This window comes from Musa acuminata, chromosome BXJ2-7 (genome assembly GCF_036884655.1).
Source record: "Musa acuminata AAA Group cultivar baxijiao chromosome BXJ2-7, Cavendish_Baxijiao_AAA, whole genome shotgun sequence".
Classification (NCBI taxonomy): Eukaryota; Viridiplantae; Streptophyta; class Magnoliopsida; order Zingiberales; family Musaceae; genus Musa; species Musa acuminata.
Window position 1 is genome coordinate 22,324,090 of NC_088344.1, and position 137,658 is coordinate 22,461,747.

General features: G+C 38.9%; 2 protein-coding genes, 9 long non-coding RNA genes and 3 pseudogenes across 17 annotated transcripts; 2 read left to right on the forward strand and 12 right to left on the reverse strand.

The window, feature by feature from the left end:
* Positions 1–12,749: 12,749 nt before the first annotated feature.
* LOC135617347 (uncharacterized) lies at positions 12,750–20,096 on the reverse strand. Of its 3 annotated transcripts, XR_010488696.1 has the most exons (8): positions 19,774–20,096; positions 17,502–17,623; positions 17,356–17,418; positions 17,132–17,250; positions 16,883–17,004; positions 15,415–15,773; positions 14,431–14,485; positions 12,750–13,162 (listed from the first exon to the last, which is right to left on the reverse strand). It is a non-coding gene; the product is annotated as an uncharacterized LOC135617347 (long non-coding RNA). The 3 variants fall into 3 exon arrangements; XR_010488694.1 differs by lacking the exon at positions 14,431–14,485; XR_010488695.1 differs by lacking the exon at positions 12,750–13,162 and having other exon boundaries at positions 13,172–14,485.
* LOC135618110 (small nucleolar RNA snoR143) lies at positions 14,952–15,153 on the reverse strand (annotated as a pseudogene).
* Positions 20,097–22,579: 2,483 nt separating the features above from the next.
* On the reverse strand, positions 22,580–28,113 carry LOC135617349 (uncharacterized). Its single transcript, XR_010488699.1, has 4 exons — positions 27,727–28,113; positions 25,316–25,583; positions 25,092–25,210; positions 22,580–23,092 (listed from the first exon to the last, which is right to left on the reverse strand). It is a non-coding gene; the product is annotated as an uncharacterized LOC135617349 (long non-coding RNA).
* Positions 28,114–32,214: 4,101 nt separating this feature from the next.
* Positions 32,215–39,022, reverse strand: LOC135617350 (uncharacterized). The gene is made up of 4 exons (XR_010488700.1): positions 38,639–39,022; positions 36,410–36,527; positions 36,036–36,322; positions 32,215–32,733 (listed from the first exon to the last, which is right to left on the reverse strand). It is a non-coding gene; the product is annotated as an uncharacterized LOC135617350 (long non-coding RNA).
* Positions 39,023–41,476: 2,454 nt separating this feature from the next.
* Positions 41,477–45,134, reverse strand: LOC135617354 (uncharacterized). Its single transcript, XR_010488706.1, has 2 exons — positions 45,014–45,134; positions 41,477–41,974 (listed from the first exon to the last, which is right to left on the reverse strand). It is a non-coding gene; the product is annotated as an uncharacterized LOC135617354 (long non-coding RNA).
* Positions 45,135–45,218: 84 nt separating this feature from the next.
* On the reverse strand, positions 45,219–48,026 carry LOC135617353 (uncharacterized). The gene is made up of 3 exons (XR_010488705.1): positions 47,651–48,026; positions 45,388–45,505; positions 45,219–45,300 (listed from the first exon to the last, which is right to left on the reverse strand). It is a non-coding gene; the product is annotated as an uncharacterized LOC135617353 (long non-coding RNA).
* Positions 48,027–50,687: 2,661 nt separating this feature from the next.
* On the reverse strand, positions 50,688–57,924 carry LOC135617352 (uncharacterized). 4 transcript variants are annotated; one of them, XR_010488702.1, is made up of 7 exons: positions 57,602–57,924; positions 55,329–55,450; positions 55,183–55,245; positions 54,959–55,077; positions 54,710–54,831; positions 53,242–53,600; positions 50,688–50,986 (listed from the first exon to the last, which is right to left on the reverse strand). It is a non-coding gene; the product is annotated as an uncharacterized LOC135617352 (long non-coding RNA). The 4 variants fall into 4 exon arrangements; XR_010488704.1 differs by adding an exon at positions 52,255–52,309 and having other exon boundaries at positions 55,183–55,450; XR_010488701.1 differs by having other exon boundaries at positions 55,183–55,450.
* Positions 52,776–52,977, reverse strand: LOC135618111 (small nucleolar RNA snoR143; annotated as a pseudogene).
* Positions 57,925–68,603: 10,679 nt separating the features above from the next.
* Positions 68,604–69,968, forward strand: LOC135616368 (NAC domain-containing protein 104-like). The gene is made up of 2 exons (XM_065115555.1): positions 68,604–68,840; positions 69,693–69,968. The coding sequence occupies exons 1-2, from the start codon at positions 68,604–68,606 to the stop codon at positions 69,966–69,968; spliced, it is 513 nt and encodes a 170-aa protein (XP_064971627.1).
* Positions 69,969–70,680: 712 nt separating this feature from the next.
* Positions 70,681–77,195, reverse strand: LOC135616161 (uncharacterized). Its single transcript, XR_010488288.1, has 4 exons — positions 76,869–77,195; positions 74,605–74,722; positions 74,231–74,517; positions 70,681–71,178 (listed from the first exon to the last, which is right to left on the reverse strand). It is a non-coding gene; the product is annotated as an uncharacterized LOC135616161 (long non-coding RNA).
* An 11,232-nt stretch (positions 77,196–88,427) lies between these two features.
* LOC135617356 (uncharacterized) lies at positions 88,428–104,754 on the reverse strand. The gene is made up of 2 exons (XR_010488709.1): positions 104,380–104,754; positions 88,428–88,805 (listed from the first exon to the last, which is right to left on the reverse strand). It is a non-coding gene; the product is annotated as an uncharacterized LOC135617356 (long non-coding RNA).
* Positions 104,755–107,225: 2,471 nt separating this feature from the next.
* Positions 107,226–114,662, reverse strand: LOC135617355 (uncharacterized). Of its 2 annotated transcripts, none has more exons than XR_010488707.1 (6): positions 114,341–114,662; positions 111,923–112,190; positions 111,699–111,817; positions 111,450–111,571; positions 109,982–110,340; positions 107,226–107,726 (listed from the first exon to the last, which is right to left on the reverse strand). It is a non-coding gene; the product is annotated as an uncharacterized LOC135617355 (long non-coding RNA). The 2 variants fall into 2 exon arrangements; XR_010488708.1 differs by lacking the exon at positions 107,226–107,726 and adding an exon at positions 107,737–109,049.
* LOC135618112 (small nucleolar RNA snoR143) lies at positions 109,516–109,717 on the reverse strand (annotated as a pseudogene).
* Positions 114,663–125,469: 10,807 nt separating the features above from the next.
* Positions 125,470–126,834, forward strand: LOC135616370 (NAC domain-containing protein 41-like). The gene is made up of 2 exons (XM_065115556.1): positions 125,470–125,860; positions 126,512–126,834. The coding sequence occupies exons 1-2, from the start codon at positions 125,470–125,472 to the stop codon at positions 126,832–126,834; spliced, it is 714 nt and encodes a 237-aa protein (XP_064971628.1).
* The last annotated feature ends 10,824 nt before the right edge of the window (positions 126,835–137,658 follow it).

Below are 137,658 nucleotides of genomic sequence, written 5' to 3' on the forward strand. Positions count from 1 at the left end.
CAAGAATCCAATTGCAATGACTTCATGACTTCATCAAAATTTTGACTGTAACAATCATTTTGCTGCCGTCATCAGAATAGTTTCATTGAAAAATTTTCTACCATATACTACTTATCCCAGTTACCAAGATACTTAAAAAAGGAGTTTGGATTCAAACAAAAAGAAGGTAAGAACATAGTTTGACTAAAATTGTTCTTGATGATTTAACCATGTGTATGAGACAAATTCCTACTGCAGTCAACCATGCAGCAGCAACAAAATCATAATGCTTGAAGTTGCAGCAAAAATACACAGGCATTGGCAAAGGTTATAAATGAAGACAACCAAGAATCCAATTGCAATGACTTCATGACTTCATCAAAATTTTGACTGTAACAATCATTTTGCTGCCGTCATCAGAATAGTTTCATTGAAAAATTTTCTACCATATACTACTTATCCCAGTTACCAAGATATTTAAAAAAGGAGTTTGGATTCAAACAAAAAGAAGGTAAGAACACAGTTTGACTAAAATTGTTCTTGATGATTTAACCATGTGTATGAGACAAATTCCGGCTGCAGTCAGCCATGCAGCAGCCACAAAACCAAAATACTTGAAGTTGCAGCAAAAAAAGAGAGGCATTGGCAGAGGATATAAATGAAGACAAAACCAAGAATCCAATTCAAATGACTTATGACCTCATCAAATTTTTGGCGTGACAATCATTTTGCTGCTGTCATCAGAATAGTTTCATTGAAAAATTTTTTACTATCTACTACTTATCCCAGTTACCATCAGAAATTATCTTTGTTTGCGGTTCTTCCCAGATCAGTTATGCATGTCATTTCAAGCTTGAGTTGAATAGAAATCATGCCATGATCTAAGAACTAGCATTTACTGGAATCTCTATGCATGTTACACACAAAATAATCCACCTCATTCAGAGAGTATGCCACGAATTCAAACTTGAGTTCAATAGAGAGTTGATGAAATTACAAATTTGAGAACCCAAAATTCATTGCGTTCCTGTAGTTGATATGGAAGAAAAGGAAGGCAAAAGGCTTGAGTTGCAAATAAGAAAACAGAATTGTAAGCTACATTATTTGGAGGTAGCAAACGAGAATCTAATGGAAAAAGCAAAAAGAAAATCTTATTTGTTGGAATCAGACTGACCATTTTCTTCTAAAAAAGAATGTCTTGCCTAATTAACTCCATAAAGCAAAGTTCCTTTTGAGCAATCGAGTCTATTAGAGAAAACAATCACAGTTTTGAGGCCAACGTGATCAAAACCAATACTATGCTTGACACAGATTTTTAAGAGACCATAAGCAAATAAATGTCGGATGGCATACTGAAAGATAAAACACTCGATCAATGTCTGCATTACAACTATCCATGCCTTTCACAAAACACATTCTATACAAATTTGGATGTAGAAAGAAGCCCAAAAGTCATAGCAAAAGATCGGATAAAATATACAGGATTTTTCTACCAGGACTGTTACACTAAATAATCAGACTATAGGAAGACAACTATAAAAAGCCTCCTTTTCATTTCAAGGTTATATACACTCATCACTATTAAATTTCCAATAAAATTTTATCACAGATCGCCTAGGTTTTACGGGGAAGAAACTGAACAAAGATAAAAGATCTCTAGCATGTAGTATTGAAGAGAAAAATGAACAGAACCTAACAGACAATTTACAGTCTTACTGGCAATCAATGAAGCTTCATTAAATATATGGGCTACAGGTAATGCTCATTCAACATGCCCACACTTAGCTTTGCTGACCTAAAAACTTGACATCCGCATTGCATCTTAACTCGAATGAAACACTAATGAAATGATAAGATACTGCATTAGATTTCAGATAGTGTCAATTGTTAGACACAAAGGAGATGAAATCCATAACTAACACATCCACTAGAAGATTCAAGTTCAAGATAGAAGGTAACAACTTACATGGTACTACATTGAGCAAGGTGTGACAAAGTAGCATAAGCAACAGTAGCAGCTGTCTCGAGCAGCTGTTTAACCTTGGTGAGGTAGTCACTCATAGCCTCCTCCTTTGGCTTCCTCCCCTGTCAATTTTACTAATATTAAATAAGAAATAAATTTTATCCAACAAATTATATTTATTTATTAATATTTATATATATAAGATTTGTCAAGTGGATTTTGTAAACCTTCAACAGCCTTCCAAGCTTCCCATTTGGCTCGATCCCTCATATTGAATATACTGTTGGGAAATCATGGGGGGCGACATCATATGCGCAGCGGAAGAACAAGAAAACAAAAATCCCCGATTCCCAAAAAGATGTTCGTCGTCGTGCGAAGATTGGTGCGCAAAATCCGCAAAACACAAAACTACGTATAGAGATTGTGTTACCTAGGGAGATCGTATATCCCTGTTTCCTTGCAGATCCTCAGGAGAGGGTGAAGGAGGTCAAGCGTCCTCCTCTCTAGCGGTGATCCACACAGCAGGGTTGCGACGACGCTCCTCAAAACTCCAGGCCTACTCTGAGGTGGAGAGGGAGAGGAGAATAGGAAGGGCAAGCAAAGACTCTAACCTATGAGGCTGTGAATCCCTCCTATTTATAGAGATCCCGTGTCAAAACCCTAATGGGTCCTTTCCCTAGTGGGTATTGGATCTGCATCCAATAAGACAAGGGCTCCGTCGGATATCTCATATCCGAACCTCTACTCATCGCAATGCCTACCATATGTGTGTGACCCTCTAGGCCCAATATCGAGCTGGCCGTGAGTCATACCTGTCAGAACTCCTTCTAACTAAGTGAATTATTATCTCTGTAATAATTCACTCGACTCATCGACTACGGAAGTACTAGGCCACTACGCCGTAGTCCCCAGACGATACAGGGGAATCCAATCCATTGGACATGTCTGTCCTCAGTTACCATGTACCTATAGTCCCTCATCCATCTAATATCCCAGAAACCGTATATCGAGCATGGTGCTGTCAGACCCATACGGTTTCTACTTGAGTCTCGCTCTAATCGGATTCTCCCGGAGAACTCTTTCTCTCTCAACCCGAATGACCCTGGCCAGGGATTTGTCTGAGCAAGAACACATGGGATATTCCTCTCATGATACCGAGAGTGGATGATCCTCTATCGACACTCAATAGCCCTCGTAAGGTCGACTACCACTCCCAATGACCAGCTGTACTAGATCTGGGAACAGCCAAACCTATAAGTCTGGTATCAAAGAGTGGAGCACTCATACAGGACATCCTTGGTGTCTCAAGTCTAAGAACCAGATACACCACTAGGACTACGGAATCGTTGTCTGACAATAAGGCATCATCAACCATCCAGCATTCCGTAAGCGGATCAATCAGTGAACTCATTCTCCAATGAGCACCTGTACTGTATCCCTAGTGTCCCTACACGAGCAGCTATGAGACCAGCTGCATCCATCATATGGACGGGTATACAGCACACCAGTCTATCCGGTTATCACGATGTCCCTCTCGAGTAACCTATAACCGGGATTATTTAGGATATGTGTTTAAAGGTGAATCGATCTCATTATCGTGATCTCATCACGATCCGATTCCCATTGCACAAATCCAAGGACATCACAATACATATGCATTTATGCAATAGTTATAAAGTGATATACGCCAAAAAATATAATAAGCAAAAAGATTCTGTATCAAGTCACACGTGCCATCACTCACGTGATTGGCTTGCTGGGCACTTATGACTAGCAATCTCCCACTTGACCTAAAGCCAATCACCTATGTGTCTGATCCCCATCAGACCCCTGTGACGCTCAAAGACAATCTGAGACAATGGCTTTGTTAGTGGATCTGCAATGTTATCTTCGGATGGAACTTTTTCCACTGCTACATCTCCTCGGGTCACGATCTCTCTGATAAGGTGGAACCTCCTCAGAACATGCTTAGATTTCTGATGAGACCTAGGTTCCTTCGCTTGAGCAATTGCCCCGTTGTTGTCGCAATATAGGGAAATCGGCTCCTCACTATCCGGCACAACTCCCAAATCTGTGATGAACTTCTTCAACCAGACTCCCTCCTTTGCTGCATCTGATGCAGCAATGTACTCCGCCTCTGTGGTCGAGTCAGCAGTGGTATCTTGCTTGGAACTCTTCCAGCACACTGCTCCTCCATTCAAGGTGTACACATACCCTGAATTCGACTTGCTATCATCGACATCAGACTGAAAACTTGAGTCAGTGTAGCCTTCAACCTTAAGGCTATTACCTCCATATACTAGTAAAAGATCCTTAGTCCTTCTCAAGTACTTAAGGATACACTTTACTGCTTTCCAGTGCTCCAAGCCTGGATTCGCCTGATACCTGCTCGTGACACTCAGAGCATGCGCTATATCAGGCCTAGTACATAGCATGGCATACATGATAGACCCTATTGCTGAGGCATAAGGTATCATATCCATGTTCGCCCTTTCTTCTGGAGTCTTTGGGGACATACTCGTAGAAAGCGATATCCCATGTCTCATCGGTATGAGACCTCTTTTGGAATTTTCCATGCCAAACCTTTTGACAATAGTTTCTATGTACCTGGACTGGGACAAGCCAAGCATCCTTTTGGATCTATCTCTATAGATTCTAATCCCCAAGATATAAGATGCTTCTCCTAAGTCCTTCATGGAGAAGTGTCTAGATAACCAAGTCTTTACTGTGGATAGCATTCCTACGTCATTCCCAATGATGAGGATGTCATCCATATATAACACCAAAAAGGTGATAGCGCTCCCACTTACCTTTCTGTATACACAAGGCTCATCTTCGTTCTTAACGAAGTCATAAGATCTGATTGCCTCATCAAATCTTATGTTCCAACTTCGGGAAGCTTGCTTTAGTCCATAAATGGATCTAAGCAACCTACACACCTTATCTGGGCAGTTCTTGGACACGAATCCCTCAGGTTGCATCATATACACCTCCTCCTCCAGGTTCCCATTGAGGAATGCGGTTTTCACATCCATCTGCCAGATCTCATAATCATAGTGTGCTGCAATAGCCAATAGAATTCTGATGGATTTTAGCATTGCTACGGGTGAGAAAGTTTCGTCGTAGTCAACACCTTGCCTTTGACGATACCCCTTAGCCACTAGCCTTGCTTTATAGGTCTCTACCTTTCCATCTACTCCGATCTTTTTCTTAAAGATCCACTTGCAACCGATGGGTACAATACCTTCGGGTGCATCAACTAGGTTCCAAACCTTATTGGAGTACATAGAATCCATCTCAGAATTCATGGCTTCTTTCCACTTCCCGGAGTCTATACTCATAATAGCCTCCTCGTAGGTCTGAGGATCAATATCCTCTACATCCTCTGCTCTAATATGTCCCACATATCTCTCAGGAGGATGGGATACTCTATCAGACCTGCGTAAAGTTGAAACTTGTGTATTAGATACCTGAACAGACTCGGGCTATAGAGTGGTGCTTGAGCTTGGTTCTCCAACCTCGCTCAATTCTATCATTCTCCCACTGTCTCCGTCAAGAATGTGTTCCTTCTCAAGGAACACTGCTCTCTTAGCTACAAAGACCTTTTGGTTCTCGAGATGATAGAAGTAATACCCACAAGTTTCCTTGGGGTATCCCACAAATTTACATCGCCCTGTCCTTGATTCTAACTTATCGGGGTTGTGTCTTTTAACATGGGCAGAGCAGCCCCAAATCTTAACTACTTTAAGATCAGGCTTCTTCCCTTTCCATATCTCATATGGTGTAGACACCACCGACTTAGTTGGAACTCTGTTCAGAAGGTAAGCTGCGGTTTCTAGGGCATATCCCCAGAATGAGATGGGTAGGTCAGCGAAACTCATCATGGACCGTACCATATCTAATAATGTACGATTTCTCCTTTCAGAGACACCATTGAGCTGAGGTGTATAAGGAGGTGTCCATTGGGATAATATCCCATGGTCCTTGAGGAAGTGAGTAAACTTTGTACTTAAGTACTCACCTCCTCGATCTGATCGAAGAGTTTTGATACTCTTTCCAGTCTGGTTCTCCACCTCATTCTTATACTCTCTGAATTTCTCAAAGGCCTCGGACTTGTACTTCATTAAGTACACATATCCATACCTTGAGAAATCATCAGTAAATGTAATGAAGTAGGAGTAACCTCCAATGGCATGAGTTGACATGGGTCCACATACATCACTATGTATGAGTTCCAACAACTCAGTGGCTCTCTCTCCAGTTCCACTAAATGGAGAGTTGGTCAGTTTTCCACGAATGCAAGGCTCACAAGTTGCATATGACACATAGTCGAATGGATCTAGATATCCATCATTTAGCAACTTTTGAATCCTTCTTTCATAGATGTGACCTAGCCTACAATGCCACAGGTATGCACTGTTCAACTCATCTCGTTTCCTTTTGGACATATTTATATTCATGATATGTGGAGTGGTGTCTAACATAAATAAACCATTATGCAATGTTCCTTTCGTGATGATCTTATCATCTAATAATATCGAACAACCATTGTTCTCAAAAACAAATTTATATCCACTAACTGTTAAACATGAAATGGAGATAATGTTTTTGATAATAGAAGGAACAAAATAACATGCATCTAATGCAATAAAAGCTCCACTAGGCAGATGTAGGGCGACCTCGCCAACAGCTAAAACAGCAACTTTTGCTCCATTACCCATCTTGAGGTCCATCTCGCCTCTCTCTAGTCTCTTAGGCCTTGCCAGAACCTGCAACGAATTACATATATGATAAGCACTACCGGTATCTAATACCCATGTGTTATCATAAGAGTCTGACAAATGGAGACCGATCATGAATGTACCTGAAGCTTCATCAAGCTTTTGTTTCGCCCTTTCTGCAAGGTACTCTTTGTAGTTTCTCTTCCAGTGCCCATCTTTACCACAGTGGAAGCACTGGCCTTTGTCCTTTGTTGGGTCTTTCTTAGCAACCTTTGCTTTACCTTGTTTGCCCTTGCCCTTTCCCTTCTTAAGGGACCTTTCTGCTTTCCTTTTCTTTCTGGTCTCACCAGTGTAGAGAACTGGCTTCTCTTTCTTAATAGTACTCTCTGCCTCCCTCAACATATTGAGGAGCTCTGGGAGAGTCACCTCAAGCTTGTTCATATTAAAGTTCATTATGAACTGTGAAAAGGAATCTGGTAGGGACTGAAGCACAATGTCCACACACAAGTTATCCTCTAGGACCATTCCTAGACCTGTGAGTTTCTCTATCCACTCAATCATCTTTAGGACATGGTTTTGAACCGATGTCCCCTCAGTCATCCTAGCGCGGAAAAGGCTCTTGGATATCTCATATCGTTGAGTCCTTCCCTGTTCCTCAAACAATTTACGGACATGTAGGAGAATGGATCTGGCATCCATCTTTTCATGTTGTCTCTGTAACTCTGGAGTCATAGAGCCCAACATATAGCACTGAGCAAGAGTGGAGTCATCAATGTACTTCACGTAGCGAGCGATCTCATCCTCGCTTGCCCCTTCTTCGGGCGTAGGCATCACTGTATCAAGGACGTACACGATTTTCTCCGCTGTGAGAACAATTCTCAAGTTACGGAGCCAATCCGTATAATTTGGACCAGTGAGGCGGTTGACATCAAGTATGCCACGTAAGGGATTTGAAAGCGACATTTTCTGAAAATAAAGATGTAGCAAAAATGAATAACATGCAGATTTTGCAAGAAATAAACTATCAAGATATGGACTTCTATCTTAATATGCTCCCACTATTTTACTAACGAGTCACGCGACACCCTCAGCACGTGAAACGGAAGTCTCCGGCAGACTTCTAGTGGGGATCAGGATCCAATCAGCGTCTTAGTGTAACCTCGAGGGACTCGACCAATCAGAAACTAGGAAGCAGATAAAGAAACAATCTTAATACTTATAGACTACTTATAACAAATGTCATCTGCGGAGTAAAACTGAAAAAAAAAATGAATGACCGAACAGCCTCAATGACATAAATAAGAAGAAATGATAATTAATAACAATAACACAAAACATAAGCCCATCTTTTCAATTCAACTATTTGGAAGAAATGGTGAGCAGAAGACCAAGACTTCTTTTTTTTTTTTTTTCATTTCCTCTTCTGAGAAATGTTTTTTCTTTCCCGTCCAAAAATAAGTGTGCAATAGAGTATCATTTAGGAAAAGTTATTTCTTCTCATGTGTGCACACATGCACACATAACATGAACATCAACTGAGGAAAATTGATGGCAGATTCTAGCAATTATATTTATTACTTTAGGGCCACTAATTTCAGTCGTTATGGTTTTTCTTCCTCATTGTAGTAATTATTCACAAATATGTGAAGAGTTTAAGCCTCGCCGTATCTGATAAAATTAAGATACCGATAAATATAACAAAAATGAAATTATGTCTCTATTTTTCATTGGATACCAAAGTTTAAAATTGAATGATGATGGATGCTCTTGCAAAGATGCTCCAACTATAATTATGATCCCAATGAAATATAAATTGATGAAAAGAATCTAAATTCGAGTTTCTCTTATGCATACAGATATGCAACTTCGAATCGGACCAATAAATGTTATTAGAGTTCTTGTAGAGTACATCAGAAATTGTATTACTTACAAGAACCAAAACTAGATTAGGAGCGCATGAGATCTACCAACAGGTACACAAGTAGAAGAACTGATAATAGACATTGAAACATTATCAAATAGATTTTTGAAGCAGCTTCAAAATAAGCTCTCCATGTTAAAGGTAATGAATGTATATCTTTGAGGGTGAGGCAAAGAGTTATACAGATCCATACAAGTTTGTTTACCAAGCATCTAGAGTGTTGGAAGATTGTCTCTGAAGCTCACTAGATTTTTAACCATGTCTTTGATCCATCATATGTATAGATTTTCAAAACATGCATCTCTAGTGTATTGCACGATTTTAAACAGACGCAAGCTTCCTCTGGTCTTTGTGAAATCAATCTCGTTCACAGGCTTCTTCAAGCTTTTGCAAGGAAAGATATATAATTTATCATCTAAAAAGATCAACTCTACTTATAAGAAATTGTCAAAGCAACCCCGATCTAATTATAAAATACAAATCATTTCCATTCACAAATACAAATCAAAGACTACTAATCACCCAAAATTAAAAACAAAAGTCCCTGATGCTTCAAATTTCACATAGCTACAATTTTAGCTACACTTTCCAAATTGTGATAGAATTTAAGAGTGAGATCTATAGTTATGGTCAACAAAATACTCAATATCAGACGTCTCTTGGCCCATCAAAAGTCAAACGGATCATTTCTGACGCACTTCTGCATCATGTAATATGATCAATGCATCTTACCTATCCTTCCATCGCCATGTTCTTGCCTTCATTATGAGGCTTAGGCCATGGAAGAGTTCAAAAGGACTCAACCAACAATATCGACAAAGAAAATAAAGGGGGTGACATAAAGATTCTTTCTAGTCTCAAGAAGCTAATCACTGTACAAATCGATCAGACACTAACTACTAAATCAACCCTTCACCAAATGATCAAGGAAGCCTCTGATCTTAACTGAGAAAGGGGCCTCATGCATTCATGCTCTCCAGATCCATGAAACTACATGAATGTCAGCATATCGCTCCATACAACAGCTTGAAAGGTTCAAATCGAAGAATAACCAGCCAAAGAACTGCAGATGTTCTAGGCAAAATAAGATCATTATGACTAACATACACGCACAGTCAGAGCTCTAAGATTAGGTCACCACATCCCCAAAAAAAGGGGAAAAATTAGCAAAATAGAACACAACAACAGGAAAAGAGGATCATAAATCAAGTGGCGATGTTGTTCTCATCACCTGCAGACACATCGCGCTCTCTATTCCTCCTCCTACGCGTCTTTGGATTTCCGGTTGCGTCGCCGGGTCGCGAAGGACCGAGAGATTATTATGTACGCGCACGTCATTATAGGCCTCGGATTCAAAACAATATGCATTTGGATTTTCGATGGATCAATGCGTTCCAGATCGAAATCAACATGCGAAGGACCTCGTTGGCATACAGGGGCAAATGATCACCCTCCTCGTCCCTCTGATTGGTTCCGTCAGCTCCCACCCTCAAACCACAAGGCAATACTGGAGGAAGCAGCTCACATACCTCCTCCGTCTTCGCGATCATCGAACCAACCTGAAATCGATCGAAGAAAACTCAAAATCAGCCCTAAAATCCATGCATTACGCTGAAAAATGAGGTGTTTCGGACAAAATGCTCACCTCCGTTCCCGAGCAGAGACAGATCGAACGGGGCGAAGGGCTCGGTGGATTTGGAGCCACAAAGAAGATGAGCACGTGCGAAAGTTAATGTCAAATTAAATATATAATACGACGCTAAAATCTTATAAATATAATTAATTTGGGGATTCGGAATCCAGAACAGGAAACACGCTTCAAGAATCACTCTGCGCGCCCATTGCCTACATATATATATCGCACGCCTCTCCCACTCTCACTCCGTCTTCTCGCCCCTGCGCCTCTCGCCTCTCCTCTGCTCCATTCTCCTCCTCGTTGATTTCCTCTCCTCCCCTAGTCAAGAAACCGTCTTTGGTCGTCCATCCATGGAGCCCATCGACCTCGTACCGAGCGGCTACAGGTTCCTTCCCACGGCGGAGGAACTCTTGGTTGACTACCTCGCCAACTGGGTCGCCGGCGCACCGCTCCCTGGCCGCGCTGTCGCCTTCGCGGACGTCTACGGCACCGAGCCGTGGAATCTTCTCGGCAGCGATCGGCAGGAGGGCTATTTCTTTGCGGAGCGCAAGCCCGAGAACAGCGGCGGCTCGCGCGTCGATCGAAAGGCCGGCAGCATTTCTTGGACTCTGTACAAAAAGCAAGAAACCGTTAAGTCCATGGTCGGCGGGCGCGAGATGGTGGTCGGGCGAAAGAGCTGCCTTTCTTTCAACGATGGTCGGCGGAAGAACTCCGGGTGGACGATGTACGAGTTCGAAATGTGTTCGTCCGGCGGCTTCGAGAGACGAGTTCTCTGTCACGTCAAGAGAAGCTCGCATTGTGCCTACTCCGGCGGCACCACCATCAAAACGGTTGAGACCACCTCGGAGGCCGCGACAGACACGGTCACCGGCGACAGCTTCGTTGGGCTAAAGAGAAATAGAGACGAATCTTCTACTCTCTCGGCAAAAGCATCGACTCTCTCAAAGAAGCCATGCTGGGGGTTGGTTGCACATCCCGGCAGAGCATTGCAGTCGGACGTCTCACCACATCCAACCGCGGTGGTGCAATCCGACGTCTCACCACCTCCAACCGCGGTGGTGCAATCCGACGTCTCACCACCTCCAACCGCGGTGGTGCAACATCCCTCATTGGCTCCTGCTGTGACACCCCCACCCCCGGAGAGTCATCTTTCCTCTGTCGACTCCGTTGCACCGAACGAAGCCGGAGTCGCAGCCGCCTCTCCATCATCAATGGACGTTGGTGGAGGTGAGCTCCCGATAACTACGGAAGAACTGGAAGCATTCTTGGCTTCATCTTCTTCGTCGGTCGATCTTGGCGGTGTGCAGAACTGCACCGACGATGCGTTCTTCGCCGGAGAGCTTGAAGCCTTGCCGATGTCGGATGACACCGACACAGCCACGACTACCATCCCGAAGGCCTCACCGCCAGCCCTTGTCGATCTTCTCTCGATGTCCGATGACACTCGGATTGATTCGACCACGGTCGCAGATGTTTCCTCCTCATCGTCGTTGATAGACTTGGTTGCGTGTGAGCAGATGTACAGCACCGACGATGACTTCTTCGCGAGCCTGGAACATGTCCATGCCTTGTTGATGTCCGATGACACGATTCCAGCCTCGCTGATGTTTGGCACCAACACTGATTCAACCACGGTCGCAGCGGCTTCGTCGTCGTCATCGATCGACATTGTTGGGTGTGAGCAGACGGAGATCATAGATGATAATTACGACTTCCCTATTGATTCGACTATGACCTGGTGGTTGGATTTGTAGCTTGCTTGTATGAAAACTTATACGGAAAATGATGTTTGTTCATGTATATCATAACATTGGAAGGGAAAGAAAATTTTATGTTCTTGTAAATATTGGCCATAACAAAGTTCAATTTTCATCTCATGTTTTGTTTGTTGTTTCCTTAATATGATGGCATATATAAGAAATGGTATCAATGTTGTTTCGTCAAGTTCAAAGAGAAAGAGTGATCATATGATATCAACAGGTTCTCTCAACCTCAGACTTTGCTGGTTTGGACGACTGGTATCGAAGGCAAGGCAGCAAATTTGATCAATCATCTTTTGGAAACATGTTCCAACTTTTTTGTTTCCGAGTGAAGTCCACAACAACAACAGAAACAAATAACAAAGCTGCTGCAAGTCAATCCATCGTTAAAAACCTTTAATCACTGAATCGATACTATCGAAAACCAAACCTTTAATCACTGAATCGATAAAAAAATTCCATGGTTTGAAGCAATTGACAATGCCCAAAAAAATTCTAACTGATATGCAAAAGATTAAACACACATATCATAGTAGGAAATGCATTCTCTCCAGAAATCTGCATCATGTTAAATTCATTAGATGAATATCATAGTATCAACAACTAGTCCTGATAAGCCACCGTTAAGAAATACAAGACAATTGAGATAGAAGAACATACCATTCATCTTACGACTCGAAAAAATTGTCAAATTACATCTAAATTACATATTCAGAATTTTGAATAAATTTAAACAACCAATCTGAGTCTACTATTCCAGCTTTGGAAGTTACATACGAATTCAAATAATTAATATTAAGTCTACAAAACAGTAAAAATTTGTGGGAGTAACCACGTCGGTTTTCAAAACAAATGATAAGAACAAATAACACTCCTGAGAAGATTGGAACAAACTAAGATATGGGCCCAAGGACTCCCAATCTTCCTTCATGTTAATCTATGACTAGTTCAAGCGCATAAATCAGAAGAACTTTGTCTTGTTACATGCCGGAAGCTTATGAAGAAGAAATGTAATCCTAATTCCTTTTGCAAAGGTTGTAGCATTCAAATTCTTTTGGAATGTAACTCCTCTTCCTCCTTTGAGGCATGAATTATAACATGATCTGGCAAAGGAGTCATAGTGCCCTGCTTTCTTTTAGGATCCTAGTCCTGCATGATCTTTACTTCGATATCGAGGACGCCCTGACATTTTTAAAAGCAAAAGGTCAGTTAAAATGGATCATTAAGCACTTGAATATATATATATATATTTCTCCAGGTATATCTGTGTTTTTATTACTGTTTAGAAAGTCAATAAATTTATCCATCTAAATTTCAGCACAAACAAGGTTAGTACAATAAAAAATTCGAAGCATTTAGGTACAACCGACCAGACAAGCATTTCTAGTTGAAGTTGTCAATAGGCAAGTATCTATATGAGCATTGCGAGGAAACCAAGCTCTATTAAAGTAATCATGCCGCACTAGAGATGTAGAAAGAATTCAGGGACAGAAGTATCAAATAGGAAGAACAAAAAGTCATCTCCTTCATCATGTGGCACTAGTGATGTAGAAATAAAGCAAAATAGAAGAAAAAGAAAGATATTTTGAGTTTTTCCCTCTCCTCAAGCATTTAAACTTAGCCAAGCCAAATTATTCTTATTGCAGAGTTTAAGCTCATCAGCATCCAGAGAGGTGATCAAGAAGGCAAGATACTTGAAAAGGAGAGTTTGGATTCAAACAATAAAAAAAGTTAAGAACACAGTTTGACGAAAATTGTTCTTGATGCTTTCAACATGTGTATGAGACAAATTCCTACTGCAGTCAACCATGCAGCAGCAACAAAATCATAATGCTTGAAGTTGCAGCAAAAACACACAGGCATTGGCAACCGTTATAAATGAAGAAAAAACCAAGAATCCAATTGCAATGACTTAATGACTTCATCAAAATTTTGACTGTAACAATCATTTTGCTGCCGTCATCAGAATAGTTTCATTGAAAAATTTTCTACCATAAACTACTTATCCCAGTTACCATCAGAAATTATCTTTGTTTGCTGTTCTTCCAAGATCAGTTATGCATGTCATTTCAAGCTTGAGTTGAACAGAATCATGCCATGATCTAAGAACTGGCATTTACTGGAGTCTCTATGCATGTTACACACAAAATAATCCACCTCATTCAGAGAGTATGCCACGAATTCAAACTTGAGTTCAATAGAGAGTTAGGAATAGAGAATCTCGGAGACACTATGGACGGAAGGATAGAGAAAAATAAGACAGGAGAGAAATAGGAAAACTTGATTTCGAAATAAATATATATATCAAATTAAACATATAAACCTAATTAATTAATTAATTAATTAATCTTGGGGCTTTAGGAAACACAGGATTTAGATTTGGATTCTGTTCAAGAAACGATCCAACAGCCGTATCTATCATTACAAACATATAAGCGCTTCACTCTCACTTTGCTCTCCTCTCCTATGCTCCCTTCTCCTCCATGTTAAGAAGGAATGACACTCCTGAGAACAAATAACAAATGATAAGGAACAAATAATAATACTTCTGGAAAGATTGGACTCCCAATCTTCAATCTACGACGAGTAGAAACATATAAATTAGAAAAACTTTGGCTTATCAAGAAGAAATGTAATCTCAATTCTTTTTTTTTTACAAAGGTTATAGCATTCAAATTCTTCTCGTCACTCTAAAATTTAAATCTCTAAAAGTAATAGGTCAGTTAAAATGGGATCATTAAGAACTTGAATATATATTTCTCCAGGGATATCTATGTTTTCATTGCTATTTAGGAAGTAAATAAATTCATCCATCTAAATTTCAGCACAAGCAATGTTACTGTAGTAAAAAATTTGAAGCATTTAGACACAACAGACAAGTATTTCTAGTTTGAAGTTATCAATAGGCAAGTCGTTATATGAGCAATGCTAGAAAACCAAGTTCTATTAAAGCATTGTAAGGTGTACAACTATATATGAGATGGTATTAATGAACAAACTGAAACTGTAGTCAAGTCATTTGTGGATCCATCCATGGTTGTCTGACCACTATCATCGACTGAATAGTTTTCATTTTATGCATTGTTGCTAAAGACCCCAAAATTAGAACAGCAGAGGCCAAAAGATTACAACCAACAAATGCATAATAAGAATGGAAAGCTTACTTAATGCAAGGAATCACTTTACAACCAATTGCACACAAATCATCTAGTCTCAAACCCATATTTAAACAAAGGCCATGCAAGGAAGAACCAGAATGTCCTCATAATTGTTAAACTGATTCCAATGAAAAACTGCATGAATGTGGCACACTCACTTGTAAGTTCTTTCAAGCATCTTAGACAAACAATTCCAATGAAAAACCTTTTTTTCAAGCAAGATAGACAAAATCTAAATTAAATTGCCACAGACAAAATGTCTAACGATGAGCTCACCTCCGAGAAGCTTGTACCAGAAAGATAGCCCAAGCAATTGCACAAAGCCCTCTGTTGTTGACCTTCGGTGTAGAGCTCCACACCATTTTCCAAAAAGTTGAATCTTTACTGGACCACAGAAGTCAACTCCAATATCCTTCTCCCCTTCTCACCATACACAATTATGATACGAAGTCCAAATCGGGTGTACCACCAAGGCTTAACATAGATTGGAGATCGATATCAAGTACGTTCAGGGTCCTGGCGGCTCTAATAATGATCACCGATGCTGACCTCAACACTGGAGTACCCGTCCACAGCTCAGTGGTTCTTGTGAGGACGTCACTAAGCTCCGCAAAGAACACACCATCACCAACAAACTAGAACATAGGAAAATAAAATCCACAAAGTGTTACAATAAGAAACAATCTAGGGAGATACTTAACGTTAGGGTTCGTGAAACTTTGTGTGAGTGAAGATTGGAGATCGCTTCGATTGCCATCTCAATGGTCGAGCATCGGATGACGACATTAAAAAAAGACACATCAAACTTTGACATATTAAATAAAAGATATTATTTAAAAATAAAAATATAATCATATAAATGGATCTTAGTTTATTATTTTATAATGTTTAAATCAATTTTTAACTAGTTATTTTGAAAATGTATAATTTTAATTATATATTAATAATGCTAATCTTTTTGTAATGTATAAAATTAAAATAATGAACAATTTAAGGGTTTCAACTAAATAAAAACCAAATAAAAAAGAATTTAATTTCCATCAATTAATCATTTAATGATAGTTTTATCATTTATGAAAAATAAACTGAACTGCAAAAAAAAAAAAAAATGAGATGCTCAATGCAAAAATATATAACATTGAGGATTATTCTAGGGAAATCTTACAATAAAATAAACATCTTTATGGAAAAAGGGGCTCACAAATCTTATTAATTTAACTTCGTAAAAAATATTTTTTTAAAACTAAAAAAAATATTTGAATATGATAAGGCATTTGATTTTAACCTTTAAAAATTATTTTTTTTCTCATTTTTTTAATAATATATATGCATGACAAAGATTTTTAAGAGACCATAAGCAAATAAATGTCAGATGGCATACCGAAAGATAAAACACTCGATCAATGTCTGCATTACAACTATCCATGCCTTTCACAAAACACATTCTATACAAATTTGGATGTAGAAAGAAGCCCAAAAGTCATAGCAAAAGATCGGATAAAATATACAGGATTTTTCTACCACGATTGTTAGACTAAATAATCAAACTATAGGAAGACAACTATAAAAAGCCTCCTTTTCATTTCAAGGTAATATACACTCATCACTATTAAATTTCCAATAAAATTTTATCACAGATCGCCTAGGTTTTAAGGGGAAGAAACTGAACAAAGATAAAAGATCTCTAGCATGTAGTGCTGAAGAGAAAAATGAACAGAACCTAACAGACAATTTATAGTCTTACCGGGAATCAATAAAGCTTCACTAAATATATGGGCTGCAGGTAATGCTCATTCAACATGCCCACACTTAGCTTTGCTGACCTAAAAACTTGACATCCGCATGCATCTTAACTCGAATGAAACACTAATGAAATGATAAGATACTGCATTAGATTTCAGATAGTGTCAATTGTTAGACACAAAGGAGATGAAATCCATAACTAACACATCCACTAGAAGATTCAAGTTCAAGATAGAAGGTAACAGCTTACATGGTACTACATTGAGCAAGGCGTGACAAAGTAGCATAAGCAGCAGTAGCAGCTGCCTCGAGCAGCTGTTTAACCTTGGTGAGGTAGTCACTCATAGCCTCCTCCTTTGGCTTCCTCCCCTGTCAATTTTACTAATATTAAATAAGAAATAAATTTTGTCCAACAAGTTATATATATTTATTTATATTTATATATATAAGATTTGTCAAGTGGATTTTGTAAACCTTCAACAGCCTTCCAAGCTTCTCATTTGGCTCTATCCCTCATATTGAATATACCAGGTCAACCTGCAAAGAAACAAAAGATAAAAGTGTCAAAATTTTATTTGGCAAAGATTGAAAATAACGAATCAGAATATATTAAGGAGCACATTCTAGTATTCACTGGTCCGACAGTCGCTTGGTAGTAAAGCCCATACAGGAACAATTTGCTCTTCTTAGTAGTATTTACAGGTAACGTTTTAGCTTTTGCAGCATATTCTTCAAAATCTACCTGCAAAAGATTAGATATCATCATCTAGTTAAGTTTTCGCAGATAAAAGAAATATATTGACTCGAAATGTACTATGTGGCACAATAACCAATACTATCAAGACAGATTCTTAGAAGCAAACACTTATAAAAATAAATCAGAAACTAGGAAACAAATAAAGAAACAATCTTAATACTTATGGACTACATATAACAAAGGTCATATGCTAAGTAAAAATGAAAAAAAAATGAATGACCGAACAGCCTCAATGACATAAATAAGAAGAAATGATAATTAATAACAATAACACAAAAATAAGTCCATCTTTTCAATTCAACTATTTGGAAGAAATGGGGAGCAGAAGACCAAGACTTCTTTTATTTGTTTTCTTTTCCTCTTCTGAGAAATGTTTTTTCTTTCGCGTCCAAAAATAAGTGTGCAATAGAGTATGATTTAGGAAAAGTTGTTTCTTCTTATGTGTGCACACATGCACACATAACAAGAACATCAACTGGGGAAAATTGATAGCAGATTCTAGCAATTATATTTATTACTTTAGGGCCACTAATTTCAGGCGTTATGGTTTTTCTTGCTCATTGTAGCAATTATTCACAAACATTTGAAGAGTTTAAGCCTCGCTGTATCTGAAAAAATTAAGATACCAACTTCATATTTTTTTCATAGATATAACATAAATGAAATTGTCTCTATTTTTCATTAGATACCAAAATTTAAAATTGAATGATGATGGACGATGCTCTTGCAAAGATTCTCCAACTATTATTATGAATCCAATGAAATATAAATTGATGAAAAGGATCTACATTCCAGTTATTCTTATGCATACAGATATGCAACTTGGAATTGGACCATTGAATGTTATCAGAGTTCTTTTAGAGTACATCAGAAATGGTATTACCTACAGGAACCAAAACTAGATTAGGAGTGCATGAGATCTATCAACAAGTACACAAATAGAAGAACTGATAATAGACACATGAAACAGTCTCAAATAGATTTTTGAAGTAGGTTCAAAATAAGCTCTCCATGTTAAAGGTAATGTATATCCTTGAGGGTGAGGCAAAGAGTTATACAGATCCATACAAGTTTGTTTTCCAGGCATCAAGAGTGTTGGAAGATTGTCTCTGAAGCTCACTAGATTTTTAACCATGTCTTTATCCATCATATGTATAGATTTTCAAAACATGCATCTCTAGTGTATCGCACGATTTTAAACAGGCGCATGCTTCCTATGGTCTTTGTGAAATCAATCTCGTTCGCTAGACTGAACACTAAAACTCCATCCTTTATGATATGGCTTCTTCAAGCTTTTGCAAGGATATATAATTTACCATCTAAAATGATCAACTCTACTTATAAGAAATTGTCAAAGCAACCCCGATCTAATTATAAAATACAAATCATTTCCATTCACAAATACAAATCAAAGACTACTATTCATCCAAAATTAAAAACAAAAGTCTCTGATGCTTCAAATTTCACATAGCTACAATTTTAGCTACACTTTCCAAATTGTGATAGAATTTAAGAGTGAGATCTATAGTTATGGTCAACAAAATACTCAATATCAGACGTCTCTTGGCCCATCAAAAGACAAACGGATCATTTCTGACGCACTTCTGCATCATGTAATATGATCAATGCATCTTACCTATCCTTCCATCGCCATGTTCTTGCCTTCGTTATGAGGCTTAGGCCATGGAAGAGTTCAAAAGGACTCAACCAACAATATCGACAAAGAAAATAAAGGGGGTGACATAAAGATTCTTTCTAGTCTCAAGAAGCTAATCACTGTACAAATCGATCAGACACTAACTACTAAATCAACCCTTCACCAAATGATCAAGGAAGCCTCTGATCTTAACTGAGAAAGGGGCCTCATGCATTCATGCTCTCCAGATCCATGAAACTACATGAATGTCAGCATATGGCTCCATACAACAGCTTGAAAGGTTCAAATCGAAGAATAACCAGCCAAAGAACTGCAGATGTTCTAGGCAAAATAAGATCATTATGACTAACATACACGCACAGTCAGAGCTCTAAGATTAGGTCACCACATCCCCAAAAAAAAGGGAAAAATTAGCAAAATAGAACACAACAACAGGAAAAGAGGATCAGAAATCAAGTGGCGATGTTGTTCTCATCACCTGCAGACCCATCGCGCTCTCTATTCCTCCTCCTCCGCGTCTTTGGATTCCCGGTTGCGTCGCCGGGTCGCGAAGGACCGAGAGATTATTATGTACGCGCACGTCATTATAGGCCTCGGATTCAAAACAATATGCATTTGGATTTTCGATGGATCAATGCGTTCCAGATCGAAATCAACATGCGACGGACCTCGTTGGCATACAGGGGCAAATGATCACCCTCCTCGTCCCTCTGATTGGTTCCGTCAGCTCCCACCCTCAAACCACAAGGCAATACTGGAGGAAGCAGCGCACACACCTCCTCCGTCTTCGCGATCATCGAACCAACCTGAAATCGATCGAAGAAAACTCAAAATCAGCCCTAAAATCCATGCATTACGCTGAAAAATGAGGTGTTTCGGACAAAATGCTCACCTCCGTTCCCGAGCAGAGACAGATCGAACGGGGCGAAGGGCTCGGTGGATTTGGAGACACAAAGAAGATGAGCACGTGCGAAAGTTAATTTCAAATTAAATATATAATACGACGCTAAAATCTTATAAATATAATTAATTTGGGGATTCGGAATCCAGAACAGGAAACACGCTTCAAGAATCACTCTGCGCGCCCATTGCCTACATATATATATCGCACGCCTCTCCCACTCTCATTCCGTCTTCTCGCCCTCGCCTCTCCTCTGCTCCATTCTCCTCCTCGTTGATTTCCTCTCCTCTCCTAGTCAAGAAACCGTCTTTGGTCGTCCATCAATGGAGCCCATCGACCTCGTACCGAGCGGCTACAGGTTCCTTCCCACGGCGGAGGAACTCTTGGTTGACTACCTCGCCAACTGGGTCGCCGGCGCACCCCTCCCTGGCCGCGCTGTCGCCTTCGCGGACGTCTACGGCACCGAGCCGTGGAATCTTCTAGGCAGCGATCGCCAGGAGGGCTATTTCTTTGCGGAGCGCAAGCCCAAGAACAGCGGCGGCTCGCGCGTCGATCGAAAGGCCGGCAGCGGTTCTTGGACTCTGTACAAAAAGCAAGAAACCGTTAAGTCCATGGTCGGCGGGCGCGAGATGGTGGTCGGGCGAAAGAGCTGCCTTTCTTTCAACGATGGTCGGCGGAAGAACTCCGGGTGGACGATGTACGAGTTCGAGATGTGTTCGTCCGGCGGCTTCGAGACACGAGTTCTCTGTCACGTCAAGAGAAGCTCGCATTGTGCCTACTCCGGCGGCACCACCATCAAAACGGTGGAGACCACCTTAACGGAGGCCGCGACAGACACGGTCACCGGCGACAGCATCGTTGGGCGGAAGAGAAATAGAGACGAATCTTCTACTCTCTCGGCAAAAGCATCGACTCTCTCAAAGAAGCCATTCTGGGAGTTGGTTGCACATCCCAGCAGAGCATTGCAGTCCGACGTCTCACCACCTCCAACCGCGGTGGTGCAACATCCCTCATTGGCTCCTGCTGTGACACCCCCACCCCCGGAGAGTCATCTTTCCTCGGTCGACTCCGTTGCACCGAACGAAGCCGGAGTCGCAGCCGCCTCTCCATCATCAACGGACGTTGGTGGAGGTGAGCTCCCGATAACTACGGAAGAACTGGAAGCATTCTGGGCTTCGTCTTCGTCGTCGGTCGATCTTGGCGGTGAGCAGAACTGCACCGACGATGCGTTCTTCGCCAGAGAGGTTGAAGCCTTCCTGATGTCGGATGACACCGACACAGCCACGACTACCATCCCGAAGGCCTCACCGCCGGGCCTTGTCGATCTTCTCTCGATGCCCGATGACACTCGGTTTGATTCGACCACGGTCGCAGATGTTTCCTCCTCATCGTCGTCGATAGACTTGGTTGCGTGCGAGCAGATGCACAGCACCGACGATGACTTCTTCGTGAGCCGGGAACGGGTCCATGCCTCCTTGATGTCCGATGACACGATTCCAGCCTCGGTGATGTATGGCACCAGCACTGATTCAACCACGATCGCAGCGGCTTCGTCGTCATCATCGATCGAGATTGTTGGGTGTGAGCAGACGGAGAACATAGATGATAATGACGACTTCCTGCAATGGATTGAAGCCCTCGTGAAGTCCGATGACACCCCTATTGATTCGACTATGACCTGGTGGTTGGATCCATAGCTTGCTTGTATGAAAGCTTATACGGAAAATGATGTTTGTTCTTGTAAATATTGGCCATAACAAAGTTCAATTTTCATCTCATGTTTTGTTTGTTGTTTCCTTAATATGATGGCATCTATAAGAAATGGTATCAATGTTGTTACATCAAGTTCAAAGAGAGAGTGATCATATGATATCAACAACTTCTCTCGACCTCAGACTTTGCTGGTTTGGACGACTGGTATCAGAGGCAAGGCAGCAAATTTGACCAATCATCTTTTGGAAACATGTTCCAACTTTTTGTTTCCGAGTGAAGTCCACAACAACAACAACAAAAACAAATAACAAAGCTGCAAGTCAATCCATCGTTAAAAACCTTTAATCACTGAATCGATACTATAGAAAAACAACAGGTGTGCACTGATACTATAGAAAACCAAACCTTTAATCACTGAATAGATAAAAAAATTACAAGGTTTGAAGCAATTGACAATGGCCAAAAAAAATTCTAACTGATATGCAAAAGATTAAACACACATATCATAGTAGGAAATGCATTCTCTCCAGAAATGTGATTTCAATAGGGAGCGAGAACAACGTCTGCATCATGTTAAATTCATTAGATGAATATCATAGTATCAACAACTAGTCCTGATAAGCCACCGTTAAGAAATACAAGACAATTGAGATAGAAGAACATACCAGACTCGAAAAAATTGTTAAATTATATCTAAATTACATATTCAGAATTTTGAATGAATTTAAACAACCAATCTGAGTCTACTATTCCAGCTTTGGAAGTGTTACATACGAATTCAAATAACTAACATCAAGTCTACAAAACAGTAAAAATTTGTGGGAGTAACCACGTCGGTTTTCAAAACAAATGATAAGAACAAATAACACTCCTGAGAAGATTGGAACAAACTAAGATATGGGTCTAAGGACTCCCAATCTTCCTTCATGTTAATCTACGACTAGTTCAGCCACATAAATCAGAAGAACTTTGTCTTGTTACATGCCGGAAGGAAGCTTATGAAGAAGAAATGTAATCCTAATTCCTTCTACAAAGGTTGTAGCATTCAAATTCTTCAGGAGTGTAACTCCTCTTCCTCCTTTGGGGCATGAATTGTAAAATGATCTGGCAAAGGAGTAATGGTGCCCTGCTTTCTTTTAGGATCCTAGTCCAGCATGATCTTTACTTCGATATCGAGGACACCCTGACATGTTTAAAAGCAAAAGGTCAGTTAAAATGGATTGAATATATATATATATATATATATTTCTCCAGGTATATCTGTGTTTTTATTACTGTTTAGAAAGTCAATATATTCATCCATCTAAATTTCAGCACAAACAAGGTTAGTACAATAAAAAATTCGAAGCATTTAGGTACAACCTACCAGACAAATATTTCTAGTTGAAGTTGTCAATAGGCAAGTATCTATATGAGCATTGCGAGGAAACCAAGCTCTATTAAAGCAATCATGCCGCACTAAAGATGTAGAAAGAATTCAGGGACAGAAATATCAAATAGGAAGAACAAAAAGTCATCTCCTTTATCATGTGGCACTAGAGATGTAGAAATAAAACAAAATAGAAGAAAAAGAAAGATATTTTGAGTTTTTCCCTCTCCTCAAGCATTTAAACTTAGCCAAGCCAAATTATTCTTATTGCAGAGTTTAAGCTCATCAGCATCCAGAGAGGTGATCAAGAAGGCAAGATACTTGAAAAGGAGAGTTTGGATTCAAACAATAAAAAAAGTTAAGAACACAGTTTGACTAAAATTGTTCTTGATGCTTTCAACATATGTATGAGACAAATTCCTACTGCAGTCAACCATGCAGCAGCAACAAAATCATAATGCTTGAAGTTGCAGCAAAAAAACACAGGCATTGGCAACCGTTATAAATGAAGAAAAAACCAAGAATCCAATTGCAATGACTTAATGACTTCATCAAAATTTTGACTGCAACAATCATTTTGCTGCCGTCATCAGAAAAGTTTCATCGAAAAATTTTCTACCATATACTACTTATCCCAGTTACCATCAGAAATTATCTTTGTTTGCTGTTCTTCCAAGATCAGTTATGCATGTCATTTCAAACTTGAGTTGAACAGAATCATGCCATGATCTAAGAACTAGCATTTACTGGAATCTCTATGCATGTTACACACAAAATAATCCACCTCATTCAGAGAGTATGCCAGGAATTCAAACTTGAGTTCAATAGAGAGTTGATGAAATTACAAATTTGAGAACCCAAAATTCATTGCGTTCCTGTAGTTGATATGGAAGAAAAGGAAGGCAAAAGGCTTGAGTTGCAAATAGGAAAACAGAATTGTAAGCTACATTATTTGGAGGTAGCAAACGAGAATCTAATGGAAAAAGGAAAAAGAAAATCTTGTTTGTTGGAATCAGACTGACCATTTTCTTCTAAAAAAGAATGTCTTGTCTAATTAACTCCATAAAGCAAAGTTCCTTTTGAGCAATCGAGTCTATTAGAGAAAACTATCACAGTTTTGAGGCCAACGTGATCAAAACCAATACTATGCTTGACACAGATTTTTAAGAGACCATAAGCAAATAAATGTCGGATGACATACTGAAAGATAAAACACTCGATCAATGTCTGCATTACAACTATCCATGCCTTTCACAAAACACATTCTATACAAATTTGGATGTAGAAAGAAGCCCAAAAGTCATAGCAAAAGATCGGATAAAATATACAGGATTTTTCTACCATGACTGTTACACTAAATAATCAGACTATAGGAAGACAACTATAAAAAGCCTCCTTTTCATTTCAAGGTTATATACACTCATCACTATTAAATTTTCAATAAAATTTTATCACAGATCGCCTAGGTTTTAAGGGGAAGAAACTAAACAAAGATAAAAGATCTCTAGCATGTAGTACTGAAGAGAAAAATAAACAGAACCTAACAGACAATTTACAGTCTTACTGGGAATCAATGAAGCTTCACTAAATATATGGGCTGCAGGTAATGCTTATTCAACATGCCCACACTTAGCTTTGCTGACCTAAAAACTTGACATCCGCATGCATCTTAACTCGAATGAAACACTAATGAAATGATAAGATACTGCATTAGACTTCAGATAGTGTCAATTGTTAGACACAAAGGAGATGAAATCCATAACTAACAAATCCACTAGAAGATTCAAGTTCAAGATAGAAGGTAACAGCTTACATGGTACTACATAGAGCAAGGTTTGACAAAGTAGCATAAGCAGCAGTAGCAGCTGCCTCGAGCAGCTGTTTAACCTTGGTGAGGTAGTCACTCATAGCCTCCTCCTTTGGCTTCCTCCCCTATCAATTTTACTAATATTAAATAAGAAATAAATTTTGTCCAACAAGTTATATATATTTATTTATATTTATATATATAAGATTTTTCAAGTGGATTTTGTAAACCTTTAAAAGCCTTCCAAGCTTCCCATTTGGCTCTATCCCTCATATTGAATATACCAGGTCAGCCTGCAAAGAGACAAAAGATAAAAGTGTCAAAATTTTGTTTGGCAAAGAATGAAAATCACGAATCAGAATATATTAAGAAGCACATTCTAGTATTCACTGGTCCGACAGTTGCTTGCTAGTAAAGCCCATACGGGATCAATTTGCTCTTGTTAGTAGTATTTACAGGCAAAGTTTTAGCTTTTGCAGCATATTCTTCAAAATCTACCTGCAAAAGATTAGATATCATCATCTAGTTAAGTTTTCGCAGATAAAAGAAATATATTGACTCGGAATGTACTGTGAGGCACAATAACCAATACTATTAAGACAGATTCTTAGAAGCAAACACTTATAAATATAAATCAGAAACTAGGAAGCAGATAAAGAAACAATCTTAATACTTATAGACTACTTATAACAAAGGTCATCTGCTAAGTAAAACTGAAAAAAAAAATGAATGACCGAACAGCCTCAATGACATAAATAAGAAGAAATGATAAATAATAACAATAACACAAAACATAAGCCCATCTTTTCAATTCAACTATTTGGAAGAAATGGGGAGCAGAAGACCAAGACTTCTTTTATTTTTTTTCTTTTCCTCTTCTGAGAAATGTTTTTTCTTTCGCGTCCAAAAATAAGTGTGCAATAGAGTATCATTTAGGAAAAGTTGTTTCTTCTCATGTGTGCACACATGCACACATAACATGAACATCGACAGAGGGAAATTGATAGCAGATTCTAGCAATTATATTTATTACTTTAGGGCCACTAATTTCAGGCGTTATGGTTTTTCTTCCTCATTATAGCAATTATTCACAAACATGTGAAGAGTTTAAGCCTCGCTGTATCTGATAAAATTAAGATACCAATAAATATAACAAAAATGAAATTATGTCTCTATTTTTCATTGGATACCAAAGTTTAAAATTGAATGATGATGGATGCTCTTGCAAAGATGCTCCAACTATAATTATGATCCCAATGAAATATAAATTGATGAAAAGAATCTAAATTCGAGTTTCTCTTATGCATACAGATATGCAACTTCGAATCGGACCAATAAATGTTATTAGAGTTCTTGTAGAGTACATCAGAAATTGTATTACTTACAAGAACCAAAACTAGATTAGGAGCGCATGAGATCTACCAACAGGTACACAAGTAGAAGAACTGATAATAGACATTGAAACATTATCAAATAGATTTTTGAAGCAGCTTCAAAATAAGCTCTCCATGTTAAAGGTAATGAATGCATATCTTTGAGGGTGAGGCAAAGAGTTATACAGTTCCATACAAGTTTGTTTACCAAGCATCTAGAGTGTTGGAAGATTGTCTCTGAAGCTCACTAGATTTTTAACCATGTCTTTGATCCATCATATGTATAGATTTTCAAAACATGCATCTCTAGTGTATTGCACGATTTTAAACAGACGCAAGCTTCCTCTGGTCTTTGTGAAATCAATCTCGTTCACCAGACTGAACACTAAAACTCCATCCTTCACGATATGGCTTCTTCAAGCTTTTGCAAGGAAAGATATATAATTTATCATCTAAAAAGATCAACTCTACTTATAAGAAATTGTCAAAGCAACCCCGATCTAATTATAAAATACAAATCATTTCCATTCACAAATACAAATCAAAGACTACTAATCACCCAAAATTAAAAACAAAAGTCCCTGATGCTTCAAATTTCACATAGCTATAATTTTAGCTACACTTTCCAAATTGTGATAGAATTTAAGAGTGAGATCTATAGTTATGGTCAACAAAATACTCAATATCAGACGTCTCTTGGCCCATCAAAAGTCAAACGGATCATTTCTGACGCACTTCTGCATCATGTAATATGATCAATGCATCTTACCTATCCTTCCATCGCCATGTTCTTGCCTTCATTATGAGGCTTAGGCCATGGAAGAGTTCAAAAGGACTCAACCAACAATATCGACAAAGAAAATAAAGGGGGTGACATAAAGATTCTTTCTAGTCTCAAGAAGCTAATCACTGTACAAATCGATCAGACACTAACTACTAAATCAACCCTTCACCAAATGATCAAGGAAGCCTCTGATCTTAACTGAGAAAGGGGCCTCATGCATTCATGCTCTCCAGATCCATGAAACTACATGAATGTCAGCATATGGCTCCATACAACAGCTTGAAAGGTTCAAATCGAAGAATAACCAGCCAAAGAACTGCAGATGTTCTAAGCAAAATAAGATCATTATGACTAACATACACGCACAGTCAGAGCTCTAAGATTAGGTCACCACATCCCCAAAAAAAAGGGAAAAATTAGCAAAATAGAACACAACAACAGGAAAAGAGGATCAGAAATCAAGTGGCGATGTTGTTCTCATCACCTGCAGACCCATCGCGCTCTCTATTCCTCCTCCTCCGCGTCTTTGGATTCCCGGTTGCGTCGCCGGGTCGCGAAGGACCGAGAGATTATTATGTACGCGCACGTCATTATAGGCCTCGGATTCAAAACAATATGCATTTGGATTTTCGATGGATCAATGCGTTCCAGATCGAAATCAACATGCGAAGGACCTCGTTGGCATACAGGGGCAAATGATCACCCTCCTCGTCCCTCTGATTGGTTCCGTCAGCTCCCACCCTCAAACCACAAGGCAATACTGGAGGAAGCAGCTCACATACCTCCTCCGTCTTCGCGATCATCGAACCAACCTGAAATCGATCGAAGAAAACTCAAAATCAGCCCTAAAATCCATGCATTACGCTGAAAAATGAGGTGTTTCGGACAAAATGCTCACCTCCGTTCCCGAGCAGAGACAGATCGAACGGGGCGAAGGGCTCGGTGGATTTGGAGCCACAAAGAAGATGAGCACGTGCGAAAGTTAATGTCAAATTAAATATATAATACGACGCTAAAATCTTATAAATATAATTAATTTGGGGATTCGGAATCCAGAACAGGAAACACGCTTCAAGAATCACTCTGCGCGCCCATTGCCTACATATATATATCGCACGCCTCTCCCACTCTCACTCCGTCTTCTCGCCCCTGCGCCTCTCGCCTCTCCTCTGCTCCATTCTCCTCCTCGTTGATTTCCTCTCCTCCCCTAGTCAAGAAACCGTCTTTGGTCGTCCATCCATGGAGCCCATCGACCTCGTACCGAGCGGCTACAGGTTCCTTCCCACGGCGGAGGAACTCTTGGTTGACTACCTCGCCAACTGGGTCGCCGGCGCACCGCTCCCTGGCCGCGCTGTCGCCTTCGCGGACGTCTACGGCACCGAGCCGTGGAATCTTCTCGGCAGCGATCGGCAGGAGGGCTATTTCTTTGCGGAGCGCAAGCCCAAGAACAGCGGCGGCTCGCGCGTCGATCGAAAGGCCGGCAGCGGTTCTTGGACTCTGTACAAAAAGCAAGAAACCGTTAAGTCCATGGTCGGCGGGCGCGAGATGGTGGTCGGGCGAAAGAGCTGCCTTTCTTTCAACGATGGTCGGCGGAAGAACTCCGGGTGGACGATGTACGAGTTCGAAATGTGTTCGTCCGGCGGCTTCGAGAGACGAGTTCTCTGTCACGTCAAGAGAAGCTCGCATTGTGCCTACTCCGGCGGCACCACCATCAAAACGGTTGAGACCACCTCGGAGGCCGCGACAGACACGGTCACCGGCGACAGCTTCGTTGGGCTAAAGAGAAATAGAGACGAATCTTCTACTCTCTCGGCAAAAGCATCGACTCTCTCAAAGAAGCCATGCTGGGGGTTGGTTGCACATCCCGGCAGAGCATTGCAGTCGGACGTCTCACCACATCCAACCGCGGTGGTGCAATCCGACGTCTCACCACCTCCAACCGCGGTGGTGCAATCCGACGTCTCACCACCTCCAACCGCGGTGGTGCAACATCCCTCATTGGCTCCTGCTGTGACACCCCCACCCCCGGAGAGTCATCTTTCCTCTGTCGACTCCGTTGCACCGAACGAAGCCGGAGTCGCAGCCGCCTCTCCATCATCAATGGACGTTGGTGGAGGTGAGCTCCCGATAACTACGGAAGAACTGGAAGCATTCTTGGCTTCATCTTCGTCGTCGGTCGATCTTGGCGGTGTGCAGAACTGCACCGACGATGCGTTCTTCGCCGGAGAGCTTGAAGCCTTGCCGATGTCGGATGACACCGACACAGCCACGACTACCATCCCGAAGGCCTCACCGCCAGCCCTTGTCGATCTTCTCTCGATGTCCGATGACACTCGGATTGATACGACCACGGTCGCAGATGTTTCCTCCTCATCGTCGTTGATAGACTTGGTTGCGTGTGAGCAGATGTACAGCACCGACGATGACTTCTTCGCGAGCCTGGAACATGTCCATGCCTTGTTGATGTCCGATGACACGATGATGTTTGGCACCAACACTGATTCAACCACGGTCGCAGCGGCTTCGTCGTCGTCATCGATCGACATTGTTGGGTGTGAGCAGACGGAGATCATAGATGATAATTACGACTTCCCTATTGATTCGACTATGACCTGGTGGTTGGATTTGTAGCTTGCTTGTATGAAAACTTATACGGAAAATGATGTTTGTTCATGTATATCATAACATTGGAAGGGAAAGAAAATTTTATGTTCTTGTAAATATTGGCCATAACAAAGTTCAATTTTCATCTCATGTTTTGTTTGTTGTTTCCTTAATATGATGGCATATATAAGAAATGGTATCAATGTTGTTTCGTCAAGTTCAAAGAGAAAGAGTGATCATATGATATCAACAGGTTCTCTCAACCTCAGACTTTGCTGGTTTGGACGACTGGTATCGAAGGCAAGGCAGCAAATTTGATCAATCATCTTTTGGAAACATGTTCCAACTTTTTTGTTTCCGAGTGAAGTCCACAACAACAACAGAAACAAATAACAAAGCTGCTGCAAGTCAATCCATCGTTAAAAACCTTTAATCACTGAATCGATACTATCGAAAACCAAACCTTTAATCACTGAATCGATAAAAAAATTCCATGGTTTGAAGCAATTGACAATGCCCAAAAAAATTCTAACTGATATGCAAAAGATTAAACACACATATCATAGTAGGAAATGCATTCTCTCCAGAAATCTGCATCATGTTAAATTCATTAGATGAATATCATAGTATCAACAACTAGTCCTGATAAGCCACCGTTAAGAAATACAAGACAATTGAGATAGAAGAACATACCATTCATCATACGACTCGAAAAAATTATCAATTACATCTAAATTACATATTCAGAATTTTGAATGAATTTAAACAACCAATCTGAGTCTACTATTCCAGCTTTGGAAGTTACATACGAATTCAAATAATTAATATCAAGTCTACAAAACAGTAAAAATTTGTGGGAGTAACCACGTCGGTTTTCAAAACAAATGATAAGAACAAATAACACTCCTGAGAAGATTGGAACAAACTAAGATATGGGCCCAAGGACTCCCAATCTTCCTTCATGTTAATCTATGACTAGTTCAAGCGCATAAATCAGAAGAACTTTGTCTTGTTACATGCCGGAAGCTTATGAAGAAGAAATGTAATCCTAATTCCTTTTGCAAAGGTTGTAGCATTCAAATTCTTTTGGAATGTAACTCCTCTTCCTCCTTTGAGGCATGAATTATAACATGATCTGGCAAAGGAGTCATGGTGCCCTGCTTTCTTTTAGGATCCTAGTCCTGCATGATCTTTACTTCGATATCGAGGACGCCCTGACATTTTTAAAAGCAAAATGGATCATTAAGCACTTGAATATATATATATATATATATATTTATATATTTCTCCAGGTATATCTGTGTTTTTATTACTATTTAGAAAGTCAATAAATTCATCCATCTAAATTTTAGCACAAACAAGATTAGTACAATAAAAAATTCGAAGCATTTAGGTACAACCTACCAGACAAGCATTTCTAGTTGAAGTTGTCAATAGGCAAGTATCTATATGAGCATTGCGAGGAAACCAAACTCTATGAAAGTAATCATACCGCAATAGAGATGTAGAAAGAATTCAGGGACAGAAGTATCAAATAGGACGAACAAAAAGTCATCTCCTTTATCATGTGGCACTAGTAGAAATAAAACAAAATAGAAGAAAAAGAAAGATATTTTGAGTTTTTCCCTCTCCTCAAGCATTTAAACTTAGCCAAGCCAAAAGCATTTAAACTTAGCCAAGCCAAATTATTCTTATTGCAGAGTTTAAGCTCATCAGCATCGAGAGGGGTGATCAAGAAGGCAAGATACTTGAAAAAGAGAATTTGGATTCTAACAAAAAAAAGAAATGTAAGAACACAGTTTGACTAAAATTGTTCTTGATGCTTTCAACATGTGTATGAGACAAATTCCTACTGCAGTCAACCATGCAGTAGCAACAAAATCATAATGCTTGAAGTTGCAGTAAAAAAACACAGGCATTGGCAAAGGTTATAAATGAAGACAAAACCAAGAATCCAATCAATGACTTTTTTGTTTCCGAGTGAAGTCCACAACAACAACAGAAACAAATAACAAAGCTGCAAGTCAAACCATCGTTAAAAACCTTTAATCACTGAATCGATACTATCGAAAACCAAACCTTTTATCACTGAATCGATAAAAAAATTCCAAGGTTTGAAGCAATTGATAATGGCCAAAAAAATTCTAACTGATATGCAAAAGATTAAACACACACATCATAGTAGGAAATGCATTCTCTCCAGAAATGTGATTTCAATAGTGAGCGAGAACAACGTCTGCATCATGTTAAATTCATTAGATGAATATCATAGTATCAACAACTAGTCCTGATAAGCCACCGTTAAGAAATACAAGACAATTGAGATAGAAGAACATACCATTCATCATACGACTCGAAAAAATTATCAATTACATCTAAATTACATATTCAGAATTTTAAATGAATTTAAACAACCAATCTGAGTCTACTATTCCAGCTTTGGAAGTTACATACGAATTCAAATAATTAATATCAAGTCTACAAAACAGTAAAAATTTGTGGGAGTAACCACGTCGGTTTTCAAAACAAATGATAAGAACAAATAACACTCCTGAGAAGATTGGAACAAACTAAGATATGGGCCCAAGGACTCCCAATCTTCCTTCATGTTAATCTATGACTAGTTCAAGTGCATAAATCAGAAGAACTTTGTCTTGTTACATGCCGGAAGCTTATGAAGAAGAAATGTAATCCTAAAGCTTATGAAGAAGAAATGTAATCCTAATTCCTTTTGCAAAGGTTGTAGCATTCAAATTCTTTTGGAATGTAACTCCTCTTCCTCCTTTGAGGCATGAATTATAACATGATCTGACAAAGGAGTCATGGTGCCCTGCTTTCTTTTAGGATCCTAGTCCTGCATGATCTTTACTTCGATATCGAGGACGACCTGACATTTTTAAAAGCAAAAGGTCAGTTAAAATGGATCATTAAGCACTTGAATATATATATATATATATTTCTCCAGGTATATCTGTGTTTTTATTACTGTTTAGAAAGTCAATAAATTTATCCATCTAAATTTCAGCACAAACAAGGTTAGTACAATAAAAAATTCGAAGCATTTAGGTACAACCGACCAGACAAGCATTTCTAGTTGAAGTTGTCAATAGGCAAGTATCTATATGAGCATTGCGAGGAAACCAAGCTCTATTAAAGTAATCATGCCGCACTAGAGATGTAGAAAGAATTCAGGGACAGAAGTATCAAATAGGAAGAACAAAAAGTCATCTCCTTCATCATGTGGCACTAGTGATGTAGAAATAAAGCAAAATAGAAGAAAAAGAAAGATATTTTGAGTTTTTCCCTCTCCTCAAGCATTTAAACTTAGCCAAGCCAAATTATTCTTATTGCAGAGTTTAAGCTCATCAGCATCCAGAGAGGTGATCAAGAAGGCAAGATACTTGAAAAAGAGAGTTTGGATTCAAACAAATAAAAAAGGTAAGAACACAGTTTGACTAAATTTGTTCTTGATGCTTTTAACATGTGTATGAGACAAATTCCTACTGCAGTCAACCATGCAGCAGCAACAAAATCATAATGCTTGAAGTTGCAGCAAAAATACACAGGCATTGGCAAAGGTTATAAATGAAGACAACCAAGAATCCAATTGCAATGACTTCATGACTTCATCAAAATTTTGACTGTAACAATCATTTTGCTGCCGTCATCAGAATAGTTTCATTGAAAAATTTTCTACCATATACTACTTATCCCAGTTACCAAGATACTTAAAAAAGGAGTTTGGATTCAAACAAAAAGAAGGTAAGAACACAGTTTGACTAAAATTGTTCTTGATGATTTAACCATATGTATGAGACAAATTCCTACTGCAGTCAACCATGCAACAGCAACAAAATCATAATGCTTGAAGTTGCAGCAAAAATACACAGGCATTGGCAAAGGTTATAAATGAAGACAACCAAGAATCCAATTGCAATGACTTCATGACTTCATCAAAATTTTGACTGTAACAATCATTTTGCTGCCGTCATCAGAATAGTTTCATTGAAAAATTTTCTACCATATACTACTTATCCCAGTTACCAAGATACTTAAAAAAGGAGTTTGGATTCAAACAAAAAGAAGGTAAGAACACAGTTTGACTAAAATTGTTCTTGATGATTTAACCATGTGTACGAGACAAATTCCTACTGCAGTCAACCATGCAGCAGCAACAAAATCATAATGCTTGAAGTTGCAGCAAAAATACACAGGCATTGGCAAAGGTTATAAATGAAGACAACCAAGAATCCAATTGCAATGACTTCATGACTTCATCAAAATTTTGACTGTAACAATCATTTTGCTGCCGTCATCAGAATAGTTTCATTGAAAAATTTTCTACCATATACTACTTATCCCAGTTACCAAGATACTTAAAAAAGGAGTTTAGATTCAAACAAAAAGAAGGTAAGAACACAGTTTGACTAAAATTGTTCTTGATGATTTACCCATGTGTATGAGACAAATTCCTACTGCAGTCAACCATGCAGCAGCAACAAAATCATAATGCTTGAAGTTGCAGCAAAAATACACAGGCATTGGCAAAGGTTATAAATGAAGACAACCAAGAATCCAATTGCAATGACTTCATGACTTCATCAAAATTTTGACTGTAACAATCATTTTGCTGCCGTTATCAGAATAGTTTCATTGAAAAATTTTCTACCATATACTACTTATCCCAGTTACCAAGATACTTAAAAAAGGAGTTTGGATTCAAACAAAAAGAAGGTAAGAACACAGTTTGACTAAAATTGTTCTTGATGATTTAACCATGTGTATGAGACAAATTCCGGCTGCAGTCAGCCATGCAGCAGCCACAAAACCAAAATACTTGAAGTTGCAGCAAAAAAAGAGAGGCATTGGCAGAGGATATAAATGAAGACAAAACCAAGAATCCAATTCAAATGACTTATGACCTCATCAAATTTTTGGCGTGACAATCATTTTGCTGCTGTCATCAGAATAGTTTCATTGAAAAATTTTCTACTATCTACTACTTATCCCAGTTACCATCAGAAATTATCTTTGTTTGCGGTTCTTCCTAGATCAGTTATGCATGTCATTTCAAGCTTGAGTTGAATAGAAATCATGCCATGATCTAAGAACTAGCATTTACTGGAATCTCTATGCATGTTACACACAAAATAATCCACCTCATTCAGAGAGTATGCCACGAATTCAAACTTGAGTTCAATAGAGAGTTGATGAAATTACAAATTTGAGAACCCAAAATTCATTGCGTTCCTGTAGTTGATATGGAAGAAAAGGAAGGCAAAAGGCTTGAGTTGCAAATAAGAAAACAGAATTGTAAGCTACATTATTTGGAGGTAGCAAACGAGAATCTAATGGAAAAAGCAAAAAGAAAATCTTGTTTGTTGGAATCAGACTGACCATTTTCTTCTAAAAAAGAATGTCTTGCCTAATTAACTCCATAAAGCAAAGTTCCTTTTGAGCAATCGAGTCTATTAGAGAAAACAATCACAGTTTTGAGGCCAACGTGATCAAAACCAATACTATGCTTGACATAGATTTTTAAGAGACCATAAGCAAATAAATGTCGGATGGCATACTGAAAGATAAAACACTCGATCAATGTCTGCATTACAACTATCCATGCCTTTCACAAAACACATTCTATACAAATTTGGATGTAGAAAGAAGCCCAAAAGTCATAGCAAAAGATCGGATAAAATATACAGGATTTTTCTACCAGGACTGTTACACTAAATAATCAGACTATAGGAAGACAACTATAAAAAGCCTCCTTTTCATTTCAAGGTTATATACACTCATCACTATTAAATTTCCAATAAAATTTTATCACAGATCGCCTAGGTTTTACGGGGAAGAAACTGAACAAAGATAAAAGATCTCTAGCATGTAGTATTGAAGAGAAAAATGAACAGAACCTAACAGACAATTTACAGTCTTACTGGCAATCAATGAAGCTTCACTAAATATATGGGCTACAGGTAATGCTCATTCAACATGCCCACACTTAGCTTTGCTGACCTAAAAACTTGACATCCGCATTGCATCTTAACTCGAATGAAACACTAATGAAATGATAAGATACTGCATTAGATTTCAGATAGTGTCAATTGTTAGACACAAAGGAGATGAAATCCATAACTAACACATCCACTAGAAGATTCAAGTTCAAGATAGAAGGTAACAACTTACATGGTACTACATAGAGCAAGGTATGACAAAGTAGCATAAGCAACAGTAGCAGCTGCCTCGAGCAGCTGTTTAACCTTGGTGAGGTAGTCACTCATAGCCTCCTCCTTTGGCTTCCTCCCCTGTCAATTTTACTAATATTAAATAAGAAATAAATTTTGTCCAACAAGTTATATTTATTTATTAATATTTATATATATAAGATTTGTCAAGTGGATTTTGTAAACCTTCAACAGCCTTCCAAGCTTCCCATTTGGCTCTATCCCTCATATTGAATATACCAGGTCAGCCTGCAAAGAGACAAAAGATAAAAGTGTCAAAATTTTGTTTGGCAAAGAGTGAAAATCACGAATCAGAATATATTAAGAAGCACATACTAGTATTCACAGGTCCGACAGTTGCTTGCTAGTAAAGCCCATACAGGATCAATTTGCTCTTGTTAGTAGTATTTACAGGTAAAGTTTTAGCTTTTGCAGCATATTCTTCAAAATCGACCTGCAAAAGATTAGATATCATCATCTAGTTAAGTTTTCGTAGATAAAAGAAAAATATTGACTCGGAATGTACTATGAGGCACAATAACCAATACTATCAAGACAGATTCTTAGAAGCAAACACTTATAAACATAAATCAGAAACTAGGAAGCAGATAAAGAAACAATCTTAATACTTATAGACTACTTATAACAAATGTCATCTGCGGAGTAAAACTGAAAAAAAAAATGAATGACCGAACAGCCTCAATGACATAAATAAGAAGAAATGATAATTAATAACAATAACACAAAACATAAGCCCATCTTTTCAATTCAACTATTTGGAAGAAATGGTGAGCAGAAGACCAAGACTTCTTTTTTTTTTTTTTTCATTTCCTCTTCTGAGAAATGTTTTTTCTTTCCCGTCCAAAAATAAGTGTGCAATAGAGTATCATTTAGGAAAAGTTATTTCTTCTCATGTGTGCACACATGCACACATAACATGAACATCAACTGAGGAAAATTGATGGCAGATTCTAGCAATTATATTTATTACTTTAGGGCCACTAATTTCAGTCGTTATGGTTTTTCTTCCTCATTGTAGTAATTATTCACAAATATGTGAAGAGTTTAAGCCTCGCTGTATCTGATAAAATTAAGATACCGATAAATATAACAAAAATGAAATTATGTCTCTATTTTTCATTGGATACCAAAGTTTAAAATTGAATGATGATGGATGCTCTTGCAAAGATGCTCCAACTATAATTATGATCCCAATGAAATATAAATTGATGAAAAGAATCTAAATTCGAGTTTCTCTTATGCATACAGATATGCAACTTCGAATCGGACCAATAAATGTTATTAGAGTTCTTGTAAAGTACATCAGAAATTGTATTACTTACAAGAACCTAAACTAGATTAGGAGCGCATGAGATCTACCAACAGGTACACAAGTAGAAGAACTGATAATAGACACTGAAACATTATCAAATAGATTTTTGAAGCAGCTTCAAAATAAGCTCTCCATGTTAAAGGTAATGAATGCATATCTTTGAGGGTGAGGCAAAGAGTTATACAGATCCATACAAGTTTGTTTACCAAGCATCTAGAGTGTTGGAAGATTGTCTCTGAAGCTCACTAGATTTTTAACCATGTCTTTGATCCATCATATGTATAGATTTTCAAAACATGCATCTCTAGTGTATTGCACGATTTTAAACAGACGCAAGCTTCCTCTGGTCTTTGTGAAATCAATCTCGTTCACAGGCTTCTTCAAGCTTTTGCAAGGAAAGATATATAATTTATCATCTAAAAAGATCAACTCTACTTATAAGAAATTGTCAAAGCAACCCCGATCTAATTATAAAATACAAATCATTTCCATTCACAAATACAAATCAAAGACTACTAATCACCCAAAATTAAAAACAAAAGTCCCTGATGCTTCAAATTTCACATAGCTACAATTTTAGCTACACTTTCCAAATTGTGATAGAATTTAAGAGTGAGATCTATAGTTATGGTCAACAAAATACTCAATATCAGACGTCTCTTGGCCCATCAAAAGTCAAACGGATCATTTCTGACGCACTTCTGCATCATGTAATATGATCAATGCATCTTACCTATCCTTCCATCGCCATGTTCTTGCCTTCATTATGAGGCTTAGGCCATGGAAGAGTTCAAAAGGACTCAACCAACAATATCGACAAAGAAAATAAAGGGGGTGACATAAAGATTCTTTCTAGTCTCAAGAAGCTAATCACTGTACAAATCGATCAGACACTAACTACTAAATCAACCCTTCACCAAATGATCAAGGAAGCCTCTGATCTTAACTGAGAAAGGGGCCTCATGCATTCATGCTCTCCAGATCCATGAAACTACATGAATGTCAGCATATCGCTCCATACAACAGCTTGAAAGGTTCAAATCGAAGAATAACCAGCCAAAGAACTGCAGATGTTCTAGGCAAAATAAGATCATTATGACTAACATACACGCACAGTCAGAGCTCTAAGATTAGGTCACCACATCCCCAAAAAAAGGGGAAAAATTAGCAAAATAGAACACAACAACAGGAAAAGAGGATCATAAATCAAGTGGCGATGTTGTTCTCATCACCTGCAGACACATCGCGCTCTCTATTCCTCCTCCTACGCGTCTTTGGATTCCCGGTTGCGTCGCCGGGTCGCGAAGGACCGAGAGATTATTATGTACGCGCACGTCATTATAGGCCTCGGATTCAAAACAATATGCATTTGGATTTTCGATGGATCAATGCGTTCCAGATCGAAATCAACATGCGAAGGACCTCGTTGGCATACAGGGGCAAATGATCACCCTCCTCGTCCCTCTGATTGGTTCCGTCAGCTCCCACCCTCAAACCACAAGGCAATACTGGAGGAAGCAGCTCACATACCTCCTCCGTCTTCGCGATCATCGAACCAACCTGAAATCGATCGAAGAAAACTCAAAATCAGCCCTAAAATCCATGCATTACGCTGAAAAATGAGGTGTTTCGGACAAAATGCTCACCTCCGTTCCCGAGCAGAGACAGATCGAACGGGGCGAAGGGCTCGGTGGATTTGGAGCCACAAAGAAGATGAGCACGTGCGAAAGTTAATGTCAAATTAAATATATAATACGACGCTAAAATCTTATAAATATAATTAATTTGGGGATTCGGAATCCAGAACAGGAAACACGCTTCAAGAATCACTCTGCGCGCCCATTGCCTACATATATATATCGCACGCCTCTCCCACTCTCACTCCGTCTTCTCGCCCCTGCGCCTCTCGCCTCTCCTCTGCTCCATTCTCCTCCTCGTTGATTTCCTCTCCTCCCCTAGTCAAGAAACCGTCTTTGGTCGTCCATCCATGGAGCCCATCGACCTCGTACCGAGCGGCTACAGGTTCCTTCCCACGGCGGAGGAACTCTTGGTTGACTACCTCGCCAACTGGGTCGCCGGCGCACCGCTCCCTGGCCGCGCTGTCGCCTTCGCGGACGTCTACGGCACCGAGCCGTGGAATCTTCTCGGCAGCGATCGGCAGGAGGGCTATTTCTTTGCGGAGCGCAAGCCCAAGAACAGCGGCGGCTCGCGCGTCGATCGAAAGGCCGGCAGCGGTTCTTGGACTCTGTACAAAAAGCAAGAAACCGTTAAGTCCATGGTCGGCGGGCGCGAGATGGTGGTCGGGCGAAAGAGCTGCCTTTCTTTCAACGATGGTCGGCGGAAGAACTCCGGGTGGACGATGTACGAGTTCGAAATGTGTTCGTCCGGCGGCTTCGAGAGACGAGTTCTCTGTCACGTCAAGAGAAGCTCGCATTGTGCCTACTCCGGCGGCACCACCATCAAAACGGTTGAGACCACCTCGGAGGCCGCGACAGACACGGTCACCGGCGACAGCTTCGTTGGGCTAAAGAGAAATAGAGACGAATCTTCTACTCTCTCGGCAAAAGCATCGACTCTCTCAAAGAAGCCATGCTGGGGGTTGGTTGCACATCCCGGCAGAGCATTGCAGTCGGACGTCTCACCACATCCAACCGCGGTGGTGCAATCCGACGTCTCACCACCTCCAACCGCGGTGGTGCAATCCGACGTCTCACCACCTCCAACCGCGGTGGTGCAACATCCCTCATTGGCTCCTGCTGTGACACCCCCACCCCCGGAGAGTCATCTTTCCTCTGTCGACTCCGTTGCACCGAACGAAGCCGGAGTCGCAGCCGCCTCTCCATCATCAATGGACGTTGGTGGAGGTGAGCTCCCGATAACTACGGAAGAACTGGAAGCATTCTTGGCTTCATCTTCGTCGTCGGTCGATCTTGGCGGTGTGCAGAACTGCACCGACGATGCGTTCTTCGCCGGAGAGCTTGAAGCCTTGCCGATGTCGGATGACACCGACACAGCCACGACTACCATCCCGAAGGCCTCACCGCCAGCCCTTGTCGATCTTCTCTCGATGTCCGATGACACTCGGATTGATTCGACCACGGTCGCAGATGTTTCCTCCTCATCGTCGTTGATAGACTTGGTTGCGTGTGAGCAGATGTACAGCACCGACGATGACTTCTTCGCGAGCCTGGAACATGTCCATGCCTTGTTGATGTCCGATGACACGATGATGTTTGGCACCAACACTGATTCAACCACGGTCGCAGCGGCTTCGTCGTCGTCATCGATCGACATTGTTGGGTGTGAGCAGACGGAGATCATAGATGATAATTACGACTTCCCTATTGATTCGACTATGACCTGGTGGTTGGATTTGTAGCTTGCTTGTATGAAAACTTATACGGAAAATGATGTTTGTTCATGTATATCATAACATTGGAAGGGAAAGAAAATTTTATGTTCTTGTAAATATTGGCCATAACAAAGTTCAATTTTCATCTCATGTTTTGTTTGTTGTTTCCTTAATATGATGGCATATATAAGAAATGGTATCAATGTTGTTTCGTCAAGTTCAAAGAGAAAGAGTGATCATATGATATCAACAGGTTCTCTCAACCTCAGACTTTGCTGGTTTGGACGACTGGTATCGAAGGCAAGGCAGCAAATTTGATCAATCATCTTTTGGAAACATGTTCCAACTTTTTTGTTTCCGAGTGAAGTCCACAACAACAACAGAAACAAATAACAAAGCTGCTGCAAGTCAATCCATCGTTAAAAACCTTTAATCACTGAATCGATACTATCGAAAACCAAACCTTTAATCACTGAATCGATAAAAAAATTCCATGGTTTGAAGCAATTGACAATGCCCAAAAAAAATTCTAACTGATATGCAAAAGATTAAACACACATATCATAGTAGGAAATGCATTCTCTCCAGAAATCTGCATCATGTTAAATTCATTAGATGAATATCATAGTATCAACAACTAGTCCTGATAAGCCACCGTTAAGAAATACAAGACAATTGAGATAGAAGAACATACCATTCATCATACGACTCGAAAAAATTGTCAAATTACATCTAAATTACATATTCAGAATTTTGAATGAATTTAAACAACCAATCTGAGTCTACTATTCCAGCTTTGGAAGTTACATACAAATTCAAATAATTAATATCAAGTCTACAAAATAGTAAAAATTTGTGGGAGTAACCACGTCGGTTTTCAAAACAAATGATAAGAACAAATAACACTCCTGAGAAGATTGGAACAAACTAAGATATGGGCCCAAGGACTCCCAATCTTCCTTCATGTTAATCTATGACTAGTTCAAGTGCATAAATCAGAAGAACTTTGTCTTGTTACATGCCGGAAGCTTATGAAGAAGAAATGTAATCCTAATTCCTTTTGCAAAGGTTGTAGCATTCAAATTCTTTTGGAATGTAACTCCTCTTCCTCCTTTGAGGCATGAATTATAACATGATCTGGCAAAGGAGTCATGGTGCCCTGCTTTCTTTTAGGATCATAGTCCTGCATGATCTTTATTTCGATATCGAGGACGCCCTGACATTTTTAAAAGCAAAAGGTCAGTTAAAATGGATCATTAAGCACTTGAATATATATATATATATATATATATATATATATATATATATATATATATATATATATATATTTCTCCAGGTATATCTGTGTTTTTATTACTATTTAGAAAGTCAATAAATTCATCCATCTAAATTTTAGCACAAACAAGGTTAGTACAATAAAAAATTCGAAGCATTTAGGTACAACCTACCAAACAAGCATTTCTAGTTGAAGTTGTCAATAGGCAAGTATCTATATGAGCATTGCGAGGAAACCAAACTCTATGAAAGTAATCATACCGCAATAGAGATGTAGAAAGAATTCAGGGACAGGGACAGAAGTATCAAATAGGACGAACAAAAAGTCATCTCCTTTATCATGTGGCACTTGAGATGTAGAAATAAAGTAAAATAGAAGAAAAAGAAAGATATTTTGAGTTTTTCCCTCTCCTCAAGCATTTAAACTTAGCCAAGCCAAATTATTCTTATTGCAGAGTTTAAGCTCATCAGCATCGAGAGGGGTGATCAAGAAGGCAAGATACTTGAAAAAGAGAATTTGGATTCTAACAAATAAAAAAGGTAAGAACACAGTTTGACTAAATTTGTTCTTGATGCTTTCAACATGTGTATGAGACAAATTCCTACTGCAGTAAACCATGCAGCAGCAACAAAATCATAATGCTTGAAGTTGCAGCAAAAATACACAGGCATTGGCAAAGGTTATAAATGAAGACAACCAAGAATCCAATTGCAATGACTTCATGACTTCATCAAAATTTTGACTGTAACAATCATTTTGCTACCGTCATCAGAATTGTTTCATTGAAAAATTTTCTACCATATACTACTTATCCCAGTTACCAAGATACTTAAAAAAGGAGTTTGGATTCAAACAAAAAGAAGGTAAGAACACAGTTTGACTAAAATTATTCTTGATGATTTAACCATATGTATGAGACAAATTCCTACTGCAGTCAACCATGCAGCAGCAACAAAATCATAATGCTTGAAGTTGCAGCAAAAATACACAGGCATTGGCAAAGGTTATAAATGAAGACAACCAAGAATCCAATTGCAATGACTTCATGACTTCATCAAAATTTTGACTGTAACAATCATTTTGCTGCCGTCATCAGAATAGTTTCATTGAAAAATTTTCTACCATATACTACTTATCCCAGTTACCAAGATACTTAAAAAAGGAGTTTAGATTCAAACAAAAAGAAGGTAAGAACACAGTTTGACTAAAATTGTTCTTGATGATTTACCCATGTGTATGAGACAAATTCCTACTGCAGTCAACCATGCAGCAGCAACAAAATCATAATGCTTGAAGTTGCAGCAAAAATACACAGGCATTGGCAAAGGTTATAAATGAAGACAACCAAGAATCCAATTGCAATGACTTCATGACTTCATCAAAATTTTGACTGTAACAATCATTTTGCTGCCGTCATCAGAATAGTTTCATTGAAAAATTTTCTACCATATACTACTTATCCCAGTTACCAAGATACTTAAAAAAGGAGTTTGAATTCAAACAAAAAGAAGGTAAGAACACAGTTTGACTAAAATTGTTCTTGATGATTTAACCATGTGTATGAGACAAATTCCGGCTGCAGTCAGCCATGCAGCAGCCACAAAACCAAAATACTTGAAGTTGCAGCAATAAAAGAGAGGCATTGGCAGAGGATATAAATGAAGACAAAACCAAGAATCCAATTCAAATGACTTATGACCTCATCAAATTTTTGGCGTGACAATCATTTTGCTGCTGTCATCAGAATAGTTTCATTGAAAAATTTTCTACTATCTACTGCTTATCCCAGTTACCATCAGAAATTATCTTTGTTTGCGGTTCTTCCCAGATCAGTTATGCATGTCATTTCAAGCTTGAGTTGAATAGAAATCATGCCATGATCTAAGAACTAGCATTTACTGGAATCTCTATGCATGTTACACACAAAATAATCCACCTCATTCAGAGAGTATGCCACGAATTCAAACTTGAGTTCAATAGAGAGTTGATGAAATTACAAATTTGAGAACCCAAAATTCATTGCGTTCCTGTAGTTGATATGGAAGAAAAGGAAGGCAAAAGGCTTGAGTTGCAAATAAGAAAACAGAATTGTAAGCTACATTATTTGGAGGTAGCAAACGAGAATCTAATGGAAAAAGCAAAAAGAAAATCTTGTTTGTTGGAATCAGACTGACCATTTTCTTCTAAAAAAGAATGTCTTGCCTAATTAACTCCATAAAGCAAAGTTCCTTTTGAGCAATCGAGTCTATTAGAGAAAACAATCACAGTTTTGAGGCCAACGTGATCAAAACCAATACTATGCTTGACACAGATTTTTAAGAGACCATAAGCAAATAAATGTCGGATGGCATACTGAAAGATAAAACACTCGATCAATGTCTGCATTACAACTATCCATGCCTTTCACAAAACACATTCTATACAAATTTGGATGTAGAAAGAAGCCCAAAAGTCATAGCAAAAGATCGGATAAAATATACAGGATTTTTCTACCAGGACTGTTACACTAAATAATCAGACTATAGGAAGACAACTATAAAAAGCCTCCTTTTCAAAGATCAGCTAAGTTTCAAGGTTATATACACTCATCACTATTAAATTTCCAATAAAATTTTATCACAGATTGCCTAGGTTTTACGGGGAAGAAACTGAACAAAGATAAAAGATCTCTAACATGTAGTATTGAAGAGAAAAATGAACAGAACCTAACAAACAATTTACAGTCTTACTGGCAATCAATGAAGCTTCACTAAATATATGGGCTACAGGTAATGCTCATTCAACATGCCCACACTTAGCTTTGCTGACCTAAAAACTTGACATCCGCATTGCATCTTAACTCGAATGAAACACTAATGAAATGATAAGATACTGCATTAGATTTCAGATAGTGTCAATTGTTAGACACAAAGGAGATGAAATCCATAACTAACACATCCACTAGAAGATTCAAGTTCAAGATAGAAGGTAACAACTTACATGGTACTACATAGAGCATGGTGTGACAAAGTAGCATAAGCAACAATAGCAGCTGCCTCGAGCAGCTGTTTAACCTTGGTGAGGTAGTCACTCATAGCCTCCTCCTTTGGCTTCCTCCCCTGTCAATTTTACTAATATTAAATAAGAAATAAATTTTGTCCAACAAGTTATATTTATTTATTAATATTTATATATATAAGATTTGTCAAGTGGATTTTGTAAACCTTCAACAGCCTTCCAAGCTTCCCATTTGGCTTTATCCCTCATATTGAATATACCAGGTCAGCCTGCAAAGAGACAAAAGATAAAAGTGTCAAAATTTTGTTTGGCAAAGAGTGAAAATCACGAATCAGAATATATTAAGAAGCACATACTAGTATTCACAGGTCCGACAGTTGCTTGCTAGTAAAGCCCATACAGGATCAATTTGCTCTTGTTAGTAGTATTTACAGGTAAAGTTTTAGCTTTTGCAGCATATTCTTCAAAATCGACCTGCAAAAGATTAGATATCATCATCTAGTTAAGTTTTCGTAGATATAAGAAAAATATTGACTCGGAATGTACTATGAGGCACAATAACCAATACTATCAAGACAGATTCTTAGAAGCAAACACTTATAAACATAAATCAGAAACTAGGAAGCAGATAAAGAAACAATCTTAATACTTATAGACTACTTATAACAAATGTCATCTGCGGAGTAAAACTGAAAAAAAAAATGAATGACCGAACAGCCTCAATGACATAAATAAGAAGAAATGATAATTAATAACAATAACACAAAACATAAGCCCATCTTTTCAATTCAACTATTTGGAAGAAATGGTGAGCAGAAGACCAAGACTTCTTTTTTTTTTTTTTTCATTTCCTCTTCTGAGAAATGTTTTTTCTTTCCCGTCCAAAAATAAGTGTGCAATAGAGTATCATTTAGGAAAAGTTATTTCTTCTCATGTGTGCACACATGCACACATAACATGAACATCAACTGAGGAAAATTGATGGCAGATTCTAGCAATTATATTTATTACTTTAGGGCCACTAATTTCAGTCGTTATGGTTTTTCTTCCTCATTGTAGTAATTATTCACAAATATGTGAAGAGTTTAAGCCTCGCTGTATCTGATAAAATTAAGATACCGATAAATATAACAAAAATGAAATTATGTCTCTATTTTTCATTGGATACCAAAGTTTAAAATTGAATGATGATGGATGCTCTTGCAAAGATGCTCCAACTATAATTATGATCCCAATGAAATATAAATTGATGAAAAGAATCTAAATTCGAGTTTCTCTTATGCATACAGATATGCAACTTCGAATCGGACCAATAAATGTTATTAGAGTTCTTGTAGAGTACATCAGAAATTGTATTACTTACAAGAACCAAAACTAGATTAGGAGCGCATGAGATCTACCAACAGGTACATAAGTAGAAGAACTGATAATAGACATTGAAACATTATCAAATAGATTTTTGAAGCAGCTTCAAAATAAGCTCTCCATGTTAAAGGTAATGAATGTATATCTTTGAGGGTGAGGCAAAGAGTTATACAGATCCATACAAGTTTGTTTACCAAGCATCTAGAGTGTTGGAAGATTGTCTCTGAAGCTCACTAGATTTTTAACCATGTCTTTGATCCATCATATGTATAGATTTTCAAAACATGCATCTCTAGTGTATTGCACGATTTTAAACAGACGCAAGCTTCCTCTGGTCTTTGTGAAATCAATCTCGTTCACCAGACTGAACACTAAAACTCCGTCCTTCACGATATGGCTTCTTCAAGCTTTTGCAAGGAAAGATATATAATTTATCATCTAAAAAGATCAAATCTACTTATAAGAAATTGTCAAAGCAACCCCGATCTAATTATAAAATACAAATCATTTCCATTCACAAATACAAATCAAAGACTACTAATCACCCAAAATTAAAAACAAAAGTCCCTGATGCTTTAAATTTCACATAGCTACAATTTTAGCTACACTTTCCAAATTGTGATAGAATTTAAGAGTGAGATCTATAGTTATGGTCAACAAAATACTCAATATCAGACGTCTCTTGGCCCATCAAAAGTCAAACGGATCATTTCTGACGCACTTCTGCATCATGTAATATGATCAATGCATCTTACCTATCCTTCCATCGCCATGTTCTTGCCTTCATTATGAGGCTTAGGCCATGGAAGAGTTCAAAAGGACTCAACCAACAATATCGACAAAGAAAATAAAGGGGGTGACATAAAGATTCTTTCTAGTCTCAAGAAGCTAATCACTGTACAAATCGATCAGACACTAACTACTAAATCAACCCTTCACCAAATGATCAAGGAAGCCTCTGATCTTAACTGAGAAAGGGGCCTCATGCATTCATGCTCTCCAGATCCATGAAACTACATGAATGTCAGCATATGGCTCCATACAACAGCTTGAAAGGTTCAAATCGAAGAATAACCAGCCAAAGAACTGCAGATGTTCTAGGCAAAATAAGATCATTATGACTAACATACACGCACAGTCAGAGCTCTAAGATTAGGTCACCACATCCCCAAAAAAAGGGGAAAAATTAGCAAAATAGAACACAACAACAGGAAAAGAGGATCATAAATCAAGTGGCGATGTTGTTCTCATCACCTGCAGACACATCGCGCTCTCTATTCCTCCTCCTACGCGTCTTTGGATTCCCGGTTGCGTCGCCGGGTCGCGAAGGACCGAGAGATTATTATGTACGCGCACGTCATTATAGGCCTCGGATTCAAAACAATATGCATTTGGATTTTCGATGGATCAATGCGTTCCAGATCGAAATCAACATGCGAAGGACCTCGTTGGCATACAGGGGCAAATGATCACCCTCCTCGTCCCTCTGATTGGTTCCGTCAGCTCCCACCCTCAAACCACAAGGCAATACTGGAGGAAGCAGCTCACATACCTCCTCCGTCTTCGCGATCATCGAACCAACCTGAAATCGATCGAAGAAAACTCAAAATCAGCCCTAAAATCCATGCATTACGCTGAAAAATGAGGTGTTTCGGACAAAATGCTCACCTCCGTTCCCGAGCAGAGACAGATCGAACGGGGCGAAGGGCTCGGTGGATTTGGAGCCACAAAGAAGATGAGCACGTGCGAAAGTTAATGTCAAATTAAATATATAATACGACGCTAAAATCTTATAAATATAATTAATTTGGGGATTCGGAATCCAGAACAGGAAACACGCTTCAAGAATCACTCTGCGCGCCCATTGCCTACATATATATATCGCACGCCTCTCCCACTCTCACTCCGTCTTCTCGCCCCTGCGCCTCTCGCCTCTCCTCTGCTCCATTCTCCTCCTCGTTGATTTCCTCTCCTCCCCTAGTCAAGAAACCGTCTTTGGTCGTCCATCCATGGAGCCCATCGACCTCGTACCGAGCGGCTACAGGTTCCTTCCCACGGCGGAGGAACTCTTGGTTGACTACCTCGCCAACTGGGTCGCCGGCGCACCGCTCCCTGGCCGCGCTGTCGCCTTCGCGGACGTCTACGGCACCGAGCCGTGGAATCTTCTCGGCAGCGATCGGCAGGAGGGCTATTTCTTTGCGGAGCGCAAGCCCAAGAACAGCGGCGGCTCGCGCGTCGATCGAAAGGCCGGCAGCGGTTCTTGGACTCTGTACAAAAAGCAAGAAACCGTTAAGTCCATGGTCGGCGGGCGCGAGATGGTGGTCGGGCGAAAGAGCTGCCTTTCTTTCAACGATGGTCGGCGGAAGAACTCCGGGTGGACGATGTACGAGTTCGAAATGTGTTCGTCCGGCGGCTTCGAGAGACGAGTTCTCTGTCACGTCAAGAGAAGCTCGCATTGTGCCTACTCCGGCGGCACCACCATCAAAACGGTTGAGACCACCTCGGAGGCCGCGACAGACACGGTCACCGGCGACAGCTTCGTTGGGCTAAAGAGAAATAGAGACGAATCTTCTACTCTCTCGGCAAAAGCATCGACTCTCTCAAAGAAGCCATGCTGGGGGTTGGTTGCACATCCCGGCAGAGCATTGCAGTCGGACGTCTCACCACATCCAACCGCGGTGGTGCAATCCGACGTCTCACCACCTCCAACCGCGGTGGTGCAATCCGACGTCTCACCACCTCCAACCGCGGTGGTGCAACATCCCTCATTGGCTCCTGCTGTGACACCCCCACCCCCGGAGAGTCATCTTTCCTCTGTCGACTCCGTTGCACCGAACGAAGCCGGAGTCGCAGCCGCCTCTCCATCATCAATGGACGTTGGTGGAGGTGAGCTCCCGATAACTACGGAAGAACTGGAAGCATTCTTGGCTTCATCTTCGTCGTCGGTCGATCTTGGCGGTGTGCAGAACTGCACCGACGATGCGTTCTTCGCCGGAGAGCTTGAAGCCTTGCCGATGTCGGATGACACCGACACAGCCACGACTACCATCCCGAAGGCCTCACCGCCAGCCCTTGTCGATCTTCTCTCGATGTCCGATGACACTCGGATTGATTCGACCACGGTCGCAGATGTTTCCTCCTCATCGTCGTTGATAGACTTGGTTGCGTGTGAGCAGATGTACAGCACCGACGATGACTTCTTCGCGAGCCTGGAACATGTCCATGCCTTGTTGATGTCCGATGACACGATGATGTTTGGCACCAACACTGATTCAACCACGGTCGCAGCGGCTTCGTCGTCGTCATCGATCGACATTGTTGGGTGTGAGCAGACGGAGATCATAGATGATAATTACGACTTCCCTATTGATTCGACTATGACCTGGTGGTTGGATTTGTAGCTTGCTTGTATGAAAACTTATACGGAAAATGATGTTTGTTCATGTATATCATAACATTGGAAGGGAAAGAAAATTTTATGTTCTTGTAAATATTGGCCATAACAAAGTTCAATTTTCATCTCATGTTTTGTTTGTTGTTTCCTTAATATGATGGCATATATAAGAAATGGTATCAATGTTGTTTCGTCAAGTTCAAAGAGAAAGAGTGATCATATGATATCAACAGGTTCTCTCAACCTCAGACTTTGCTGGTTTGGACGACTGGTATCGAAGGCAAGGCAGCAAATTTGATCAATCATCTTTTGGAAACATGTTCCAACTTTTTTTGTTTCGGAGTGAAGTCCACAACAACAACAGAAACAAATAACAAAGCTGCTGCAAGTCAATCCATCGTTAAAAACCTTTAATCACTGAATCGATACTATCGAAAACCAAACCTTTAATCACTGAATCGATAAAAAAATTCCATGGTTTGAAGCAATTGACAATGCCCAAAAAAATTCTAACTGATATGCAAAAGATTAAACACACATATCATAGTAGGAAATGCATTCTCTCCAGAAATCTGCATCATGTTAAATTCATTAGATGAATATCATAGTATCACCAACTAGTCCTGATAAGCCACCGTTAAGAAATACAAGACAATTGAGATAGAAGAACATACCATTCATCTTACGACTCGAAAAAATTGTCAAATTACATCTAAATTACATATTCAGAATTTTGAATAAATTTAAACAACCAATCTGAGTCTACTATTCCAGCTTTGGAAGTTACATACGAATTCAAATAATTAATATTAAATCTACAAAACAGTAAAAATTTGTGGGAGTAACCACGTCGGTTTTCAAAACAAATGATAAGAACAAATAACACTCCTGAGAAGATTGGAACAAACTAAGATATGGGCCCAAGGACTCCCAATCTTCCTTCATGTTAATCTATGACTAGTTCAAGCGCATAAATCAGAAGAACTTTGTCTTGTTACATGCCGGAAGCTTATGAAGAAGAAATGTAATCCTAATTCCTTTTGCAAAGGTTGTAGCATTCAAATTCTTTTGGAATGTAACTCCTCTTCCTCCTTTGAGGCATGAATTATAACATGATCTGGCAAAGGAGTCATAGTGCCCTGCTTTCTTTTAGGATCCTAGTCCTGCATGATCTTTACTTCGATATCGAGGACGCCCTGACATTTTTAAAAGCAAAAGGTCAGTTAAAATGGATCATTAAGCACTTGAATATATATATATATATTTCTCCAGGTATATCTGTGTTTTTATTACTGTTTAGAAAGTCAATAAATTTATCCATCTAAATTTCAGCACAAACAAGGTTAGTACAATAAAAAATTCGAAGCATTTAGGTATAACCGACCAGACAAGCATTTCTAGTTGAAGTTGTCAATAGGCAAGTATCTATATGAGCATTGCGAGGAAACCAAGCTCTATTAAAGTAATCATGCCGCACTAGAGATGTAGAAAGAATTCAGGAACAAAAGTATCAAATAGGAAGAACAAAAAGTCATCTCCTTCATCATGTGGCACTAGTGATGTAGAAATAAAGCAAAATAGAAGAAAAAGAAAGATATTTTGAGTTTTTCCCTCTCCTCAAGCATTTAAACTTAGCCAAGCCAAATTATTCTTATTGCAGAGTTTAAGCTCATCAGCATCCAGAGAGGTGATCAAGAAGGCAAGATACTTGAAAAGGAGAGTTTGGATTCAAACAATAAAAAAAGTTAAGAACACAGTTTGACGAAAATTGTTCTTGATGCTTTCAACATGTGTATGAGACAAATTCCTACTGCAGTCAACCATGCAGCAGCAACAAAATCATAATGCTTGAAGTTGCAGCAAAAACACACAGGCATTGGCAACCGTTATAAATGAAGAAAAAACCAAGAATCCAATTGCAATGACTTAATGACTTCATCAAAATTTTGACTGTAACAATCATTTTGCTGCCGTCATCAGAATAGTTTCATTGAAAAATTTTCTACCATAAACTACTTATCCCAGTTACCATCAGAAATTATCTTTGTTTGCTGTTCTTCCAAGATCAGTTATGCATGTCATTTCAAGCTTGAGTTGAACAGAATCATGCCATGATCTAAGAACTGGCATTTACTGGAGTCTCTATGCATGTTACACACAAAATAATCCACCTCATTCAGAGAGTATGCCACGAATTCAAACTTGAGTTCAATTGAGAGTTAGGAATAGAGAATCTCGGAGACACTATGGATGGAAGGATAGAGAAAAATAAGACAGGAGAGAAATAGGGAAACTTGATTTCGAAATAAATATATATATCAAATTAAACATATAAACCTAATTAATTAATTAATTAATTAATCTTGGGGCTTTAGGAAACACAGGATTTAGATTTGGATTCTGTTCAAGAAACGATCCAACAGCCGTATCTATCATTACAAACATATAAGCGCTTCACTCTCACTTTGCTCTCCTCTCCTATGCTCCCTTCTCCTCCATGTTAAGAAGGAATGACACTCCTGAGAACAAATAACAAATGATAAGGAACAAATAATAATACTTCTGGAAAGATTGGACTCCCAATCTTCAATCTACGACGAGTAGAAACATATAAATTAGAAAAACTTTGGCTTATCAAGAAGAAATGTAATCTCAATTCTTTTTTTTTTACAAAGGTTATAGCATTCAAATTCTTCTCGTCACTCTAAAATTTAAATCTCTAAAAGTAATAGGTCAGTTAAAATGGGATCATTAAGAACTTGAATATATATTTCTCCAGGGATATCTATGTTTTCATTGCTATTTAGGAAGTAAATAAATTCATCCATCTAAATTTCAGCACAAGCAATGTTACTGTAGTAAAAAATTTGAAGCATTTAGACACAACAGACAAGTATTTCTAGTTTGAAGTTATCAATAGGCAAGTCGTTATATGAGCAATGCTAGAAAACCAAGTTCTATTAAAGCATTGTAAGGTGTACAACTATATATGAGATGGTATTAATGAACAAACTGAAACTGTAGTCAAGTCATTTGTGGATCCATCCATGGTTGTCTGACCACTATCATCGACTGAATAGTTTTCATTTTATGCATTGTTGCTAAAGACCCCAAAATTAGAACAGCAGAGGCCAAAAGATTACAACCAACAAATGCATAATAAGAATGGAAAGCTTACTTAATGCAAGGAATCACTTTACAACCAATTGCACACAAATCATCTAGTCTCAAACCCATATTTAAACAAAGGCCATGCAAGGAAGAACCAAAATGTCCTCATAATTGTTAAACTGATTCCAATGAAAAACTGCATGAATGTGGCACACTCACTTGTAAGTTCTTTCAAGCATCTTAGACAAACAATTCCAATGAAAAACCTTAATTTTTTCAAGCAAGATAGACAAAATCTAAATTAAATTGCCACAGACAAAATGTCTAACGATGAGCTCACCTCCGAGAAGCTTGTACCAGAAAGATAGCCCAAGCAATTGCACAAAGCCCTCTGTTGTTGACCTTCGGTGTAGAGCTCCACACCATTTTCCAAAAAGTTGAATCTTTACTGGACCACAGAAGTCAACTCCAATATCCTTCTCCCCTTCTCACCATACACAATTATGATACGAAGTCCAAATCGGGTGTACCACCAAGGCTTAACATAGATTGGAGATCGATATCAAGTACATTCAGGGTCCTGGCGGCTCTAATAATGATCACCGATGCTGACCTCAACACTGGAGTACCCGTCCACAGCTCAGTGGTTCTTGTGAGGACGTCACTAAGCTCCGCAAAGAACACACCATCACCAACAAACTAGAACATAGGAAAATAAAATCCACAAAGTGTTACAATAAGAAACAATCTAGGGAGATACTTAACGTTAGGGTTCGTGAAACTTTGTGTGAGTGAAGATTGGAGATCGCTTCGATTGCCATCTCAATGGTCGAGCATCGGATGACGACATTAAAAAAAGACACATCAAACTTTGACATATTAAATAAAAGATATTATTTAAAAATAAAAATATAATCATATAAATGGATCTTAGTTTATTATTTTATAATGTTTAAATCAATTTTTAACTAGTTATTTTGAAAATGTATAATTTTAATTATATATTAATAATGCTAATCTTTTTGTAATGTATAAAATTAAAATAATGAACAATTTAAGGGTTTCAACTAAATAAAAACCAAATAAAAAAGAATTTAATTTCCATCAATTAATCATTTAATGATAGTTTTATCATTTATGAAAAATAAACTGAACTGCAAAAAAAAAAAAAAATGAGATGCTCAATGCAAAAATATATAACATTGAGGATTATTCTAGGGAAATCTTACAATAAAATAAACATCTTTATGGAAAAAGGGGCTAACAAATCTTATTAATTAAACTTCGTAAAAAATATTTTTTTAAAACTAAAAAAAATATTTGAATATGATAAGGCATTTGATTTTAACCTTTAAAAATTATTTTTTTTCTCATTTTTTTAATAATATATATGCATGACAAAGGTTTTTAAGAGACCATAAGCAAATAAATGTCAGATGGCATACCGAAAGATAAAACACTCGATCAATGTCTGCATTACAACTATCCATGCCTTTCACAAAACACATTCTATACAAATTTGGATGTAGAAAGAAGCCCAAAAGTCATAGCAAAAGATCGGATAAAATATACAGGATTTTTCTACCACGACTGTTAGACTAAATAATCAAACTATAGGAAGACAACTATAAAAAGCCTCCTTTTCATTTCAAGGTAATATACACTCATCACTATTAAATTTCCAATAAAATTTTATCACAGATCGCCTAGGTTTTAAGGGGAAGAAACTGAACAAAGATAAAAGATCTCTAGCATGTAGTGCTGAAGAGAAAAATGAACAGAACCTAACAGACAATTTATAGTCTTACCGGGAATCAATAAAGCTTCACTAAATATATGGGCTGCAGGTAATGCTCATTCAACATGCCCACACTTAGCTTTGCTGACCTAAAAACTTGACATCCGCATGCATCTTAACTCGAATGAAACACTAATGAAATGATAAGATACTGCATTAGATTTCAGATAGTGTCAATTGTTAGACACAAAGGAGATGAAATCCATAACTAACACATCCACTAGAAGATTCAAGTTCAAGATAGAAGGTAACAGCTTACATGGTACTACATTGAGCAAGGCGTGACAAAGTAGCATAAGCAGCAGTAGCAGCTGCCTCGAGCAGCTGTTTAACCTTGGTGAGGTAGTCACTCATAGCCTCCTCCTTTGGCTTCCTCCCCTGTCAATTTTACTAATATTAAATAAGAAATAAATTTTGTCCAACAAGTTATATATATTTATTTATATTTATATATATAAGATTTGTCAAGTGGATTTTGTAAACCTTCAACAGCCTTCCAAGCTTCTCATTTGGCTCTATCCCTCATATTGAATATACCAGGTCAACCTGCAAAGAAACAAAAGATAAAAGTGTCAAAATTTTGTTTGGCAAAGATTGAAAATAACGAATCAGAATATATTAAGGAGCACATTCTAGTATTCACTGGTCCGACAGTCGCTTGGTAGTAAAGCCCATACAGGAACAATTTGCTCTTCTTAGTAGTATTTACAGGTAACGTTTTAGCTTTTGCAGCATATTCTTCAAAATCTACCTGCAAAAGATTAGATATCATCATCTAGTTAAGTTTTCGCAGATAAAAGAAATATATTGACTCGAAATGTACTATGTGGCACAATAACCAATACTATCAAGACAGATTCTTAGAAGCAAACACTTATAAAAATAAATCAGAAACTAGGAAACAGATAAAGAAACAATCTTAATACTTATGGACTACATATAACAAAGGTCATATGCTAAGTAAAAATGAAAAAAAAATGAATGACCGAACAGCCTCAATGACATAAATAAGAAGAAATGATAATTAATAACAATAACACAAAAATAAGCCCATCTTTTCAATTCAACTATTTGAAAGAAATGGGGAGCAGAAGACCAAGACTTCTTTTATTTGTTTTCTTTTCCTCTTCTGAGAAATGTTTTTTCTTTCGCGTCCAAAAATAAGTGTGCAATAGAGTATGATTTAGGAAAAGTTGTTTCTTCTTATGTGTGCACACATGCACACATAACAAGAACATCAACCGGGGAAAATTGATAGCAGATTCTAGCAATTATATTTATTACTTTAGGGCCACTAATTTCAGGCGTTATGGTTTTTCTTGCTCATTGTAGCAATTATTCAAAAACATTTGAAGAGTTTAAGCCTCGCTGTATCTGAAAAAATTAAGATACCAACTTCATATTTTTTTCATAGATATAACATAAATGAAATTGTCTCTATTTTTCATTAGATACCAAAATTTAAAATTGAATGATGATGGACGATGCTCTTGCAAAGATTCTCCAACTATTATTATGAATCCAATGAAATATAAATTGATGAAAAGGATCTACATTCCAGTTACTCTTATGCATACAGATATGCAACTTGGAATTGGACCATTGAATGTTATCAGAGTTCTTTTAGAGTACATCAGAAATGGTATTACCTACAGGAACCAAAACTAGATTAGGAGTGCATGAGATCTATCAACAAGTACACAAATAGAAGAACTGATAATAGACACATGAAACAGTCTCAAATAGATTTTTGAAGTAGGTTCAAAATAAGCTCTCCATGTTAAAGGTAATGTATATCCTTGAGGGTGAGGCAAAGAGTTATACAGATCCATACAAGTTTGTTTTCCAGGCATCAAGAGTGTTGGAAGATTGTCTCTGAAGCTCACTAGATTTTTAACCATGTCTTTGATCCATCATATGTATAGATTTTCAAAACATGCATCTCTAGTGTATCGCACGATTTTAAACAGGCGCATGCTTCCTATGGTCTTTGTGAAATCAATCTCGTTCGCTAGACTGAACACTAAAACTCCATCCTTTATGATATGGCTTCTTCAAGCTTTTGCAAGGATATATAATTTACCATCTAAAATGATCAACTCTACTTATAAGAAATTGTCAAAGCAACCCCGATCTAATTATAAAATACAAATCATTTCCATTCACAAATACAAATCAAAGACTACTATTCATCCAAAATTAAAAACAAAAGTCTCTGATGCTTCAAATTTCACATAGCTACAATTTTAGCTACACTTTCCAAATTGTGATAGAATTTAAGAGTGAGATCTATAGTTATGGTCAACAAAATACTCAATATCAGACGTCTCTTGGCCCATCAAAAGACAAACGGATCATTTCTGACGCACTTCTGCATCATGTAATATGATCAATGCATCTTACCTATCCTTCCATCGCCATGTTCTTGCCTTCATTATGAGGCTTAGGCCATGGAAGAGTTCAAAAGGACTCAACCAACAATATCGACAAAGAAAATAAAGGGGGTGACATAAAGATTCTTTCTAGTCTCAAGAAGCTAATCACTGTACAAATCGATCAGACACTAACTACTAAATCAACCCTTCACCAAATGATCAAGGAAGCCTCTGATCTTAACTGAGAAAGGGGCCTCATGCATTCATGCTCTCCAGATCCATGAAACTACATGAATGTCAGCATATGGCTCCATACAACAGCTTGAAAGGTTCAAATCGAAGAATAACCAGCCAAAGAACTGCAGATGTTCTAGGCAAAATAAGATCATTATGACTAACATACACGCACAGTCAGAGCTCTAAGATTAGGTCACCACATCCCCAAAAAAAAGGGAAAAATTAGCAAAATAGAACACAACAACAGGAAAAGAGGATCAGAAATCAAGTGGCGATGTTGTTCTCATCACCTGCAGACCCATCGCGCTCTCTATTCCTCCTCCTCCGCGTCTTTGGATTCCCGGTTGCGTCGCCGGGTCGCGAAGGACCGAGAGATTATTATGTACGCGCACGTCATTATAGGCCTCGGATTCAAAACAATATGCATTTGGATTTTCGATGGATCAATGCGTTCCAGATCGAAATCAACATGCGACGGACCTCGTTGGCATACAGGGGCAAATGATCACCCTCCTCGTCCCTCTGATTGGTTCCGTCAGCTCCCACCCTCAAACCACAAGGCAATACTGGAGGAAGCAGCGCACACACCTCCTCCGTCTTCGCGATCATCGAACCAACCTGAAATCGATCGAAGAAAACTCAAAATCAGCCCTAAAATCCATGCATTACGCTGAAAAATGAGGTGTTTCGGACAAAATGCTCACCTCCGTTCCCGAGCAGAGACAGATCGAACGGGGCGAAGGGCTCGGTGGATTTGGAGACACAAAGAAGATGAGCACGTGCGGAAGTTAATTTCAAATTAAATATATAATACGACACTAAAATCTTATTAATATAATTAATTTGGGGATTCGGAATCCAGAACAGGAAACACGCTTCAAGAATCACTCTGCGCGCCCGTTGCATACATATATATATCGCACGGTCTCCCACTCTCACTCCGTCTTCTCGCCCCTGCGCCTCTCGCCTCTCCTCTGCTCCATTCTCCTCCTCGTTGATTTCCTCTCCTCTCCTAGTCAAGAAACCATCTTTAGTCGTCCATCAATGGAGCCCATCGACCTCGTACCGAGCGGCTACAGGTTCCTTCCCACGGCGGAGGAACTCTTGGTTGACTACCTCGCCAACTGGGTCGCCGGCGCACCCCTCCCTGGCCGCGCTGTCGCCTTCGCGGACGTCTACGTCACCGAGCCGTGGAATCTTCTCGGCAACGATCGGCAGGAGGGCTATTTCTTTGCGGAGCGCAAGCCCAAGAACAGCGGCGGCTCGCGCGTCGATCGAAAGGCCGGCAGCGGTTCTTGGACTCTGTACAAAAAGCAAGAAACCGTTAAGTCCATGGTCGGCGGGCGCGAGATGGTGGTCGGGCGAAAGAGCTGCCTTTCTTTCAACGATGGTCGGCGGAAGAACTCCGGGTGGACGATGTACGAGTTCGAGATGTGTTCGTCCGGCGGCTTCGAGAGACAAGTTCTCTGTCAAGTCAAGAGAAGCTCGCATTGTGCCTACTCCGGCGGCACCACCATCAAAACGGTTGAGACCACCTTAACGGAGGCCGCGACAGACACGGTCACCGGCGACAGCTTCGTTGGGCTAAAGAGAAATAGAGACGAATCTTCTACTCTCTCGGCAAAAGCATCGACTCTCTCAAAGAAGCCATGCTGGGAGTTGGTTGCACATCCCAGCAGAGCATTGCAGTCCGACGTCTCACCACATCCAACCGCGGTGGTGCAACATCCCTCGTTGGCTCCTGCTGTGACACCCCCGGAGACTCATCTTTCGTCGGTCGACTCCGTTGCACCGAACGAAGCCGGAGTCGCAGCCGCCTCTCCATCATCAACGGACGTTGGTGGAGGTGAGCTCCCGATAACTACGGAAGAACTGGAAGCATTCTGGGCTTCGTCTTCGTCGTCGGTCGATCTTGGCGGTGAGCAGAACTGCACCGACGATGCGTTCTTCGCCAGAGAGGTTGAAGCCTTCCTGATGTCGGATGACACCGACACAGCCACGACTACCATCCCGAAGGCCTCACCGCCGGGCCTTGTCGATCTTCTCTCGTTGCCCGATGACACTCGGTTTGATTCGACCACGGTCGCAGAGGTTTCCTCCTCATCGTCGTCGATAGACTTGGTTGCGTGTGAGCAGATGTACAGCACCGACATTGTTGGGTGTGAGCAGACGGAGAACATAGATGATAATGACGACTTCCTGCAATGGATTGAAGCCCTTGTGAAGTCCGATGACACCCCTATTGATTCGACTATGACCTGGTGGTTGGATCTGTAGCTTGCTTGTATGAAAGCTTATACGGAAAATGATGTTTGTTCATGTATATCATAACAATGGAAGGGAAAGAAAATTTTATGTTCTTGTAAATATTGGCCATAACAAAGTTCAATTTTCATCTCATGTTTTGTTTGTTGTTTCCTTAATATGATGGCATCTATAAGAAATGGTATCAAAGTTGTTTCGTCCAGTTCGAAGAGAAAGAGTGATCATATGATATCAACAGGTTCTCTCAACCTCAGACTTTGCTGGTTTGGACGACTGGTATCGAAGGCAAGGCAGCAAATTTGATCAATCATCTTTTGGAAACATGTTCCAACTTTTTTGTTTCCGAGTGAAGTCCACAACAACAACAGAAACAAATAACAAAGCTGCTGCAAGTCAATCCATCGTTAAAAACCTTTAATCACTGAATCGATACTATCGAAAACCAAACCTTTAATCACTGAATCGATAAAAAAATTCCATGGTTTGAAGCAATTGACAATGCCCAAAAAAATTCTAACTGACATGGAAAAGATTAAACACACATATCATAGTAGGAAATGCATTCTCTCCAGAAATGTGATTTCAATAGTGAGCGAGAACAACTTATGCATCATGTTAAATTCATTAGATGAATATCATAGTATCAACAACTAGTCCTGATAAGCCACCGTTAAGAAATACAAGACAATTGAGATAGAAGAACATACCATTCATCTTACGACTCGAAAAAATTGTCAAATTACATCTAAATTACATATTCAGAATTTTGAATGTATTTAAATAACCAATCTGAGTCTACTATTCCAGCTTTGGAAGTTACATACGAATTCAAATAACTAATATCAAGTCTACAAAACAGTAAAAATTTGTGGGAGTAACCACGTCGGTTTTCCTAATTCAGAAGAATTTTGACTTGTTACATGCCGAAAGCTTATGAAGAAGAAATGTAATCCTAATTCCTTTTGCAAAGGTTATAGCATTCAAATTCTTCTGGAGTGTAACTCCTCTTCCTCCTTTGGGGCATGAATTGTAACATGATCTGGCAAAGGAGTCATGGTGCCCTGCTTTCTTTTAGGATCCTAGTCCAGCATGATCTTTACTTCGATATCGAGGACACCCTGACATGTTTAAAAGCAAAAGGTCAGTTAAAATGGATCATTAAGCACTTGAATATATATATATATATATATATCTCCAGGTATATCTGTGTTTTTATTACTGTTTAGAAAGTCAATAAATTCATCCATCTAAATTTCAGCACAAACAAGGTTAATACAATAAAAAATTCGAAGCATTTAGGTACAACCTACCAAACAAGCATTTCTAGTTGAAGTTGTCAACAGGCAAGTATCTATATGAGCATTGCGAGGAAACCAAGCTCTATTAAAGCAATCATGCTGCACTAGAGATGTAGAAAGAATTCAGGGACAGAAGTATCAAATAGGAAGAACAAAAAGTCATCTCCGTTATCATGTGGCACTATAGACGTAGAAATAAAGCAAAATAGAAGAAAAAGAAAGATATTTTGAGTTTTTCCCTCTCCTCAAACATTTAAACTTAGCCAAGCCAAATTATTCTTATTGCAGAGTTTAAGCTCATCAGTATCGAGATGGGTGATCAAGAAGGCAAGATACTTGAAAAATAGAGTTTGGATTATAACAAAAAAAGAAAGGTAAGAACACAGTTTGACTAAAATTGTTCTTGATGCTTTCAACATGTGTATGAGACAAATTCCTACTGCAGTCAACCATGCAGCAGCAACAAAATCATAATGCTTGAAGTTGCAGCAAAAAAACACAGGCATTGGCAAAGGTTATAAATGAAGAAAAAACCAAGTATCCAATTGCAATGACTTAATGACTTCATCAAAATTTTGCTGCCGTCATCAGAATAGTTTCATTGAAAATTTTTCTACCATATACTACTCACCCCAGTTACCATCAGAAATTATGTTTGTTTGCTGTTCTTCCAAGATCAGTTATGCATGTCATTTCAAGCTTGAGTTGAACAGAATCATGCCATGATCCAAGAACTGACATTTACTGGAGTCTCTATGTATGTTACACACAAAATAATCCACCTCATTCAGAGAGTATGCCACGAATTCAAACTTGAGTTCAATAGAGAGTTGATGAAATTACAAATTTGAGAACCCAAAATTCATTGCATTCCTGTAGTTGATATGGAAGAAAAGGAAGGCAAAAGGCTTGAGTTGCAAATAGGAAAACAGAATTGTAAGCTACATTATTTGGAGGTAGCAAACGAGAATCTAATGGAAAAAGGAAAAAGAAAATCTTGTTTGTTGGAATCTGACCATTTTCTTCTAAAAAAGAATGTCTTGCCTAATTAACTCCGTAAAGCAAAGTTCCTTTTGAGCAATCGAGTGTATTAGAGAAAATTATCACAGTTCTGAGGCCAACGTGATCAAAACCAATACTATGCTTGACACAGATTTTTAAGAGACCATAAGCAAATAAATGTCGGATGGCATACTGAAAGATAAAACACTCGATCAATGTCTGCATTACAACTATCCATGCCTTTCACAAAACACATTCTATACAAATTTGGATGTAGAAAGAATCCCAAAAGTCATAGCAGAATATCGGATAAAATTGACAGGATTTTTCTACTAGGACTGTTAGACTAAATAATCATACTATAGGAAGACAACTATAAAAAGCCTCCTTTTCAAAGATCAGCTAAGTTTCAAGGTTATATACACTCATTACTATTAAATTTCTTATAAAATTTTATCACAGATTGCCTAGGTTTGAAGGGGAAGAAACTGAACAAAGATAAAAGATCTCTAGCCTGTAGTACCGAAGAGAAAAATGAACAAAACCTAACAGACAATTTATAGTCTTACTGGGAATCAATAAAGCTTCACTAAATATATGGGTTGCAGGTAATGCTTATTCAACATGCCCACACTTAGCATTCCTGACCTAAAAACTCGACATCCGCATGCATCTTAATTCGAATGAAACACTAATGAAATAATAAGACACTACATTAGATTTCAGATACTGTCAATTGTTAAGACACAAAAGGAGATGAAATCCATAACAAAAACATCCACTGGATGATTCGAGTTGAAGATAGAAGGTAACAGCTTACATGGTACTACAAAGAGCAAGATGTGCAGCTGCCTTGAGCAGCTATTTAACCTTTGTGATGTAGTCACTCATAGCCACCTCCTTTGACTTCCTTCCCTGTCAATTTTACTAATATTAAATAAGAAATAAATTTTGTCCAACAAGTTATATATATATATATATATATATAAGATTTGTCAAGTGGATTTTGTAAACCTTCAACAACCTTCCAAGCATCCCACTTGGCTCTGTCCCTCATATCGAATATACCAGGTCAGCCTACAAAGAGACAAAAGAAAAAAGTGTTATAATTTTGTTTGGCACAGAATGAAAATCACAAATAAGAATATATTAAGGGGCACATACTAGTTTTCACTGGTCCAACATTTGCTTTTTTGCAAAGCCCATAGAGGATCAATTTGTTCCCGTTAGTAGTATTTTCAAGTAAAGTTTTAGCTTTTGCAGCATATTCTTCAAAATCTTCCTGCAAAAGATTAGATTATCATCATCCAGTTAAGTTTTCGAAGATAAAGAAACATATTGACTCAGAATGTACTATGAGGCACAATAACCAATAGCATCAAGACAGATTCTTAGAAGGAAACTCTTATAAACATAAATCAGAACCTAGGAAGCAGATAAAGATACAATCTTAAAACTTATATACTACTTATAACAAAGGCCATATGCTAAGTAAAACTGAAAAAAATGATTGACGGAACAGTCTCAATGATATAAATAAGAAAAAATGATAATTAATAACAAGAACACAAAAAAAGGCCATCTTTTCAATTCAACAATTTGGCAGAAATGGGGAGCAGAAGACCAAGTCTTTTTTGTTTTTACTTTTAACTCTTAAGAGACTTAAGTGTTTTTCCAAACTTAAGTGTGCAATAGAGTATCATTTAGGAAAAGTTGTTTTTTCTCCTGTGTGGACACATGCACACATAACATGAACATCAAATGAGGGAAATAGATAGCAGATTCTAGCAATTATATTTATCACTTTTGGGCCACTAATTCCAGGCATTATGGTTTTTCTTGCTCATTGTACCAATTGTTCACAAACATTTGACGAGTTTATGCCTCACTGTAGCTGAAAAAATTAAGATACCAACTTCATATTTTTTTTCATAGATATAACATAAATGAAATTATGTCTCTATTTTTCATTGGATACCAAAATTTAAAATTGAATGATGATAGACGATGCTCTTGCAAAGATGCTCCAACTATTATTATGAATCCAATGAAATATAAATTGATGAAAAGGATCTACATTCCAGTTACTCTTATGCATCCAGATATGCAACTTGGAATTGGACCATTGAATGTTATCAGAGTTCTTTTAGAGTACATCAGAAATGGTATTACCTACAGGAACCAAAACTAGATTAGGAGTGCATGAGATCTACCAACGGGTACACAAGTAGAAGAACTGATAATAGACACATGAAACAGTCTCAAATAGATTTTTGAAGCAGGTTCAAAATAAGCTTTCCATGTTAAAGGTAATGTATATCTTTGAGGGTGAGGCAAAGAGTTATACAGATCCATACAAGTTTGTTTTCCAGGCATCAAGAGTGTTGGAAGATTGTCTCTGAAGCTCACTAGATTTTTAACCATGTCTGTGATCCATCATATTTATAGATTTTCAAAACAAGCATCTCTAGTGTATCGCACGATTTTAAACAGGCACATGCTTCCTATGGTCTTTGTGAAATCAATCTCGTTCACTAGACTGAACACTAAAACTCCATCCTTTACGATATAGCTTCTTCAAGCTTTTGCAAGGATATATAATTTACCATGTAAAAAGATCAACTCTACTTATAAGAAATTGTCAAAGCAACCCCGATCTAATTATAAAATACAAATTATTTCCATTCACAAATACAAATCAAAGACTACTATTCACCCAAAATTAAAAACAAAAGTCCCTGATGCTTCAAATTTCACATAGATACAATTTTAGCTACACTTTCCAAATTGTGATAGAATTTAAGAGTGAGATCTATATTTATGGTTAACAAAATACTCAATATCAGGCGTATCTTGGCCCATCAATAGTCAAGCGGATCATTTCGGATGCAGTTCTACATCATGTAATATGATCAATGCTTCTTACCTATCCTTCCATCACCATGTTCTTGCCTTCATTATGAGGCTTAGGCCATGGAAGAGTTCAAAAGGAGTCAACCAACAATATCGACAAAGAAAATAAAGGGGGTGACACATAAAGATTCTTTCTAGTCTCAAGAAGCTAATCACTGTACAAATCGATCAGACACTAACCACTAAATCAACCCTTCACCAAATGATCAAGGAAGCCTCTGATCTTAATAGAAAAAGGGGCCTCATGCATGCATGCTCTCCACCTGAATGAACGATTACGGACACAAATTTGTGCAATTTGACACTTTAAGATTTTAAAAGTCAACACAGTTCCGATTTCAGCAATCAATCGAACCACTACGGAACCAATATATTAGATGGCACACTGGTCTATACCATCTAATACCACGGAAAATGTAATAAAAATTAAATATATACTAATTGATACTAATTTATATAGTTCGATGTCAGATCGATATCAAACCGTTGTGCAGTTGCAGGAATAAGTTTTATCAAACTTAAATGCTGTATTTTGTAACTCCAAATCACGGAGTTTTATCAAATTTGTAACTCCAACACATATAGTTCAGCACAAATCAATGTAATTTGTGGAAATCATGTTTTTGTTGATGTAGGATACTACCATGGGCTTCCTGTAATGGCACCACCTCAATATGCTGCTCCACCACCCAGGAGCAGTGGCTTTTTGGAAGGATGCTTAGAGTGTTCATGGCTTCAATTTTTTATGCTCTTAAAGTTCAATTTTTTATGCTCCACCACTTCAATATGCTGCTCCACCTCCCAAAAAACCTTCTGAATCACCCCTTCCTTCTGTTTCTGTGTTTGTCAGAGCAAAAGGAAAAATTGGAGTCTTTCTTTGTTTTTTGTGTGATTAAAGTATACAGCAGTAGAGGTATATGATACTTGATGAACAAAGATTAAATGGAAAAGTGAAAATTAAACAGTATATGCAATCATGATTTGATGCATTGTATGGCATACCATCCAAAATAATATGAAACGAGCTGTACATACTGGTCTGCCCACTGAATGGAAAGTGATAAGCTCGTTTCAGATGGTACGTAAGAATCAGGCGAGGTGTCAGACAAGTATGGATAATATGTTGCTCGGTACCTTCGAAACTCATGTTGTATCGATCGAAATTTGATCGATACCAATCCAAATCGGCTCAAGTGGAACCCGAATACTCAAATTAACCATTGAGGCCTCTTTTGGAACTTTAAATCCTCATGTGTCCCCCTTTTAACTCAGTATTACTCTCATTCGCTTTCTTACTCTTTCTCACATTTTTCTTTGTGAAAGTTCATGATCGGTGATTAGTAGTAATCAAGATATTGATTTAAATAAAGGAGGGATGCAAACTCAGGATATGATGGAATTTCACTCTAATTTGAGATAGCATTTACCTTTTTTCTATGTTATATCATCATTTTGTACAAAGATTAAACGTGATTACGGTCATTCTCTTATGTTTAGTCTCAACTAGGTTCTTTCTCTTACATTTAGAACTAAATTAGGGATACTTAGGGTCAAATTGGTGGTAATAAAAAGATAAATTCACTTTCTCGTCCTTAGAACCTGTTATTCCTATTCTTTCATGCCTCATATACACTATATTCTTATTTAAATATAATATGTTATCATTAATTAAGATTAAATACTTAAAAATTATCTTTTGTGAATTCCAATCATCTTTTGGCTTTAAAAAAAAAAATTGGGATGTACTTCAGACATATGGTACATCGATATCGACTATACCGGACTGTTCATGGGCCAATACCACCGATCAACATGATACTGTGATCCATGATTGGATCATCCATTCTACATATTGTTCTATATCTTAGCATGTATCCTATTTGCTCTTTTCTTATATTGAGCTTTTATGTGGAAGACGAACTAGGATTTGTGAAACGTATTTGGAGAGTTTCCATGAAATGAAGTTGTAAAACAAACTTCAAATCACCTTCACCTTTATTTTAATGTTGTTGCTGCTAAGGTAAACTCATTTCTAGAGCTTCTTGCATTCTTTGCAAGTTTTCATTACTATGAATATTAGCTAAACACCAATTGCTGTTATTTTTCACATGCTCAGAATAGTGGACTCCTTAATGTTTATGTCATGGTATATGGTATTCATATGCTTGCAAAATATTACCAGATGACTTCAGAGATTTGGGGAAAAAAATAAATATTATTTTCTGATTATTTGTTAAGATATAGCAAAAAAAATATATATATTTTCCATCACCGATCTTGCCATCACCAAAATTGATCTTACCAACAAAAGTTTTTATTGCCAAAACCCTTCAGCAAGAATTTGTTAAACATTTGAGTGAAAATTATTATCCTCAATCAAAAAGTTTAATATAGCGTGGAGGTAATTAAATTCTCATACTTGTTTAACAGGAAATAAAAAAATACCAATTCACCTAAGGAGTATACTTTGGAAGAAAAACTCAATCCTCTCAAGAAATTAAAAAGTAAAAAGTTTTCCCGCTTTTTTTTTTTTTTGTTATCAGGGAGAAAAAGGGAAAATACACCCACTGGTCTTGAAAAGGACAATCATTTCCCAGAATAGGTTCTTAAACAAGGCAAATTAAAATGAAAGAAGATAAGATTCATCAATAGATCCGCATAAACAAGATGAGATCACAAAATGAATCAGCTACATTTATTTGATTTGTGAAATGGAGATCACTTGCTATTGTTTTGTGCTACTTTATCCTCTCAGTAGATTGTTGTCCTATGCTGCTGCTATCTTATTGGTGAGTGTTGCTGTGGTCCATCCATCCTATGTTTTCTGCTGATAACTCTACTCAGTCTTGAAGTATTTGCTGCTTTTAAAAACCCTTGAGGTGTATGCTAAAAGGCTGTAATCAAAATTTCAAGCTTGTCACTGTGTTTCAGCATCTTATCTTTTATTGTAGAGAAACTTGTCCAAAATTTTGTTTCACTGTGGTTGATACTCGGCGGTGGGAGTCCCAACCGAGAACGTTGATAAGATGCTCCATGGATGTCAAGTAACCATTGTCAAAGATCATTCTGCTTCAATCCAGTCTGCTAGTTCATAGGATCTGATTACTTCTACTTATCATTTTTGCTACTCATATGTTGCTACACCAAATACGAACCTAAATGACAAACTATGAGTAAAGCCCAAAGCGACAATGTGGCAAGAATGGAAAGGAAATCAACATGCGACGGACCTCGTTGGCATACAGGGGCAAATGATCACCCTCCTCGTCCCTCTGATTGGTTCCGTCAGCTCCCACCCTCAAACCACAAGGCAATACAGGAGGAAGCAGCTCACATACCTCCTCCGTCTTCGCGATCATCGAACCAACCTGAAATCGATCGAAGAAAACTCAAAATCAGCCCTAAAATCCATGCATTACGCTGAAAAATGAGGTGTTTCGGACAAAATGCTCATCTCCGTTCCCGAGCAGAGACAGATCGAACTGGGCGAAGGGCTCGGTGGATTTGGAGACACAAAGAAAATGAGCATGTGCGGAAGTTAATTTCAAATTAAATATATAATACGACGCTAAAATCTTATAAATATAATTAATTTGGGGATTCGGAATCCAGAACAGGAAACACGCTTACGTGGATTCGATTCAAGAATCACTCTGCGCGCCCGTTGCCTACATATATATATATATATACATATATCGCACGCCTCTCCCACTCTCACTCCGTCTTCTCGCCCTCGCCTCTCCTCTGCTCCATTCTCCTCCTCGTTGATTTCCTCTCCTCTCCTAGTCAAGAAACCGTCTTTGGTCGTCCATCCATGGAGCCCATCGACCTCGTACCGAGCGGCTACAGGTTCCTTCCCACGGCGGAGGAACTCTTGGTTGACTACCTCGCCAACTGCGTCGCCGGCGCACCCCTCCCTGGCCGCGCTGTCGCCTTCGCGGACGTCTACGGCACCGAGCCGTGGAATCTTCTAGGCAGCGATCGCCAGGAGGGCTATTTCTTTGCGGAGCGCAAGCCCAAGAACAGCGGCGGCTCGCGCGTCGATCGAAAGGCCGGCAGCGGTTCTTGGACTCTGTACAAAAAGCAAGAAACCGTTAAGTCCATGGTCGGCGGGCGCGAGATGGTGGTCGGGCGAAAGAGCTGCCTTTCTTTCAACGATGGTCGGCGGAAGAACTCCGGGTGGACGATGTACGAGTTCGAAATGTGTTCGTCCGGCGGCTTCGAGAGACGAGTTCTCTGTCACGTCAAGAGAAGCTCGCATTGTGCCTACTCCGGCGGCACCACCATCAAAACGGTTGAGACCACCTCGGAGGCCGCGACAGACACGGTCACCGGCGACAGCTTCGTTGGGCTAAAGAGAAATAGAGACGAATCTTCTACTCTCTCGGCAAAAGCATCGACTCTCTCAAAGAAGCCATGCTGGGAGTTGGTTGCACATCCCAGCAGAGCATTGCAGTCCGACGTCTCGCCACATCCAACCGCGGCGGTGCAACATTCCTCGTTGGCTCCTGCTATGACACCCCCGGAGAGTCATCTTTCCTCGGTCGACTCCGTTGCACCGAACGAAGCCGGAGTCGCAGCCGCCTCTCCATCATCTACGGACGTTGGTGGAGGTGAGCTCCCGATAACTACGGAAGAACTGGAAGCATTCTTGGCTTCGTCTTCGTCGTCGGTCGATCTTGGCGGTGAGCAGAACTGCACCGACGATGCGTTCTTCGCCAGAGAGGTTGAAGCCTTGCTGATGTCGGATGACACCGACACAGCCACGACTACCATCCCGAAGGCCTCACCGCCAGGCCTTGTCGATCTTCTCTCGATGCCCGATGACACTCGGATTGATTCGACCACGGTCGCAGATGTTTCCTCCTCATCGTCGTCGACAGACTTGGTTGCGTGTGAGCAGATGTACAGCACCGACGATGACTTCTTCGCGAGCCTGGAACAGATCCATGCCTCCTTGATGTCCGATGACACGATTCCAGCCTCGGTGATGTTTGGCACCAACACTGATTCAACCACGGTCGCAGCGGCTTCGTCGTCATCATCGATCGACATTGTTGAGTGTGAGCAGACGGAGATCATAGATGATAATGACGACTTCCTGCAAAGGATTGAAGCACTCATGAAGTCCGATGACACCCCTATTGATTCGACTATGACCTGGTGGTTGGATCCGTAGCTTGCTTGTATGAAAGCTTATACGGAAAATGATGTTTGTTCATGTATATCATAACAATGGTAGGGAAAGAAAATTTTATGTTCTTGTAAATAATATGATGGCCATAACAAAGTTCAATTTTCATCTCATGTTTTGTTTGTTGTTTCCTTAATATGATGGCATCTATAAGAAATGGTATCAATGTTGTTTCGTCAAGTTCAAAGAGAAAGAGTGATCATATGATATCAACAGGTTCTCTCAACCTCAGACTTTGCTGGTTTGGACGACTGGTTTCAGAGGCAAGGCAGCAAATTTGATCAATCATCTTTTGGAAACATGTTCCAACTTTTTTGTTTCCGAGTGAAGTCCACAACAACAACAGAAACAAATAACAAAGCTGCTGCAAGTCAATCCATCGTTAAAAACCTTTAATCACTGAATCGATACTATCGAAAACCAAACCTTTAATCACTGAATCGATAAAAAAATTCCATGGTTTGAAGCAATTGACAATGCCCAAAAATATTCTAACTGATATGCAAAAGATTAAACACACATATCATAGTAGGAAATGCATTCTCTCCAGAAATGTGATTTCAATAATGAGCGAGAACAACGTCTGCATCATGTTAAATTCATCTAGTATCAACAACTAGTCCTGATAACCCACCGTTAAGAAATACAAGACAATTGAGATAGAAGAACATACCATTCATCATACGACTCGAAAAAATTGTCAAATTACATCTAAATTACATATTCAGAATTTTGAATGAATTTAAACAACCAATCTGAGTCTACTATTCCAGCTTTGGAAGTTACATACAAATTCAAATAATTAATATCAAGTCTACAAAATAGTAAAAATTTGTGGGAGTAACCACGTCGGTTTTCAAAACAAATGATAAGAACAAATAACACTCCTGAGAAGATTGGAACAAACTAAGATATGGGCCCAAGGACTCCCAATCTTCCTTCATGTTAATCTATGACTAGTTCAAGTGCATAAATCAGAAGAACTTTGTCTTGTTACATGCCGGAAGCTTATGAAGAAGAAATGTAATCCTAATTCCTTTTGCAAAGGTTGTAGCATTCAAATTCTTTTGGAATGTAACTCCTCTTCCTCCTTTGAGGCATGAATTATAACATGATCTGGCAAAGGAGTCATGGTGCCCTGCTTTCTTTTAGGATCCTAGTCCTGCATGATCTTTATTTCGATATCGAGGACGCCCTGACATTTTTAAAAGCAAAAGGTCAGTTAAAATGGATCATTAAGCACTTGAATATATATATATATATATATATTTCTCCAGGTATATCTGTGTTTTTATTACTATTTAGAAAGTCAATAAATTCATCCATCTAAATTTTAGCACAAACAAGGTTAGTACAATAAAAAATTCGAAGCATTTAGGTACAACCTACCAAACAAGCATTTCTAGTTGAAGTTGTCAATAGGCAAGTATCTATATGAGCATTGCGAGGAAACCAAACTCTATGAAAGTAATCATACCGCAATAGAGATGTAGAAAGAATTCAGGGACAGGGACAGATGTATCAAATAGGACGAACAAAAAGTCATCTCCTTTATCATGTGGCACTTGAGATGTAGAAATAAAGCAAAATAGAAGAAAAAGAAAGATATTTTGAGTTTTTCCCTCTCCTCAAGCATTTAAACTTAGCCAAGCCAAATTATTCTTATTGCAGAGTTTAAGCTCATCAGCATCGAGAGGGGTGATCAAGAAGGCAAGATACTTGAAAAAGAGAATTTGGATTCTAACAAAAAAAAGAAATGTAAGAACACAGTTTGACTAAAATTGTTCTTGATGCTTTCAACATGTGTATGAGACAAATTCCTACTGCAGTCAACCATGCAGTAGCAACAAAATCATAATGCTTGAAGTTGCAGCAAAAAAACACAGGCATTGGCAAAGGTTATAAATGAAGACAAAACCAAGAATCCAATTACAATGACTTAATGACTTCATCAAAATTTTGACTGTAACAATCATTTTGCTGCTTCAATCAGAATAGTTTCATTGAAAAAATTTCTACTATCTACTACTTATCCCAGTTACCATTAGAAATTATCTTTGTTTGCTGTTCTTCCAAGATCAGTTATGCATGTCATTTCAAGCTTGAGTTGAACAGAATCAAACCATGATCTAAGAACTAGCATTTACTGGAATCTCAATGCATGTTACACACACAATAATCCACCTCATTCAGAGAGTATGCCACGAATTCAAACTTGAGTTCAATAGAGAGTTGATGAAATTACAAATTTGAGAACCCAAAATTCATTGCGTTCCTGTAGTTGATATGGAAGAAAAGGAAGGCAAAAGGCTTGAGTTGCAAATAGGAAAACAGAATTGTAAGCTACATTATTTGGAGGTAACAAACGAGAATCTAATGGAAAAAGGAAAAAAGAAAATCTTGTTTGTTGGAATCAGAATGATCATTTTCTTCTAAAAAAGAATGTCTTGCCTAATTAACTCCATAAAGCAAAATTCTTTTAGAGTAATCGAGTCTATTAGAGAACGTGATCAAAACAAATACTATGCTCGACACAGATTTTTAAGAGACCATAAGCAAATAAATGTCGGATGGCATACTGAAAGATAAAACACTCGATCAATGTCTGCATCAGTGATTTAAAAGGCGCTCGGGCGCTCTCCTAGGCACTCGGGCGAGGCGATGCGAGGCCCAATCGTCTCAATTCATTTCCAGGTGGCGTGCTTCAAAGAGGCGCCGCCTAGGCGCTCGCCCGAGCCCAGGCGCCGGATGCTTCGGGCGAGCGCCTGGGTTAAACCAGGTGACCAAACCAGCGTTTAAGGTCTGGTTCGGTCTCCGGTGCTTTGGTTGGTTCAATCGAACCAACTAAAGCACCAATATTAGCGCGACTTCCCCAACCCTAACCCTGCTTGCCGTTCATGCTACTGCCGCCGCTGCTCATTGCCGCTGCTGCTCTCGTTGCTGCTGCCGCTGCTCGTTACTACCGTTGCCGCTCTCACTGTCGCCACTCGCCACTCCCGCTCCCGTTGCCGCTGCTACTATTGCCACTGTCTCCGCTCGCCGCTCTCGCTCTCGCTGCTGCTGTCGCCACTCGCTGCTACCATTGCCACTGTCTCCGCTCGCCGCTTCCGCTCCTGCTGCTCGTTGCTACTGGTGCCATCATCGCCGCTTGCCGCTCCCGCTCCTGCTGCTCGCTGCTGCCGGTGCCACTGTCGCCGCTTGCCGCTCCCGTTGCTGCTGCCACTGTCGTTGCTCGCATCTGCCGCTCCCGCTCTTCTCAGTCAACACCCTCGGTCTTCTGACTCTTCCCTTACACTCTTCGATAGTATACTGTTAACAGTATACTGTTAACTGCATACTAGTAATAGTATTTGTATTTATTAGATTAATTTAAAAGTATATTTTTATTTAAAATTTTAAATAATTATATTTATTAATTATATTATATATTTTTATATTTTAGTGCCTCACTTTGCTGGGGCGAGGGCCTAGCGCCACGGTCGTTTTTTGACCATGGCATCTTTTGGCGCCTACGCTTTTTAAATCACTGGTCTACATTACAACTATCCATGCCTTTCACAAAACACATTCTATACAAATTTGGATGATGAAAAGAATCTAAATTCGAGTTTCTCTTATGCATACAGATATGCAACTTCGAATCGGACCAATAAATGTTATTAGTGTTCTTGTAGGGTACAACAGAAATTGTATTACTTACAAGAACCAAAACTAGATTAGGAGCGCATGAGATCTACCAACAGGTACACAAGTAGAAGAACTGATAATAGACATTGAAACATTATCAAATGGATTTTTGAAGCAGGTTCAAAATAAGCTCTCCATGTTAAAGGTAATGTATAACTTTGAGGGTGAGGCAAAGAGTTATACAGATCCATACAAGTTTGTTTTCCACCTAGGTTTTAAGGGGAAGAAACTGAACGAAGATAAAAGATCTCTAGCATGTAGTACTGAAGAGAAAAATGAACAGAACCTAACAGACAATTGACAGTCTTACTGGGAATCAATGAAGCTTCACTAAATATATGGGCTGCAGGTAATGCTCATTCAACATGCCCACACTTAACTTTGCTGACCTAAAAACTTAACATCCACAAGCATCTTAACTAGAATGAAACACTAATGAAATGATAAGATACTGCATTAGATTTCATATAGTGTCAATTATTAAGACACAAAGGAGATGAAATCCATAACTAACACATCCACTAGATGATTCAAGTTCAAGATAGAAGGTAACAGCTTACATGGTACTACATAGAGCAAGATGTGATAAAGTAGCATAAGCAACAGTAGCAGCTGCCTCGAGCAGCTGTTTAACTTTGGTGAGGTAGTCACTCATAGCCTCCTCCTTTGGCTTCCTCCCCTGTCAATTTTACTAATATTAAATAAGAAATGAATTTTGTCTAACAAGTTATATATATTTATTTATATTTATATATATAAGATTTGTCAATTGGATTTTGTAAACCTTCAACAGCCTTCCAAGCTTCCCAGTTGGCTCTATCCCTCATATTGAATATACCAGGTCAGCCTGCAAAGAGACAAAAGATAAAAGTGTCAAAATTTTGTTTGGCAAAGAATGAAAATAATGAATCAGAAGATATTAAGGAGCACGTACTAGTATTCACTGGTTCGACGGTTGCTTGCTAGTAAAGCCCATACAGGAACAATTTGCACTTCTTAGTAGTATTTACAGGTAAAGTTTTAGCTTTTGCAACATATTCTTCAAAATCTTCCTGCAAAAGATTAGATTATCATCATCCAGTTAAGTAAGTTTTCGAAGATAAAGAAACATATTGACTCAGAATGTACTATGAGGCACAATAACCAATACCATCAAGACAGATTCTTAGAAGCAAACTCTTATAAACATAGATCAGAAACTAGGAAGCAAATAAAACTACAATCTTAATACTTATAGACTACTTATAACAAAGGCCATATGCTAAGTAAAACTGAAAAAAATGATTGACGGAACAGTCTCAATGACATAAATAAGAAGAAATGATAATTAATAACAATAACACAAAATATAAGCCCTTGTTTTCAATTCAACTATTTGGAAGAAATGGGGAGCAGAAGACCAAGACTTCTTTTATTTTTTTTCTTTTCCTCTTCTGAGAAATATTTTTTCTTTCCCGTCCAAAAATAAGTGTGTAATAGAGTATCATTTAGGAAAAGTTGTTTCTTCTCATGTGTGCACACATGCACACATAAGATGAACATCGACGGAGGGAAATTGATAGCAGATTCTAGCAATTATATTTATTACTTTAGGGCCACTAATTTCAGTCGTTATGGTTTTTCTTCCTCATTGTAGCAATTATTCACATACATGTGAAGAGTTTAAGCATCACTGTATCTGATAAAATTAAGATACCAATAAATATAACAAAAATGAAATTATGTCCCTATTTTTCATTGGATACCAAAGTTTAAAATTGAATGATGATGGATGCTCTTGCAAAGATGCTCCAACTATAATTATGATCCCAATGAAATATAAATTGATGAAAAGAATCTAAATTCGAGTTTCTCTTAGGCATACAGATATGCAACTTCGAATCGGACCAATAAATGTTATTAGAGTTCTTGTAGGCTACATCAGAAATTTTATTACTTACAAGAACCAAAACTAGATTAGGAGCGCATGAGATCTACCAACAGGTACACAAGTAGAAGAACTGATAATAGACATTGAAACATTATCAAATGAATTTTTGAAGCAGGTACAAAATAAGCTCTCCATGTTAAAGGTAATGAATGCATATATTTGAGGGTGAGGCAAAGAGTTATACATATCCCAACAAGTTTGTTTTCCAAGTATCTAGAGTGTTGGAAGATTGTCTCTGAAGCTCACTAGATTTTTAACCATGTCTTTGATCCATCATATGTATAGATTTTCAAAACATGCATCTCTAGTGTATTGCACGATTTTAAACAGACTCATGCTTCCTCTGGTCTTTGTGAAATCAATCTCGTTCACCAGACTGAACACTAAAACTCCATCCTTCACGATATGGCTTCTTCAAGCTTTTGCAAGGATAGATATATAATTTACCATCTAAAAAGATCAACTCTACTTATAAGAAAATGTCAAAGCAACCCCGATCTAATTATAAAATACAAATCATTTCCATTCACAAATACAAATCAAAGACTACTAATCACCCAAAATTAAAAACAAAAGTCCCTGATGCTTCAAATTTCACATAGCTAAAATTTTAGCTACACATTCCAAATTGTGATAGAATTTAACAGTGAGATCTATAGTTATGGTCAACAAAATACTCAATATCAGACGTCTCTTGGCCCATCAAAAGTCAAGCGGATCATTTCTGATGCAGTTCTGCATCATGTAATATGATCCATGCTTCTTACCTATCCTTCCATCACTATGTTCTTGCCTTCATTATGAGGCTTAGGCCATGGAAGAGTTCAAAAGGACTCAACCAACAATATCGACAAAGAAAATAAAGGGGGTGACACATAAAGATTCTTTCTAGTCTCAAGAAGATAATCACTGTACAAATCGATCAGACACTAACTACTAAATCAACCATTCACCAAATGATCAAGGAAGCATCCGATCTTAACTGAGAAAGGGGCCTCATGCATTCATGCTCTCCAGATCCATGAAACTACATGAATGTGAGCATATGGCTCCAAACAACAGCATGAAAGGTTCAAATCGAAGAATAACCAGCCAAAGAACTGCAGATGTTCTAAGCAAAATAAGATCATTATGACTAACATACACGCACAGTCAGAGCTCTAAGATTAGGTCACCATATCCCCAAAAAAATGGGAAAAATTAGCAAAATAGAACACAACAACAGGAAAAGAGGATCAGAAATCACGTGGCGATGTTGTTCTCGTTACCTGCAGACCCATCGCGCTCTCTATTCCTCCTCCTCCGCGTTTTTGGATTCCCGGTTGCGTCGCCGGGTCGCGAAGGACGGAGAGATTATTATGTACGCGCACGTCATTATAGGCCTCGGATTCAAAACAATATGCATTTGGATTTTCGATGGATCAATGCGTTCCAGATCGAAATCAACATGCGACGGACCTCGTTGGCATACAGGGGCAAATGATCACCCTCCTCGTCCCTCTGATTGGTTCCGTCAGCTCCCACCCTCAAACCACAAGGCAATACTGGAGGAAGCAGCTCACATACCTCCTCCGTCTTCGCGATCATCGAACCAACCTGAAATCGATCGAAGAAAACTCAAAATCAGCCCTAAAATCCATGCATTACGCTGAAAAATGAGGTGTTTCGGACAAAATGCTCACCTCCGTTCCCGAGCAGAGACAGATCGAACGGGGAGAAGGGCTCGGTGGATTTGGAGACACAAAGAAGATGAGCACGTGCGAAAGTTAATTTCAAATTAAATATATAATACGACGCTAAAATCTTATAAATATAATTAATTTGGGGATTCGGAATCCAGAACAGGAAACACGCTTACGTGGATTCGATTCAAGAATCACTCTGCGCGCCCGTTGCCTACATATATATATATATATATATATATATACATATATCGCACGCCTCTCCCACTCTCACTCCGTCTTCTCGCCCTCGCCTCTCCTCTGCTCCATTCTCCTCCTCGTTGATTTCCTCTCCTCTCCTAGTCAAGAAACCGTCTTTGGTCGTCCATCCATGGAGCCCATCGACCTCGTACCGAGCGGCTACAGGTTCCTTCCCACGGCGGAGGAACTCTTGGTTGACTACCTCGCCAACTGGGTCGCCGGCGCACCCCTCCCTGGCCGCGCTGTCGCCTTCGCGGACGTCTACGGCACCGAGCCGTGGAATCTTCTAGGCAGCGATCGCCAGGAGGGCTATTTCTTTGTGGAGCGCAAGCCCAAGAACAGCGGCGGCTCGCGCGTCGATCGAAAGGCCGGCAGCGGTTCTTGGACTCTGTACAAAAAGCAAGAAACCGTTAAGTCCATGGTCGGCGGGCGCGAGATGGTGGTCGGGCGAAAGAGCTGCCTTTCTTTCAACGATGGTCGGCGGAAGAACTCCGGGTGGACGATGTACGAGTTCGAGATGTGTTCGTCCGGCGGCTTCGAGACACGAGTTCTCTGTCACGTCAAGAGAAGCTCGCATTGTGCCTACTCCGGCGGCACCACCATCAAAACGGTGGAGACCACCTTAACGGAGGCCGCGACAGACACGGTCACCGGCGACAGCATCGTTGGGCGGAAGAGAAATAGAGACGAATATTCTACTCTCTGGGCAAAAGCATCGACTCTCTCAAAGAAGCCATGCTGGGAGTTGGTTGCACATCCCAGCAGAGCATTGCAGTCCGACGTCTCACCACCTCCAACCGCGGTGGTGCAACATCCCTCATTGGCTCCTGCTGTGACACCCCCACCCCCGGAGAGTCATCTTTCCTCGGTCGACTCCGTTGCACCGAACGAAGCCGAAGTCGCAGCCGCCTCTCCATCATCAACGGACGTTGGTGGAGGTGAGCTCCCGATAACTACGGAAGAACTGGAAGCATTCTGGGCTTCGTCTTCGTCGTCGGTCGATCTTGGCGGTGAGCAGAACTGCACCGACGATGCGTTCTTCGCCAGAGAGGTTGAAGCCTTCCTGATGTCGGATGACACCGACACAGCCACGACTACCATCCCGAAGGCCTCACCGCCGGGCCTTGTCGATCTTCTCTCCATGCCCGATGACACTCGGTTTGATTCGACCACGGTCGCAGATGTTTCCTCCTCATCATCGTCGATAGACTTGGTTGCGTGCGAGCAGATGCACAGCACCGACGATGACTTCTTCGTGAGCCGGGAACGGGTCCATGCCTCCTTGATGTCCGATGACACGATTCCAGCCTCGGTGATGTATGGCACCAGCACTGATTCAACCACGATCGCAGCGGCTTCGTCGTCATCATCGATCGAGATTGTTGGGTGTGAGCAGACGGAGAACATAGATGATAATGACGACTTCCTGCAATGGATTGAAGCCCTCGTGAAGTCCGATGACACCCCTATTGATTCGACTATGACTTGGTGGTTGGATCCATAGCTTGCTTGTATGAAAGCTTATACGGAAAATGATGTTTGTTCTTGTAAATATTGGCCATAACAAAGTTCAATTTTCATCTCATGTTTTGTTTGTTGTTTCCTTAATATGATGGCATCTATAAGAAATGGTATCAATGTTGTTACATCAAGTTCAAAGAGAGAGTGATCATATGATATCAACAACTTCTCTCGACCTCAGACTTTGCTGGTTTGGACGACTGGTATCAGAGGCAAGGCAGCAAATTTGACCAATCATCTTTTGGAAACATGTTCCAACTTTTTGTTTCCGAGTGAAGTCCACAACAACAACAAAAACAAATAACAAAGCTGCAAGTCAATCCATCGTTAAAAACCTTTAATCACTGAATCGATACTATAGAAAAACAACAGGTGTGCACTGATACTATAGAAAACCAAACCTTTAATCACTGAATCGATAAAAAAATTCCATGGTTTGAAGCAATTGACAATGGCCAAAAAAATTCTAACTGATATGCAAAAGATTAAACACACATATCATAGTAGGAAATGCATTCTCTACAGAAATCTTGTTGATATGATATGATCGGATTTCAATAGTGAGTGAGAACAACGTCAGCATCATGTTAAATTCATTAGATGAATATCATAGTATCAACAACTAGTCCTGATAAACCACCGTTAAGAAATACAATACAATTGAGATAGAAGAACATACCATTCATCTTACGACTCGAAAAAATTGTCAAATTACATCTAAATTATATATTCAGAATTTTGAATGAATTTAAACAACCAATCTGAGTCTACTATTCCAGCTTTGGAAGTGTTACATACGAATTCAAATAACTAACATCAAGTCTACAAAACAGTAAAAATTTGTGGGAGTAACCACGTCGGTTTTCAAAACAAATGATAAGAACAAATAACACTCCTGAGAAGATTGGAACAAACTAAGATATGGGCCTAAGGACTCCCAATCTTCCTTCATGTTAATCTACGACTAGTTCAAGCACATAAATCAGAAGAACTTTGTCTTGTTACATGCCGGAAGGAAGCTTATGAAGAAGAAATGTAATCCTAATTCCTTCTGCAAAGGTTGTAGCATTCAAATTCTTCTGGAGTGTAACTCCTCTTCCTCCTTTGGGGCATGAATTGTAAAATGATCTGGCAAAGGAGTCATGGTGTCCTGCTTTCTTTTAGGATCCTAGTCCAGCATGATCTTTACTTCGATATCGAGGACACCCTGACATGTTTAAAAGCAAAAGGTCAGTTAAAATAGGAAGAATTAAAGACAGAAGTATCAAATAGGAAGAACAAAAAGTCATCTCCTTCATCATGTGGCACTAGAGATGTAGAAATAAAATAAAATAGAAGAAAAAGAAAGATATTTTGAGTTTTTCCCTCTCCTCAAACATTTGAACTTAGCCAAACAAAATTATTCTTATTGCAGAGTTTAAACTCATCAGCATCCAGAGGGGTGATCAAGAAGGCAAGATACTTGAAAAGGAGAGTTTGGATTCAAACAATAAAAAAAGCTAAGAACACAGTTTGACTAAAATTGTTCTTGATGCTTTCAACATGTGTATGAGACAAATTCCTACTGCAGTCAACCATGCAGCAGCAACAAAATCATAATGCTTGAAGTTGCAGCAAAAACACACAAGCATTGGCAACCGTTATAAATGAAGAAAAAACCAAGAATCCAATTGCAATGACTTAATGACTTCATCAAAATTTTGACTGTAACAATCATTTTGCTGCCGTCGTCAGAATAGTTTCATTGAAAAATTTTCTACCATAAACTACTTATCCCAGTTACCATCAGAAATTATCTTTGTTTGGTGTTCTTCCAAGATCAGTTATGCATGTCATTTCAAGCTTGAGTTGAACAGAATCATGCCATGATCTAAGAACTGGCATTTACTGGAGTCTCTATGCATGTTACACACAAAATAATCCACGTCATTCAGAGAGTATGCCACGAATTCAAACTTGAGTTCAATAGAGAGTTAGGAATAGAGAATCTCGGAGACACTATGGATGGAAGGATAGAGAAAAATAAGACAGGAGAGAACTAGGGAAACTTGATTTCGAAATAAATATATATATCAAATTAAACATATAAACCTAATTAATTAATTAATTAATTAATTAATCTTGGGGCTTTAGGAAACACAGGATTTAGATTTGGATTCTGTTCAAGAAACGATCCAACAGTCATATCTATCATTACCTACATATAAGCGCTTCACTCTCACTTTGCTCTCCTCTCCTATGCTCCCTTCTCCTCCATGTTAAGAAGGAATGAGACTCCTGAGAACAAATAACAAATGATAAGGAACAAATAATAATACTTCTGGAAAGATTGGACTCCCAATCTTCAATCTACGACGAGTAGAAACATATAAATTAGAAAAACTTGGCTTATCAAGAAGAAATGTAATCTCAATTCTTTTTTTTTTACAAAGGTTATAGCATTCAAATTCTTCTCGTCACTCTAAAATTTAAATCTCTAAAAGTAATAGGTCAGTTAAAATGGGATCATTAAGAACTTGAATATATATTTCTCCAGGGATATCTATGTTTTCATTGCCATTTAGGAAGTAAATAAATTCATCCATCTAAATTTCAGCACAAGCAATGTTACTGTAGTAAAAAATTTGAAGCATTTAGACATAGCAGACAAGTATTTCTAGTTTGAAGTTATCAATAGGCAAGTCGTTATATGAGCAATGCTAGAAAACCAAGTTCTATTAAAGCATTGTAAGGTGTACAACTATATATGAGATGGTATTAATGAACAAACTGAAACTGTAGTCAAGTCATTTGTGGATCCATCCATGGTTGTTTGACCACTATCATCGACTGAATAGTTTTCATTTTATGCATTGTTGCTAAAGACCCCAAAATTAGAACAGCAGAGGCCAAAAGATTACAACCAACAAATGCATAATGAGAATGGAAAGCTTACTTAATGCAAGGAATCACTTTACAACCAATTGCACACAAATCATCTAGTCTCAAACCCATATTTAAACAAAGGCCATGCAAGGAAGAACCAGAATGTCCTCATAATTGTTAAACTGATTCCAATGAAAAACTGCATGAATGTGGCACACTCACTTGTAAGTTCTTTCAAGCATCTTAGACAAACAATTCCAATGAAAAACCTTAATTTTTTCAAGCAAGATAGACAAAATCTAAATTAAATTGCCACAGACAAAATGTCTAACGATGAGCTCACCTCCGAGAAGCTTGTACCAGAAAGATAGCCCAAGCAATTGCACAAAGCCCTCTGTTGTTGACCTTCGGTGTAGAGCTCCACACCATTTTCCAAAAAGTAGAATCTTTACTGGACCACAGAAGTCAACTCCAATATCCTTCTCCCCTTCTCACCGTACACAATTATGATACGAAGTCCAAATCGGATGTACCACCAAGGCTTAACATAGATTGGAGATCGGTATCAAGTACGTTCAGGGTCCTGGCGGCTCTAATAATGATCACCGATGCTGACCTCAACACTGGAGTACCCGTCCACAGCTCAGTGGTTCTTGTGAGGACGTCACTAAGCTCCGCAAAGAACACACCATCACCAACAAACTAGAACATAGGAAAATAAAATCCACAAAGTGTTACAATAAGAAACAATCTAGGGAGATACTTAACGTTAGGGTTCGTGAAACTTTGTGTGAGTGAAGATTGGAGATCGCTTCGATTGCCATCTCAATGGTCGAGCATCGGATGACGACATTAAAAAAAGACACATCAAACTTTGACATATTAAATAAAAGATATTATTTAAAAATAAAAATATTATCATATAAATGGATCTTAGTTTATTATTTTATAATGTTTAAATCAAATTTTAACTAGTTATTTTGAAAATGTATAATTTTAATTATATATTAATAATGCTAATCTTTTTGTAATGTATAAAATTAAAATAATGAACAATTTAAGGGTTTCCACTAAATAAAAACCAAATAAAAAAGAATTCAATTTCCGTCAATTAATCATTTAATGATAGTTTTATTATTTATGAAAAATAAACTGAACTGCAAAAAAAAAAAAAATTGAGATGCTCAATGCAAAAATATATAACATTGAGGATTATTCTAGGGAAATCTTACAATAAAATAAACATCTTTAGAGAAAAAGGGGCTCACAAATCTTATTAATTTAACTTCGTAAAAAATATTTTTTAAAAACTAAAAAAAATATTTGAATATGATAAGACATTTGATTTTAACCTTTAAAAATTAATTTTTTCTCATTTTTTAATAATATATATAAGCCCTTAATAATTTCATTCAATATCATGATAAAAATTCATCCAAAAATTAATCCGACATAAATAAAACCAACTAAATACATGATAATTAATAATTAAGTCAACTTCGATTCACATTTGTGTAGAAAAACACGTTAATCAACAATTTCTTCTCTTCCCTATCTTCAAAGAATTCATAGTCAGAAGTATCAAATAGGAAGGACAAAGAGTCATCTCCTTCATCATGTGACACTAGAGATGTAGAAATAAAGCAAAATAGACAAAAAAGAAAGATATTTTGAGTTTTTCCCTCTCCTTAAGCATTTGAACTTAGCAAAGCCAAATTATTCTTATTGCAAGGTTTAAACTCATCGGCATCCAGAGGAGTGATCAAGAAACCAAGATACTTAAAAAAGGAGTTTGGATTCAAACAAAAAGAAGGTAAGAACACAGTTTGACTAAAATTGTTCTTGATGATTTAAACAAGTGTATGAGACAAATTCCTACTGCAGTCAGCCATGCAGCAGCCACAAAACCAAAATACTTAAAGTTGCAGCAAAAATAGAGAGGCATCGGCAGAGGATATAAATGAAGACAAAACCAAGAATCCAATTCAAATGACTTATGACCTCATCGAATCTTTGGCCGTAACAATCATTTTGCTGCAGTCATCAGAATATTTTCATTGCAAAATTTTCTACTATCTACAACTTATCCCAGTTACCATCAGAAATTATCTTTGTTTGTTGTTCTTCCCAGATCAGTTATGCATGTCATTACAAGCTTGAGTTGAACAGAAATCATGCCATGATCTAAGAACTAGCATTTACTGGAATCTCTATGCACGTTACACACACAATAATCCACCTCATTCAGAGAGTATGCCACAAATTCAAACTTGAGTTCAATAGAGAGTTGATGAAATTACAAATTTGAGAACCCAAAATTTACTACGTTCCTGTAGTTGATACGTAAGAAAAGGAAGGCAAAAGACTTGAGTTGCAAATAGGAAAACAGAATTGTAAGCTACATTATTTGGAGGTAGCAAACGAGAATCTAATGGAAAAAGGAAAAAAGAAAATCTTGTTTGTTGGAATCAGAATGATCATTTTCTTCTTCTAAAAAAGAATGTCTTGCCTAATTAACTCCATAAATAAAAGTTCCTTTGGATCAATCGAGTCTATTAGAGAAAACTATCAAAGTTCTGAGGCCAACGTGATCAAAACCAATACTATGCTTGACACAGATTTCTAAGAGACCACAAGCAAATAAATATATTGACTCGGAATGTACTATGAGGCACAATAACCAATACCATCAAGACAGATTCTTAGAAGCAAACACTTATAAACATAAATAAAAAACTAGGAAGTAGATAAAGATATAATCTTAATACTTATAGACTACTTATAACAAAGGCCATATGCTAAGTAAAACTGAAAAAAAAAACGAACGACGGAACAGCCTCAATGACATAAATAAGAAGAAATGATAAATAATAACAATAACACAAAACATAAGCCCATCTTTTCAATTCAACAATTTGGAAGAAATGGGGAGCAGAAGACCAAGACTTCTTTTATTTTTTTTCTTTTCCTCTTCTGAGAAATGTTTTTTCTTTCCCGTCCAAAAATAAGTGTGCAATAGAGTATCATTTAGGAAAAGTTGTTTCTTCTCATGTGTGCACACATGCACACATAACATGAACATCGACCGAGGGAAATTGATAGCAGATTTCAGCAATTATATTTATTACTTTAGGGCCACTAATTTCAGGCGTTCTGGTTTTTCTTCCTCATTGTAGCAATTATTCACAAACATGTGAAGAGTTTAAGCCTCGTTGTATCAGATAAAATTAAGATACCAATAAATATAACAAAAATGAAATTATGTCTCTATTTTTCATCGGAAGAAAAACCATATTCTTCCGTCACCATGTTCTTGCCTTCATAATGAGGCTTAGGCCATGGAAGAGTTCAAAAGGACTCAACCAACAATATCGACAAAGAAAATAAAGGGGGTAACATAAAGATTCTTTCTAGTCTCATGAAGCTAATCACTGTACAAATCGATCAGACACTAACTACTAAATCAACCCTTCACCAAATGATCAAGGAAGCCTCTGATCTTAACTGAGAAAGGGGCCTCATGCATGCATGCTCTCCAGATCCATGAAACTACATAAATGTCAGCCATAGAACCGCAGATGTTCTAAGCAAAATAAGATCATTATGACAAACATACACGCACAATCAGAGCTCAAAGATTAGGTCACCATATCCCCCAAAAAAATGGGTAAAATTAGCAAGATAGAACACAACAACAGGAAAAGAGGATCAGAAATCACGTAGCGATGTTGTTCTCATCACCTGCAGACCCATCGCTCTCTCTATTCCTCCTCCTCCTCCTCCACGTCTTTGGATTCCCGGTTGCGTCGCCGGGTCGCGAAGGACGGAGAGGTTATTATGTACGCGCACGTCATTATAGGCCTCGGATTCAAAACAATACGCATTTGGATTTTCGATGGATCAATGCGTTCCAGATCGAAATAAACGGACGTGATTCAATGATCGGGACTAGCGGACGATCACGATGTCGTCTAATTAGTTTGGGGGCTTCGGAATCCACAATAAGAAACAGCTTACATTAACCAATAGGATTCGATTCAAGAATCCATCCGTGCGCCCAATATATGTATATATATACATATATATGTATATATATACATATATATGTATATTATATATATATATATATATATATTTATATATATATATATATATCTCTCTCTCTCTCTCTCTTCTCCCACTCTCGCTCTGACTTCTCTCCGCGCCTCACTCTGAATTCTCTCCCCGCGCCCTGCGCCTCTCGCCTCTCCTCTGCTCCATTCTCCTCCTCGTTGATTTCCTCTCCTCTCCTAGTCAAGAAACCATCTTTAGTCGTCCATCCATGGAGCCCATCGACCTCGTACCGAGCGGCTACAGGTTCCTTCCCACGGCGGAGGAACTCTTGGTTGACTACCTCGCCAACTGGGTCGCCGGCGCACCCCTCCCTGGCCGCGCTGTCGCCTTCGCGGACGTCTACGGCACCGAGCCGTGGAATCTTCTCGGCAGCGATCGGCAGGAGGGCTATTTCTTTGCGGAGCGCAAGCCCAAGAACAGCGGCGGCTCGCGCGTCGATCGAAAGGCCGGCAGCGGTTCTTGGACTCTGTACAAAAAGCAAGAAACCGTTAAGTCCATGGTCGGCGGGCGCGAGATGGTGGTCGGGCGAAAGAGCTGCCTTTCTTTCAACGATGGTCGGCGGAAGAACTCCGGGTGGACGATGTACGAGTTCGAGATGTGTTCGTCCGGCGGCTTCGAGAGACGAGTTCTCTGTCAAGTCAAGAGAAGCTCGCATTGTGCCTACTCCGGCGGCACCACCATCAAAACGGTTGAGACCACCTTAACGGAGGCCGCGACAGACACGGTCACCGGCGACAGCTTCGTTGGGCTAAAGAGAAATAGAGACGAATCTTCTACTCTCTCGGCAAAAGCATCGACTCTCTCAAAGAAGCCATGCTGGGAATTGGTTGCACATCCCAGCAGAGCATTGCAGTCCGACGTCTCACCACATCCAACCGCGGTGGTGCAATCCGACGTCTCACCACCTCCAACCGCGGTGGTGCAACATCCCTCATTGGCTCCTGCTGTGACACCCCCACCCCCGGAGAGTCATCTTTCCTCTGTCGACTCCGTTGCACCGAACGAAGCCGGAGTCGCAGCCGCCTCTCCATCATCAATGGACGTTGGTGGAGGTGAGCTCCCGATAACTACGGAAGAACTGGAAGCATTCTTGGCTTCATCTTCGTCGTCGGTCGATCTTGGCGGTGTGCAGAACTGCACCGACGATGCGTTCTTCGCCGGAGAGCTTGAAGCCTTGCCGATGTCGGATGACACCGACACAGCCACGACTACCATCCCGAAGGCCTCACCGCCAGCCCTTGTCGATCTTCTCTCGATGTCCGATGACACTCGGATTGATTCGACCACGGTCGCAGATGTTTCCTCCTCATCGTCGTTGATAGACTTGGTTGCGTGTGAGCAGATGTACAGCACCGACGATGACTTCTTCGCGAGCCTGGAACAGGTCCATGCCTTGTTGATGTCCGATGACACGATTCCAGCCTCGGCGATGTTTGGCACCAACACTGATTCAACCACGGTCGCAGCGGCTTCGTCGTCGTCATCGATCGACATTGTTGGGTGTGAGCAGACGGAGATCATAGATGATAATGACGACTTCCCTATTGATTCGACTATGACCTGGTGGTTGGATATGTAGCTTGCTTGTATGAAAACTTATACGGAAAATGATGTTTGTTCATGTATATCATAACATTGGAAGGGAAAGAAAATTTTATGTTCTTGTAAATATTGGCCATAACAAAGTTCAATTTTCATCTCATGTTTTGTTTGTTGTTTCCTTAATATGATGGCATATATAAGAAATGGTATCAATGTTGTTTCGTCAAGTTCAAAGAGAAAGAGTGATCATATGATATCAACAGGTTCTCTCAACCTCAGACTTTGCTGGTTTGGACGACTGGTATCGAAGGCAAGGCAGCAAATTTGATCAATCATCTTTTGGAAACATGTTCCAACTTTTTTGTTTCCGAGTGAAGTCCACAACAACAACAGAAACAAATAACAAAGCTGCTGCAAGTCAATCCATCGTTAAAAACCTTTAATCACTGAATCGATACTATCGAAAACAAAACCTTTAATCACTGAATCGATAAAAAAATTCCAAGGTTTGAAGCAATTGACAATGGCCAAAAAAATTCTAACTGATATGCAAAAGATTAAACACACATATCATAGTAGGAAATGCATTCTCTCCAAAAATGTGATTTCAATAGTGAGCGAGAACAACGTCTGCATCATGTTAAATTCATCTAGTATCAACAACTAGTCCTGATAAGCCACCGTTTAGAAATACAAGACAATTGAGATAGAAGAACATACCATTCATCTTACGACTCGAAAAAATTGTCAAATTACATCTAAATTACATATTCAGAATTTTGAATGAATTTAAACAACCAATCTGAGTCTACTATTCCAGCTTTGGAAGTTACATACGAATTCAAATAATTAATATCAAGTCTATAAAACAGTAAAAATTTGTGGGAGTAACCACGTCGGTTTTCAAAACAAATGATAAGAACAAATAACACTCCTGAGAAGATTGGAACAAACTAAGATATGGGCCCAAGGACTCCCAATCTTCCCTCATGTTAATCTATGACTAGTTCAAGTGCATAAATCAGAAGAACTTTGTCTTGTTACATGCCGGAAGCTTATGAAGAAGAAATGTAATCCTAATTCCTTTTGCAAAGGTTGTAGCATTCAAATTCTTTTGGAATGTAACTCCTCTTCCTCCTTTGAGGCATGAATTATAACATGATCTGGCAAAGGAGTCATGGTGCCCTGCTTTCTTTTAGGATCCTAGTCCTGCATGATCTTTACTTCGATATCGAGGACGACCTGACATTTTTAAAAGCAAAAGGTCAGTTAAAATGGATCATTAAGCACTTGAATATATATATATATTTCTCCAGGTATATCTGTGTTTTTATTACTGTTTAGAAAGTAATAAATTTATCCATCTAAATTTTAGCACAAACAAGGTTAGTACAATAAAAAATTCGAAGCATTTAGGTACAACCGACCAGACAAGCATTTCTAGTTGAAGTTGTCAATAGGCAAGTATCTATATGAGCATTGCGAGGAAACCAAGCTCTATTAAAGTAATCATGCCGCACTAGAGATGTAGAAAGAATTCAGGGACAGAAGTATCAAATAGGAAGAACAAAAAGTCATCTCCTTCATCATGTGGCACTAGTGATGTAGAAATAAAGCAAAATAGAAGAAAAAGAAAGATATTTTGAGTTTTTCCCTCTCCTCAAGCATTTAAACATAGCCAAGCCAAATTATTCTTATTGCAGAGTTTAAGCTCATCAGCATCCAGAGAGGTGATCAAGAAGGCAAGATACTTGAAAAAGAGAGTTTGGATTCAAACAAATAAAAAAGGTAAGAACACAGTTTGACTAAATTTGTTCTTGATGCTTTCAACATGTGTATGAGACAAATTCCTACTGCAGTCAACCATGCAGCAGCAACAAAATCATAATGCTTGAAGTTGCAGCAAAAATACACAGGCATTGGCAAAGGTTATAAATGAAGACAACCAAGAATCCAATTGCAATGACTTCATGACTTAATCAAAATTTTGACTGTAACAATCATTTTGCTGCCGTCATCAGAAAAGTTTCATTGAAAAATTTTCTACCGTAAAACTGCATTTAGACGTAAATCGGCTTTCCTCTCACAATCATCAGTTCTCAGTTCACGTTTACGTCTTGATTTCAACTGCATACTGCTTTCTGCGAGTATACAAACGAGTTTCAAAGTTTAGACGTAAATCTGCATCTAGACGTAAAACAGCGTTTAGACGTAAATCTGAGTTTAGACGTAAAACTGCGTTTAGACGTAAATATGAGTTTAGACGTAAACTGCGCTTAGACGTAAAACTGCGCTTAGACGCAAACTATGTTTAGACGCAAACTGCGCTTAGACGCAAACTGTGTTTAGACGCAAACTGCGCTTAGACGCAATCTGCGCTTAGACGCAAACTGCACTTAGATACAAACTGAGAATTAGCTTTTGCATCATAATAGTTTTTTTTTATTGAACGAACGCAGCTTTTGGTTTTTAATCGCTGTAAGATTTCCGCTGCACTAATTCACCCCCCCCTCTTAGTGCTCTCGATCCTAACAATTGGTATCAGAGCGGGGTATCTCTCATTTCGGATTTACACCCGAGAGAAATGGCTCTTCAAGAGGGCTTTTCGGTCTTTCGTCCACCGTTCTTTAACGGATTGGACTACACTTACTGGAAAACTCGAATGAGAGTTTTCTTGATTTCTCTAAATCTGGATTTATGGAATATCGTTGAAAATGGTTTTCAACTTCCCTCTAAACCGACGAACGAATGGTCGGATTTAGAGAAGAAGTATTTTTCTTTAAACGCAAAGGCTATGAATGCCTTATTTTGCGCTTTGGACAAAAATGAGTTCAATCGGGTTTCTTTGTGCGAAACGGCTTTCGATATTTGGCGCACTCTTGAAATCACGCATGAGGGAACTAGTAGAGTCAAAGACTCGAAAGTTAATATTTTACTGCATGATTTCGAGCTTTTTCATATGAAACCAAGCGAAACCATTGTTGACATGTACACCCGTTTTACGGATGTCGTCAATGGTTTAAATTCACTTGGTAAAAGCTTTTCGGATTTTGAACTCGTTAACAAAGTTTTGCGCTCACTTTCTAAAACTTGGGATTCAAAAGTAACTGCTATTCAAGAATCGAAAAACTTGAACCAATTTCCACTTGAAGAACTAATTGGTTCATTGATCACATATGAAATGACGTGCAATGCACGTGAAGAACTTGAGAACCACCTTCCAAAGAACAGGAAGGATTTGGGACATAGAACATTTGAAGACCACTCGAGCATAAGCTCAAGTGATAGTGAACTTAAACTACAAATGAAACGAAAATTAAAAAGCAAAAAGAATCAAACTACTTGCTTTAAACGCAAGAAGAAGAACAAAAACTGGGATGAATCGAGCTCCTCCGAAGAAGAGAAAGTCAACAAAAGCAAGGCGGCAAACTACGCCTTAACAGCCTACAATGATGAGGTAATCGAAATCCCCCTAATTTATTTTGAAATTACTTGATGCTTTCATGATGTATCTTTCTCTTTTAGTTTAGAATTAATTTTCTTAAAAATTACATGTAAAAAAAAAAAAAAAAAATTATTATGATCATACTAAGTAATTTCAAAAATGATAATATTGCATATTTTATGATAAACAAATAAAATGATCTTGATTGAAAATATGAAATCATGGTTAAGAAGTAATAATGTGCATTACGTTAATTTCCATTGTTATTTCTCGATTTTGATTAAAGATCATGTTTGATTTGAAGAAATGCATAATGATGAAATTAAATATTTCGATTGACAATTTCATGCATGAGATATACATGATGATTTTTGTGATTGATGGTTTTATGATGAAATTCATTTTACGATCCTAAACGTTGATGCATGTTTTCATTTGACATAAATGAAAGGGCATGCTAACATGAAATCGATCACTTAAGATGAAACACTTAAAAAAGGGGAGAAATATATGAATTGATGCTATAAACACTATGCTATGATTATCCCATGCTTGCATCACCAAGAAATATATGATTGCTATCATTGCTATATGCCCTGTATCAAGATATCAAACAAAATCTTGCTTCACAGTTTTACGCATTGATATCTTACCACATGATAAAATGCTACAATTGATGAACACTTGAAATGTAATCCTCTATCTTATTGATTTTTCAATAAATCTATGCTTGTCATACATGAATTTATTGAATGTAATTTTGAGGATGATTTCAGATTTGACAAATGCTTGATTCGTATTTACGATATAAGATACACTTTAAATATGAATCATGCATCAATCATGTTAAATGCTTCAATCATTTTCTATCTCTAGAGTTCTCGATTTTGATGAAATACAAGTGATAAATTCATTTATGATATCTTGTAAATCACTTGAATTATGAATGAGTTTTTTTTTTTTATGATGCATTAAAAGAATCACTTAAAAAGAAAATGCTTTTCCCATCTGATCGAGATTAATGATTTCATGATATTTTGTGAATCTCGAAATTAATTTTAATGACTTGATTATGAATTTCAAGTTAATGATTTGATTTGAATCATAATCTTGATCTTGCAAAATTGAAGTCACAAATAATATCCTGTGGTATTCATGAATTGATACTCACAATATGAAAGCATTGATATTCATGACTTGAATTGGATTGAAACATTGTATGCTTAAATTAATCATTCTCCTATGTTTCAAAAATTCCTTAAATGCCTTATGTGATGATTGAAAACTAACTTGCTTTATGATGAATCACGAATCATAACTTGATCTATGATGCCTTGAAATGATTAAAATATTTAATACTTTTATGCTCTACCCCCTACTTTCTTCTTGTTTTCAATGATAAAATGGGGAGAAGTTTTGATCATGCATGGTAGGATATAATTTGACAAAATTGATACCATCATGATATGAAACATTTATGATGTGCAATTATGCATGCAATACTTGCTTTCTAATTATGATGTGATGTATTGCATATGATGTAAATCATGATCTAAAATGCTATGAGTGCCAAGTTACACATTTTGAGAAGAAATTGCTATATTGAAACATTAATGTAATTATGAATGGTGATATGATATCATGCATGTAATACTTCAACTTATGATAATGATGCATGCAATGATAAAATATTCATGATGAAAAATTGTCTTGACATTCATAACTTGATTATTCATCCTTTGTCATGATTTTGAAATCATTGTAAAAGGAAAAAAGAAGTACAAAACTGTATTCTCTCTTCCTTTTTTACAATGACAAAGGGGGAGATAGCTAGCTTGTACAAGTCAAGAAGATGCAAAAACTTGACTGCTTGCTTGCCTATCTTAAGTAGCAAAGATTGCTAACTTGCTCATTTCAAGAAGAAAAATTGTCTTCTTGAACATCACTATCTTGAATATCTTAGTTGAAGCAAAACTTGCAATTTGCACAATTGCAATAGGAAGCAAGAATCATGAGCTTACACAAGAAAGCTATCTTGTATTTGCTTTCGAAATTTTTGCTAGCTTATATATTGTGAAACTTGTATATCGTAAAAATTGCTAGCTTGTTGGTCTAAAGAGAAGCAAAAAGTTGCTATCTCAAAAGAGGCAAAAATGCTAACTTGCGCATCTAGCAAAGTGAGCAAAATTTTCAAGAAGCAAGAGTTGCCTTCTTGAACATCTCTAATTTGCTAGCTTACATGATGTAGAACTTGCTATCTTATATGCTATAAAACTTGCATATCTAAAACTTGATAGCATGAATGTTCTAAGCATGATGAAATACTTGCTAAATCTTCTAGCTCCAAAGATTGCATTATGATAAAACTTGATACTATGTTTTTCATGCAATGAATTGAACCAATATCACAAACACTTGATTGTGGTACTTCTCCTTTTTGTTGATGACAAAGGGGGAGAAGTATGTTGATGACATGACATGTGATGCATAAGTTTATGCATATGTTCATGTTGACGTGTTGCAAGTATTCATGATGAATATTGCAATGACTTGAATTCAGGTTGAATTCAAGGTTCTATCAATATGGCATATTGATAGGGGGAGTTTGTTTAAACTCCGGGAGTTAAGTTTAACTCCGTCATCAAGTGGTTGTCATCATCAAAAAGGGGGAGATTGTTGAATCTCGTATTTTGATGATGAAACTACTTGATATATGTTTATGATTTAATCTGCGTTTTGAGTGACGCAGGATGCTTTGATCAGGATGAGACAATTAAAGCAGGAAAATCATGTTGTGCCGGAGGAACATGTCAGAAGATTGGACGTCGGGCCGGTGGATCGGTCGACGTATCGACAGAAGGCTTCGGGCCGTGGACTCGGGCATCGGGCCAAGTAGAGCGGGTATTGTGCCAAGGATATCGGAGTTGCGGAGTCAACTGGCCGATTGGGCAATAGGCCGCAGGAGAGGACGATGCGCCGAAGAATCAGACGAAGCGTCGAGGGACCAATGACATGCCGGACAACTTGGTTAATTGCTTAGGATTAATTGTCTCGATCGAAGTTTTGTTTTAAGTGTGCAGGATTAACTACGATGAAAGATAGACAAGCAGCAGGAGTTGCGCCGGAGTCAAGTTCATGATCACGTTGGGAGTTCGAGAGTTCGACGGAAGTACGGACGGTCGTCGGAGGTTCTGCGAGAACAGATCCGAGAAGTCCAGAAGCTTGCCAAGCGAAGCTCGTCGGAACTCGCCAAGTGGATCGTCGCAAAGTCCAGGAGTTTGCCGGAAGTCCGCAGAAGCATCACCGAGGGTTCATCGGATGATCGACGGAAGTTCGCCGGAAACTCGCCGGAAGAAGCGATTGACGTACCGAAGCAAAGCTGCAGAAATTGTCTTAGATTTAATCGTAGTTAGCACGGTGATTAAGTTAGAAATGGGAGGTGATCCCATTAGCTTAATCCTGGGGCAATTGGGCCCCTGAAGAACTCAAGTTGGGTCGAATGGTTCAACCCATTCGAACCCAAGTAGCTGTGGGAGGTGCAACCGCCCAGGCAGGGAGGTGCCACCGCCCAGGCTAAGTCTCCCAGCGAGACTGGGCGGTGCAACCGCCCCAGCCAAGAGGTGCAACCGCCCAGGGCTCAGTCTCCAAGCGAGACTGGGCGGTGCAACCTCCTCTGTCGAGAGGTAGCACCGCCAGAGCTCAAGTTCCGAGCTCTGGCAGGCGATGCAACCACCGAGCTCGGTCTTCGAGCTCTAGCAGAGAGCTGCAACCTCTCTGGACAGGAGATGCACCGCCTGAGCTCGGTCTTCGAGCTCTGGCAGAGTGGTGCAACCACCTCTGGCAGAGAGGTGCAACCACCTCTGGCAGAGAGGTGCAACCACCTCTGGCAGAGAAGAGAAACTTCTCTGGTCAGGAGATGCACCGCCTGAGCTCGGTCTTTGAGCTCTGGCAGGAAGGTGCAACCACCCCTGACAGAGAAGGTGGAACCGTCCGAGCTCAGTCTTCGAGCTCTGCCAGGCGGTGCCACCTCTCCAGTCGAGAGGTGCAACCGCCTGAGCTCAGACTTCGAGCTCTGCCAGGCGGTGCCACCTCTCCAGTCAAGAGGTGCAACCGCCTGATCCCGGAATTCCGGGATTTGATCGTTTTGAGCTCGAAATTTGAATTGGGTTGGGGCCTATAAATACCCCACCCATTCAGCACTGAAAAGATACAGACCTACACCGAAATCTTGATCTTTTCTGTGATTCTAAGAGCTCAAAAGTGTTGTAAAGCCTTTAAGTCTCCTCCTTCTGTTCTTCAAGTTTTCAGTTGTAAAGTGAGGAGAGAAAGGTCTGTAAAGGTTGTCTCCTGAGCCTGTCAAAAGGAGAGAAACTGTAAAAGGGAAGTTTGGCCTTCGCCTATTGAAGGAAGGCCCCTAGTTGACGTCGGCAACCTCGTCGGTGGAGGAAGCCAAAAGTGGAGTAGGTCAAGGCTGACCGAACCACTCTAAATCTCTGGTTTGCGTTTATTTTTGAGCACTTTATCATTACTGCAAACCTCCTCCATTACTACTGCTCTCTGCGCTTTCACGAACAAGTTCTAAGTGCTGTTCTTCCGAATCTGCATTCAGACGTAAATTCGTATTTTCGTACATTACAGTTTACGTTTACGTTTGATTCTGCAGAACTGTCTTCGGTGCTTTTACGAAAGAGTTTCTTTGCAGTTTACACTTACATTTTGATCCTATTGATAACTGCAAACTGTCCTCTACAATTTTACGAACGAGTTTCAACATTTAGACGTAAAACTGCATTTAGACGTAAATCGGCTTTCCTCTCACAATCATCAGTTCTCAGTTCACGTTTACGTCTTGATTTCAACTGCATACTGCTTTCTGCGAGTATACAAACGAGTTTCAAAGTTTAGACGTAAATCTGCGTCTAGACGTAAAACAGCGTTTAGACATAAATCTGAGTTTAGACGTAAAACTGCGTTTAGACGTAAATCTGAGTTTAGACGTAAACTGCGCTTAGACGTAAAACTGCGCTTAGACGCAAACTATGTTTAGACGCAAACTGCGCTTAGACGCAAACTGTGTTTAGACGCAAACTGCGCTTAGACGCAATCTGCGCTTAGACGCAAACTGCACTTAGATACAAACTGAGAATTAGCTTTTGCATCATAATAGTTTTTTTTTATTGAACGAACGCAGCTTTTGGTTTTTAATCGCTGTAAGATTTCCGCTGCACTAATTCACCCCCCCCTCTTAGTGCTCTCGATCCTAACACATTCAACATGCCCACACTTAGCTTTGCTGACCTAAAAACTTGACATCCGCATTGCATCTTAACTCGAATGAAACACTAATGAAATGATAAGATACTGCATTAGATTTCAGATAGTGTCAATTGTTAGACACAAAGGAGATGAAATCCATAACTAACACATCCACTAGAAGATTCAAGTTCAAGATAGAAGGTAACAACTTACATGGTACTACATAGAGCAAGGTGTGACAAAGTAGCATAAGCAACAGTAGCTGCTGTCTCGAGCAGCTGTTTAACCTTGGTGAGGTAGTCACTCATAGCCTCCTCCTTTGGCTTCCTCCCCTGTCAATTTTACTAATATTAAATAAGAAATAAATTTTATCCAACAAATTATATTTATTTATTAATATTTATATATATAAGATTTGTCAAGTGGATTTTGTAAACCTTCAACAGCCTTCCAAGCTTCCCATTTGGCTCGATCCCTCATATTGAATATACTGTTGGGAAATCATGGGGGGCGACATCATATGCGCAGCGGAAGAACAAGAAAACAAAAATCCCCGATTCCCAAAAAGATGTTCGTCGTCGTGCGAAGATTGGTGCGCAAAATCCGCAAAACACAAAACTGCGTATAGAGATTGTGTTACCTAGGGAGATCGTATATCCCTGTTTCCTTGCAGATCCTCAGGAGAGGGTGAAGGAGGTCAAGCGTCCTCCTCTCTAGCGGTGATCCACACAGCAGGGTTGCGACGACGCTCCTCAAAACTCCAGGCCTACTCTGAGGTGGAGAGGGAGAGGAGAATAGGAAGGGCAAGCAAAGACTCTAACCTATGAGGCTGTGAATCCCTCCTATTTATAGAGATCCCGTGTCAAAACCCTAATGGGTCCTTTCCCTAGTGGGTATTGGATCTGCATCCAATAAGACAAGGGCTCCGTCGGATATCTCATATCCGAACCTCTACTCATCGCAATGCCTACCATATGTGTGTGACCCTCTAGGCCCAATATCGAGCTGGCCGTGAGTCATACCTGTCAGAACTTCTTCTAACTAAGTGAATTATTATCTCTGTAATAATTCACTCGACTCATCGACTACGGAAGTACTAGGCCACTACGCCGTAGTCCCCAGACGATACAGGGGAATCCAATCCATTGGACCTGTCTGTCCTCAGTTACCATGTACCTATAGTCCCTCATCCATCTAATATCCCAGAGACCGTATATCGAGCATGGTGCTGTCAGACCCATACGGTTTCTACTTGAGTCTCGCTCTAATCGGATTCTCCCGGAGAACTCTTTCTCTCTCAACCCGAATGACCCTGGCCAGGGATTTGTCTGAGCAAGAACACATGGGATATTCCTCTCATGATACCGAGAGTGGATGATCTTCTATCGACACTCAATAGCCCTCGTAAGGTCGACTACCACTCCCAATGACCAGCTGTACTAGATCTGGGAACAGCCAAACCTATAAGTCTGGTATCAAAGAGTGGAGCACTCATACAGGACATCCTTGGTGTCTCAAGTCTAAGAACCAGATACACCACTAGGACTACGGAATCGTTGTCTGACAATAAGGCATCATCAACCATCCAGCATTCCGTAAGCGGATCAATCAGTGAACTCATTCTCCAATGAGCACCTGTACTGTATCCCTAGTGTCCCTACACGAGCAGCTATAAGACCAGCTGCATCCATCATATGGACGGGTATACAGCACACCAGTCTATCCGGTTATCACGATGTCCCTCTCGAGTAACCTATGACTGGGATTATTTAGGATATGTGTTTAAAGGTGAATCGATCTCATTATCGTGATCTCATCACGATCCGATTCCCATTGCACAAATCCAAGGACATCACAATACATATGCATTTATGCAATAGTTATAAAGTGATATACGCCAAAAAATATAATAAGCAAAAAGATTCTGTATCAAGTCACACGTGCCATCACTCACGTGATTGGCTTGCTGGGCACTTATGACTAGCAATCTCCCACTTGACCTAAAGCCAATCACCTATGTGTCTGATCCCCATCAGACCCCTGTGACGCTCAAAGACAATCTGAGACAATGGCTTTGTTAGTGGATCTGCAATGTTATCTTCGGATGGAACTTTTTCCACTGCTACATCTCCTCGGGTCACGATCTCTCTGATAAGGTGGAACCTCCTCAGAACATGCTTAGATTTCTGATGAGACCTAGGTTCCTTCGCTTGAGCAATTGCCCCGTTGTTGTCGCAATATAGGGAAATCGGCTCCTCACTATCCGGCACGACTCCCAAATCTGTGATGAACTTCTTCAACCAGACTCCCTCCTTTGCTGCATCTGATGCAGCAATGTACTCCGCCTCTGTGGTCGAGTCAGCAGTGGTATCTTGCTTGGAACTCTTCTAGCACACTGCTCCTCCATTCAAGGTGTACACATACCCTGAATTCGACTTGCTATCATCGACATCAGACTGAAAACTTGAGTCAGTGTAGCCTTCAACCTTAAGGCTATTACCTCCATATACTAGTAAAAGATCCTTAGTCCTTCTCAAGTACTTAAGGATACACTTTACTGCTTTCCAGTGCTCCAAGCTTGGATTCGCCTGATACCTGCTCGTGACACTCAGAGCATGCGCTATATCAGGCCTAGTACATAGCATGGCATACATGATAGACCCTATTGCTGAGGCATAAGGTATCATATCCATGTTCGCCCTTTCTTCTGGAGTCTTTGGGGACATACTCGTAGAAAGCGATATCCCATGTCTCATCGGTATGAGACCTCTTTTGGAATTTTCCATGCCAAACCTTTTGACAATAGTTTCTATGTACCTGGACTGGGACAAGCCAAGCATCCTTTTGGATCTATCTCTATAGATTCTAATCCCCAAGATATAAGATGCTTCTCCTAAGTCCTTCATGGAGAAGTGTCTAGATAACCAAGTCTTTACTGTGGATAGCATTCCTACGTCATTCCCAATGATGAGGATGTCATCCACATATAACACCAAAAAGGTGATAGCGCTCCCACTTACCTTTCTGTATACACAAGGCTCATCTTCGTTCTTAACGAAGTCATAAGATCTGATTGCCTCATCAAATCTTATGTTCCAACTTCGGGAAGCTTGCTTTAGTCCATAAATGGATCTAAGCAACCTACACACCTTATCTGGGCAGTTCTTGGACACGAATCCCTCAGGTTGCATCATATACACCTCCTCCTCCAGGTTCCCATTGAGGAATGCGGTTTTCACATCCATCTGTCAGATCTCATAATCATAGTGTGCTGCAATAGCCAATAGAATTCTGATGGATTTTAGCATTGCTACGGGTGAGAAAGTTTCGTCGTAGTCAACACCTTGCCTTTGACGATACCCCTTAGCCACTAGCCTTGCTTTATAGGTCTCTACCTTTCCATCTACTCCGATCTTTTTCTTAAAGATCCACTTGCAACCGATGGGTACAATACCTTCGGGTGCATCAACTAGGTTCCAAACCTTATTGGAGTACATAGAATCCATCTCAGAATTCATGGCTTCTTTCCACTTCCCGGAGTCTATACTCATAATAGCCTCCTCGTAGGTCTGAGGATCAATATCCTCTACATCCTCTGCTCTAATATGTCCCACATATCTCTCAGGAGGATGGGATACTCTATCAGACCTGCGTAAAGTTGAAACTTGTGTATTAGATACCTGAACAGACTCGGGCTGTAGAGTGGTGCTTGAGCTTGGTTCTCCAACCTCGCTCAATTCTATCATTCTCCCACTGTCTCCGTCAAGAATGTGTTCCTTCTCAAGGAACACTGCTCTCTTAGCTACAAAGACCTTTTGGTTCTCGAGATGATAGAAGTAATACCCACAAGTTTCCTTGGGGTATCCCACAAATTTACATCGCCCTGTCCTTGATTCTAACTTATCGGGGTTGTGTCTTTTAACATGGGCAGAGCAGCCCCAAATCTTAACTACTTTAAGATCAGGCTTCTTCCCTTTCCATATCTCATATGGTGTAGACACCACCGACTTAGTTGGAACTCTGTTCAGAAGGTAAGCTGCGGTTTCTAGGGCATATCCCCAGAATGAGATGGGTAGGTCAGCGAAACTCATCATGGACCGTACCATATCTAATAATGTACGATTTCTCCTTTCAGAGACACCATTGAGCTGAGGTGTATAAGGAGGTGTCCATTGGGATAATATCCCATGGTCCTTGAGGAAGTGAGTAAACTCTGTACTTAAGTACTCACCTCCTCGATCTGATCGAAGAGTTTTGATACTCTTTCCAGTCTGGTTCTCCACCTCATTCTTATACTCTCTGAATTTCTCAAAGGCCTCGGACTTGTACTTCATTAAGTACACATATCCATACCTTGAGAAATCATCAGTAAATGTAATGAAGTAGGAGTAACCTCCAATGGCATGAGTTGACATGGGTCCACATACATCACTATGTATGAGTTCCAACAACTCAGTGGCTCTCTCTCCAGTTCCACTAAATGGAGAGTTGGTCAGTTTTCCACGAATGCAAGGCTCACAAGTTGCATATGACACATAGTCGAATGGATCTAGATATCCATCATTTAGCAACTTTTGAATCCTTCTTTCATGGATGTGACCTAGCCTACAATGCCACAGGTATGCACTGTTCAACTCATCTCGTTTCCTTTTGGACATATTTATATTCATGATATGTGGAGTGGTGTCTAACATAAATAAACCATTATGCAATGTTCCTTTCGTGATGATCTTATCATCTAATAATATCGAACAACCATTGTTCTCAAAAACAAATTTATATCCACTAACTGTTAAACATGAAATGGAGATAATGTTTTTGATAATAGAAGGAACAAAATAACATGCATCTAATGCAATAAAAGCTCCACTAGGCAGATGTAGGGCGACCTCGCCAACAGCTAAAACAGCAACTTTTGCTCCATTACCCATCTTGAGGTCCATCTCGCCTCTCTCTAGTCTCTTAGGCCTTGCCAGAACCTGCAACGAATTACATATATGATAAGCACTACCGGTATCTAATACCCATGTGTTATCATAAGAGTCTGACAAATGGAGACCGATCATGAATGTACCTGAAGCTTCATCAAGCTTTTGTTTCGCCCTTTCTGCAAGGTACTCTTTGCAGTTTCTCTTCCAGTGCCCATCTTTACCACAGTGGAAGCACTGGCCTTTGTCCTTTGTTGGGTCTTTCTTAGCAACCTTTGCTTTACCTTGTTTGCCCTTGCCCTTTCCCTTCTTAAGGGACCTTTCTGCTTTCCTTTTCTTTCTGGTCTCACCAGTGTAGAGAACTGGCTTCTCTTTCTTAATAGTACTCTCTGCCTCCCTTAACATATTGAGGAGCTCTGGGAGAGTCACCTCAAGCTTGTTCATATTAAAGTTCATTATGAACTGTGAAAAGGAATCTGGTAGGGACTGAAGCACAATGTCCACACACAAGTTATCCTCTAGGACCATTCCTAGACCTGTGAGTTTCTCTATCCACTCAATCATCTTTAGGACATGGTTTTGAACCGGTGTCCCCTCAGTCATCCTAGCGCGGAAAAGGCTCTTGGATATCTCATATCGTTGAGTCCTTCCCTGTTCCTCAAACAATTTACGGACATGTAGGAGAATGGATCTGGCATCCATCTTTTCATGTTGTCTCTGTAACTCTGGAGTCATAGAGCCCAACATATAGCACTGAGCAAGAGTGGAGTCATCAATGTACTTCACGTAGCGAGCGATCTCATCCTCGCTTGCCCCTTCTTCGGGCGTAGGCATCACTGTATCAAGGACGTACACGATTTTCTCCGCTGTGAGAACAATTCTCAAGTTACGGAGCCAATCCGTATAATTTGGACCAGTGAGGCGGTTGACATCAAGTATGCCACGTAAGGGATTTGAAAGCGACATTTTCTGAAAATAAAGATGTAGCAAAAATGAATAACATGCAGATTTTGCAAGAAATAAACTATCAAGATATGGACTTCTATCTTAATATGCTCCCACTATTTTACTAACGAGTCACGCGACACCCTCAGCACGTGAAACGGAAGTCTCCGGCAGACTTCTAGTGGGGATCAGGATCCAATCAGCGTCTTAGTGTAACCTCGAGGGACTCGACCAATCAGAAACTAGGAAGCAGATAAAGAAACAATCTTAATACTTATAGACTACTTATAACAAATGTCATCTGCGGAGTAAAACTGAAAAAAAAATGAATGACCGAACAGCCTCAATGACATAAATAAGAAGAAATGATAATTAATAACAATAACACAAAACATAAGCCCATCTTTTCAATTCAACTATTTGGAAGAAATGGTGAGCAGAAGACCAAGACTTCTTTTTTTTTTTTTTCATTTCCTCTTCTGAGAAATGTTTTTTCTTTCCCGTCCAAAAATAAGTGTGCAATAGAGTATCATTTAGAAAAAGTTATTTCTTCTCATGTGTGCACACATGCACACATAACATGAACATCAACTGAGGAAAATTGATGGCAGATTCTAGCAATTATATTTATTACTTTAGGGCCACTAATTTCAGTCGTTATGGTTTTTCTTCCTCATTGTAGTAATTATTCACAAATATGTGAAGAGTTTAAGCCTCGCCGTATCTGATAAAATTAAGATACCGATAAATATAACAAAAATGAAATTATGTCTCTATTTTTCATTGGATACCAAAGTTTAAAATTGAATGATGATGGATGCTCTTGCAAAGATGCTCCAACTATAATTATGATCCCAATGAAATATAAATTGATGAAAAGAATCTAAATTCGAGTTTCTCTTATGCATACAGATATGCAACTTCGAATCGGACCAATAAATGTTATTAGAGTTCTTGTAGAGTACATCAGAAATTGTATTACTTACAAGAACCAAAACTAGATTAGGAGCGCATGAGATCTACCAACAGGTACACAAGTAGAAGAACTGATAATAGACATTGAAACATTATCAAATAGATTTTTGAAGCAGCTTCAAAATAAGCTCTCCATGTTAAAGGTAATGAATGTATATCTTTGAGGGTGAGGCAAAGAGTTATACAGATCCATACAAGTTTGTTTACCAAGCATCTAGAGTGTTGGAAGATTGTCTCTGAAGCTCACTAGATTTTTAACCATGTCTTTGATCCATCATATGTATAGATTTTCAAAACATGCATCTCTAGTGTATTGCACGATTTTAAACAGACGCAAGCTTCCTCTGGTCTTTGTGAAATCAATCTCGTTCACCAGACTGAACACTAAAACTCCATCCTTCACGATATGGCTTCTTCAAGCTTTTGCAAGGAAAGATATATAATTTATCATCTAAAAAGATCAACTCTACTTATAAGAAATTGTCAAAGCAACCCCGATCTAATTATAAAATACAAATCATTTCCATTCACAAATACAAATCAAAGACTACTAATCACCCAAAATTAAAAACAAAAGTCCCTGATGCTTCAAATTTCACATAGCTACAATTTTAGCTACACTTTCCAAATTGTGATAGAATTTAAGAGTGAGATCTATAGTTATGGTCAACAAAATACTCAATATCAGACGTCTCTTGGCCCATCAAAAGTCAAACGGATCATTTCTGACGCACTTCTGCATCATGTAATATGATCAATGCATCTTACCTATCCTTCCATCGCCATGTTCTTGCCTTCATTATGAGGCTTAGGCCATGGAAGAGTTCAAAAGGACTCAACCAACAATATCGACAAAGAAAATAAAGGGGGTGACATAAAGATTCTTTCTAGTCTCAAGAAGCTAATCACTGTACAAATCGATCAGACACTAACTACTAAATCAACCCTTCACCAAATGATCAAGGAAGCCTCTGATCTTAACTGAGAAAGGGGCCTCATGCATTCATGCTCTCCAGATCCATGAAACTACATGAATGTCAGCATATGGCTCCATACAACAGCTTGAAAGGTTCAAATCGAAGAATAACCAGCCAAAGAACTGCAGATGTTCTAAGCAAAATAAGATCATTATGACTAACATACACGCACAGTCAGAGCTCTAAGATTAGGTCACCACATCCCCAAAAAAAGGGGAAAAATTAGCAAAATAGAACACAACAACAGGAAAAGAGGATCATAAATCAAGTGGCGATGTTGTTCTCATCACCTGCAGACACATCGCGCTCTCTATTCCTCCTCCTACGCGTCTTTGGATTCCCGATTGCGTCGCTGGGTCGCGAAGGACCGAGAGATTATTATGTACGCGCACGTCATTATAGGCCTCGGATTCAAAACAATATGCATTTGGATTTTCGATGGATCAATGCGTTCCAGATCGAAATCAACATGCGACGGACCTCGTTGGCATACAGGGGCAAATGATCACCCTCCTCGTCCCTCTGATTGGTTCCGTCAGCTCCCACCCTCAAACCACAAGGCAATACTGGAGGAAGCAGCTCACATACCTCCTCCGTCTTCGCGATCATCGAACCAACCTGAAATCGATCGAAGAAAACTCAAAATCAGCCCTAAAATCCATGCATTACGCTGAAAAATGAGGTGTTTCGGACAAAATGCTCACCTCCGTTCCCGAGCAGAGACAGATCGAACGGGGAGAAGGGCTCGGTGGATTTGGAGACACAAAGAAGATGAGCACGTGCGAAAGTTAATTTCAAATTAAATATATAATATGACGCTAAAATCTTATAAATATAATTAATTTGGGGATTCGGAATCCAGAACAGGAAACACGCTTCAAGAATCACTCTGCGCGCCCATTGCCTACATATATATATCGCACGCCTCTCCCACTCTCACTCCGTCTTCTCGCCCCTGCGCCTCTCGCCTCTCCTCTGCTCCATTCTCCTCCTCGTTGATTTCCTCTCCTCCCCTAGTCAAGAAACCGTCTTTGGTCGTCCATCCATGGAGCCCATCGACCTCGTACCGAGCGGCTACAGGTTCCTTCCCACGGCGGAGGAACTCTTGGTTGACTACCTCGCCAACTGGGTCGCCGGCGCACCGCTCCCTGGCCGCGCTGTCGCCTTCGCGGACGTCTACGGCACCGAGCCGTGGAATCTTCTCGGCAGCGATCGGCAGGAGGGCTATTTCTTTGCGGAGCGCAAGCCCAAGAACAGCGGCGGCTCGCGCGTCGATCGAAAGGCCGGCAGCGGTTCTTGGACTCTGTACAAAAAGCAAGAAACCGTTAAGTCCATGGTCGGCGGGCGCGAGATGGTGGTCGGGCGAAAGAGCTGCCTTTCTTTCAACGATGGTCGGCGGAAGAACTCCGGGTGGACGATGTACGAGTTCGAAATGTGTTCGTCCGGCGGCTTCGAGAGACGAGTTCTCTGTCACGTCAAGAGAAGCTCGCATTGTGCCTACTCCGGCGGCACCACCATCAAAACGGTTGAGACCACCTCGGAGGCCGCGACAGACACGGTCACCGGCGACAGCTTCGTTGGGCTAAAGAGAAATAGAGACGAATCTTCTACTCTCTCGGCAAAAGCATCGACTCTCTCAAAGAAGCCATGCTGGGGGTTGGTTGCACATCCCGGCAGAGCATTGCAGTCGGACGTCTCACCACATCCAACCGCGGTGGTGCAATCCGACGTCTCACCACCTCCAACCGCGGTGGTGCAATCCGACGTCTCACCACCTCCAACCGCGGTGGTGCAACATCCCTCATTGGCTCCTGCTGTGACACCCCCACCCCCGGAGAGTCATCTTTCCTCTGTCGACTCCGTTGCACCGAACGAAGCCGGAGTCGCAGCCGCCTCTCCATCATCAATGGACGTTGGTGGAGGTGAGCTCCCGATAACTACGGAAGAACTGGAAGCATTCTTGGCTTCATCTTCGTCGTCGGTCGATCTTGGCGGTGTGCAGAACTGCACCGACGATGCGTTCTTCGCCGGAGAGCTTGAAGCCTTGCCGATGTCGGATGACACCGACACAGCCACGACTACCATCCCGAAGGCCTCACCGCCAGCCCTTGTCGATCTTCTCTCGATGTCCGATGACACTCGGATTGATTCGACCACGGTCGCAGATGTTTCCTCCTCATCGTCGTTGATAGACTTGGTTGCGTGTGAGCAGATGTACAGCACCGACGATGACTTCTTCGCGAGCCTGGAACATGTCCATGCCTTGTTGATGTCCGATGACACGATTCCAGCCTCGCTGATGTTTGGCACCAACACTGATTCAACCACGGTCGCAGCGGCTTCGTCGTCGTCATCGATCGACATTGTTGGGTGTGAGCAGACGGAGATCATAGATGATAATTACGACTTCCCTATTGATTCGACTATGACCTGGTGGTTGGATTTGTAGCTTGCTTGTATGAAAACTTATACGGAAAATGATGTTTGTTCATGTATATCATAACATTGGAAGGGAAAGAAAATTTTATGTTCTTGTAAATATTGGCCATAACAAAGTTCAATTTTCATCTCATGTTTTGTTTGTTGTTTCCTTAATATGATGGCATATATAAGAAATGGTATCAATGTTGTTTCGTCAAGTTCAAAGAGAAAGAGTGATCATATGATATCAACAGGTTCTCTCAACCTCAGACTTTGCTGGTTTGGACGACTGGTATCGAAGGCAAGGCAGCAAATTTGATCAATCATCTTTTGGAAACATGTTCCAACTTTTTTGTTTCCGAGTGAAGTCCACAACAACAACAGAAACAAATAACAAAGCTGCTGCAAGTCAATCCATCGTTAAAAACCTTTAATCACTGAATCGATACTATCGAAAACCAAACCTTTAATCACTGAATCGATAAAAAAATTCCATGGTTTGAAGCAATTGACAATGCCCAAAAAAATTCTAACTGATATGCAAAAGATTAAACACACATATCATAGTAGGAAATGCATTCTCTCCAGAAATCTGCATCATGTTAAATTCATTAGATGAATATCATAGTATCAACAACTAGTCCTAATAAGCCACCGTTAAGAAATACAAGACAATTGAGATAGAAGAACATACCATTCATCTTACGACTCGAAAAAATTGTCAAATTACATCTAAATTACATATTCAGAATTTTGAATAAATTTAAACAACCAATCTGAGTCTACTATTCCAGCTTTGGAAGTTACATACGAATTCAAATAATTAATATTAAGTCTACAAAACAGTAAAAATTTGTGGGAGTATCCACGTCGGTTTTCAAAACAAATGATAAGAACAAATAACACTCCTGAGAAGATTGGAACAAACTAAGATATGGGCTCAAGGACTCCCAATCTTCCTTCATGTTAATCTATGACTAGTTCAAGCGCATAAATCAGAAGAACTTTGTCTTGTTACATGCCGGAAGCTTATGAAGAAGAAATGTAATTCTAATTCCTTTTGCAAAGGTTGTAGCATTCAAATTCTTTTGGAATGTAACTCCTCTTCCTCCTTTGAGGCATGAATTATAACATGATCTGGCAAAGGAGTCATAGTGCCCTGCTTTCTTTTAGGATCCTAGTCCTGCATGATCTTTACTTCGATATCGAGGACGCCCTGACATTTTTAAAAGCAAAAGGTCAGTTAAAATGGATCATTAAGCACTTGAATATATATATATATATTTCTCCAGGTATATCTGTGTTTTTATTACTGTTTAGAAAGTCAATAAATTTATCCATCTAAATTTCAGCACAAACAAGGTTAGTACAATAAAAAATTCGAAGCATTTAGGTACAACCGACCAGACAAGCATTTCTAGTTGAAGTTGTCAATAGGCAAGTATCTATATGAGCATTGCGAGGAAACCAAGCTCTATTAAAGTAATCATGCCGCACTAGAGATGTAGAAAGAATTCAGGGACAAAAGTATCAAATAGGAAGAACAAAAAGTCATCTCCTTCATCATGTGGCACTAGTGATGTAGAAATAAAGCAAAATAGAAGAAAAAGAAAGATATTTTGAGTTTTTCCCTCTCCTCAAGCATTTAAACTTAGCCAAGCCAAATTATTCTTATTGCAGAGTTTAAGCTCATCAGCATCCAGAGAGGTGATCAAGAAGGCAAGATACTTGAAAAGGAGAGTTTGGATTCAAACAATAAAAAAAGTTAAGAACACAGTTTGACGAAAATTGTTCTTGATGCTTTCAACATGTGTATGAGACAAATTCCTACTGCAGTCAACCATGCAGCAGCAACAAAATCATAATGCTTGAAGTTGCAGCAAAAACACACAGGCATTGGCAACCGTTATAAATGAAGAAAAAACCAAGAATCCAATTGCAATGACTTAATGACTTCATCAAAATTTTGACTGTAACAATCATTTTGCTGCCGTCATCAGAATAGTTTCATTGAAAAATTTTCTACCATAAACTACTTATCCCAGTTACCATCAGAAATTATCTTTGTTTGCTGTTCTTCCAAGATCAGTTATGCATGTCATTTCAAGCTTGAGTTGAACAGAATCATGCCATGATCTAAGAACTGGCATTTACTGGAGTCTCTATGCATGTTACACACAAAATAATCCACCTCATTCAGAGAGTATGCCACGAATTCAAACTTGAGTTCAATAGAGACTTAGGAATTGAGAATCTCGGAGACACTATGGACGGAAGGATAGAGAAAAATAAGACAGGAGAGAAATAGGGAAACTTGATTTCGAAATAAATATATATATCAAATTAAACATATAAACCTAATTAATTAATTAATTAATTAATCTTGGGGCTTTAGGAAACACAGGATTTAGATTTGGATTCTGTTCAAGAAACGATCCAACAGCCGTATCTATCATTACAAACATATAAGCGCTTCACTCTCACTTTGCTCTCCTCTCCTATGCTCCCTTCTCCTCCATGTTAAGAAGGAATGACACTCCTGAGAACAAATAACAAATGATAAGGAACAAATAATAATACTTCTGGAAAGATTGGACTCCCAATCTTCAATCTACGACGAGTAGAAACATATAAATTAGAAAAACTTTGGCTTATCAAGAAGAAATGTAATCTCAATTCTTTTTTTTTTACAAAGGTTATAGCATTCAAATTCTTCTCGTCACTCTAAAATTTAAATCTCTAAAAGTAATAGGTCAGTTAAAATGGGATCATTAAGAACTTGAATATATATTTCTCCAGGGATATCTATGTTTTCATTGCTATTTAGGAAGTAAATAAATTCATCCATCTAAATTTCAGCACAAGCAATGTTACTGTAGTAAAAAATTTGAAGCATTTAGACACAACAGACAAGTATTTCTAGTTTGAAGTTATCAATAGGCAAGTCGTTATATGAGCAATGCTAGAAAACCAAGTTCTATTAAAGCATTGTAAGGTGTACAACTATATATGAGATGGTATTAATGAACAAACTGAAACTGTAGTCAAGTCATTTGTGGATCCATCCATGGTTGTCTGACCACTATCATCGACTGAATAGTTTTCATTTTATGCATTGTTGCTAAAGACCCCAAAATTAGAACAGCAGAGGCCAAAAGATTACAACCAACAAATGCATAATAAGAATGGAAAGCTTACTTAATGCAAGGAATCACTTTACAACCAATTGCACACAAATCATCTAGTCTCAAACCCATATTTAAACAAAGGCCATGCAAGGAAGAACCAGAATGTCCTCATAATTGTTAAACTGATTCCAATGAAAAACTGCATGAATGTGGCACACTCACTTGTAAGTTCTTTCAAGCATCTTAGACAAACAATTCCAATGAAAAACCTTAATTTTTTCAAGCAAGATAGACAAAATCTAAATTAAATTGCCACAGACAAAATGTCTAACGATGAGCTCACCTCCGAGAAGCTTGTACCAGAAAGATAGCCCAAGCAATTGCACAAAGCCCTCTGTTGTTGACCTTCGGTGTAGAGCTCCACACCATTTTCCAAAAAGTTGAATCTTTACTGGACCACAGAAGTCAACTCCAATATCCTTCTCCCCTTCTCACCATACACAATTATGATACGAAGTCCAAATCGGGTGTACCACCAAGGCTTAACATAGATTGGAGATCGATATCAAGTACGTTCAGGGTCCTGGCGGCTCTAATAATGATCACCGATGCTGACCTCAACACTGGAGTACCCGTCCACAGCTCAGTGGTTCTTGTGAGGACGTCACTAAGCTCCGCAAAGAACACACCATCACCAACAAACTAGAACATAGGAAAATAAAATCCACAAAGTGTTACAATAAGAAACAATCTAGGGAGATACTTAACGTTAGGGTTCGTGAAACTTTGTGTGAGTGAAGATTGGAGATCGCTTCGATAGCCATCTCAATGGTCGAGCATCGGATGACGACATTAAAAAAAGACACATCAAACTTTGACATATTAAATAAAAGATATTATTTAAAAATAAAAATATAATCATATAAATGGATCTTAGTTTATTATTTTATAATGTTTAAATCAATTTTTAACTAGTTATTTTGAAAATGTATAATTTTAATTATATATTAATAATGCTAATCTTTTTGTAATGTATAAAATTAAAATAATGAACAATTTAAGGGTTTCAACTAAATAAAAACCAAATAAAAAAGAATTTAATTTCCATCAATTAATCATTTAATGATAGTTTTATCATTTATGAAAAATAAACTGAACTGCAAAAAAAAAAAAAAATGAGATGCTCAATGCAAAAATATATAACATTGAGGATTATTCTAGGGAAATCTTACAATAAAATAAACATCTTTATGGAAAAAGGGGCTCACAAATCTTATTAATTTAACTTCGTAAAAAATATTTTTTTAAAACTAAAAAAAATATTTGAATATGATAAGGCATTTGATTTTAACCTTTAAAAATTATTTTTTTTCTCATTTTTTTAATAATATATATGCATGACAAAGATTTTTAAGAGACCATAAGCAAATAAATGTCAGATGGCATACCGAAAGATAAAACACTCGATCAATGTCTGCATTACAACTATCCATGCCTTTCACAAAACACATTCTATACAAATTTGGATGTAGAAAGAAGCCCAAAAGTCATAGCAAAAGATCGGATAAAATATACAGGATTTTTCTACCACGATTGTTAGACTAAATAATCAAACTATAGGAAGACAACTATAAAAAGCCTCCTTTTCATTTCAAGGTAATATACACTCATCACTATTAAATTTCCAATAAAATTTTATCACAGATCGCCTAGGTTTTAAGGGGAAGAAACTGAACAAAGATAAAAGATCTCTAGCATGTAGTGCTGAAGAGAAAAATGAACAGAACCTAACAGACAATTTATAGTCTTACCGGGAATCAATAAAGCTTCACTAAATATATGGGCTGCAGGTAATGCTCATTCAACATGCCCACACTTAGCTTTGCTGACCTAAAAACTTGACATCCGCATGCATCTTAACTCGAATGAAACACTAATGAAATGATAAGATACTGCATTAGATTTCAGATAGTGTCAATTGTTAGACACAAAGGAGATGAAATCCATAACTAACACATCCACTAGAAGATTCAAGTTCAAGATAGAAAGTAACAGCTTACATGGTACTACATTGAGCAAGGCGTGACAAAGTAGCATAAGCAGCAGTAGCAGCTGCCTCGAGCAGCTGTTTAACCTTGGTGAGGTAGTCACTCATAGCCTCCTCCTTTGGCTTCCTCCCCTGTCAATTTTACTAATATTAAATAAGAAATAAATTTTGTCCAACAAGTTATATATATTTATTTATATTTATATATATAAGATTTGTCAAGTGGATTTTGTAAACCTTCAACAGCCTTCCAAGCTTCTCATTTGGCTCTATCCCTCATATTGAATATACCAGGTCAACCTGCAAAGAAACAAAAGATAAAAGTGTCAAAATTTTGTTTGGCAAAGATTGAAAATAACGAATCAGAATATATTAAGGAGCACATTCTAGTATTCACTGGTCCGACAGTTGCTTGGTAGTAAAGCCCATACAGGAACAATTTGCTCTTCTTAGTAGTATTTACAGGTAACGTTTTAGCTTTTGCAACATATTCTTCAAAATCTACCTGCAAAGGATTAGATATCATCATCTAGTTAAGTTTTCGCAGATAAAAGAAATATATTGACTCGAAATGTACTATGTGGCACAATAACCAATACTATCAAGACAGATTCTTAGAAGCAAACACTTATAAAAATAAATCAGAAACTAGGAAACAAATAAAGAAACAATCTTAATACTTATGGACTACATATAACAAAGGTCATATGCTAAGTAAAAATGAAAAAAAAATGAATGACCGAACAGCCTCAATGACATAAATAAGAAGAAATGATAATTAATAACAATAACACAAAAATAAGTCCATCTTTTCAATTCAACTATTTGGAAGAAATGGGGAGCAGAAGACCAAGACTTCTTTTATTTGTTTTCTTTTCCTCTTCTGAGAAATGTTTTTTCTTTCGCGTCCAAAAATAAGTGTGCAATAGAGTATGATTTAGGAAAAGTTGTTTCTTCTTATGTGTGCACATATGCACACATAACAAGAACATCAACTGGGGAAAATTGATAGCAGATTCTAGCAATTATATTTATTACTTTAGGGCCACTAATTTCAGGCGTTATGGTTTTTCTTGCTCATTGTAGCAATTATTCACAAACATTTGAAGAGTTTAAGCCTCGCTGTATCTGAAAAAATTAAGATACCAACTTCATATTTTTTTCATAGATATAACATAAATGAAATTGTCTCTATTTTTCATTAGATACCAAAATTTAAAATTGAATGATGATGGACGATGCTCTTGCAAAGATTCTCCAACTATTATTATGAATCCAATGAAATATAAATTGATGAAAAGGATCTACATTCCAGTTACTCTTATGCATACAGATATGCAACTTGGAATTGGACCATTGAATGTTATCAGAGTTCTTTTAGAGTACATCAGAAATGGTATTACCTACAGGAACCAAAACTAGATTAGGAGTGCATGAGATCTATCAACAAGTACACAAATAGAAGAACTGATAATAGACACATGAAACAGTCTCAAATAGATTTTTGAAGTAGGTTCAAAATAAGCTCTCCATGTTAAAGGTAATGTATATCCTTGAGGGTGAGGCAAAGAGTTATACAGATCCATACAAGTTTGTTTTCCAGGCATCAAGAGTGTTGGAAGATTGTCTCTGAAGCTCACTAGATTTTTAACCATGTCTTTGATCCATCATATGTATAGATTTTCAAAACATGCATCTCTAGTGTATCGCACGATTTTAAACAGGCGCATGCTTCCTATGGTCTTTGTGAAATCAATCTCGTTCGCTAGACTGAACACTAAAACTCCATCCTTTATGATATGGCTTCTTCAAGCTTTTGCAAGGATATATAATTTACCATCTAAAATGATCAACTCTACTTATAAGAAATTGTCAAAGCAACCCCGATCTAATTATAAAATACAAATCATTTCCATTCACAAATACAAATCAAAGACTACTATTCATCCAAAATTAAAAACAAAAGTCCCTGATGCTTCAAATTTCACATAGCTACAATTTTAGCTACACTTTCCAAATTGTGATAGAATTTAAGAGTGAGATCTATAGTTATGGTCAACAAAATACTCAATATCAGACGTCTCTTGGCCCATCAAAAGACAAACGGATCATTTCTGACGCACTTCTGCATCATGTAATATGATCAATGCATCTTACCTATCCTTCCATCGCCATGTTCTTGCCTTCATTATGAGGCTTAGGCCATGGAAGAGTTCAAAAGGACTCAACCAACAATATCGACAAAGAAAATAAAGGGGTGACATAAAGATTCTTTCTAGTCTCAAGAAGCTAATCACTGTACAAATCGATCAGACACTAACTACTAAATCAACCCTTCACCAAATGATCAAGGAAGCCTCTGATCTTAACTGAGAAAGGGGCCTCATGCATTCATGCTCTCCAGATCCATGAAACTACATGAATGTCAGCATATGGCTCCATACAACAGCTTGAAAGGTTCAAATCGAAGAATAACCAGCCAAAGAACTGCAGATGTTCTAGGCAAAATAAGATCATTATGACTAACATACACGCACAGTCAGAGCTCTAAGATTAGGTCACCACATCCCCAAAAAAAAGGGAAAAATTAGCAAAATAGAACACAACAACAGGAAAAGAGGATCAGAAATCAAGTGGCGATGTTGTTCTCATCACCTGCAGACCCATCGCGCTCTCTATTCCTCCTCCTCCGCGTCTTTGGATTCCCGGTTGCGTCGCCGGGTCGCGAAGGACCGAGAGATTATTATGTACGCGCACGTCATTATAGGCCTCGGATTCAAAACAATATGCATTTGGATTTTCGATGGATCAATGCGTTCCAGATCGAAATCAACATGCGACGGACCTCGTTGGCATACAGGGGCAAATGATCACCCTCCTCGTCCCTCTGATTGGTTCCGTCAGCTCCCACCCTCAAACCACAAGGCAATACTGGAGGAAGCAGCGCACACACCTCCTCCGTCTTCGCGATCATCGAACCAACCTGAAATCGATCGAAGAAAACTCAAAATCAGCCCTAAAATCCATGCATTACGCTGAAAAATGAGGTGTTTCGGACAAAATGCTCACCTCCGTTCCCGAGCAGAGACAGATCGAACGGGGGGAAGGGCTCGGTGGATTTGGAGACACAAAGAAGATGAGCACGTGCGGAAGTTAATTTCAAATTAAATATATAATACGACACTAAAATCTTATTAATATAATTAATTTGGGGATTCGGAATCCAGAACAGGAAACACGCTTCAAGAATCACTCTGCGCGCCCGTTGCATACATATATATATCGCACGGTCTCCCACTCTCACTCCGTCTTCTCGCCCCTGCGCCTCTCGCCTCTCCTCTGCTCCATTCTCCTCCTCGTTGATTTCCTCTCCTCTCCTAGTCAAGAAACCATCTTTAGTCGTCCATCAATGGAGCCCATCGACCTCGTACCGAGCGGCTACAGGTTCCTTCCCACGGCGGAGGAACTCTTGGTTGACTACCTCGCCAACTGGGTCGCCGGCGCACCCCTCCCTGGCCGCGCTGTCGCCTTCGCGGACGTCTACGGCACCGAGCCGTGGAATCTTCTCGGCAGCGATCGGCAGGAGGGCTATTTCTTTGCGGAGCGCAAGCCCAAGAACAGCGGCGGCTCGCGCGTCGATCGAAAGGCCGGCAGCGGTTCTTGGACTCTGTACAAAAAGCAAGAAACCGTTAAGTCCATGGTCGGCGGGCGCGAGATGGTGGTCGGGCGAAAGAGCTGCCTTTCTTTCAACGATGGTCGACGGAAGAACTCCGGGTGGACGATGTACGAGTTCGAGATGTGTTCGTCCGGCGGCTTCGAGAGACGAGTTCTCTGTCAAGTCAAGAGAAGCTCGCATTGTGCCTACTCCGGCGGCACCACCATCAAAACGGTTGAGACCACCTTAACGGAGGCCGCGACAGACACGGTCACCGGCGACAGCTTCGTTGGGCTAAAGAGAAATAGAGACGAATCTTCTACTCTCTCGGCAAAAGCATCGACTCTCTCAAAGAAGCCATGCTGGGAGTTGGTTGCACATCCCAGCAGAGCATTGCAGTCCGACGTCTCACCACATCCAACCGCGGTGGTGCAACATCCCTCGTTGGCTCCTGCTGTGACACCCCCGGAGACTCATCTTTCGTCGGTCGACTCCGTTGCACCGAACGAAGCCGGAGTCGCAGCCGCCTCTCCATCATCAACGGACGTTGGTGGAGGTGAGCTCCCGATAACTACGGAAGAACTGGAAGCATTCTGGGCTTCGTCTTCGTCGTCGGTCGATCTTGGCGGTGAGCAGAACTGCACCGACGATGCGTTCTTCGCCAGAGAGGTTGAAGCCTTCCTGATGTCGGATGACACCGACACAGCCACGACTACCATCCCGAAGGCCTCACCGCCGGGCCTTGTCGATCTTCTCTCGTTGCCCGATGACACTCGGTTTGATTCGACCACGGTCGCAGAGGTTTCCTCCTCATCGTCGTCGATAGACTTGGTTGCGTGTGAGCAGATGTACAGCACCGACGATGACTTCTTCGCGAGCCTGGAACAGGTCCATGCCTTGTTGATGTCCGATGACACGATTCCAGTCTCGCTGATGTTTGGCACCAACACTGATTCAACCACGGTCGCAGCGGCTTCGTCGTCATCATCGATCGACATTGTTGGGTGTGAGCAGACGGAGAACATAGATGATAATGACGACTTCCTGCAATGGATTGAAGCCCTTGTGAAGTCCGATGACACCCCTATTGATTCGACTATGACCTGGTGGTTGGATCTGTAGCTTGCTTGTATGAAAGCTTATACGGAAAATGATGTTTGTTCATGTATATCATAACAATGGAAGGGAAAGAAAATTTTATGTTCTTGTAAATATTGGCCATAACAAAGTTCAATTTTCATCTCATGTTTTGTTTGTTGTTTCCTTAATATGATGGCATCTATAAGAAATGGTATCAAAGTTGTTTCGTCAAGTTCGAAGAGAAAGAGTGATCATATGATATCAACAGGTTCTCTCAACCTCAGACTTTGCTGGTTTGGACGACAGGTATCAGAGGCAAGGCAGCAAATTTGATCAATCATCTTTTGGAAACATGTTCCAACTTTTTTGTTTCCGATTGAAGTCCACAACAACAACAGAAACAAATAACAAAGCTGCTGCAAGTCAATCCATCGTTAAAAACCTTTAATCACTGAATCGATAAAAAAATTCCATGGTTTGAAGCAATTGACAATGCCCAAAAAAATTCTAACTGACATGGAAAAGATTAAACACACATATCATAGTAGGAAATACATTCTCTCCAGAAATGTGATTTCAATAGTGAGCGAGAACAACTTATGCATCATGTTAAATTCATTAGATGAATATCATAGTATCAACAACTAGTCCTGATAAGCCACCGTTAAGAAATACAAGACAATTGAGATAGAAGAACATACCATTCATCTTACGACTCGAAAAAATTGTCAAATTACATCTAAATTACATATTCAGAATTTTGAATGAATTTAAATAACCAATCTGAGTCTACTATTCCAGCTTTGGAAGTTACATACGAATTCAAATAACTAATATCAAGTCTACAAAACAGTAAAAATTTGTGGGAGTAACCACGTCGATTTTCCTAATTCAGAAGAATTTTGACTTGTTACATGCCGAAAGCTTATGAAGAAGAAATGTAATCCTAATTCCTTTTGCAAAGGTTATAGCATTCAAATTCTTCTGGAGTGTAACTCCTCTTCCTCCTTTGGGACATGAATTGTAACATGATCTGGCAAAGGAGTCATGGTGCCCTGCTTTCTTTTAGGATCCTAGTCCAGCATGATCTTTACTTCGATATCGAGGACACCCTGACATGTTTAAAAGCAAAAGGTCAGTTAAAATGGATCATTATGCACTTGAATATATATATATATATATATATATCTCCAGGTATATCTGTGTTTTTATTACTGTTTAGAAAGTCAATAAATTCATCCATCTAAATTTCAGCACAAACAAGGTTAATACAATAAAAAATTCGAAGCATTTAGGTACAACCTACCAAACAAGCATTTCTAGTTGAAGTTGTCAACAGGCAAGTATCTATATGAGCATTGCGAGGAAACCAAGCTCTATTAAAGCAATCATGCTGCACTAGAGATGTAGAAAGAATTCAGGGACAGAAGTATCAAATAGGAAGAACAAAAAGTCATCTCCGTTATCATGTGGCACTATAGACGTAGAAATAAAGCAAAATAGAAGAAAAAGAAAGATATTTTGAGTTTTTCGCTCTCCTCAAACATTTAAACTTAGCCAAGCCAAATTATTCTTATTGCAGAGTTTAAGCTCATCAGTATCGAGATGGGTGATCAAGAAGGCAAGATACTTGAAAAATAGAGTTTGGATTATAACAAAAAAAGAAAGGTAAGAACACAGTTTGACTAAAATTGTTCTTGATGCTTTCAACATGTGTATGAGACAAATTCCTACTGCAGTCAACCATGCAGCAGCAACAAAATCATAATGCTTGAAGTTGCAGCAAAAAAACACAGGCATTGGCAAAGGTTATAAATGAAGAAAAAACCAAGTATCCAATTGCAATGACTTAATGACTTCATCAAAATTTTGCTGTCGTCATCAGAATAGTTTCATTGAAAATTTTTCTACCATATACTACTCACCCCAGTTACCATCAGAAATTATGTTTGTTTGCTGTTCTTCCAAGATCAGTTATGCATGTCATTTCAAGCTTGAGTTGAACAGAATCATGCCATGATCCAAGAACTGACATTTACTGGAGTCTCTATGTATGTTACACACAAAATAATCCACCTCATTTAGAGAGTATGCCACGAATTCAAACTTGAGTTCAATAGAGAGTTGATGAAATTACAAATTTGAGAACCCAAAATTCATTGCGTTCCTGTAGTTGATATGGAAGAAAAGGAAGGCAAAAGGCTTGAGTTGCAAATAGGAAAACAGAATTGTAAGCTACATTATTTGGAGGTAGCAAACGAGAATCTAATGGAAAAAGGAAAAAGAAAATCTTGTTTGTTGGAATCTGACCATTTTCTTCTAAAAAAGAATGTCTTGCCTAATTAACTCCGTAAAGCAAAGTTCCTTTTGAGCAATCGAGTGTATTAGAGAAAATTATCACAGTTCTGAGGCCAACGTGATCAAAACCAATACTATGCTTGACACAGATTTTTAAGAGACCATAAGCAAATAAATGTCGGATGGCATACTGAAAGATAAAACACTCGATCAATGTCTGCATTACAACTATCCATGCCTTTCACAAAACACATTCTATACAAATTTGGATGTAGAAAGAATCCCAAAAGTCATAGCAGAATATCGGATAAAATTGACAGGATTTTTCTACTAGGACTGTTAGACTAAATAATCATACTATAAGAAGACAACTATAAAAAGCCTCCTTTTCAAAGATCAGCTAAGTTTCAAGGTTATATACACTCATTACTATTAAATTTCTTATAAAATTTTATCACAGATTGCCTAGGTTTGAAGGGGAAGAAACTGAACAAAGATAAAAGATCTCTAGCCTGTAGTACCGAAGAGAAAAATGAACAAAACCTAACAGACAATTTACAGTCTTACTGGGAATCAATAAAGCTTCACTAAATATATGGGCTGCAAGTAATGCTTATTCAACATGCCCACACTTAGCATTCCTGACCTAAAAACTCGACATCCGCATGCATCTTAATTCGAATGAAACACTAATGAAATAATAAGACACTACATTAGATTTCAGATACTGTCAATTGTTAAGACACAAAAGGAGATGAAATCCATAACAAAAACATCCACTGGATGATTCGAGTTGAAGATAGAAGGTAACAGCTTACATGGTACTACAAAGAGCAAGATGTGCAGCTGCCTTGAGCAGCTATTTAACCTTTGTGATGTAGTCACTCATAGCCACCTCCTTTGACTTCCTTCCCTGTCAATTTTACTAATATTAAATAAGAAATAAATTTTGTCCAACAAGTTATATATATATATATATATATATATATATATATATATATATATATATAAGATTTGTCAAGTGGATTTTGTAAACCTTCAACAACCTTCCAAGCATCCCACTTGGCTCTGTCCCTCATATCGAATATACCAGGTCAGCCTACAAAGAGACAAAAGAAAAAAGTGTTATAATTTTGTTTGGCACAGAATGAAAATCACAAATAAGAATATATTAAGGGGCACATACTAGTTTTCACTGGTCCAACATTTGCTTTTTTGCAAAGCCCATAGAGGATCAATTTGTTCCCGTTAGTAGTATTTTCAAGTAAAGTTTTAGCTTTTGCAGCATATTCTTCAAAATCTTCCTGCAAAAGATTAGATTATCATCATCCAGTTAAGTTTTCGAAGATAAAGAAACATATTGACTCAGAATGTACTATGAGGCACAATAACCAATAGCATCAAGACAGATTCTTAGAAGGAAACTCTTATAAACATAAATCAGAACCTAGGAAGCAGATAAAGATACAATCTTAAAACTTATATACTACTTATAACAAAGGCCATATGCTAAGTAAAACTGAAAAAAATGATTGACGGAACAGTCTCAATGATATAAATAAGAAAAAATGATAATTAATAACAAGAACACAAAAAAAGGCCATCTTTTCAATTCAACAATTTGGCAGAAATGGGGAGCAGAAGACCAAGTCTTTTTTGTTTTTACTTTTAACTCTTAAGAGACTTAAGTGTTTTTCCAAACTTAAGTGTGCAATAGAGTATCATTTAGGAAAAGTTGTTTTTTCTCCTGTGTGGACACATGCACACATAACATGAACATCAAATGAGGGAAATAGATAACAGATTCTAGCAATTATATTTATCACTTTTGGGCCACTAATTCCAGGCATTATGGTTTTTCTTGCTCATTGTACCAATTGTTCACAAACATTTGACGAGTTTATGCCTCACTGTAGCTGAAAAAATTAAGATACCAACTTCATATTTTTTTTCATAGATATAACATAAATGAAATTATGTCTCTATTTTTCATTGGATACCAAAATTTAAAATTGAATGATGATAGACGATGCTCTTGCAAAGATGCTCCAACTATTATTATGAATCCAATGAAATATAAATTGATGAAAAGGATCTACATTCCAGTTACTCTTATGCATCCAGATATGCAACTTGGAATTGGACCATTGAATGTTATCAGAGTTCTTTTAGAGTACATCAGAAATGGTATTACCTACAGGAACCAAAACTAGATTAGGAGTGCATGAGATCTACCAACGGGTACACAAGTAGAAGAACTGATAATAGACACATGAAACAGTCTCAAATAGATTTTTGAAGCAGGTTCAAAATAAGCTTTCCATGTTAAAGGTAATGTATATCTTTGAGGGTGAGGCAAAGAGTTATACAGATCCATACAAGTTTGTTTTCCAGGCATCAAGAGTGTTGGAAGATTGTCTCTGAAGCTCACTAGATTTTTAACCATGTCTGTGATCCATCATATTTATAGATTTTCAAAACAAGCATCTCTAGTGTATCGCACGATTTTAAACAGGCACATGCTTCCTATGGTCTTTGTGAAATCAATCTCGTTCACTAGACTGAACACTAAAACTCCATCCTTTACGATATGGCTTCTTCAAGCTTTTGCAAGGATATATAATTTACCATGTAAAAAGATCAACTCTACTTATAAGAAATTGTCAAAGCAACCCCGATCTAATTATAAAATACAAATTATTTCCATTCACAAATACAAATCAAAGACTACTATTCACCCAAAATTAAAAACAAAAGTCCCTGATGCTTCAAATTTCACATAGATACAATTTTAGCTACACTTTCCAAATTGTGATAGAATTTAAGAGTGAGATCTATATTTATGGTTAACAAAATACTCAATATCAGGCGTATCTTGGCCCATCAATAGTCAAGCGGATCATTTCGGATGCAGTTCTACATCATGTAATATGATCAATGCTTCTTACCTATCCTTCCATCACCATGTTCTTGCCTTCATTATGAGGCTTAGGCCATGGAAGAGTTCAAAAGGAGTCAACCAACAATATCGACAAAGAAAATAAAGGGGGTGACACATAAAGATTCTTTCTAGTCTCAAGAAGCTAATCACTGTACAAATCGATCAGACACTAACCACTAAATCAACCCTTCACCAAATGATCAAGGAAGCCTCTGATCTTAATAGAAAAAGGGGCCTCATGCATGCATGCTCTCCACCTGAATGAACGATTACGGACACAAATTTGTGCAATTTGACACTTTAAGATTTTAAAAGTCAACACAGTTCCGATTTCAGCAATCAATCGAACCACTACGGAACCAATATATTAGATGGCACACTGGTCTATACCATCTAATACCACGGAAAATGTAATAAAAATTAAATATATACTAATTGATACTAATTTATATAGTTCGATGTCAGATCGATATCAAACCGTTGTGCAGTTGCAGGAATAAGTTTTATCAAACTTAAATGCTGTATTTTGTAACTCCAAATCACGGAGTTTTATCAAATTTGTAACTCCAACACATATAGTTCAGCACAAATCAATGTAATTTGTGGAAATCATGTTTTTGTTGATGTAGGATACTACCATGGGCTTCCTGTAATGGCACCACCTCAATATGCTGCTCCACCACCCAGGAGCAGTGGCTTTTTGGAAGGATGCTTAGAGTGTTCATGGCTTCAATTTTTTATGCTCTTAAAGTTCAATTTTTTATGCTCCACCACTTCAATATGCTGCTCCACCTCCCAAAAAACCTTCTGAATCACCCCTTCCTTCTGTTTCTGTGTTTGTCAGAGCAAAAGGAAAAATTGGAGTCTTTCTTTGTTTTTTGTGTGATTAAAGTATACAGCAGTAGAGGTATATGATACTTGATGAACAAAGATTAAATGGAAAAGTGAAAATTAAACAGTATATGCAATCATGATTTGATGCATTGTATGGCATACCATCCAAAATAATATGAAACGAGCTGTCAATACTGGTCTGCCCACTGAATGGAAAGTGATAAGCTCGTTTCAGATGGTATGTAAGAATCAGGCGAGGTGTCAGACAAGTATGGATAATATGTTGCTCGGTACCTTCGAAACTCATGTTGTATCGATCGAAATTTGATCGATACCAATCCAAATCGGCTCAAGTGGAACCCGAATACTCAAATTAACCATTGAGGCCTCTTTTGGAACTTTAAATCCTCATGTGTCCCCCTTTTAACTCAGTATTACTCTCATTCGCTTTCTTACTCTTTCTCACATTTTTCTTTGTGAAAGTTCATGATCGGTGATTAGTAGTAATCAAGATATTGATTTAAATAAAGGAGGGATGCAAACTCAGGATATGATGGAATTTCACTCTAATTTGAGATAGCATTTACCTTTTTTCTATGTTATATCATCATTTTGTACAAAGATTAAACGTGATTACGGTCATTCTCTTATGTTTAGTCTCAACTAGGTTCTTTCTCTTACATTTAGAACTAAATTAGGGATACTTAGGGTCAAATTGGTGGTAATAAAAAGATAAATTCACTTTCTCGTCCTTAGAACCTGTTATTCCTATTCTTTCATGCCTCATATACACTATATTCTTATTTAAATATAATATGTTATCATTAATTAAGATTAAATACTTAAAAATTATCTTTTGTGAATTCCAATCATCTTTTGGCTTTAAAAAAAAAAATTGGGATGTACTTCAGACATATGGTACATCGATACCGACTATACCGGACTGTTCATGGGCCAATACCACCGATCAACATGATACTGTGATCCATGATTGGATCATCCATTCTACATATTGTTCTATATCTTAGCATGTATCCTATTTGCTCTTTTCTTATATTGAGCTTTTATGTGGAAGACGAACTAGGATTTGTGAAACTTATTTGGAGAGTTTCCATGAAATGAAGTTGTAAAACAAACTTCAAATCACCTTCACCTTTATTTTAATGTTGTTGCTGCTAAGGTAAACTCATTTCTAGAGCTTCTTGCATTCTTTGCAAGTTTTCATTACTATGAATATTAGCTAAACACCAATTGCTGTTATTTTTCACATGCTCAGAATAGTGGACTCCTTAATGTTTATGTCATGGTATATGGTATTCATATGCTTGCAAAATATTACCAGATGACTTCAGAGATTTGGGGAAAAAAATAAATATTATTTTCTGATTATTTGTTAAGATATAGCAAAAAATATATATATATTTTCCATCACCGATCTTGCCATCACCAAAATTGATCTTACCAACAAAAGTTTTTATTGCCAAAACCCTTCAGCAAGAATTTGTTAAACATTTGAGTGAAAATTATTATCCTCAATCAAAAAGTTTAATATAGCGTGGAGGTAATTAAATTCTCATACTTGTTTAACAGGAAATAAAAAAATACCAATTCACCTAAGGAGTATACTTTGGAAGAAAAACTCAATCCTCTCAAGAAATTAAAAAGTAAAAAGTTTTCCCGCTTTTTTTTTTTTTTGTTATCAGGGAGAAAAAGGGAAAATACACCCACTGGTCTTGAAAAGGACAATCATTTCCCAGAATAGGTTCTTAAACAAGGCAAATTAAAATGAAAGAAGATAAGATTCATCAATAGATCCGCATAAACAAGATGAGATCACAAAATGAATCAGCTACATTTATTTGATTTGTGAAATGGAGATCACTTGCTATTGTTTTGTGCTACTTTATCCTCTCAGTAGATTGTTGTCCTATGCTGCTGCTATCTTATTGGTGAGTGTTGCTGTGGTCCATCCATCCTATGTTTTCTGCTGATAACTCTACTCAGTCTTGAAGTATTTGCTGCTTTTAAAAACCCTTGAGGTGTATGCTAAAAGGCTGTAATCAAAATTTCAAGCTTGTCACTGTGTTTCAGCATCTTATCTTTTATTGTAGAGAAACTTGTCCAAAATTTTGTTTCACTGTGGTTGATACTCGGCGGTGGGAGTCCCAACCGAGAACGTTGATAAGATGCTCCATGGATGTCAAGTAACCATTGTCAAAGATCATTCTGCTTCAATCCAGTCTGCTAGTTCATAGGATCTGATTACTTCTACTTATCATTTTTGCTACTCATATGTTGCTACACCAAATACGAACCTAAATGACAAACTATGAGTAAAGCCCAAAGCGACAATGTGGCAAGAATGGAAAGGAAATCAACATGCGACGGACCTCGTTGGCATACAGGGGCAAATGATCACCCTCCTCGTCCCTCTGATTGGTTCCGTCAGCTACCACCCTCAAACCACAAGGCAATACTGGAGGAAGCAACGCACATACCTCCTCCGTCTTCGCGATCATCGAACCAACCTGAAATCGATCGAAGAAAACTCAAAATCAGCCCTAAAATCCATGCATTACGCTGAAAAATGAGGTGTTTCGGACAAAATGCTCATCTCCGTTCCCGAGCAGAGACAGATCGAACTGGGCGAAGGGCTCGGTGGATTTGGAGACACAAAGAAAATGAGCATGTGCGGAAGTTAATTTCAAATTAAATATATAATACGACGCTAAAATCTTATAAATATAATTAATTTGGGGATTCGGAATCCAGAACAGGAAACACGCTTACGTGGATTCGATTCAAGAATCACTCTGCGCGCCCGTTGCCTACATATATATATATATATATACATATATCGCACGCCTCTCCCACTCTCACTCCGTCTTCTCGCCCTCGCCTCTCCTCTGCTCCATTCTCCTCCTCGTTGATTTCCTCTCCTCTCCTAGTCAAGAAACCGTCTTTGGTCGTCCATCCATGGAGCCCATCGACCTCGTACCGAGCGGCTACAGGTTCCTTCCCACGGCGGAGGAACTCTTGGTTGACTACCTCGCCAACTGGGTCGCCGGCGCACCCCTCCCTGGCCGCGCTGTCGCCTTCGCGGACGTCTACGGCACCGAGCCGTGGAATCTTCTAGGCAGCGATCGCCAGGAGGGCTATTTCTTTGCGGAGCGCAAGCCCAAGAACAGCGGCGGCTCGCGCGTCGATCGAAAGGCCGGCAGCGGTTCTTGGACTCTGTACAAAAAGCAAGAAACCGTTAAGTCCATGGTCGGCGGGCGCGAGATGGTGGTCGGGCGAAAGAGCTGCCTTTCTTTCAACGATGGTCGACGGAAGAACTCCGGGTGGACGATGTACGAGTTCGAAATGTGTTCGTCCGGCGGCTTCGAGAGACGAGTTCTCTGTCACGTCAAGAGAAGCTCGCATTGTGCCTACTCCGGCGGCACCACCATCAAAACGGTTGAGACCACCTCGGAGGCCGCGACAGACACGGTCACTGGCGACAGCTTCGTTGGGCTAAAGAGAAATAGAGACGAATCTTCTACTCTCTCGGCAAAAGCATCGACTCTCTCAAAGAAGCCATGCTGGGAGTTGGTTGCACATCCCAGCAGAGCATTGCAGTCCGACGTCTCGCCACATCCAACCGCGGCGGTGCAACATTCCTCGTTGGCTCCTGCTGTGACACCCCCGGAGACTCATCTTTCCTCGGTCGACTCCGTTGCACCGAACGAAGCCGGAGTCGCAGCCGCCTCTCCATCATCTACGGACGTTGGTGGAGGTGAGCTCCCGATAACTACGGAAGAACTGGAAGCATTCTTGGCTTCGTCTTCGTCGTCGGTCGATCTTGGCGGTGAGCAGAACTGCACCGACGATGCGTTCTTCGCCAGAGAGGTTGAAGCCTTGCTGATGTCGGATGACACCGACACAGCCACGACTACCATCCCGAAGGCCTCACCGCCAGGCCTTGTCGATCTTCTCTCGATGCCCGATGACACTCGGATTGATTCGACCACGGTCGCAGATGTTTCCTCCTCATCGTCGTCGACAGACTTGGTTGCGTGTGAGCAGATGTACAGCACCGACGATGACTTCTTCGCGAGCCTGGAACAGATCCATGCCTCCTTGATGTCCGATGACACGATTCCAGCCTCGGTGATGTTTGGCACCAACACTGATTCAACCACGGTCGCAGCGGCTTCGTCGTCATCATCGATCGACATTGTTGGGTGTGAGCAGACGGAGAACATAGATGATAATGACGACTTCCTGCAATGGATTGAAGCCCTCGTGAAGTCCGATGACACCCCTATTGATTCGACTATGACCTGGTGGTTGGATCCATAGCTTGCTTGTATGAAAGCTTATACGGAAAATGATGTTTGTTCTTGTAAATATTGGCCATAACAAAGTTCAATTTTCATCTCATGTTTTGTTTGTTGTTTCCTTAATATGATGGCATCTATAAGAAATGGTATCAATGTTGTTACATCAAGTTCAAAGAGAGAGTGATCATATGATATCAACAACTTCTCTCGACCTCAGACTTTGCTGGTTTGGACGACTGGTATCAGAGGCAAGGCAGCAAATTTGACCAATCATCTTTTGGAAACATGTTCCAACTTTTTGTTTCCGAGTGAAGTCCACAACAACAACAACAAAAACAAATAACAAAGCTGCAAGTCAATCCATCGTTAAAAACCTTTAATCACTGAATCGATACTATAGAAAAACAACAGGTGTGCACTGATACTATAGAAAACCAAACCTTTAATCACTGAATCGATAAAAAAATTCCATGGTTTGAAGCAATTGACAATGGCCAAAAAAATTCTAACTGATATGCAAAAGATTAAACACACATATCATAGTAGGAAATGCATTCTCTACAGAAATCTTGTTGATATGATATGATCGGATTTCAATAGTGAGTGAGAACAACGTCAGCATCATGTTAAATTCATTAGATGAATATCATAGTATCAACAACTAGTCCTGATAAGCCACCGTTAAGAAATACAAGACAATTGAGATAGAAGAACATACCATTCATCTTACGACTCGAAAAAATTGTCAAATTACATCTAAATTACATATTCAGAATTTTGAATGAATTTAAACAACCAATCTGAGTCTACTATTCCAGCTTTGGAAGTGTTACATACGAATTCAAATAACTAACATCAAGTCTACAAAACAGTAAAAATTTGTGGGAGTAACCACGTCGGTTTTCAAAACAAATGATAAGAACAAATAACACTCCTGAGAAGATTGGAACAAACTAAGATATGGGTCTAAGGACTCCCAATCTTCCTTCATGTTAATCTACGACTAGTTCAACCACATAAATCAGAAGAACTTTGTCTTGTTACATGCCGGAAGGAAGCTTATGAAGAAGAAATGTAATCCTAATTCCTTCTGCAAAGGTTGTAGCATTCAAATTCTTCAGGAGTGTAACTCCTCTTCCTCCTTTGGGGCATGAATTGTAAAATGATCTGGCAAAGGAGTCATGGTGCCCTGCTTTCTTTTAGGATCCTAGTCCAGCATGATCTTTACTTCGATATCGAGGACACCCTGACATGTTTAAAAGCAAAAGGTCAGTTAAAATGGATTGAATATATATATATATATATATATATATATATATATATATATATCTCCAGGTATATCTGTGTTTTTATTACTGTTTAGAAAGTCAATAAATTCATTCATGTAAATTTCAGCATAAACAAGGTTAGTACAATAAAAAATTCGAAGCATTTAGGTACAGCCTACCAGATAAGCATTTCTAGTTGAAGTTGTCAATAGGCAAATATCTATATGAGCATCACAAGGAAACCAAGATCTATTAAAGCAATCATGCCGCACTAGAGATGTAGAAAGAATTAAGGACAAAAGTATCAAATAGGAAGAACAAAAAGTCATCTCCTTTATCATGTGGCACTAGAGATGTAGAAATAAAGCAAAATAGAAGAAAAAGAAAGATATTTTGAGTTTTTCCCTCTCCTCAAGCATTTAAACTTAGCCAAGCCAAATTATTCTTATTGCAGAGTTTAAGCTCATCAGCATCCAGAGAGGTGATCAAGAAGGCAAGATACTTGAAAAGGAGAGTTTGGATTCAAACAATAAAAAAAGTTAAGAACACAGTTTGACTAAAATTGTTCTTGATGCTTTCAACATGTGTATGAGACAAATTCCTACTACAGTCAACCATGCAGCAGCAACAAAATCATAATGCTTGAAGTTGCAGCAAAAACACACAGGCATTGGCAACCGTTATAAATGAAGAAAAAATCAAGAATCCAATTGCAATGACTTAATTACTTCATCAAAATTTTGACTGTAACAATCATTTTGCTGCCGTCATCAGAATAGTTTCATTGAAAAATTTTCTACCATAAACTACTTATCCCAGTTACCATCAGAAATTATCTTTGTTTGCTGTTCTTCCAAGATCAGTTATGCATGTCATTTCAAGCTTGAGTTGAACAGAATCATGCCATGATCTAAGAACTGGCATTTACTGGAGTCTCTATGCATGTTACACACAAAATAATCCACCTCATTCAGAGAGTATGCCACGAATTCAAACTTGAGTTCAATAGAGAGTTGATGAAATTACAAATTTGAGAACCCAAAATTCATTGCGTTCCTGTAGTTGATATGGAAGAAAAGGAAGGCAAAAGGCTTGAGTTGCAAATAGGAAAACAGAATTGTAAGCTACATTATTTGGAGGTAGCAAACGAGAATCTAATGGAAAAAAGAAAAAAGAAAATCTTGTTTGTTGGAATCAGACTGACCATTTTCTTCTAAAAAAGAATGTCTTGCCTAATTAACTCCATAAAGCAAAGTTCCTTTTGAGCAATCGAGTCTATTAGAGAAAACTATCACAGTTTTGAGGCCAACGTGATCAAAACCAATACTATGCTTGACACAGATTTTTAAGAGACCATAAGCAAATAAATGTCGGATGGCATACTGAAAGATAAAACACTCGATCAATGTTTGCATTACAACTATCCATGCCTTTCACAAAACATATTCTATACAAATTTGGATGTAGAAAGAAGCCCAAAAGTCATAGCAAAATATCGGATAAAATATACAGGATTTTTCTACCAGGACTGTTATACTAAATAATCAGACTATAGGAAGACAACTATAAAAAGCCTCCTTTTCATTTCAAGGTTATATGCACTCATCACTATTAAATTTCCAATAAAATTTTATCACAGATCGCCTAGGTTTTAAGGGGAAGAAACTGAACAAAGATAAAAGATCTCTAGCATGTAGTACTGAAGAGAAAAATGAACAGAATCTAACAGACAATTTACAGTCTTACTGGGAATCAATGAAGCTTCACTAAATATATGGGCTGCAGGTAATGCTCATTCAACATGCCCACACTTAGCTTTGCTGACCTAAAAACTTGACATCCACATGCATCTTAACTAGAATGAAACACTAATGAAATGATAAGATACTGCATTAGATTTCATATAGTGTCAATTATTAAGACACAAAGGAGATGAAATCCATAACTAACACATCCACTGGATGATTCAAGTTCAAGATAGAAGGTAACAGCTTACATGGTACTACATAGAGCAAGATGTGATAAAGTAGCATAAGCAGCAGTAGCAGCTGCCTCGAGCAGCTGCTTAACCTTGGTGAGGTAGTCACTCATAGCCTCCTCCTTTGGCTTCCTCCCTTGTCAATTTTACTAATATTAAATAAGAAATAAATTTTGCCCAACAAGTTATATATATTTATTTATATTTATATATATAAGATTTGTCAATTGGATTTTGTAAACCTTCAACAGCCTTCCAAGCTTCCCAGTTGGCTCTATCCCTCATATTGAATATACCAGGTCAGCCTGCAAAGAGACAAAAGATAAAAGTGTCAAAATTTTGTTTGGCAAAGAATGAAAATAACGAATCAGAAGATATTAAGGAGCACATACTAGTATTCATTGGTCCGACAGTCGCTTGCTAGTAAAGCCCATACAGGAACAATTTGCTCTTCTTAGTAGTATTTACAGGTAAAGTTTTAGCTTTTGCAGCATATTCTTCAATATCTACCCGCAAAAGATTAGATATCATCATCTAGTTAAGTTTCCGCAGATAAAAGAAATATATTGACTCGGAATGTACTATATAGCACAATAACCAATACTATCAAGTCAGATTCTTAGAAGCAAACACTTATAAAAATAAATCAGAAACTAGGAAACAGATAAAGAAACAATCTTAATACTTATGGACAACATATAACAAAGGCCATATGCTAAGTAAAAATGAAAAAAAAAAATGAATGACGGAACAGCCTCAATGACATAAATAAGAAGAAATGATAATTAATAACAACAACACAAAACATAAGCCCATCTTTTCAATTCAACAATTTGGAAGAAATGGGGGGCAGAAGACCAAGACTTCTTTTTTTTTTTTTCTTTTCCTCTTCTGAGAAATGTTTTTTCTTTCGCGTCCAAAAATAAGTGTGCAACAGAGTATCATTTAGGAAAAGTTGTTTCTTCTCATGTGTGCACACATGCACACATAACATGAACATCGACTGAGGGAAATTGATAGCAGATTCTAGCAAATATATTTATTACTTTAGGGCCACTAATTTCAGGCGTTATGGTTTTTCTTCCTCATTGTAGCAATTATTCACAAACATGTGAAGAGTTTAAGCCTCGCTGTATCTGATAAAATTAAGATACCAATAAATATAACATAAATGAAATTATGTCTCTATTTTTCATTGGATACCAAAGTTTAAAATTGAATGATGATGGATGCTCTTGCAAAGATGCTCCAACTATAATTATGATCCCAATGAAATATAAATTGACGAAAAGAATCTAAATTCGAGTTTCTCTTATGCATACAGATATGCAACTTCGAATCGGACCAATAAATGTTATTAGAGTTCTTGTCGAGTACATCAGAAATTGTATTACTTACAAGAACCAAAACTAGATTAGGAGCGCATGAGATCTACCAACAGGTACACAAGTAGAAGAACTGATAATAGATATTGAAACATTATCAAATGGATTTTTGAAGCAGCTTCAAAATAAGCTCTCCATGTTAAAGGTAATGAATGTATATCTTTGAGGGTGAGGCAAAGAGTTATACAGATCCATACAAGTTTGTTTTCCAAGCATCTAGAGTGTTGGAAGATTGTCTCTGAAGCTCACTAGATTTTTAACCATGTCTTTGATCCATCATATGTATAGATTTTCAAAACATGCATCTCTAGTGTATTGCACGATTTTAAACAGACGCATGCTTCCTCTGGTCTTTGTGAATACATTCTCGTTCACCAGACTGAACACTAAAACTCCATCCTTCATGATATGGCTTCTTCAAGCTTTTGCGATGATAGATATATAATTTACCATCTAAAAATATCAACTCTACTTATAAGAAATTGTTAAAGCAACCTCGATCTAATTATAAAATACAAATCAAAGACTACTGTTCACCCAAAATTAAAAATAAAAGTCCCTGATGCTTCAAATTTCACATAGCTAAAATTTTAGTTACACATTCCAAATTGTGATAGAATTTAAGAGTGAGATATATAGTTATGGTCAACAAAATACTCAATATCAGACATCTCTTGGCCCATCAAAAGTCAAGCGGATCATTTCTGATGCAGTTCTGCATCATGTAATATGATCCATGCTTCTTACCTATCCTTCCATCACTATGTTCTTGCCTTCATTACGAGGCTTAGGCCATGGAAGAGTTCAAAAGGACTCAACCAACAATATCGACAAAGAAAATAAAGGGGGTGACACATAAAGATTCTTTCTAGTCTCAAGAAGCTAATCACTGTACAAATCGATCAGACACTAACTACTAAATCAACCCTTCACCAAATGATCACGGAAGCCTCTGATCTTAACTGAGAAAGGGGCCTCATGCATGCATGCTCTCCAGATCCATGAAACTACATGAATGTCAGCCACAGAACTGCAGATGTTCTAAGCAAAATAAGATCATTATGACTAGCATACACGCACAGTCAGAGCTCAAAGATTAGGTCACCATATCCCCAAAAAAATGGGTAAAATTAGCAAAATAGAACACAACAACAGGAAAAGAGGATCAGAAATCACGTAGCGATGTTGTTCTCATCACCTACAGACCCATCGCGCTCTCTATTCCTCCTCCTCCTCCGCGTCTTTGGATTCCCGGTTGCGTCGCCGGGTCGCGAAGGACGGAGAGGTTATTATGTACGCGCACGTCATTATAGGCCTCGGATTCAAAACAATACGCATTTGGATTTTCGATGGATCAATGCGTTCCAGATCGAAATAAACGGACGCGATTCAATGATCGGGTCTAGCGGTCGATCACGATGTCGTCTAATTAGTTTGGGGGCTTCGGAATCCACAATAAGAAACAGCTTACATTAACCAATAGGATTCGATTCAAGAACCCATCCATGCGCCCAATATATGTATATATATATATATATATATATATATATATATATATATATATATACATATATATATATATATATCTCTCTCTCCTCTCCCACTCTCGCTCTGACTTCTCTCCTCTCCCACTCGCGCCCATTATACGTGTATATATATATATACATATATATATACATATATATATATACATATATATATATATATATATATATATATGTGTATGTATGTATATATATATATGTTTCTCTCTCTCTCTCTCCTCTCCCACTCTCACTCTGACTTCTCTCCGCGCCTCACTCTGAATTCTCTCCCCGCGCCCTGCGCCTCTCGCCTCTCCTCTGCTCCATTCTCCTCCTCGTTGATTTCCTCTCCTCTCCTGGTCAAGAAATCGTCTTTAGTCGTCCATCCATGGAGCCCATCGACCTCGTACCGAGCGGCTACAGGTTCCTTCCCACGGCAGAGGAACTCTTGGTTGACTACCTCGCCAACTGGGTCGCCGGCGCACCCCTCCCTGGCCGCGCTGTCGCCTTCGCGGACGTCTACGGCACCGAGCCGTGGAATCTTCTCGGCAGCGATCGGCAGGAGGGCTATTTCTTTGCGGAGCGCAAGCCCAAGAACAGCGGCGGCTCGCGCGTCGATCGAAAGGCCGGCAGCGGTTCTTGGACTCTGTACAAAAAGCAAGAACCCGTCAAGTCCATGGTCGGCGGGCGCGAGATGGTGGTCGGAAGAAAGAGCTGCCTTTCTTTCAACGATGGCCGGCGGAAGAACTCCGGGTGGACGATGTACGAGTTCGAGATGTGTTCGTCCGGCGGCTTCGAGAGACGAGTTCTCTGTCACGTCAAGAGAAGCTCGCATTGTGCCTACTCCGGCGGCACCACCATCAAAACGGCTGAGACCACCTTAACGGAAGCCGCGACAGACACGGTCACCGGCGACAGCTTCGTTGGGCGGAAGAGAAATAGAGACGAATCTTCTACTCTCTCGGAAAAAGCATCAACTCTCTCAAAGAAGCCATGCTGGGAGTTGGTTGCACATCCCAGCAGAGCATTGCAGTCCGACGTCTCACCACATCCAACCGCGGCGGTGCAACATTCCTCGTTGGCTCCTGTTGTGACACCCCCGGAGAGTCATCTTTCCTCGGTCGACTCCGTTGCACCGAACGAAGCCGGAGTCGCAGCCGCCTCTCCATCATCGACGGACGTTGGTGGAGGTGAGCTCCCGATAACTACGGAAGAACTGGAAGCATTCTTGGCTTCGTCTTCGTCGTCGGTCGATCTTGGCGGTGAGCAGAACTGCACCGACGATGCGTTCTTCGCCAGAGAGCTTGAAGCCTTGCTGATGTCGCATGACACCGACACAGCCTCGACTACCATCCCGAAGGCCTCACCGCCAGGCCTTGTCGATCTTTTCTTGATGCCCGATGACACTCGGAATGATTCGACCACGGTCGCAGAGGTTTCCTCCTCATCGTCGTCGATAGACTTGGTTGCGTGTGAGCAGATGTGCAGCACCGACGATGACTTCTTCGCGAGCCTGAAACAGGTCGATGCCTTCTTGATGTCCGATGACACGATTCCAGCCGCGGTGATGTATGGCACCAGCATTGATTCAACCACGGTCGCAGCGGCTTCGTCGTCATCATCGATCGAGATTGTTGGGTGTGAGCAGACGGAGAACATAGATGATAATGACAGACTTCCTGCAATGGATTGAAGCCCTCGTGAAGTCCGATGACACCCCTATTGATTCGACTATGACTTCGTGGTTGGAGCTGTAGTTTGCTTGTCTGAAAGCTTATACGGAAAATGATGTTTGTTCATGTATTACAGAACAATGTAAGGGAAAGAAAATTTTATGTTCTTGTAAATATTGGCCATAACAAAGTTCAATTTTCATCTCATGTTTTGTTTGTTGTTTCCTTAATATGATGGCATCTATAAGAAATGGTATCAATGTTGTTACATCAAGTTCAAGGAGAAAGAGTGATCATATGATATCAACATCTTCTCTCACCCTTTTTGTTTCAGAGTGAAGTCCACAACAACAATAACAACAAATAACAAAGTCATAAATCCCAACAAAGCTGCAAGTCAATCCATCACTGAATCCCAACCACAAGTGTGCACTGATACCATAGAAAACCTTTGATCAGAAGCACCACTTAAATTATCACTGAATCGATAAAGAATTGCATGGTTTGAAGCATTTGACAATGGTCAAAAAAATTCTGAATTGTCAACTGATTTGTAAAATATTAAACACACATATCATGGAAGGAAATGTATTCTCTCCGGAAGAAGAACACTTGCCATCATGTTAAATTAAACACACATACGAATCTAGAGTATCAGCAACTAGTCCTGATAAGTCACCGTTAAAAAATACAAGACAATCGAGATAGAAGAGCATACTATTCATCTTAGGACTCGAAAAAATGGTCAAATTGCATCTAAATTACATATTCAAAATTTTGAATGAATTTGGAAGTTACAAATGAATTCAAATAACTAATATCAAGTCTACAAAACAGTAAAAATTGTGAGAGTAATAAATCAAAACAAATGATAAGAACAAATAACACTCCTGAGAATATTGGAACAAACTAAAATATGGGCCTAAAGACTTCCGATATTCCTTCGTGTTAATCTAGGACTAGTATAAGCACATAAATCAGAAGAACTTTGGTTTTCTACCTGCCGAAAGCCTATCAAGAAAAAATGTAATCCTAATTCTTTTTGCAAAAGTTTTAGCATTCAAATTCTTCTGATCACTCCAGGATTTAAATCTCTAGAGGCAGAATAGGAGATTGGAGTAATCTTCTTCCTCCTTTGTTGCATGAATCGTAACAACATGATCTGGCAAAGGAGTCTTCGGGCCCTGCTTTTTCTAATTTATATGTTTCAGGCTATTCATCTCAAGATTTCAAATACTGATTGAATCAACATATATTCATCCCTCTGTTGTTGACTTTCTCAGCATTGAGTTCCATACCATTTTTTGGAAAGTTGAATCTTTTCTAGACCACAAAAGTCAGCTCTAATAATGCTCGGAAAGTTGACCTTCTCCCCTTCTCACCATACACAATTACGATACGAATTATATACAATCTAATCTAAGTCCAAATCGAGTGTACTATCAAGGCTTAACATAGATTGAAGATCGATACCAAGTACGTTTTGGGTCCTGGTGGCTCTAATAATAATCTCGATCTGCATCGGTGTGACGTGGACCTCAACACTAGAGTACCCATCCTCAGCTTGGCGATTCTCTTGTAAAGACCTCACTAAGCTCTGCAAAGAACACAACATCGACAATGAACTAGAACACGGGAAAATAAAATCCACAAAGCGTCAAAATAAGAATCAAAGAAACGTTTAACGTAGAGTTGGAGGAGATATTGGGAGATACTTGAGTTAGGGCTTCACGGCAACTCACCTTTCGCTTCTTACTCATCTGAGTCGCCATTATTGTATATCTGTAGGAGAGAGGTCAGGAGGGTTTTTATTATGATTTTTTTTAGGACAATTCGGTTATTAAAAGAAAAATCTTATTTTTTTGCATAATAATTATTATTATTCTTTTAAATTACATCTCAAAATTGATCACTTGCGAGGCTTAGGGGTAGTTTGGTATTAGTGTTTAAGGTGGTTTACTTCGAGGAGTATCTACCCTAAGATGGTTTCAAGATGGTACCTGTACCATGTGGGATTAATTGATCAATCTTAATCAAATCTTTATAATTAATCTTAATCTTATCCGACAATTGATGTAAGATTAATCGGAGTATGTCTCCAATGTGATTCTAAGTTAATTTTAAAATAATACCTACATCAAGACCGATGTTGAGGGAGATTTATTGATTTGCTCCCTCTAACACTCAAGTTAGTCTAAGAATTATTTTAACTTTTATACCTAATCTATATAAGGGGATAACTTACAATTGTTTTGACGTAGACAATAGGAGGCAGACCCAATGATACCTCTTGAACTATTGACCATAAGTAGACAGGTGAAGAGTGATTAAGATATTCTCTTTTAACACTAATCGGTAATAAATATCTGTTTAGACATCAAAATATTTTTTTATCAAGTGTATATAATGATTTAAATAAAATAAAATACTCATATATATATATATATATATAAAGAATGATTAAGTATATACTCCAAAATTTCATATGGAGTTTCCTAAAAGAGTATAAACTTATGATTCAAAGAAATGGAAAAACCAAAATTGGGGGAAACCAGCGGGATTTATCACAAAATCCCACCTTTTATCAAATTGATTAGCGATAATTTGGTTATTTTTTGTCAAACGAATTCTTGATTTGATCACATATAATCACCTAAAGATTTCCACCAACACACTTATTTTTTTTCCATTTTTTTAACCATGAATTTAGTTTAGTTTAATTTTCGAATAAACATCTGTCATTAAGTATCTAAATATAAATATTTGTAGTTAGTAACGCCTTTTTTTCTTTAATTTTTCTCTTAATATGAATGTAAAAAAGAAAAAAGGTATCAAGTTCTTGACGTTTCTGTTGATACCGCGGAGTAGTCTATGTTGGGAAATCAATCAGCACATAGGCGAAACGTGTGACGTTTTCTTTCACAGGTTACCGTCAGTTAAATGAGTCCCGCGGGGCAGATTAACACTCGTCATATCAATCAAAGATTTCGGATCACGTGTCATGGCTAAGAAACAC

Excerpts from the sequence above, each read along its gene's own strand:
- LOC135616368 (XM_065115555.1), top strand. The coding sequence starts at position 68,604 with ATGGAGCCCATCGACCTCGTACCGAGCGGCTACAGGTTCCTTCCCACG. Across the intron at positions 68,841-69,692 it reads GCTCGCGCGTCGATCGAAAG|ATGTACAGCACCGACGATGA; the intron begins GCCGGCAGCGGT and ends GCGTGTGAGCAG.
- LOC135616370 (XM_065115556.1), top strand. The coding sequence starts at position 125,470 with ATGGAGCCCATCGACCTCGTACCGAGCGGCTACAGGTTCCTTCCCACG. Across the intron at positions 125,861-126,511 it reads GATGTACGAGTTCGAAATGT|ATGTTTCCTCCTCATCGTCG; the intron begins GTTCGTCCGGCG and ends CCACGGTCGCAG.